Raw genomic sequence first — 143,237 nt, 5'->3', positions numbered from 1 at the left:
ACCAATTTCCAATAAAGATGGCTGTCCTGCAAAGTGTATATATATATCTCTTTAAATTATACGATAAACACAACACAAGCAACCTTGTCCATTGAATATGGTGACACGACCATCCCGAATTCAAGAAAGTGTGACCATACATATATTTACATATGAAGGGATACCCCACCTCTTCCGCTGTTTGATCATTTCCAACAAATTGATTCTCTTTGGTTGAAAAAGTCATGGTGACTGAATGAATATCTATCATCATAATTCAGTAAAGAAGAGACCCTTTCCGGACTGAACCAACATTTACAACAATATGGTTGACACAAACCATCCACATTCGATCACTATTTACATCACCATCTCCAACAATCTACATACAACTCCAATGTTTTGTTCTTCGGGATAAGACAAAATGGAGGGGAATATATGCTAGAAAAGAGAAAAAGAACATCTAACATTATTTAAACTGATTGAGAGCTGGGTTACAATTAATTGATGGAGGCTCCTTGTACTATTTTATTCAAACTTGTTGTAAACTTTGTTTATGATAAATCCCCCCAAAAGCTCAATCTACTCCTCTTCTCTGCATGAAAAAAAACCAAAAGTGACAAAAAAAGAAAAGAAAAGATGATTGATGTAATCCATATAATTCATCAATTCAGTCTTTTGAAGACATTTTCTCACTTTTTGAATTTTCAACAGATTCACTCAGCACAGCGTATTAGTTACTAGTAGTACAAAGGCAAAACTAAATTCAAGTACTAACTAACTTCAGTAATAGCCGAGAACTGCAATAGAAAGGAGAAATCCGGAAATGGGTCACTTGTACTAAGCAAAAGTTCAGTACCTTGATGAGATATCCATTTCCATGTCAATAAATCTTGTGCCTCAACTAGTGTCATTCTAATCACATTTGGAGGTGAGTAAAAACAATTAAATACTCAAGAAAGCAGTATCCAGGTCAAACTTCAGTTGCCAAATGAAATTAAATGAGAAAACCCAATATATGGTTTCCAATACCCTTAAATAGACCAACTGGTTGTGTCGGTAAAATACACCATGCAACAGTCTTTTTCAGTAAATGTCAAGTGTAATTTCGCCAAATATCAAGAGGTAAATATAATTGAGAGAAAAAGATGTCTACAGTAAAAGAGTGGCTAGCTACCTGCATACTTTCTTAAGAGCTAAAAAGCTGGCTAGGTCTGTGCACACTCAAAAGGTTGCAAGGATCCTTCAGAAAAGTCATGCATCCGAAATCGCTCCAAAAGTTCAAAGGGCCTACAAATAAAGGTATTTTGATTCAAGATGCATGACAATAAGAATTACGAAAAGAACCAACAGATCTTTTTCAAACAACAATCAACGTTCAAAAAGAAGAAACATGTCCAAATAGGAAGTCCCAGACTATACCTAAATGGAAGTCAAAATACCTAATTCCACCTTCCTATGACCTTTTCTTTTGGGAACAGCTTTTAGATGGTGAGGTAGCTTAAGTAAATAAGTTGTTGTGAAGGCATTTTCAACTTTCAAAAAACAATGTCGAAGGTGGTAAATTTCTAAAACATCAATTTACAGTTTTGACAAACATGCCATACAAAATAAGAGATGTAGAACCTCAACTAGCCAAGTAGACCAATATCTTTTAGCTGAAAACTCAGCTTGTGAAGTTAGCTCATTATGCCTGCCTAATGCTACCAAGCGATCCTTGGTTAAGTTCTGATGATAAAGCTCTACAAAACCCAAAGATTCTAAATCATGCTTTCTGAAATTAGTTTTCATTGAGCCAACACTACCCAGTGACACTCGGTTAAATTCTGATGCAAAGTCCAGTAAAATCCCAAGGTCTAAAACATTCTCATATACTTAGTAAAGTTTGACCACTTTCAAACATGATTTTTGAACCATATAGCACTGCTGAGTAATATCATAAGAAGACACTTATGGCACAGAAAACCAGAGTCCAAATATACCATGAGAACTGAAGGGACTATATGGTTGTAAATAATCATATAGTATATGGAACTAAAATTTCACCTACAGGAAACTCAATTTATAAAAACAATAGTAGACATGCAGTGAAAATTCGCCCAGCTGATGGTGCTACAAGGACAAGGGAGGATTGTATATTTTGGGATTCAGATATTTGTCGATGAAAAATATTTGGGGGTTAAAATTTGTAAGAGTTTATAAAACTATACAAATTGCATTTCCACCTGTGCACAAGAAAACTTGCATGATAACTGCGAAATCATTAACCAGAACAAGACACAAGAGAGAAACCGGGAAGGAATAGTGAAAAAGATTGAACATCCACAATTATCTCATCTGATGGATGCTCCACTTTAGAAACAGAAAAAGAAATATCATCCATAATCCTTACAAGAAAGCTTCACGATTACGACATAATTTCTGTTGATTACTTTCCATTGCTTCTAACACATTCGCAGCTTCTGGCCCTGCTGACCCACCAGCAACCATTGATGGGACAGCAGCAGTTGGAGTCCATAACTACATGATGGGGCAACTAAAATTAGAAAAGCAATCTTGAAAATTGCATATAACTGAACTCCCATAATAATTGATGTTAACCTTTATTGTGTTGTCAATACCACTAGTTGCCACAAAGCAATCAAATGGATGGCTCTGAACACAGTTTACAACTGCAGAGTACAAGACATTTTTAGCGTCTAAGAAACCATAGGGTGATAGTAAAGTCCATCTGCAGGGCATGAAAGAGAGGAGAAATATTACCAGCGTCATCTCCAAGAAGCATTTTTATCAATTTACCAGTCTGCTTCTCCCAAATAAACCACCTTCCGTCATCACTGCCGCTAGCAACAAATTCACCTATTCGAATCAATTAGATTATGTCAATATAATAGTTTCATTACTAAAATTGCAAGCAGACCCAATTCAAGAAATTAAATTTAAAAAGCTAACTAGACCTAGGATGCAATAAGGAACTGGATTTAAAAAAAGAAAGAAAAACTGCCATATACTTATGAAAAGGCACAAATTCAACACCACAAAGCAACTGCCATAAATCTCATAAAAAAGAAAAAGAAAAAGCAACACAATTTCAACTGCAGCTAAAAATGTAACTAAGATGACATGAGAAAAGTACCTCTCTGACCAAGGAAACTCGCCTGCTTGATGTCAGTTCCAACATTGCAGTGCCCAGCATATCTCCGCTTCATATCAACTACTGCCTCGGGCTAGAAAAAATATGAATGCATGACATGAAAACCATAAGCCAGAAGATTAATGAAGAGTGTATCACAGGCAATATGATGAATATGTTGTCGAGCATACATAATATCCAAACAGATATAGGAAGTAAACAAATTTCTTTTCCATGCTATATTATATAGGACACTCCATTGTAGACTTTTCTACAACATTTCAAAGCAATTTGACTTCTATTCAAGTTATTAATACACATCACAGGTTGAAGCAGAAAATAAGTAAGTTATCTGTCCAGCAAAGGTTAGCAACTTTACCAGTTACACATTTAGCAATGCCTTAACAATTCACAATTGAATGGAGTCACTTTCAAGATGATTTCTTGATGACATAACAAAATAGGAGACATCAGATTACCGGAAACTTAAACCATTTGCAATCTATACCAAAGATAAGGATGTGAACCTGGTAAGCCACTCCATTTTGTGATGACGAGGAAGGAGATCCACATGCACCAGTTTCTCTAGTTGAATCACCTCTTCGTTGAATTCTAAGATTTAAACTTCCATGTAATATGTTGGATTCAACATCACGCCCTTCATCACCTGATATTGAAGTTTCAAAATCTAATTCCAGCTCCTCATCAAAATCAGAGTCTTCTCTTTCAGATCTTGGACCATCTTGTAAAGCATCACTGTTAGCTTCTGAGCGATATAGTATGTCACTCAATGACAATACCCTTCCAGTTCGAGGTTCACCCTTATGTGATCCATCACTTGCCTTGTTACTTTTTTCAGCCTCAGCTATTAAAAAATGAAACTAGATTAAGGAAAAGATTAAAATTCAGAAAAAAGTCATTACCAATACTAGAGATAATGATCATTCACATTCATGGAATGGAAACTAAAAGGAAGGGATGAAAATTGAAAGAGTAGTTTGGCCTTAAAGTGATTACTGAAGTTCATTATAGTGGAAAGTTCAGCATAGGCAATAACCATAGTGATCGCATGTTGTCAACTTGATAAATATAAACATCATGCATGCTACAAGTACACTTGAAACTTGATTGCTCTCAGGCCTAACAACAAACTAAAGGTAATCTATGAACAACGGGAAGGCTTAGGGAAAAACCAAAGGATGAATTGAGCAGAGAAGAAACTTCAGGAGTTCAGGACATCGCTTATAAGAACATGGCATCTGCAAATCAAGTGAACTGAATAGCAAAGAAAAGTCATACTAGTATTAATTTTAACACCAACTGCGCAAAGAAATTTCAATCAATACACGATTAGACACATAAAACAGTCTTTCAGTAAGAGTAGGATGAGTAAACCATCACAGCATTGTCCTACACACATGAATACATGTACAGCTATCAACTTTGAAGTCAAGAGATAAAATGCTTCAATTGAGACAATGATATGATTGTACAAGACACCAACCAGCAGCAAGATGTTTTTTAATGTTCTCCACTTTCTCAGCGGCCATAGTATCATATGGAGATAAACATTGTGCTGCAACAGCAAAGTCTAATGCTTCTTTATGTTTTCCCAACTGAAAAAAAAGTAGAAAACAAATGATAAAAGCCAAAATCTCAGTTCCACCAACTTAACAAGAAGAGACAACCATGAAACTGTCTTGGACCAGATGCAGATTTAGCCTACATAACATCTTTTGATTTACAACTACACAATTCATCCTAAATACTTATAAATTACATTTCCCCAGTGAAAATTAAACAACCTTCCACATTTTTTAAAATATATATACAGGAGTTCCACAAGCTTAAATTTTGTTTAAGCAAAAATAATTTTGAAAGGATAAAAGATGGATTGGAAGCAAAAACCAAAGCGGGGAAACTATTAACTGAGGGTCCAGCTTAACAATTTAAGATGTTCTTGGCAACCCAAATAAGTTATAATTTTGTCAGTATATCATGTTTATAAACTCCACTGTAACTCGTTCTGCAGATTACCTGTTCTAAAGCCTCCGCCATACAATAATGAGCTCTAAAGGAAGAACTGTCTATTCTTCGAGCATTATGGCAATCTCTAATGGCCATATGGGCATCATTTTTCCACTTCCGCTGAAAAAGGAAGCAAACTTAATATGTTGGCTATGGCATATCAAATAGATGAATGGTCAAAAAAGAAAAGAAAAAAAACAAAGTAATCATGGAACCTTAAGCCACAAGGCAGCACGTGTACAAAAGCATTCAAGCCTGAGTGTGGGCCCAATATCAATACCATGTCCATCCAAGACTTCATTGCATGCCTCAATTGCATGAAAAATATTTGTCCTGTTGTCTAATGATCTCTTAGCAATTTCAACCAACATCCTGCATTTTTCAATCTGTAACCGCCATGTTAGAGTATAGCTGAAATACATACAGAATAACAACATAAGTTAAATAACAATCTACAAAAAGAAAAGGACAATAAAATAAAATATGCATACTCCAGCAGTAGTTTTGCCTCTACTCCAGAGACCATTTTGGAAGACACCGGAAAGAGGTGGTCGGTGCTCTAGTTTATTTAGTACAGGAGTGAAGGTCATCAATTTTGAAGCATCTCCTGAGGTATATTGCATTGAACTCCCACTAGCTGGCAATTATGGAAACAACAGATGATCAGATGAATAACATATTAACAAATAACTAGAAAATAAAGCAAATAACTAGAAAATACTGAGCCAAAGAACATTAAACTAAACTTGAGAATGTCACAAGCTACCACACCTATACTGACCTGAGGCTTAACCTTGATATTGTAATGTAAAAAGCACTACATGAAAATGAAGAATAAAATAACAAGGGAAGAAGGGGAGGCAAGACATATTAAGCTAAGTTGAATCTTAAGACGCAATTCAGTTCTTCGAATTCAAAACAGGAACCTAATTACGGAAAGAAATCAAAACTATAGACATCAAGTCAGGCAGCATAAAACCTCCTTTAAAAAAAGGGACAAACAAATTGGACCATGATTTACGTCCATTAGATATACTTACCATGATATACGTCCACTAGATACGGACAAACAAATTGGACTACAGTAGAGTATCTGGGATATGCTTACCATGATTTACGTCCATTAGATATACATGTTCCCCACTATAGCTAAGAAGAACCTCTTCTCCATTAGGGCTGAAGGTAACATGAGTTAAGTGCAAACTTGAACGTCCCTGAAAAGCAAAGAAAGCAGTATTTAAATAATAAACCAGTAGTGGTTCAGTTCAAAGATATATAATGACACCTAGAAGCAAGAAAGCAGTGTTACTAATGGGGATGTCAATTGATAACAATCAGCGATTCACAACAGACTCCTGTCAACACTTTTAACTTTAAACATCCAACAAAACCTTTTTTCAATGTGCAGAGTAATGAAGTAAAAGATTCCAGTAAGAGAAAACTAGTCAATAGTGACCTGATGAAGATGATAAGCTCACTCACTTACCAATAATGAAAAGAAAAGGAAAACAAGCAAAGAATTATTATCATTTGCAAGTTGAATAGTTACATCATTCAGGACTATCTATTCATAAGTCCACGCTACACAAAATAAAACTTGGTCCTGATGAGAAGAAATCATAAAATTTACCAGAGATATTTCTAAGAAAGAAGTCAACAAGAGTAAGAACTAACAAAGAATTTCAAAACTAACACGGTCAGAGAGATGCATTGGGCAGAAATAATTAACACAAGTAGGTGGTAACATTCTTTTCCGGCAGGAGGTCAATGGTGGCAGCATCCTTCTATCATATAGCCGAGCAAATGCATCACTGCAAACATTCAAATACAAGATTAGCAGAGAACAAAATAGGCAAATAATGAATAATAAAGGAAGAAAAGATCAACTACATACTTCCCACCAACAAGGAGTAAATGAGGTCTAGTAGAACTGATATCACATGATTTCAAGGCCAGAGTAAGTCTAGGAGGATCAGCTAGTGACCTCTTTGCCCCATAACGTAAGTCAAGCTGCCAAGAAAAGAAGGAAAATTTAAATGATTTACAATTCTATAGAGATACAGACATTTAAAGAGGAACTCAGAAAATGGATGTTATCTATTTGTTAATCTGACTTGCTGTGACAATTGTACAATGTCAAACTTCAGATAACAACTGAAGACAGATTGGCAAACAATAATGAAAATTTTCAAGCTACACGAGTAATCAAATGACCTTGAGATGATAATCCATTAATCCAAGAATCAAGGGATGTCTTTCTCTTCCCTGGTTAAAGTCCTCTCATGCTGTTTAAACTCTAAAGTAAAGTTGAATGTACAATGATGAGCTATGTAATTGAAACCATATCAAACCAGTAACTTCAGACATTTAAAAAGGTCCATTGAATGGTTGTTCGTTTTCAATCCCAACAAGGAAAAAATTGAATTTCTATCAATTATCCTGATCGGCAAAAAACCAGGAGGAACAGATGTACTTTTCCAAATCAAAGAAAAGACTTCAGTGTTGCATAGGATCTACAGAGAATAAAACTGAAAGATTACAATTACACTAACAATTATAACCTGGTGAAGACAACAAATTGAAACCCCCTAATGAGCATTTCATGGATAGCTTCATATTTACAATCAACACACCAAATTGCTAGGTAGTACTATAGCAACAAAGTTCTCTAGAGGTATCTAGAACATAAAAGTAAATGAAAAAAAAGCCCTTCATGGTGAATGTGAGTCTCACTAGAACATTGCGACATTCTTGGTGAGAAGATCCAGCTGGAGGACAAGAAGTGCCCTCTCGAAAGTCATGCTGTCTCAGAGTTCCATCCTCACTTGCACTCCATACCATATTGGGGTTTCCAACTTCAACCTGAATTGGCAAACAAGTACAAAAAGTGACTAACTGGAGCAATCAGATAAACATTCATTTCACCATGTAAATCAACAATAAAAGTTGAAAATGCTACCAATTTCCCATGTTTGTTTGCAGTTATTGTTACTTCATTTATCAGTCATTTATGCAATAAATCTTACCGCCAATTTTTTAACTCTTCTTGTGTGACACTGATAGAGTGCTGATGGAGTAATAGCACCATCATTGAAACCTCGGCCATTTAAGCGGGACAAGTTAAATAATCGAACCTGCAAAAATATTAGCCGTCCAAGTTACTAATTATAACTAATAGCAACGCGATAAGGATCCACCATAAGAACCTTGTTTACCAATATGACAAAAAGATTTACCTCTGCATCTCCAGCTCCAGAGGCTACAAGCTCATCAGAAGTTTCAGGAATGAATTTTGTACAGAATATGTTAGCAGAATGACCAGTCTCTATAGAATGCAAAAGGTTTCGACCAGAGTAGCTCCAAATATTTATCTGCAAAAAGTAATTCATCAATAAATTTGAAATACTTCCATAAAACCAACACCCACAAACACCATTCTTGGCACACCATTTTCAACAGATTATAGATGCCAAAAACTTTAAAGAACTAGAGGCCCATAAACCAAAAATTTGTTTCACCTTTTAATCAAACTTATATGCCATACTAGAAAGCACAAAAAACATTCCTTTGGTGAAAAGACAAGTTTTTATATCTTCTAAAAAACTATTTCAAAACCTTTCAGAAACTGCATAAATTATTTACAGGCATCATTAAACACAGATACACAACCCAGTAATCCTGATTCAGAAGGATTACTAGAAGACTCAATATTTCACATTTTCCAAACTAAAATGTAAATGAGGCAAACTTAGAAACAATCAACACCATATAAATACAAAACCCCTGATAACATAGTTCAGCCAAAATTCACATTATTAAACTTTGGCCACTTTCATGCTACCTATTACACTCGTAGACAAAAAAAGATGTCTCATACCAGTGCATCATCAGAACCAGAAATCAAAAGTGAACCATTTGAATTCCAAGCCACAGCATTTACACAGCCCTGATGTCCCTGTCAAACAAAGAACATAGTAAGATGATTTTACAAGGACTGGAAAAGAAAAAACTGTAAGTGTAACAAAACATTGTCCCATTGAAGCCTCGAAATTAAAAGTGGCAAATCAACGGGCAACTAGAAAATTATCCAGACAGCATTTAATTTAGCACAGTAGTCAACGCATAACTGCAATGTAATCTAGGAAGACAGAAAATGCATACATTCAATCAACTGCCATAAAATGCCACTACTATAATGTATGATGCATCATGAGAAAAAAGTGCATATATATAAATAAATAAATAAATAAAGTGTTAAAAGAGTCTGAAATACTACCACTGTAATTGCTAATAGAAGATATGCATGTCAATTATAACATCTTTCTAAATGCAAATATCAAACATGCAAAAATTGAAACAACCTCCAATTCTTGTTCCATTGAAAGCCTACGAATCAGAGACGAATGCATCTGCAAACTACGACCAACATCCTACATAAACACCAAAAAGGAATCTGTTAGATAAAGCACAGTCACCATTGTAAGTCAAAAAAAGGAAAGAAAAAGATTGATAGTAATTGACTACAAAGAAACTAATAAAGATGGAAAATAGTCAGAGTTAAACTATCAGCAAGATTCAGGGGAAACTGAACAGAACAAAATAAAATAAAATTAGGCTCCAGCACTTCGATTCTTGATCAAAATTTCAATAAGAAGAACGTATGGATTAAAATCCGGTAACACAGTAGCATTTACTCAAATTCTCAATTACACATCAGATTAACTAAAGAGAAATTATATTAATTCCGCAAATCCTCAGAACTGCAAACGGGAACACCAAATTGTTGTGAAGAATGAGAGGAAAATACGTGGCCAATGTCGATGCGCCTGTTCTCGAGTAGATTGTGCACGTTGCCGTCGTGGAACGGCCACTGCTCCATCCAGTTTTAATATCGAAAAACAAAGAAAACTGGAAAGATATTAGAAAACCCTAGCTTTGATCGGTAGCGAAGCTGGTAATCAGCGATGAACATATGCGGAAAACAATTCCCATGGTCCTTTTGAAGCTAAGACGGGCCTTTTTTTTTTTTGGTTTTAATTACGACAACGCAATGCGTTTGGAGACATTAAAGCATAAAAGCAAGCAAATAAACAAATGCGTTTCTTCCCTTCCTTTGCATCTCTGTGCGTACTGTGCAGAGATTCTAAAAATTTCGGAGAAAAAAAGACAGTGTTGGGTTGTGATGAGGAGCATTGTTTAAGAGAAGGGAGGAGGAGAGTAGGTACTAAATGGGCAAAGTAGCCCAGTAAGGAAGGTCCAATCTATAGAAAGCCCGTGGAAACTTCCGGCTTTATTGATTTTCTGAAGATAGTTTTTGAATTATATATTGAATCAAATTGATGAAAGCATAATTGAATGGTTTGGATTGGTTGAAGAAAGAAGGGGTGGTGATATGACATAACATGAGGGGCCAACCTCTTTTGGGTGAAACTCCAGTTTCATCCATGTTTTTTCAAATCAATAATAGTGTCTCATCACCTCACTAATAAGATATTATTTTCTATTCACATAAATTCTAAAACTCTCAAATTCAACCAAATGGGATAAAACACAATAGATACGTGGTAGAAATGAAATACAAATAATAGATCGAAATTGATGGTTTTACCTTTTCATAAAAATATATATTATTAAATTATTAAATATAATAAAATGAACAAAAAACATTTTTTATTTATAAGTAAACTTATTCAGGATCGAGCGACTCACGCAATGTAGTAGGGTCCACCCAATTTGGGTTGCGATTGGAAACAATCGAATTTTCAACTCGAATTTAATTTAAATAATTTAAAGTTTAATTTTAATTTTAATATTTGAAATCGGGTCACAGACCCAACTTCTATATTTAAGTAATACAATGTTTATTACTAAAATTATGAAATTATATTTTATTATTTATACAGTTATATTTGAAATTTTATTTAATATTATATTATTTATTTGATCATATAAATATTTTAAAGGGTAAATATGGAAAAAGAAATTAATATTCAATGCCGCATGCAGTGACTAGGTATCACGAAAAAGTTGGTATTACAATAAGGAATGAAATAGAGAAGTACCCATTTCATTAAATGGGTTATTTTTCCAGTCGAATTGTTGAATCATTGAATGAGGATATGGTTTAACCATTTCCCCTCTATAATAAACAAAGCTATCGATATTATTTTATAATTCGGATCCAAAATTTATTTTATTTTTAATAAACTTACTTATAACACTCAAGAAGTAACGTGACTAATTAATTTTCATTTTAAGAAAAAATATATATACACGAGACAAAATAGTAAACTGGAAGGTCCATGCCACTTAGACCCTAATGTTAAAAAATAAAGCAGGCCAGGCTGCAGCTTTAGTGGTCCCATGCATCACCTAAACCATCAGACGCCATTAAAATGGAAAAAAGAAACTACTTTGCACCGTTTCAGATAGTGAGTTAAGGGCACAGCACATCGCTTTCTCATACATGAATGCATGCAAGAGATAGTAAACGCATTGGCTAGATGACAAAACATTACATTACATTACACCAAACCAAACATAACATTACATCAAGTTCCATGCCAACCATGGCTGCTCACATCATCATCATCATAATACATATATATAACTTGCTAGCCCCCATTAAAAGCACTGCAGAATCACGACTTTAACAACAAAAAACAAGAGTCCCATGATGGCAAAGGAATAATACATCAGATGGTGTGATATGGGAAAGGGGGGGCCCCCTTCCGGTTGAACTGTGGCATTAGCATATGATGAAATAGGAGAAGCCTCCTTGCTCGTGCAATTTCCTGCATCAAAGGTGAAAAAACACTTGACAAGAAATACACAAAGGGAGAAGAAACTGAAGGATTGGGGGTCCCAAAACACCAAATGGGCGTGCGCTTAGACCCCCTTTTTTATGAGGCCGCGTCCCTCTTGGAATAACCAGTCTTCTCATTCACACATCCAACCCATCATCCCTCATGCCTAGCTGTGAGTTTCACTTTCTCTACAACCCAAGATGTTGACTAATGATGGTTCACCTTCCTTTATTGGGACATAGTATACACTCATGTATCCTTTGCTTCCTTTAGGAAATAGAGATGAGATTTCGACCCCTTATGCTACTGGTTTCCAACTAATATCATTGGGAAGGATTCATGTTCTTTGTCTACGCTCTTCTATTTTTGGAAGGGCTCCAAATTATATATGAAAAACTCCATGCAAGATTGTGTATACTTCACTTATTTAACACAGCTCCACTAACAATGACAGAAATAACAACTAATACTACTTGTGAGAACAGCTGCAGGCTGCAGGCTGCAGCTCATAGAGTATTAAGTCCCAAGGTTTTGGCTTTAAGTTTCAGGGATTTCAGGTAGTTGATAGCTTCGTCAAGAACCGCAACTGCATCCTTTCCCTCTCCGCCTGGGATTATGCTTCGCAAAACAGTCACCGTCTCTCGGATTTTATCCTTTCTCATTCTCTTGTTGCTTGAAGACGAATCTGTATCACCTGATCCAGGATTTTGGCCTTTGGCACAGCTTGAATCTGCATCATCCTCGTATTCAGAATATCTGTTAAAATTCCCCAAATTAGCAGTATCCATAAGCAAGGGCAAACAACCATAACTGCCATCAAGCAGTTTTCGCTTTTTAATTAGCCTTGTAGAGCTATCAACCTCTTCACTACCTCCCTCAAATTGCTCATCCTGAGCAGTCATTGTACTAGGGGAATGACCAGTGCTTGTAACTTCTTCATCCTCGGAATACTCACTATCATCATCCGAATAAAGCAACGCATTGAGTTCCTCAGTGTCCTCGTGCATTTCACTTTGCACATCAGTCCCTTTGTGATAAGACACATCTGTAGATATCGGTCCAGAGTGAAGATTCCTTGTTGCTTTAGCCATGGGAACATCCCCATTAAAGTTACCAGCAGCAGGAGATTTTGGACCCCAAGAAGACAGGCACTTGGTAGGAGTCCCAATAGCAGAACTGAAAATCAGGGTAGTTTGATCACCAGATTGATCAAAAACAAGGAATCTCTTCTCAGCAGCCCCGGTCCCTGCCTTGGAGGTACCACTTTCCTTAAGATTCTCATATCGGTCAGCCAGGTGTTGCTCTTTCAACAAAGAGTTTGAAGCGGGTGCAAAGACCTGTCTGAAACAGGGCAAACAGTAAAACCAGCCACGAGGTTCATTTCGTTGGCTAACCCCAAAGTGAGATAATTCTGGATTTGCATAAAACTGCGAAGTCCCAGTAACAGAGACCATATCAGTACCCAAGTTCATGAATCTAGGATTAGTACTTTGCAGTCCCAACGGATTGGGAGCAGCCAAAGAATTCAAGTTGGGTGATTGCCAATGAAATTGCTGCTGAGGAAACCAAGATCCACAGCCTTCTCCCATTCAACAAGAACAATCACCTGCATAAAAACACCATAAAACTTGAAAAAGGTATTCCAAAGAATAATAAGCAGATATTCATAACACCAAGTAGCAGAGATATAACCACATACCAGATGTTTATGCTGTAGCAGTGAAAATGGCAGTCTACTTGCAGTTTCTCTCAAAAAAAAAAAAAGAACAAGGCGAAAAATGAAAACTAAAAATTCCAGCTTAACTTGAACGCGAAAACGTAAAAGGCAACCTACGTAACGGGCTTAAGCAAATGACGGAAATATTCAGCCTGGAAAAAAATAAAAAGGAAATTCAGTAAGGAGTTTGGACATAAACTTTCTTACCAAACATCAATAACAAAAAATAATAATAAAAGAACAAGGAATCTCTCATGATAAATAAAAGAAAATATGAACCAATGAAGTGTAAAAACATCACCAAACAAAACGGGTATCTAATTCTTTCATCAATTAAAAATAAGGAAGAAAAATGAACCTGGCAATCCTGAAGAGGTTGAAAGCATGCTATGACTCTAACTACAATGGTGGCACTCCCTGCAATACCATTTTCGTACTTCAATGCCCGGAATCTTGTTTGGGTCGCTGCTTGGCACACCATAACTACTTCCCAACACCCCTTCAATATGGCGCCAAAAGAGAGGATCTTCCAGGTAGGAAAACGTATTCAAAACCCCAAGATCCAGAATCTAGATTAACTAAAATTCAACAACTACCACTACTAAGAAATGATAATTTTCTGGGATTACAAATTTTGAGCGACGTGATTGAAGGTGTTCAGCTAATCTGGCGGACATAACATGGAACAACGATGAAAAAAGTAGATCCCATGGATGATATAACACTAACTAAGAAACAAGAAAAAAAAAAGGATGGATCTTGAAGACGCTAGGTTTTGGAATTACAGAATCACTCTACAATACAAGTTCAAAGAAATAACTTTCCGAAAAACATCAATAGAACGACTCAACCACCAACGCATGCTGTTCCTTCTTCACTGCAAATAGCCACCGTTCACTTCCCTTTGTTAACGCTCCCCCCCAGAAAAACACACACACACACACACAACCAATTCAAGAACCCTGCAAAGAGGAACTACCACTAAACATAATGAGCTAAAACTCCTAGCAACAAAATTGAAGCTTTATTACAAAAAAAATAATGTGAAAACCAAAAGCATCAAAGAAGCTAACGATTAAAAGGGGGAGAAAAAACTCCAGGTTGCTCCAATCCTTAGCTACAAATAGAGAAAGAGAGACTTATGCAATCTGAAACTGGAAATTTTTATTTCTTTTCCAGAGAGAGAAAAATGAGGATTACAGTCAAAGGGTTGAGATTTATGGAATGCACGGATCCTAACATATTACTGGATATATTAAATAGGGAAAATAAAATGACGAAAATGTCCTTGGTGCACATAAAAAAGTGAGGAAATTAATTAAAGTTAAAGAAATAATTAAATTTTAAAATTAAAGGTTTTGACATGAATTAAATGAAGAAATGATGAAGCACAGTTAGAGTCCGTGCGGTGGGTGTTTGGTGTTCGGGCCCCTCTCGGATGGTTATGACATTACCGGTTCGGGTTCTGGGTCCAATTCCTTCATTTTGCGGAAATGCTAATTTTATCCAATTACATCTATAAATAATAAATAATTGTACACTAACTTTTTTTTAAAATATTTTCCATTAAAAAATAATATTTTGAATACAAATAGATAAATGGAGACATCATCAAATGAAAATAAGCTTAATCTCATCATTGTTGCCATAATATTGAAACTTTTTACAACCTTTTTTTTTTAATTCCAAATAAAATAGTACCAAATATCAATTATCAAATAATGCCTCGAGGGATGGCATAATTGTGGTTGTTGTGGACTAACCACTTAACCGAATTTCTCCCCTACCTTTTTTTTTATCCTTTTCTTTTTGATACAAAATAAAAATGCATATGTCATTTTATCTTTCCCACGAAGTAAATAAAAATTTACATATCGTGCAAGGCACCATCACATAAAATTTCACTGCATATACATATATTGACTTACTAGTGGACCGACCATTTTTCATGGATATGGTGAGTTGAAAACCTAGCTAGCTAGCTAAATGCTAATACAAAATTATAGACTACCCCAATGCTTGAAAAACTCCAAACATGAAAAATTAATTCTAAAGTCAAAATTCCATTTAATTTTTTATAATATTGTGTTGGTAGTTGTAAGGATTAGTATAATACTGGGAGAGGGGATTTATTAGAAAGTCATATGCGGTGTGGAATAATTAGCAAAAAACTTAAACAAAATTCCATGTTTCATGCCACTAAAACTTGTTCTAAGGGGCAATATGGTATTTAAATATTGGTGGTGGGGATAGAAAGAGCATGGAACCATTTTGGTTGTGGATTCTCCAACAAACACACAACACCCCACGCTTTGAAAAGCGTAAAGCAAACCCCTCCCCCCCCCCCCAATGCCTTTGCAACTTGCCATTAAACATGCTAATCTTCAATTGTCACTACCCAATATGATTATGGAAATTTATTGGATAAAAAACAAAAGAATTTGTTCATGAAATATGAATAATAATATATTGTTTTAACAAAACTCGAGGTAAACTTCAGATTTGAGATTATAGCTTTTGTTTAGAGGGATATATATATTTAAAGTAAGTCAGAATGTGTCTAAAAGCCAATGTCAACACTGCAATAATTAAGCAAAGGCCTCTTAAGCAATTATAACACTTATTAAAGAGATCTTTATGAGTTTATTTAATCTCATTACTTAGCAGGCCAATTAGCAATTCCATAAATCATTTTCTTTTCTATCTATGCATGCCCCCCTCAAGGTCAGGGGGGTTGAAGTTAATATTACCTTAATAATTAAGGTCAAAATTAACAGTAAAGTAATTATGATAATGAGTTACTAAACTTAAAAACTAACAAAGAAATCGAGATTAATAATTCCTCATTCCAACGTAAGAATCATAGTGAATAACATGACTGATGCTTTTTGGGTAGATATAAGTTTGGATTTTTAGTTTTGATTTTTTCTTTTCTTTTCCCCTCTTTTTTGGGTAGTTTAAGTCACATTATTAGTGGGTACCCCAATCAAGTTGCTTCAACACTTGGTTATAATTGAGGTTAGGTCCAATCAAGAAAGTGATTGTAATTATAATACATATTTCACAAAAGGATCAGTTATTGTTTTTATTTATTTAATAATCAAGTATTTCAGGGTTAAACATAGCCTGGTTAGTCAAGACATGAACCAAACTCAATATAGGTCACTCGCACGCTGCCCACAATGTTTGAAATTTAATTTCATTGGTAAGAAGATTCAATAATAATAATATTATTGGATTGAAATTGAAAGGTCAATGTGGTCATTTCATGCCGAATAATAATGTAAAACATTTTTTTTTAAATTAATGTTTTCAGTTTAACCTCGAGAAAATTAAAATTATATTTATTGGAAGACTTTGAAGGAGAAAAATAAATAAATAAACAAAGGGGAAGAAAATCTTGCGATCCGACACCAAAATCTTTGGTACAGTAAGGAAACAGCAGACTTTAAAAAATAAAAAAAAAAGTCTCCCACGCCGTTTTATCTTTTTCCCAACATGTTCACGCTCCTCCGCTTGCATACCACCTCACTTCCCCTCGTTGCCTCACGATTTGATTCCTGTTGACACGTGGAAAAATCATGGTGGTTCACTCTCGAAATAAAATGAAATTCCACTAAGCTAATCTAAATTTGGATTAAAAAAATATCGTTTTTATTAATTAAATTAACTTTAATTAGTGAAAAATGAAGTATTTACTGTTTAAAATTAGTTGAAGTTGAAGTTCCTACAAATGTTTATTTAAATTAAATAAATGATTAAGAAACAATATATGTTTATCAGCGTTGGATTAGTTTATAAAAGTTTAATTTTCTTTCTTTTTTTTTAATATTAGGAAAAAGAAAAAACAAAAATAAAACGTTGCATCAGCATCAGCGTCGGGATTTTATTAAAGAGAGCGCATGCATTTGTGCACGCTTTGGCTCGCGCTTTCATAACACAAGGAAGAAAGAGAAATATATATATTTTTTAATTTTTTTTAATTTCCTGTAAGACAGGGTTTTATTTGTTGGGTCAAAGTAAAGTATTATTAAATAGCTTAACATGCACGCGAGTGATAAGGTTACAGGCGGGTGTACGGGGAGATCTATGCGATGTGGGAATGGGATCGGGATTGAGTTAACGTCTTAAGATTGATGTTGAGTATAATTCAATAATAAATCAGAATATATATGGATTTAACATTTTACTCATAACCCCAAATTCTTATCTAACTGAGCTGATGTTAATTATCAATCAATTCTCGATTCAATCGTGAATTTACTGGAAAATTATTATTTTAAAAAATAATAAATATTATTTTAAGAATATTGATATATTTTTATATTTTTATAAATTTTAAAAAATATATGTATGTGATTTCAATCAAAACCATAATTATTTTTAGAGTAAATTACACCATCAGTCGCCCAACTTTGAGGTAACTAACAAAACAGTCACCTAGGTTTCATTTCAGTCACTCGACTTTTGAAAAGTTACAAAACAGTCACTAACGTTATGAAAAAGTGACAAAATAGTCACTAATTACCAGTTTTCGTTAAGGGGTTAACGGGACCACTGACGTGTTAAGTTAAGCAGCTGATGTGGCAAGTTAACTTGCCACGTTGGTGAAGCGGCTGAAGGGTTTGCTTTGGGACGGGTTTAGGGAAAAAATTTGAAGGGTTTTGGACTAAATATTTTAGGGTTAGAAACAAATTAGGATTAAGGGGATTTAGGGGGAAAAAAGAAAACTGGTTTTCGAAAATTTTGATTGTGATTTCGAGGTTTTTTGGGGTTGAAACTAATTTGGGAATTGATTAATAAGGCTTTAAGGTTAAAAATCAATTAACAGGGTATAAGGGTTTAGGGTACGATTGGTTTATTTTGTTTGGGAAGAAAAGAAGACGAAACCAGATTTCATTCAGTGTTTTTTACTCTCAGCGACAATGGGCAATAAAAGAGAAGTTACCAGTGTCGTTACATCCACTTTAACAGGTAAGTTGTTGCATTTTGTTTTAATTTTTTTGGATTTTAATGTTGTTATTTTGATTTAGGGTTATTTAAGGTTATTTCGATTCTGATTCTGATTCTGATTCTGATTTTGATTTCGATTTCTATTTTGATTTTGATTTCAATTTTGAAATACTCATTGATTTTGATTTTGATTTTGGTTTCAATTTTGATCTCAATTTAGCTTTAGATTTTGATTTTGATTTCAATTTGGATTTCGATTTGTATGACACATAATATGTATTGTATGCCATATGCATGATGTTTATTATTTGTATCTGCCATTGTATGGATGCCATTATCAAACTAATGTTTATTTTTTGTATCTGCAATTGTATGGATGTCATTATCAAACTGATGTTTATTGTGTATATCTGCAATTTTTTGTATCCAAGCTGCTATATTGTATATGGCAAAATCAAAATTTGAATGTCATTATCAAACTGATGTTTGTTGTATATATTTGTCATTGTTTTATCCAAACTGCTATATTGTATGTTGCAAAAATGGTTGTGTTTGTATTAAATTATTTTTGTATTGGTTGTTGTCTGCCACGTGCATGACAGAAATGGTTGTGTTTGTATTAAATTATTAGGTATTTTGTATTGGTTATTCTGACAGAAATGATTAAAGTGTTTGCCTTTGTCGTCTGCCTTTATTGATGAGTGCTTTGTTTGGCAGGTTTAATTGATGACAATTTTAATGAGAATGAATAAGACATGTCTGGTAGTGATGTGTCTGGTAGTGATGCATCTGAAAGTGATGTGTCTAATAGGATAGGTGTTAATTTAGATGGTTTAAACATGGATGGTATAGGAGTAGATGAATTGTGTGATAGTGATGATTCTGGAAAGTTAAATAGTGCACATGAATCTGACTCAGATGGCCAAAATTGGCCTGAGTTCAACCTAGAGAATGATATGAGTAATTCTAGACTTAAGGTTGGAATGTTATTTAAGTTCAAAGATAGTCTAAAGAAGCTGTCAAACAGTATGGTAGGTTGAACAATTATTTTATTAAGCTTCCCAAAAATGATTTTAAAATGTTAAATGCAGTCTGCAGTGAAAAATGTCATTGGTTCATATGGGCTTCTAGACTAAACCATAATGACCCTACTGACCAGACTTGGCAAATTAGGAGTTCAAACCCTAACCATACTTGTTCTAAAGTATATAAAAATAAGAATGCAATGTCAGCTTTGATAGGTGAACATTATAAAGAAAATTCCATTGCTGATCCTGATTATTCTCTGAAATCATTACAATAAGATGTCAAAAGAGATTTGTGTTGCATAGTCTCACTAACCAAATGTAGGAGGGCTAAACTTAGGGCATTGGAATTAATTGAATGAGCTCACAAGGCTCAATATGAGAAGATTTATGAGTATTTGTTAGAGGTTAGGACACAAAATGAGGGAACAACAACAATCTGTTATCTGGATAACAGGTTGTTTCAAAGGATGTACGTCTGTCTGCAGGCATGCAAAGATGGTCATAGGGCTGGTTGTAGGAGGATAGTAGGTTTAGATGGATGTTTCTTGAAGGGCTACTATGGTGGCTACTTACTTGCAGCTGTTGGAATAAATGCAAATAATGGTATCTATCCTCTTGCATATGCTGTTGTCGAAAGTGAAAACCAAGCATCATGGCTTTGGTTCTTAGAGTTGCTTGCAATAGACTTGGAAATTGTGAGCTCGTACCAAATATCTTTCATGTTTGACAAACAAAAGGTAAAACTCTATTTATTTAATTTTTTATGTTGTTTCTATTTAGGGATTGTCAATGAATTAAACTATTTTTTTTTCTAATTGCAAAGACTTTTAAAAGCAATATGTATGTTGTTTCCTAATGCAGAAACAAAACACTATGTTAGATGCCTACATGCCAATTTCAAGAAGGCTGGTTTCCAAATAAAAGAATTGAAAGATTTGCTTTGGAAAGCTACTAGAGCAAGCACAACAAGGGATTTTAAGGTTGCCATAGAAGAACTGAGGAAAACCAATTAGCATGCTTATGATTGGTTGAAGGAAAAGAACCCTACTCACTGGTCAATGTTTCACTTCTCAATTAAGAGTCATTCTGACATATTGGTGAATAATCTTTCTGAATCATTTAACAAAGTAAACCCTTATGTTTTATGTTTCTTACTAATCATTAGTAATTCACTAATCATTTATATTGTTTACTGATAGATAATACTGGAAGCAAGAGGGAAACTTATTCTAACCATGATGGAAACAATAAGGACAAAGATTATGTTGCTTATTGTCAGGAAGAAAGAAAAAGCTAACAAATGGAAATGAATGTTGTGTCCAAAGATCAAGAAAAAGCTGGATGTAAATATAAAAGATTCATTGAGGTAAAGTTACCATTTTTAATCTTTCTAATGCCTTTATTCTGATTTCATGTTGCTTTTATTTTGACTTCATATTTTTGGTCACATGCTGTTTTAGTGAATGTTTTTTAATATGCATGCAGTGATTGTTGGTGTGTTGACTATTTTTTAATATGCATTTAGTGAGCTTTTTTTTATAATATGCATATAATAACTATTTTTTAGGGGATGTGTGTGTATCATTGTTGGTAGGGCTGCTCAAAAAGTTGTTTTAGTGATTTTTTTTACCAAGCATGCTAACTATTTTTTAGGTGTGTTCCATCACATGCTGGTCGGGACAAGTATCAGATTGAATGTGGTCTTGGCAGCCAGCATGTGGAGGACTTAATTGAGAATTGTTGCTCCTGCAATAATTAGAATCTCACTGGCATCCCTTGCATGCATGCATTAGTTGTCATTCATATAAAAGATGAGTTCCCAAAGACCTATGTACAAACCTAGTACACTAAGCAAACCCAGCTTCAAATTTACTCCAACTTTATAAGTCTAGTAAGGGGTCCTAAACAATGGGCCTCTTTGTCAAACATGTTGCCAATATTGCCTCATACTCTGAGAAGACCACCTGACAGACTTACTAAGGTGAGAAGGAAAGAACCTGATGAAACACAAACAACAGAAAGGTTGAGCAAGAGAGGGGTGGACATGAGGTGCAGTAAATGCAAAAGAATAGGCCACAATAAGAGGATTGCAAAGGGGAATTTGACCAAAACTGTAACACCTCCTAACCCCAAACCGTCGCACGAATGAGGTTATGAGGCATTACCGGACATATCAGACAACTTACGAATAATTTACAATTAATATAACTTTCATAGTATAATATAATAATTAAGTCCCTATCTTGGACTCTCGAAGTTCAAACACGTATTAAAAGTAGAACGGGACTTGTTCGAGTATTCCAAAATTTTTTTATAAAAAAAATTCGACAGCATTTCTGCTTATTTTTACCTAAACCTCTTGCAAATTCAAACCAAAATCACCAACACCAATGTTTCACATTCATATAACTAATATTTATATCATTAACAAAATTTTAACTTAATAACTATCATAGCATCATTCAAAATTGATTATAAACTTCATTCATTTAACAACTTAATGTTCATGTATCAAAATATCATGTACTTTCCTTACCATTTCATTTAACCATCTAATTCTTATAATTCATCCTTCACTACTCAAAGTAATATACATATTCAAGTGACCAAACAACACCTATGTACATGCCACCTTTATCCAAAAGAAAAATATACATCACCAAGTTTGTGTTGGAGTCGGGATTGTTCTGGATGCTGAGCCGGGATACTTGACTTCTACTAACCTGCGCACGGAAACAACCGTACGCTGAGTATGGATATACTCAGTGGTATTACTATAAATCAAGACTATTTAACATTAATAAATTACAAACATCAACCATAAATTTTATAATTATTTAAACTACTTTTATATATAATTATTTTACTTCATAAATCTTAAATTCATAATTCATTTTCTCCTACTAACTCAATTCATAATTTAGTTCATACATTCTTTCTCGTACTTTTCAATAGTGCTAAAACAAATAATCTCATTTTCAAAATTTCATTTCAATTATTTACCCTATTAACAAAGCTCGAACTATGACAGATACGCGGATTTCCACCCAAACACACCAGAATGTCCAACCCAAACACACCCAGAATATTTTAAATCCTCCATAACACACCAGTAAGGCATTAAGTGCCTCTTCGGATAAATCGAAATATATAATAACAGAAACATCTTCTCGGCCGAACTACAATCTCCTCATCACATCACAAATCCAATGGCATGCCATTTGTATCAAATCTAGTCCCACAAGTTAATAGGGTATTATTTTACTTTTTCTAATTTCAATTTCATTTACACAAAAATTTTCAATACTCATTCAATTCAAATATCTATTATCTTAATTTATATACAAATTAATTTTCACACAAGTGTATACCATCAACACCATACAATTGTCACCATTTATTTATTTTTCAATCAATACACTTTTCAAATAATCACATACTTACCTCAAGTCTTACTTACCATACATAACAATTAAAATTTCAGCAATCAATAATAATTAAAATTTGAATTATAGTAATACACACCGTAATTCTCCCGTTTTAGTCCTCGATGACTTCCTCCTTTCCTTTCGATGCTGACGTTTCAGGTTATTTGTTGGCTACGAAAATAATAGTAATTTATATTATTATTTACAGCATTAATTATAATAAATAATTAAATTTCTAAACAATTCCTACCTTATTCCCAATTTAATCCTAACTAAACTTAATTATTTTCTTAATCCAATTCACTCTCTTTTTCTATTCAAATTTTGTCTAAACTTATATTTAACTCTAAAATTTCCAGCATATTTCCCTAATTTCGAAATTTCTTCAATTTAGTCCCTTCAACATAAAACTTATAGCCTAGTTTACAATTCAATCCCTTAATCAATTCTAACATAGAATTCATTCAATTAAATCCCTAATTCCATAATTTATCCAACATGAACCATATTTGGAAACATATGAACTCTTGAACTATCAACTTAATTTCATCAAAATCTTGTTTCAAGGCTTCTAAAACATCAAAATTAACTAAAAAGGACTTAATTGACTTACCAAATTAACTCCAAGCTTCAAATCCTTAGTTTTCTCTTTTATTTTTCTTTCCCTTTTTCTTTCTCTTTTTCTCCCCTGCTTCCCGTTTTCAATTCTGTTTCTATTCCCTTTTGTTTCTTTATTTCTCTTTTATATTTATTTGTTTTACTTATTTAATTAGCATATATTATAATATATTTATTTTAAATATCTATTTTAACATCATTTACATATTTTACAATTGTACACATATTTAATTCTACATTTGTACCAATAATTTTATTACATTTGTCATTATTTAATTTGTTTCTCAAACAAAAATCTCATAATTTAATAATTTAATAATTTAATTAACAAATATCTTTTTACTTAAATTATAAGTAATTAAGTATTTAAATTACAAATGTACCAGTATAATTTTTACACATGTATATTTTTATTACCATACAATTATCTACTATTTAATTTATTTAATAATAATGCTAATAATAACAATCTAATATAAAACCATAATGTTAATTAATAATTATAATAATTTAATATAAAACCATAATAATAATCATAATAATATATAAAACCTAAAAAAAATCTTTGATTTTATTTCACCAATATGCCGCCTCATTTGTAGTCAATGGCTTAATTACCATTTTAATCCTTTTTATTTTCTATTGCTTCATAATTAAACTTTTACCCTTTATTCAATTTAATCCTTTTTATTACTTACTCTAAATTAAGCTAAATTCACCTAATTAGATCCTAATTAGACACACCACTAGACTCATAAATATTTTTAATAATTATTTTCGAACTTATTTCACTAAGACGGAGGCCCTATAACTTACTTTTCCGGTGCCCGTGAATTTCAGGTTATTACAAAAACATTCCAGTAAGTCATTTGCCTTAAGTTCTTGTACACTTCTGTTTATGAATTTGTTTGACACGTTTCTCTTATTCTTGTAGGTCAAAAGACATAAAGTTGGTGTCCCAACTCAGCAACAAGCTACCCCAAATCAGCAAGAGAGTACCCCAACTCAACAAGCTGCCCCAACTCAGTTACCTAGTGCCCCAACTCATCAACAAGCTGCCCCAACTCAGTTACCTAATGCCCCAACTTATCAATAAGCTGCCCTAAGAGAAAAGCTCCCATTCAAGAGAAGACTAACCACTGTTAGATGGATGCCTCCTACTCAAAGGTCATCTATGACAGACCATTGATGACGATGTGAACAAACCTTATTTTGTTAACTTTTTGAAAATGTGTAAATTTGCCTGCTACTGATCTATTAACTTAGGCAGATAAATTTTTTGTAAATTTGCCTGTGATTGCTACTGTTGATAAACTTAGGCATATAGTCACTGAAATTTTTTGTAAATTTCCCTACAATTTACATTTGTTCACTTGTATTGAATTGTAGGAAAATTTGGCAATATTTTGCCCCTCATTCCTTTTGTAAACAGTTTAGCGTTTTGGCCTTAATATATGAGTATTGACCTATGCTATTTTTGTTATTTCTTATCTTCTAACATATGAGTATTGAAAAAACAAATTTGTGAGAATTGAGAAATACATGTGTTTTTTCATCTGTTATCTTTTTCTGCATTTTGAGCATTGAGAAATACATGTGTTTTTCCATCTGTTGTCTTCTCTTCTAACTGTTGTAAGCAACAAAAATATCACAAAACAATTTGTAATCAACAAAAATATCTCATTTCAAGTCTTTCAAGTGTTTGTAAACAATAACATAAGCTGGTTAGCCATGTATACCAGTAGCCATGTATAACATATGTTAAGCAACAATATACCAGTAGCCATGTATACCAACATCACCAACAATATGCCAGCAACAATATTACAAAACATAACCTGGTTTTCAATGCTAATTACAACAACATAAGTTGATTTTTATGGTTTTAAAAACAACAACAAAGTTACAAATACAAGCACCAAAAACCAAGTTCTTCTCTCCATTCTCTCTGCATCCTCCAATGTCTTCACTTTTTCTAGAAGACCCAACAAAACTAGCTTAAAAACTGACATGATTTTCGAAATCTAAAGCCAAATTTGTTACACCCAAAAAACTTCCTACCTAGGTTGTCATTGGACCAAGATGTGTTTAACTTGGTTGGGTTTCCACAATAGCACACCAGAATCACTTCAGGCATCTCCATTTTTCTCTTCTTCTTCTTCTTCTCCTTCTTCTTCTTCTTCTTCTTCTTCTTCTCCTCCTCTTATTATTCTTCTTCTTTTCCTTTTTCTCTAACCCTAAAATAGTGCTAGTAGGGCTGCTAAGCGAGAGTAACCGGCCATTTGGACGGTTTTTTGACACCAACGACGCCGTTAATTGCCATGTCATTTTGCCGTGACATCTGTGACGGAAGACGGCAAAAAGGATTATTTTGTAGCTTTTCGAAAGTTGAGTGACTGAAATGAAACTTAGGTGACTATTTTGTCAGCTACCCCAAAGTTAGGTGACTGGTGGTGTAATTTACCCTTATTTTTATGTTAAGTTTTTAAAAATTTTATTTTATAATTATTATCACCAACATGATGAGGTGAGTGTGTCGTTATCAATTTATTATAATGTTTCTAATTCAATTAGTGTAATCAAATAAAATCTCAATTAAAAATAATAATATTTTAACAGATAATATATATTATTATAATGATATTTTAATATTTTAATATAAAATTTTAAATAAAATAATTAAAAAATGTTGCTTAAAACAAGTAAGAATTAAGGATTGAATCTAATACGAAGAAATGAGTTTTAACACACTAGTTAATTTAATAAATAATTTTTTTTCAGAAAATCATTTAACATTGGTGCAATCATGTGGTTTTAAACTTGAAATATATTTTAAAGAGATTAGAAATACAGTTACTATAATAATTGATATAATTCAAGAAACTATAATTAGAAATAATATTAGAAAATATGATTAGATTCATAATCAAAATCTAAATACAACTTAAGAAAAGAAAAACAGAAGCTACACTTAATTTATATAAAATAAAACTTGAAATTATCTAAAAGTTGTAAGGCAAATTGAAAATTGAGTATTTTAATAAAATAGAGAACATCTAAAGCGACTAATGCGGAGATGTAGCCGCCAGTGGCGTGCTCTTTGTGGCGTGTGTTTTAACTGCTAGTTTTTTTCTTCTTTTTGACTTTTTCGTTTTTCTGGTGATTTCTATATTTGCCTTTTGCCCCCTCCATAACTATTTTAAATGTTGCTGTAAACCCTACCTCATACTTACATATCAAATATTAGGTGATGAAATTTGAAAAGATAAAAATGAAATTAGTAAAATATTATAATTTTGAGACGTGTAGACCACTTTCTTTAAAATTTTAATATGTCGTAAAGATAAAAATCTCAACATTACAAGTAATAGACAAGTCATTTATATAAGCATCCGATGGACGTATCTTTGCATGGGATATATTTTCATAATATTGTGTTATTTTATTAGACAATTTTACCTCTAGTTATGTCTTTCTATAATATGTTATATATATATATTTCTATGTGTGAGAGAAATATTGCAAAACTTCATACCATTCGTAGACATAATTGGTGTAAATAAGTGACAACTCACTACCAAATTTCACTAATAGTTTTGGTTAACCTATAAATAAAATAAAACAAAGCTTCACACCATATTTATTATAAGAGAGGTATAATTTCCAAACGTTTTAAAATTGAATTAGTGATATTGTCGGTTAACTAATTATCAATAATATCAATCATTAAAAAGCATCGAATTGAATTGGATATCTTAACAACTAATTAACCATTTATAATAAATCTTAAAAAAAAAAAAACTCATTCATCCAAACAGTGTAAAATTTAAATATATAATATCAAAGTTGTATGATCATAATATTACCATTAAGTCAAGGTTTTGTTACCTGATAATAAATAATTATTAATCGGTTAAATTTCAATATAAAATATTCATGGACTTAAATTTCATTGGATGTGTGAGAAATAAAGAAAACGCAGAGAGGGATGAGGAGAAAGGAGTTAGAAAAGTTGTAAAGCTTTTGGGTAGTGGACATGGTTAAGTTGGATGGGCCATTGTCCATTAAGGTGGGAGTCAAAGTCAACATGACGGCATTATCAAGTACTCCAAGTACCACCACCAGCATACCAAGTTTGGGCAAACCGGACAACAGTCAAAGCAAGGAGAGAGACAGAGGTAGTAATTCATTGTCTATTAGCGTTCACACTATCTCCTTAATTCGTGAGGTACTTTTTTGTGAAAAAATCTGTGGTTGTGGCATGGCATGGCTGAGCTCTTCGATTGCTTTGCAAATTACGAAGCTTGTGATACCTTGAAACTCCTCTAGTCACCTCGTTTTGGTACGTTAGGTGTTGTTGTATTGCTCATTGATTATTAATGAATGAGTATCCAAATTCGGCTAAATGCGGTCTCTTTTCTTTTTCACAATTAACCGACGGTTAGTGGTGGCCTCAAAAGACATAGTAAAAGGTGGACATGTGAGAGTCAGAGGAGACAAACATCGATAAATGGGCCTAATATTTAAGAAGACTAAAAGCCTAAGAATCCATCTCACTCAACCCTCTTTATTATTATCGGGCCTGTTTGCACGGAGCAGAGCGGCGGAGCCACCATCATTGTCGCTTGATTGGTCCCAATGCCATTGAAACCGATGGCCACAAGTATATCGACTGAATAGGTTTCCAACGTCTGATGTGCCAAAAGAGTGAGGATAACAACAAAAACAGCTTTATTTATTAGCAGCTGCAGATAAACAGGGAACAGCAACCTCAGTAGTTCATAAAATTTCGTCTTATTGCACAACATAGAGAAACAATCTTTAATTATTGTAAAACAAACAGCAGTCAATCATAACTCCACTCGTCGTCACTTTTTTGTTTTTTTTTTAGGGTCAAAGGCTGTTTAATGGGTTTAGGTCATATCTTTGGGCTTAAAAGATCGATTTAAGTGATTCTGCTGTTAATTTGATTCTTATTTTTTAAAAATTTTGGTCATAATGAAAATTAAATTTATTAGGCTAAATTTTATTATCAATTATTCTTTTTAAAAAACAATCAATAGATATTTATATCTTTTTATATTTTGATAAATCTAGAAAATAAATACAATAATTATAATATTTAAACTTGATAATTAAATCTGCAGTTAATTTCTGTATCGATTTTCAATTTAAAATTTTGAGAAAATTATTGATAAAAATATTATAAAAAAACATGTTTATATCTAAAAAAACATTGGGTTTTACAATCATTATATTTTCGATTTGCAAATAGTAAAATATGAATCCTTTAGTTACACCCATATCTTATGTTGTATGTTCCCAAACCTGATTATTCTATTGCCACTGTGGTTTTGGAGAAAAACGTGAATATTAATTTGGAATCTTTGATGAATTAAATATTTCTAAACACATATTAAATAAATGGAAAAAATAATAAAATTATAGTTCTGAACGGAAATAAATTTAATATTGAATGTTCCATGTGACCAGTTATTGTCAGAAAATAATAATCCATACAAATACCTTCATTTATCTATCTTACTATTTCTTTTAGCCCATTCAAGCCCATTACTTAGAGTTACGCACTTTATATTTGGTAATAACATTATATAATAATAATTAAAATCATAGCAATATAAACAAAATCGAAATTTGGAAATGTATTTCATTTTCATATTACTATTTTTTTCTCTCCCAAAAAACACCAAAACTACAAATTGTATCTCACAAAGCAGAAAAATACTGTTCTTTTTTTTTTCTCTCCCACCTCTCTCTCCATTGCCAGTACTAGCTGTTAAGAAGTCTAATATTTAACAGCTGGTGACACCATCATCAAGTTATCCCTCTGTCCATGCCAAGAGCATGAAATGGCAGCAATTCATACAAAATCCCTTCCATACTCACTCCATGACACAACTTATTCACCATTTTAACACACCCAAAGCTATGGTATGCAACAGTAACAAAACATGTAGGAACGAGCATAGTAGCTTTTTTTTTTCTTGTGTGTGTGTTTGTTTCATGGTTTTACAGCTCCACTTCACAGGGTCTGTTTAGCTTTCTCCTTTTGGTACTGCGACTGGGACTAGTATGTGTCTGTGACGAAGAGTTTGCAAATGAACCAACCGTGGTGTCATCACTTTTATAGCTGAAGCAAGCGGCATCCAGCACCCCAATTGGGCTCTGTGGCAAAGATGGGACAGTTGCATTGCTGCCTACCTTAATAGACCCACCAACCAATGACATATCATTTATCACTTCCACACACTTCATCACTCTTTCCTGCAAATTAAAATCAAACCATATTAGCAAGTAACCAAAGTTAAATCGATCATAATTCAAACTATATTAGCAAGTAATCAAAGTTAAATCGATCATGTATGGACCACCAGGGCTCATTTACCTTTTTTACATGTTGAGTGAGAACAGACATAGCTTTCTCAGTGTCCACTGTTGTGGTTTCTACAGCAACATATATGGCCACTGCTGCTGCAATCTCAGATGGCTTGAATTCCAAGAAGTCAATCCCTACATTTAATTCCCCACCAACCATTAGATCCCTCTCAAAATTATTACAAGAAAATACTACAGTTGTCTTTCTGTGTTTCTGCAACTTCGAATAACACAAGAGAGAAAGGGGGGGACCTTTTATTGTGCTTGAGATGAGTTGGATTGATCCCAATATTGAACTCCTTAGTGGGGTTTTATCATCATTGAGCTTGTAAAGGAAATAGTCTACGAAGGAGAATGGGGTGATTGCTTGCATTCTCCAACTCAAGGTACTCAACACTAAAAGCTCCATTCTTTGTATGGTTCTAGCCTCAAACACAAATTTAGATTCACAAACCTGTTATTCATGAACAAAAAACTATTAGATCAAATCATCTTCTACAACACCTAAAAAATAAAATAAAAACTATTGCTAGATTTCTAACCTGCAAATCTAAAACCAACGGAACTTCAGTCTCCTCCATTTTGGCTGCAAGAGATAAACATGCAACCGCTAGTAATTGCATCATCCAAGCTTTGCCCTTCTGCATTATCCAAAGAACGGAGTTTAGTGAAAAGGGTAGGTCCAAAATGTTTAATATTCTCATGTTTGATTGGTTTTTTTTTTTAAACTTACTGGTAATTCGTAGGCAGAGAGGAACCTGTCCAAGTAGTTTATTGATAAATACTCACACAAAGGTCCAAAATTGAAATGAGCATGAACCTGTTAAACATTGACGATTAAAAAGAATCAAACATTTAAACAAAACTCAAAAGAAAAAGGAAAGGAATGAAATGATGAAGGCCAAAAGGCAAAATAATTGAATCCAAACAGGAAAGGGAAGCATTGCAACTTATACCCTACAAACAAGGACCAATAAAGAGAAATGGAATGTTCAATAAAGCAGAAATAATTTGAAGCCGACGAGAAAGAAATGAAAGACAAATACAATTAAACAATCAGCATAGGACCCAATTACAAAAAGGAAAAACAATCCACCTATACAAAATAAGAAGATACCAAAACAAAGAGAAAACCAAAACCAAGTTTATTTCACATAAACAGTATCAATCAAAGAAAGGGTTTTACTCAGAATAATACAGAGAAAAAGCTTTGCAAATCTAAGGGGGGAAAAAACCAAGATTTTCACTTCGAAACGATCCTCTGATAATGGCAAAAATAAGTCCTATTTAGTGAAATAAATGCACCCACTTCATAAAAAAAAAACTCATAAATGTGAGACCTTATAATTAATCTAATCAGAGTCAATTCTGAATTAAAAAGGATAAAATTAAAAGCCCACCTTCCGAATAAAATCAACAGCTTCATTCCTAGTCGCCGGGTCTAAATCGCCACCTTGTAACCTCTTCAAGTAACCGGCATTGGGCAAATGCTGATGTTCTTTCTCAACCATCAAAACCACACATTCCTCGCTCTGCAACGGTAACCCATCTTCACCGACGCCATTAAAGACTCGGTTTTGATTCGAGTTTCGATAAAAACTATGATCCCATGTCGGCCCAAACCCTCCCACCTCACCACTCCCGCCAAAGTAACAATCGTTATCACCGAAAATGCTGGTGTCGTCTTCTGCACATAGAAGACTCGAAACCATACAATCGAAACTGGGTGCCATTGCAGACAATAAAAAACCTCTCAACAAATTCAAAGAAAAAAATCTAAACTAAATTAAACTCTCTTTTATCGTACCTTCTAAACAATAAATGGATTTTCTACTTTAATTTAAATAAAAAAAAGTGTTCCTTTAATCAAAGAATAGAAATGGGTTTTGTAAGAAATGGAAAAAAAAAACAAGTATACAAATAGAGAGTGAAGTTTTGCAGCAGTCTCTGAAAAAGACTGCTGAAGAAGAGGGTCTCTTAAGAAGTAAATCAATGCCCTTTTTAGGGTAAAAGCAAGAGAGAGAGTGCGTGTGTGACTCTGATAGGGAAAGAGAGTGAGAATCGGAGGGAAAGAAGAGAATATATATATATGTATATACTGCTTGCTAATTTACTAATTATTTATGTTGTTTTTGAGTCTTTGGACTTTCTTTTATATACGTAGAATTTTTATTTTTATTTTTTTTACTTTTCTACGAATTTTTATTGAATCGTGATTGCTTTTGGATTCTGCTTCTTAATAGATTTTTAGAATTTAGTGCGTTGAAAAAAAAGGTAATATTTTGTTATTTTGGTAACAAATGGTAGAAAATTATGATTTATCACTTCATTTGGTGTGTTTATTTACCATAATTAGCCAATAATGAAACTTGTTTAAAAAAATTTTCAATTTTATAATTAATTTTTATATTATTTTTTTTGAAAATTTCACTTTTATATATCTTTTTGAAACGATATTACCATAATTAATGAAAAATCACTTTGTTTCGATTAAATCGGTTTTGGTTTCATAATGTTCCGTGGTGTTGATTAGTAGGAAAGTTTGGTTGAATATCCATTCCTTTTTTGCAATCAATTTGAAAGGGTTTTTTTTTTTATTTCCCTTTCAGTCTACAAATATTCAAGTTTATTATTGTATATATTTTGTGATATTCGAATTAATTATTACATTTTAATGATTAACTTAACTCAGTAGCTAGGGTTTAGTATTAGTTGCACTAAAATTTGATTGTAATTGAATAAATTTGATTAGTTTAGTTGGATTAATTATCAAGTAAAATAGTTTATTTAATTATATGTTTTTAAAAAGGTTATTTTAGTTCAATTTATTAAGTTTTGATTTTAAGCGAAACTGTTTATTTTCAGAAGCTTAATTTAGTTCGATTTATTGAGTTTTGATATTAAATAAAAACGTTTGTTCAATTATGCATTTTCTAAAATGTTAATTTAGTTCTATTTATTGAGTTTTGATATTAAGTGAAACCATTTATTCTATTATACAAAGTAAAACCACTTGTTCAATTATGTGTTTTTTAAAACGTTAATTTAGTTCAATTTATTGAATTTTGATATTAAGTAGAACTGTTTATTCAATTATGTGTTTTTGAAAAGGCTATTTTAGTTCAATTCATTGAGTTTCGATATTAAGTAAAACCATTTATTCAAGTTATACGTTTTGAGAAGATTAAATTAATTTGATTTATTGAGTTTTGATATTAAATAAAATCGTTTATTCGGTAATATGTTTTTAGAAGGTTAGTTTAGTTTTTTATTTATTGAAATTTGGTATTAAATAAAACCATTGTTTTAGTTGTACATTTTCAGAAAGTTGAGTTCGATTTATTGCATCTTAATGGGGTTAGCTTAATTTGATATATTGAGTTTTAATGTCAAAGAAAATCGTTTATTTAATAATACATTCTCAAAATTAATAAAGTTGTGCTTGATAAATCATTGAATTATTTTTGAGTGAAATGAGCCTTTTTCATATTTAATGTTTAATATTTTAAATGTGTTTGATAATTATATTATTTTTTATTAATAATAATTAAAAAATGTTAGAATAAAATAATTAATTAAAAAACTTTGAAGTTGTTAACTTGATTTTTAATTTTTAAAATATATTTACAATTATATATCTGTTTTTTATTTTTAAATCAAGTATTTCAAATGTTATCATATTTAACTTTTATTCCAAGCTATTAAAATTATATAAAAATATTGTATCATTTGTAAAAATCATCTATTTATTAAATAATATAATTATATTTTGTGCTTAATTTATATTAATTTACCAAATAAAAGTTTCATATAAATCCAACACTTATAAATTAAGTGCTAAAAGTTTAGCACTTAATTTTTTAGCTTATCAATCAACACCTACATAACCACTTGTAGTTGAGTTGCAAGGGACTAGTTGATCTTGATTAAGCCACTAGTTGAGTGGCAAAGGACTGTGTGTTCAAGTTTTCTGTTATCCTTTATATCGAATTCAATCATTAAATTGTAATATGGTTGGTGGAATCAAACTAGTTGAATCAGGTTAATAAAGGGTTGAAGTGGCGGTCGAATTGATTTTCTATTTTTTATAATTTTTTAATAATTTATTTAATTAAAATTAGACCGATTGATTGAATTAGAAATTGGTGGGTAGTTTTAAAAACACTGCTTTATAAATAAACAAATAAATAAGAGTTAATTCCACTAAACATTCCCAAACTATGATCTTATTAAAAATTGGTCACTAAACTTCAAATCATTCTAATCACATCCTCCAACTATCAAGATTATATCAATTAGGTCATGTTGTTACTAAAAGCCATAATTTAATTGTTAAATGAACATCAGGGTTTTACATAACATAATTTAAAATAAAACTTTTAAGAAAAATGAGTACCGTAAAAATGAATGTTTAAAAAAAGAACTTTTCAAAACTTTTACAGAAGCTTCACCGTTTATTTATTTTTGTCTAACTTTATTCTTAGTCCGTACCTTTAAAAGTTACATGGAACGTTTTATTTATTTATTTTTTAATTTTAAAGTTAATTACATGGGATTAAACATGTTATTTAACGACTAAATTAATAGTTTTAATAATCAAAGGATTTAATTAATTTAACATTGATAAATTGAGATGTAATTAGAACGTTTTGAAATTTAAATAAAAATTATGGTGGAATTAATTAATTCGATTGTTTTTATGTTAGATGACATAATTTGTGGCAATTTTTAAAAATAAAATTAGCGATGCCATAATTATGTAATTTTAATTATTTAAAGGGATAAGAAAATTATGTGTAAAAATGGTATTCTTAAATGAAATGAGTGAATCCGCAATGAAAACTGGTTAGAGAGAAAGGAGCAGCCGTAAGCCATAAGTAGCAACAAAAGGGTTGAAGATTGGCAATCATCACCAGGAAAACAAGTACAGTTTCCCAATTATTTACCAATACAACTTTCATTCCCATAATTTTTTAATTAAAAATAATCAACATTTAATTTGTTATATTTTTCTGAATTTAATTTATAATTTCAAATTTTAATATAAACGTTAAACTTGATTTTGAGATCAAGTTGTCGGAACTTTAACCTTATCATTAAATTAAAGTATTTCCTTCTGTTTTCTCTTATTTATTTTTATATTTTAATTAATTATATATTAAATTTGAGATAGATTTTTTCTCTTTTATATTTTAATATTTCCCTGTTTTATAATTAATCAAATATAATTTTATTTATGAAAAAAATTAAACATATTTATTTTTATACTAGATTAACGTGTAATTAGATCTTTCTTATATTTCGTAATTGAAAAGAAATGAATGAATGAATTAAATAGGAATTTTTTATTTAAATTTTACTTTGTAAATAAATTTTAATAGGATTTTATGGGATTTTTTTTCTTCAAATTTGATGGATAAATGTATTTTGCACTAAACCTAGTTTCACAAAGAGGAATGAATTATCAACAATTTAAGCTCCGTGATAAGGTTAAGTACCAATTCAAGATATCGTATTCAGGTATATTCTGTACCACTACATGAGAAAATTTAGTTAAACGTCAATGTAAATTACATTTATATTCAAAAATTAATTTATACTTTTTTTTTTATAAATAGAATAGAAAATTATATCAAATTAAATTGAGTGAATCGTACGGTTAACTTTATTTTGTTGAAAGAACCTAAAATCTAAACAGTCGGCGATTAGATTATATTCTCTGAAAATATATCTTATCTACTACTGACCTTCAACTCTCATAATCCGTTAGACTCTCCTAAGCACTGCCATCAAATTATTTTATAAAACTTTTGACCACATTTAAATTATCTATCTAAATTATAATTGTTCTGATACCTTTAAAATGGTTATCAACCTAGGTTTATCATAATATTTTCCTTTTTTCTTTTTAATTTTGGACAGTTAACTTCCTGTGTGTGTCCAACGTTTCTTTTTAAGCATTAGTTAGAACTTATGATTTCAAATTCCAATGATTCCAGTTGGTGAAGTATTTATGGTGAAATCAAATGGAGTTTTTAATGAAAATGTTCCTTAAATTATCCATCTGCATTCTTACCTGTTTTAATCCTTATTCATACAATTGCTATTTTTACTCTGTATAAAATTAATTTTCTCAGTTGAAGTACAAAGGAAAAAAAATGCTAACCCCAATCACTAATTCAAAAATTTTCTTTCTTCCCAAACAGAAACTCAGGGGAACAGCAATTAACACATGCAAGTAGAAGAAGAAGAAAAAAAAAAGCCTTTGAAATCTTATCAAAATCAGCCCCTAAAAAACCATTTTTGTACAAAAAGGTATGGATTTTTGCTTTTCCTTTCGCTTTGTTTTGGATTCTGCAAGTAGAGCTTTTATTATTATTATTTTTCAGCAAGTGAGTGGTTAAATCCTTTTCTTCCTTTTTTTTTTTAATTAGGAACATTAAACAGTGAAACTAGACTTTGAAAATGGGATTAAAATCATTGAAGGAGAGACATTGTCTGAGGGTAAAAATCCCATCATTTTACTTCATCGGTAATGGTGTGTTTTTAAAACAAAACAATGTCTGGTCGACTAATAATATTTACAGTCAAATGAAGACTGTAGAGATCAAGTAAAAGAACATCCCACGACAGTTGGTCCTTTCTTTATTTTGTTTTTCTTCTTAGATGTTCTTAAATCCCACACAGCCAGATTCGATACCCCTCGACTAGGAATTTTTCTTATTGCTCCTTTAATCTCACAATCCCAATCCCATGTTAATCACATTACAATTACGACTTCCATTTGCCTATCAATTATTATTCTACCAATTTTAAAATTCGATTAAAAAAATGAAAAAAATAATTTTAAATGACAATATAATTGTTTTTGAATTATTAGTTTGCCCATTCACTTATCATCCACATAAATCGTGATTTCATTACACCAAGTCAAGTTGATGATCTAATGAGAAGATTTATATTATATGGCCTTAATAATAATCTACTGGTCAAGAGATACACAGGCATTTTCCTTTGAATATATATATTTTTAAATCAATAGAGGAGATAAAATAACTAGCACACCTATAATTGTCCTCATTTTTGGTAGCTCTCTATAAACTAATAGCGCCTTTTGGTCCTAAAACACCACTAGTGGTTCTTCGACCTTCTAGGTGAGTCGTCTCTCCATCATCTTTTTTATCCATCCTCTTTTTGTATTATGATAACTTTGGTTTATCCACCAATATTGTTGATGCGAGTCTATCGAAAATCTGATTTCATTGAAATTAACTATTAGTATATAAGATTTTTGGATATTGAACACTAGATAAAAGGATAATAAATTTAAATAAATAAATAAAAACAAAAATGATGAATTATGAAGGATAGAAAATGTAGAAGAAATCTTTGAATTCAATCTTCATGATTATATTAACATAAGAAGATAAAAATTGGACTGAAGTACGATTTAACCTTGGATGCTTCTGTAACTTCTCAAGGCATTCATCAAAGGCATGCTTAGAATATAAGTAAATTAAAGAGACTTTATTATCACAAATTTCAAACCCTCTTTTCCTTCCCCAATAGTCTTTCAACTTTTTCCAACCTTTTTATATCTTTCTTTCATAAAATCCCCCCCCTTTTATTACAAAATTTCACCCAAATTTTACTTTTAATGTTTTACCCCCTTTTGGACTTAAAAATGAAAATTTGGGAGTCAAAATAAAATAAAGAACAGAACCCTCCCATAGGCATATGGGGGGTGATGTTGTTGTCAGTTATGTTTGTACTAATCTCAAAGACTATATTCCCACCCACGTCCATTTTGATCTAAAATTTAAACTTAAACTAAACAAAAGCAAAGCAAAGTGTTAATGTGATGGTAGTGTTTGAGATCCGAGCTTAACAGAGTGTCATGTCATGCCTCATTGCCCACCACCCATTTTTTTTAACTCACACTTATAAAATTCTTCTTCTTCTTCTTCTTATTTTGTTACTCTTGTGGCAGTTTTTTTGTTTTCCTCATTTATATGACTTAAGGTCAATTTCATTTCGTTTCAATATACTAAAATTTATTATTTTATGTTTTTATTATAATTTATTCATTTTATATGACTTTTTTAAAATTATTTTCATCATAATTTCTTAATTTTTCAAATAAAATATCTTTAAAATTTAGGGTGATTTTTTTTCTTCTTTATATACCAATTCTTTCGCAATTCTTAAATTAGATGAAAAACATGTTTAAATATACTCAAATCTCTAACGATTCTAACTGAATAGAAAATTGAAAACACAAATTTTAAATAAAAGTAAATTGTGCGTGAAGTCAAAAGCTGGAAATATAAAAATTGGATAGAAATTAGGGCTAGCAAATTATAAAATTTTACCATAAGTAATACAAACAAGTAGGTAGAAACTTAGATGAGAGGGTTGAAGTGGGGTTATGTTGTGTAATGGCATTATTCATGTGGTGAAGCTGTTTAAATCGATGTATTTAAAATATGTAAACTGCATAAAAACTAATATATTATTTGTTAAGAATGAGACAGTAAGAAGTGCAAATCGAGGAATCATTTAAGTGATCCAGATTCAGGAATGTAGCTGCACCCCCATTACCCAAAACCTTGATTAAATATATACTTTCATATTTAAACTCAAACTCAAGTTCTTGAGATTCACCCCTTGCCTTAAAATATGACCTTAGCTAACTCATCCCAATACCCCAAACACGACACGAATAAATAAAAACAAGAGTTGTTAGAATTATTTCATTGGATTGGTGATCTATTTGTAGGACATGGGCAACACCGCCACCTACGCCGTGTTCCGCCATCACAACACCCGCCGTATCTCCTCTGTCTCTACTATTTTACGCCACCACCTCCCTTTAAAAATAAAAAAATAAAAAAATTCCCCCACTTGTCCACTTGTTCACTCAGTCATTAACATTCAGATTATACCCATTTTGAGCTAGCATTGTATAACATCATATGACATTTATGGTCTCACCAATAAGAGTTACTGTCTTATCCACAAAATTTATACCTGATTTGTTCTGATTTGTTAATTTATTTTTGTTGTTTATCATAATTTTATAATAGTTTTTTTATTTGTTTTACTGTTTAAATTAGAAGTAATATTCAAGTAAAACTATCTCAATAATAATTAAATATGTGAGAAAAAAATTCACTTTCACTTCTTCCAATTCGTAATACATTTATTAAATCCTGCATTGAAAAACTTAAGTAAGAAAGCAATTTATAATAAAAAAATGAAATTTCAATATCCAATGCCTAAAGGATTGGATGTAATGGGCCGAGAGCAAAAACATTTTGGATTTAAATCCTCAGATTACTAAATTAGTATGGTGGGCTTGATCTTATTGGAGTTGAGTCTTTGCCAACTTTTTTGTTTCCTTTTGGAAATTCAAGCCTAACTAAATCTTAGATATTATTTTAACGAATAAAAACTAAATTTAATAAAAATTATTTTAAATTTTAAATCCCGAGAGTGCAATGATATCAAATTAGGTGAAAATAAGTATTATTCAACCAAATTTTTATTTTTTTTATGAAACAATGAAATAACTTGAAAAGTAAATAAAATTATTCTTAATTTTTTTAAAAAATTAATGAATCTGAATCAATGAAATCCGATATTGTCCGGTTTTATTATCTTCGATTTTAAAAAAATTAAAACTCTATAATTATTATTTTTTTCGAAAACCAAACTGATTCCAATGATGATATTTTCAGCTTTGAACCCATCTTTTAATATCAAAGGGGGGCTAAGTAACAAAAGTAATAGGGGCAAAAATCCCATAGGCCCTTTCGATAATGGGTCGACAAAACTTACTGAATAAAATGGTGGATAATACACGTGGCAAAAACAGAGAATCTCAACTAAAAAATATTCTAAAATTGTGTTGGGAGTCAAGTAGAGTGAATCGAATCGAATGGAGTGAACTCTTAATTTTCCAGTAAGGAATGCCAGAACCTTCTGCCACCTAATATAAAAACGCTACACCCAAACCAAACAATGGCTTCCACTCTCTGTTGTAGAGCATCGTTGCTTGTTTCATCCAACGCAACACGACGCCGTTTCCATCTGGTCGCTTCGTTTTCCACTCTCTCTTCTTCCTCTTCCTCTTCCTCTTCCTCTTATCTCAAAACGGGTTGCGTCCAGTCTCTACCCTTTGTTCGTCTCTTAAGGTAGCAGTTATTCGTTAGCATCACTCCCGCTAAATAATTTAACTATATATATATATGCTAATTTTCTTTCAATTTAGCCTCTAATATCCTTTTGGGATTCTTGTTTAGATCCAAGTTCAGGATCCGTGCGCCTGATAAGACCGTCCCCGCTGTAAAAATGGAAGCGAGTAGCAACAATGTTCCAAGCATCGTCGTTTATGTTACTGTTCCAAACAGGGACGCAGGTTTGTTTGTTTTTTTAACTTTTTGGGTGCTGGAAAGAGTCATAGAAATCTGGGTTTGGTGAAAGAAACCATATTTCACTATCTTAGCTTTTGGGAATTTATAGCCAATGCATATTTTCTAAGTCATTCACAATCAGGGATTTAAATAGCGGTCCGTTACTGAAATAGCGGCCGTTATATAGCGGTAACGGCACCGTCCGAAACCATTACTGCCGAAACCCGCTATACCCGCAATACAATAAGTAATGTAAAATTCACGACCGCGATACCCGCAGTGACCGCAATAGCGTCCGTTATGTCTGCGACCGCGACAAACGCGACGCGACCGAAAACGCAATTTAAATCCCTGTTCACAATGTACGTGCAGGTAGGAAGCTGGCTGATAGCATAGTCAAAGAGAAACTTGCAGCATGTGTGAACATAGTACCAGGTTGGAATCTATATAGTTCTTTATTTTGCGCCATTGATACCATAACAAATGTTTCATCCATTGAAAATATATCTTGTTGCGTAAATGTAAATTGCCATGATATCATAGCAATCTGGTTCAGTCAAAGACTGACAGGTTCTTTGTTTCTGATTTTGTAATCATTTGAACAAACAATGGTTACTAAAATATAATTGTTGTGAAGCATGAATGTATTGTGAATGCAGGTGTGGAATCAGTGTATGAATGGGAGGGAAAGGTATGAACTTTCTTTTGGATAAGTTTCTTCTTTCTTTTTTTCTTCGAATAATGCAAGTAAACCATTAAGGCTTCAGGTTTCCTGGCAAATTGAGAAATATTTGAGAATCTAATTTTTCTTTGAAAAAAATCCTTTGTAACTTAATAGAGTTTTTGCTTAGGCTGCCAGTCTAGGTATTTCTGATGGCCTTCGGTTAAAGCTATGTTTATATTCATTTTATACAAGAAAGAACGAAGTAAATAGGCTATGTCGCTGCTTCTTTAACCAATTTATGGGCAGGTCAACAGAGATCCTGAGGAACTGCTGATAATCAAAACAAGGCAATCCCTTCTGCCAGCACTCACAGAACATGTCAAGGCAAATCATGAATATGAGTAAGCACGATGCCTCCTCTTTATTTTTTTCAACTAAAATGTTATTCAGACGTTGAGTTTGAAAGTTCGAAACTGCAGCTACTACGTAGATGAAGTCATAGGATTGTCTTCAAAAGAAAAAAAATTAAGGGCGTCCTCCTTTTGACTTCGGGACATTATTATCTTTTTACAATTGCATAACTTTTTTATTTTTTGTTGAACCCCTTTTAAAGGTAAGAAAAGAGCACCATTTTATTTTTGAACAAATAAACTAGGAATACAATAAAACAGCAATGGCTAGATTCTTTTCTTTATCTTACTTTTTTACCCTTTCTTTTTCTCAGTGTACCAGAAGTAATTGCCTTACCAATTGGCGGCGGCAGCGTTGAGTATCTAGAATGGCTCAAAAACAGTACAAGGGAGTGAAATTCTCGGATCTTGTATGTGGAGTGACCGTGTGTAAAACCATTTAATCTTTTATGTTTCCTTTTATGAGGATCTGGTGTCTGGCTTGTGTGAATGTATATGGCTTCTTCTAGCCTAAATAAAGACTCATGTTTACAATATGCCATATGAAATCTAAAACCTATTTTTCATAAGAATTTAAGTGTTCTAAAATTTACAGTCGGTTTTGAAAGGATAAATACAATCAACCAATTTGTTTTGAATTCCTTAATTTCCTTTGTTTTTAATCTCTTTTTCTATCTAATACGAATTCTACCCTAGTTATTACGTCCGGTTTTCTATGCCGTCTTTATAAACAAAATCTATCATGGAATTACTACTGTGCAGTAAATATAACTAACTAATTGGAAAATGCCACCTATCCAAGTCACTTCCAAATTCAGAAATCTAGTCGGGAGTAGAGTATAGCATCATGCCATGGATTACTTCCGATTTTAAATTACACACTTTAATCAACATAAGCAAATGACATTCAAAGCCCACCTCCTCCGGAAGAAGACTAGGACCAACACGGGTAACACCACCTTCTATGGCTCGTCTAACTGGTCCTGCATCACAACCAACATCACATACAGTTAGGCACTGGTCACATCAATATATCAAAGTCCCTATAAACATGGTCTTCAAGTGCCTGTACGTGTGTCTATGTGAGAGAGATAGGGCAATGACCTGAACATCCGAAGTCCAGAGAGTAAGGTTATCCCTTAGGAGTTGCATAATGAGAGTGCTGTCCTTGTAAGACTCTTCTCCCAGCGTGTCAAGCTCAGCAATGGCTTCCTCAAACGCCTTTTTATAAAAAAACATGGAATATTTAATGAATATCCAACCATTAATTCATCTTTTATTCTTACTAAAACCATCAACTACTCAGCAACATAATTTTATACATAGACGGCAAAGAATGTTTCAGAAAAATAAGTCAAAATGCCAAAAAAGAGATAGCATTTATTTAAAGCATCCAACTAAGAAAGTCCCCCAAACAGGTCAGAAAGTTGCAGTAAGTTCAGAGGTTGGCCGCGTTCCATTTATTTTCTCCCCATGAAAACAAACAAGGAAGACAATAGGAAAAACATCCAAATAAAAATTCATCTCCTAACATGCATCTATGTAATGTTTGAAAATAATGTATTTGCTACTTAAACTCTAGTGTGCTATGCTCAATAAGGATTTGGTTTAGCATATCTACATGTACACATATAGTATATAACTATTTTGCTAATAAGAGGATTGATATTAATTTCTAGACAATCCTGACCTCACCAACTTAAAACTAAGAAGTAAATTTAAGGTACTAGAATTACTAGAATCAAGCACATAACAAACAGAGCTATATATTTGCAAAAATATAAAATAAAATCATTTGTCACTTTAATTGCGCTAATGCTGGTTAAAACCAAAACTGATTCAAAGTCTTGTCCAATCGGCTCTTAACAAAGTCATCTAGATGAAGTCACCAACACAAGAAGTCAAATCAACCTCGTTTTTTGACCCTAGTAAACTTTAAGGGACAAAATTAAGGATAAAAGTCATAAAATAAGGAGCACTGGACATGGTATAAAACTGAGTTTAATAGCCTCACAAAGAAGACCAAACTTTCCAACGTCAAACTACAAAACTAATTAGATTAATTAAGCTAATAATAATATATTCCTCCATAAAGAAACAGCCAAGATCATCGACCAAAAGTCACATTATGTTTCATTTTTGATTGGTTTAAGCATCAACTCAAGCAAGGTGAAGAGTAGTTTGGAGCTTAAAGCAGATTCACTTGCAAAGGCTTTAAACAATTCATGTTCATGAGTAGAAAATGAAGAGCACCTGTTTAGCCATGCTACAAGCCTTATCGGACTGATTCAGAATCTCATAGTAGAACACCGAGTAATTTAGCGCAAGTCCCAGCCTGATCGGGTGCGTTGGTGCTAGATCCGTCAGTGCGATATCCTTCAATTAATTCAACACAGGATCCAAAATTTTCAACTTCAAATTATACAGAATTCTCAAATCCAAAAACTTAACCCTAAAATCATAATTCCAAGTCAACATAAAAAATTCTACTCTTAATATTCAATTACTTAGTCAAAGCTTGGCTCTAAGTTAAAAAAAGTTACCTGAGCAGCCTTGTAAGACAGCATAGTATCCTCAGCAGCAGCTTTCCTCTCATCACCAACCTTAAACTCTGCTAAATACCGATGATAATCCCCTTTCATCTTCAAATAGAAAACCTTCGACTCACTCGCAGCAGCAGATGGGATCAGATTCGAGTCCAACAAAGTCAAGATACTAGCGCAAACATCCGACAACTCGGATTCAACCTTCGATCTATACTCCTTGACGAGCACCACATGTTCCTCGTTCTTCCGACCTTCTTCTTTCTGCTCGATAGAAGAAACGATCCTCCACGCGGCGCGTAGAGATCCGATTACGTTTTTGTAAGCGACCGAGAGAAGGTTCCGTTCCTCGACGGTGAGCTCGGAAGCAGGAGTAGAGCCGAGGACGAGCTTTTGCATGAATTGAACCATCTCCTCGTAGCGTTCGGCTTGTTCCGCTAACTTGGCTAAATAAACGTACTGGTCACGGCTTAGGTTGTCAGGCACCATCGTCGCCATTTTTGCAGAAATTGGTGAGCTTCCGAAGGTTAGAAAGAGAGGAATATTTTTTTTCCGGGTTGTTTTCTTTTTCTTGTGGGCGCCTAAATTGAAGAGGGTTTTTTTTAATGAAAGGGATGTGGAGGGCAAACTGGTAATCACGTCGTTGGGATTAGTGCAATAATTGTTGGTTTGTTTAAGGAATAATAAAAACATGGGGAATCTTATATCTGATTTGAGGAATGGTGGAAATTTTTAGGACTAATAACGAGTAACATCGGAGGACTCAACCAGCTTGGAACGGTGCGTTTTGAGACGTCAAAAGATCAAACGTTGTGAAATGAATTGAATTTGAATTCCGTGTCCTATCCCATGCCGCCAGTCGAGCTGGCTTTGTGGGTGTGTTTTTTTTTTCTTTTGGCGGCTTTCAGCCTTCAGCCGCGAATTTTGTCGAACCCATAAAAGTATTTTCCACGTATGATAATATATTCGCAATTTTTTTAAAAAAATCACAGTTTAAAATTACTGTGTAAGGTTGACCTTCACTCTAAAGTTGAAGCACGTCGGCTTAAATTAAAATCTTAGTTAATCAAAAATGGAAAGTGCATTATGGAGTCGTGAGGAAACGCCATAATTCTCATCAAAGTAAACCTGCATTAAGGGTAGGCCATAAACTGTAAAGCGAAGATCAAGCAAAAGCATATTAAATTAGCTACGCACAATACCACATGATTTGATTATGCTTAATCCTGTAATAATCCTAACACAACATTGCTCTAATGTTAATGTTGCTTAACATACTCTCTTTTATTTTATTTTTATGAATATCAATATGTTATACTAGATTAAACTAAAAAACAACATGAAGATGTGTGGAAATTAAGTTCACAATTTTAATTACTTTAAATTTATATTTGACTTCAACTGGAATTAAGTATTTGTAAATTTATATTCAATCCAGTTGTATATTAACGTTGAAATGAAACCATTAATTTATTTTTATTTGAATTTTAATTACCAAAATAAATAGATGAAAATGTTAATAATATAAAAGAAAGAAATGAATTTATTTCAAAATTAATATATAATTCAATTTAAATTTAAATATTTATTGTATGTTTGCATGAAAATTTAAAAAAATAAATGAGAAAAGATAAAAATAAAATATAATTATCATTAATAACGTTTTTCATATAAATAAACTTAGAGTTAAAAGGAAGCCTTAGCTCAATAACAATGTTAAGACCTTAACAATTCTAAAATTCCAAGTTCGAGCTTCATTCAATGTAAATAATATGTGGGTTCTTAATTTATATTTATTATAATTTATATCACACCATGTGTGATTTCTATATAAATTTATTATGATAAGGTGATCAATATATATTCAAGTCATCAATTCAATAATGCTTATAATTATTGATTTTAGGTATAATTATTTAAATGTACTATTTGAAAAAAAATTTAAAATAACATCTTTCAAGGATCAAAGATTGAAATTATCATGAATTTTGATTTTTTTTTTCACCGATTTACCCCACTAGTGATAGAAAGGTTTCATCTTTTTATATGAAAGAGTGTTGAGAAAACAAAACGCATGAAAAAGTTTTTATTGGTGTTTTTAATAAATACGTATAAGTTGCGAACAATTTATTAGCTTAATAGTAAAAATATTATGTTGTGACATATAAAGTATTGAATTCGATCTCAAATAATTTCATTCTCTTTTCAAATTATAAAAATATATATACAAGTTAAAACATATAACAAAAGGTATATGCCATAATTTAATTGATTTAATTAAACTATTCAATTATTCTACTTTCTAACTTTGTACTCATCTTACTAATTTCTCAATTTAAAATCTTAAACAATTTAGTTAAGAAAATTCAGCCTTGAATTAGGTTTTCAAACACTTATAAAAATTGGATTGTTACATTTCTCTCTTCCTCATGAAATTTTCTTGCGAAATTTACCTGAAAATATACGAGGATATTGCGGCCATATTGTTTCCTTAGGCTCTTAGGTAGCCTCCTCAGCATCATAACTACACCACAATTCTTTGACCAAAGGAACTCACTTGTTTTGAATTCCTTCGTTTCTCAAGTAAATTTTTATTACAGGTTATTTCTTGTATGATATATGAAAGATTAGAATGATATCTCCATAGCATTGGAACATGAAAAATGTTGTGTATCTTATCTAGTTCAAGTGGAAGAGCCAACCAATATGCTATGAGTCCAACTCGATTTAGAACCTCATAAGGTACAATGTATATCGAGTTCAACTTTTTTTTTTTGTTGAATCTCAATATTTTTCTTAGGAGAACACTTTCAAAAACAGCTTATCTCCATGTGCAAACTTAACATCTTTTTATTTTAGATCAATACATAATTTTTATTAATCCAAAGTTACTTTCAATCTGTATTTGATCAAACCAACCTTATTTTCAGCATATAATTGTTTTTTTTCCCCTAAACTCCAAAAATAGAAATCAAAATGAAGGAAGGAATATTCCAAGGGCATTGATCATATCCACCGGTCCAACCTGTGAATAAAATTAAATTTTACTAATTTTATTTGGTAAAAAAGTTAATAATCTAAATAGTTTATTTGTAAATTGGCTTTCTATTTTTAAATTCACCTTTAAATTTTTTTATTCATTTTTAAATGACTGTTTTTAGAATTTAATTGACGGATTAAATAAAAATTTGATTAAAGTATTATTTTGAAGAGAAGCAAAAAATAAATTATTTTATGAATTAATACTGGACCGATTGAACCTATACTTGAATCAATTGAAGTGGATTATATAAATTTCAATATATATTTTTTATTTTATAAATTTTTTAATAAATTATTTACTTAGCATTAAATAAACTAGTTGGACTAACTGAAAACTAGTGGTGTGATTGGTTCAAGCATCAATCTAATTCCAAAAATTTGCTTTTTATTTCCCCGAAAAATATATCAACTAGTAAGAATACAATACATGAGTATCTTAAGAAAAAATGAGATAAACTTACAAATTGACAGACAAACTTAATAATTGACAGATCACCTTTGATTAAAAATACTTTAAAATGGGTAAAAGTATTTAGGAGTGTTAGGATCGTCCCGATTAAGCAACGAACAAGTAAAAATAGTAGAAGAAATTGAGAAGATGAACACACAAATTTAACGTGGAAAAACCCCTCAAAAGAGGATAAAAAACCACGGGCAAAAATAAATTTACTATAATGGCAAAAGAATGAAGAGTACAAAAGATGGAGATAAAAACTAAACCCCGAAAACCCGAAAAACAAAGAACCCTCAAACGTAAACACAAAATTCTCTGAATGTGTTATGAGTTCTAATCTAATGGGTGTCTCTTAATTCTAAGATTATAAAGGAGCCTATTTATAGGCTAAATTAGTAAGTCAAATAAACTATACTAATAAATGCTAAATATATTATACTAATAAATACTAAATCTTCTAGAAAGAAAATATATTTTTGTTTAACTTGACTTGCAAGCAATCTCTTAGAATTTGGGTCACACAATTCTAACAAGGAGGTACCTTTATTGCAGGGATTGAATTATATTAATCTTTATCTTATTAAATAGATCAATTTAGTCTCAATATTATTAAAAAATTAAACAAGTCTAAATTGTAGTAAAGTTAACATTTAATATATAAAAGTGTATTGAAAAATAATTGTAGTTTAATTCTAAATAATAGATTTCACTTATAAAACCATAAAAACTTTTAAAAAATAATAACTTTATTAGACAATAAATAATATTTTCCAAATAGTAAATATTAACTTTATCTTAATTTGACATTATTTGATTTTTTTAATAATACATAATTGATTCATTTAATAATAGATATGTTAGTTTTTAAAGGGTGAATGTATTTGAAAGGTTTCAAGGATCAGATCAAATTATCCTACAATTAAAATAAAATTTAGTGGTAATTTTTCTAATAAAAGTTAATTTAAATTTGAATAATTTTTATATTCTATTACACTCAGATCATATGCTTAGCATCTACTTTAAACAAGGCTTTAATCTTTAACATGCATGTAGTTAAATGAATGAGATATAAGATTTAAAATTTTACAATAAATTACTTAACAATAATCAAAATTAAAATAATTTAAATTTCATTCAAATATTGAGTTGAAAAAAAAAAATACAATGTTAATAGAGTATCAATAAAAAATTAGATAAAGATAGTGTATAGAGAACCACCTATGAGGTAATTAGAAACATAAATCAATTTTACTGAAAAATAAAGAATGATCAATGATGAAATAATATATATATAGAGAGAGAGAGACCCCCTTCAAGTAGGAGATCCAAAATTTAAATATTTTGGGCATGATTCCGATGTGTCACGTCCCTTTCCTATAATCAATTTGAAGGTAAATTGGTCAATTACTTTATTTCAAGAGGCTTAGGTAAGGTTATTAGGGTGACGATTGGGCATGCTGCCAATCACTTCAAATGAAACGTGACAACTGATATCATAAATGACAGTTATAGAATGAGCTCTACGTGACTTAATCTGAGGAGTTATTCTAATAGGACTTATTTAGAGAGTTAGTTCAAAAATTCGTTCGAGTTTCACATGATTTAGTACGCGAGGAGTTATCTTAATAGGCTCGCTTCAATGGGTGGTTTCGAAGAGTAAAAGTTTGATAGGCCTGTCCAAGGAGTAAGAGTATAACACATGTTTTTTACTAGCATTATTTTTCTCCTAAATTTATATGGAATATCTTGAAATTTTTTATTTGAAATTAGTTTTAGCACAAATGGGAAAAAAAGAACAAAAAAAAATTTATATATAAATTTCGGTTTAATGTATAATTTGATATATGAATTTTAATTTAGTACAATTATACACAAGAAAATTTAATTGGATTCAAATGTATACATAAAAACTTTGATTTTGATTTAATTGGTCACATTTTAAAAAATAAATACATATATTTATTTTCACATTAAACTAATATAATTATTTGTATATGTAATATATCAATGTAAAATGATACTAATTTAATATATTATTAGTAATTTGTAAAAATTCAATCAATTCAAAATTGTATGAAAAAATAGTTGAAAATCAAAATTCTGAAACTTGATATATAAATTTAATATTTATACATAAAAAAAATCAAATCTAGCCCGCGGCAACCAACCAATACAAACCTAAACCGATAACCAAACGATCAACGTGTGAACCGAATAGCAAAAGACAAAATCAACCCTCCCAGGTTAACTCCAGCACAGCACGTAAAACAAAAACAAACCCCAAAACCATTTCACTTCATCGATTCTTCAGAAAATATCGAACCAAACCCTTCCTCGAATCCAAGCCAATGGCCTAAATTTAAAAAAATTCTCGCCATTTCATTTATTGCACATCGTTATCATCGTCTCGCTTTCACTTGTCTTTGCGTTCTGCAATGGCCGCTCTCTCGGGCCTCTGCTCTTCTTCCCCTTCTTTGAAGCCTAAGCATGACCGAGTCGTCATTCCATTGTTTCGCAAGTACTCGCTTGCATTCCCTACTCGGTCCAATTCTTGCTCCAAGCTCTCCGTTTCTGGTGAAGTGTCCGCCGATTTGTCCAAAACGAACAGCGTGGGCGTTTTGAAGAAGGCCAAGCAAGGTGGGCTGGAGAAAGATCCTAAAGCGCTTTGGAGGAGGTACGTTGACTGGTTGTACCAGCACAAGGAGCTCGGTTTGTACCTCGATGTCAGCAGGATCGGGTTCTCGGATGAGTTCGTCGCGGAAATGGAGCCCCGGTTCCATGCCGCGTTTCAAGCTATAGAGGACTTGGAGAAAGGCGCCATCGCCAACCCGGATGAAGGGCGGATGGTGGGCCACTATTGGTTGAGGAACGCCAAGCTCGCGCCAAAACCGTTTTTGCAAGTACAGATTGAGAAGACTCTCGACGCCATTTGCAAGTTCGCTGATGACGTCATCAGCGGTAAGGTCAGTTTGGCTGTTCCGTTTTCACTCGCTGTAACAAGCTAATTCACCATCAATGTTGAGGCCGGATTAGTTGAGTTATCAATTTGCTTCATCCCTTTGGAACTGCAGATTAAGCCTCCGTCTTCTCCAGAGGGTCGTTTTACTCAAATACTCTCAGTTGGGATTGGAGGTTCGGCTCTGGGCCCACAATTCGTTGCCGAAGCATTGGCTCCTGATAATCCTCCTCTAAAGGTATTTGATCAATTTTTTTCATTCTCTTTGAAATTTGGACCTGATAAAGAACAGTTTGATCAAAAGCTTTGGTAAAATTGCCTAGTTAAAGAGTTTGAACCAATCACATAAGTAGACTAGTTAACTTGTACCTTATCCCTGGTTTTATCAACTTGAATTGCGTTTTGCAATAGTGTTCATTTGTTAAAGCAATCCACCAACTTCCCTTTTGAGAAATTGAATAGCTTTCTAATTGAATGATTTTAAGTCTTAATTACGTACATACATACTATATGCTGGAATAGGCTATTGATATTTGTTCTCTGTATTGGCAGATAAGATTTATTGATAATACAGATCCCGGTGGAATAGATCATCAAATTGCACAGCTCGGTCCAGAGCTGGCTTCTACCCTTGTAATTGTGATCTCAAAGGTCTGCATCAAGTCATCCTTAAGATCTACTTAGTTTTCTTTGTTATTGTTTTATTCTTCTCTACTTATCTGTTTTATGGACCATATATCATATATTACATATAGTTTGTATTTATCTAATAAAACTTAAACCACTCAGAGTGGAGGTACCCCAGAAACTAGAAATGGTCTGTTGGAAGTTCAAAAAGCCTTCCGTGAAGCTGGTCTGGATTTTTCAAAACAGGTTTTGATCTCAGGTTCTTGTTTCTGCTTTTATTTGTTTACCCTGCTTCAGAGTTTTACTTTAAAAATTTAATTAGGTAATTAATTCAAGGTAGGTTGTAATTTGAGTATGTGAAAAGGCTTTGTAACTGGAATTGGACTTAGATGTAGATGCATGTCATTTGGAAGTATTCATTCTTAAATGCGGTTGTTTACCGACTGTGTTCTGCCACCCTCATGAAGAGTGTTCTACAAATACTTGTATGATCCTATGATCCCCTTTTTCTTCTAATGGTTGGTCTTCTCATTCTATAAAAGAAATAGTTGACTATGTTTAGTGAGCTTGATGAATATTCAAGTTATTAGATGGTCACTAGAATTTTTAAGCCATAACCCCCCAGCTGAAAATCTACTTGGTTCGGTATGATCCTTGCATAGAGACTTCACTTGGTATTACTTAATCAACTATTGCATCTGGAAGCAGATTTGTCCTGTAATTTGGTTCTCAGATTTATAGGTGTTGCTTATTTACACTTCATGCAGGGCGTTGCTATAACACAAGAAAATTCTTTGTTGGACAACACGGCAAGGATTGAGGGTTGGGTAGCCAGATTCCCTATGTTTGATTGGGTTGGTGGCAGGACATCTGAAATGTCTGCTGTTGGTCTACTTCCAGCAGCACTTCAGGCAAGTAGTCCATGGATTTAATATTTTGTGGTTATCAGAGCAAATTGGAACAGTTCTTCTAAGTGAATATTTCTGCAGGGAATTGACATAAGGGAGATGCTAGTTGGTGCATCTATGATGGACAATGCCACAAGGAGCAGTGTGGTAAGTTTTGGACTGGTGTTTTCTATTTGCTTTAACATATTTTGATGCTGCTTTCAAATGATTGAATAGGGAAGAATTGAATCATGATAATTGCAATTTTTAGTTGGTGACCTTGGGTTACTTGTTTTCATTCCGTGTTGCCCACTTTGGAAACTAAAGAGTTTAGTTGGCAGTTTCTTAGCACCGGAAAAACTTGCTCCCCATCTTCTATTTGGAATGTTACCTTGTTTCAGTTTGCTTTAACTTCCTATGAATATTATGTATCTGGCTTGTATTCCACCTGTCATCCCTCCTGTTGTCATAAAGAATTTTTTCCTCCTTTCCTTCAGCTTAAGGATAATCCTGCAGCATTGCTTGCTTTATGTTGGTATTGGGCATGCGATGGGGTTGGATCTAAGGTATTATATACTTAACAATATTACAGATCTTATGTTGTCCAGATTTTGGTTTCCCATATTAATGGCTTCTCTTGTGGGGTTCTTTTAGGATATGGTTATCCTTCCATACAAGGACAGCTTATTACTTTTTAGTAGGTATCTACAGCAGCTGGTTATGGAATCACTTGGCAAGGAGTTTGACCTGGATGGTAACCGGGTATGTATAACTGTTTAAGATGACTCATACCACTTCATTTTAAGATGTGTATCTTGGAGAGTACTTTTGGATCACTAGCTAGCACTTTCTATAAAAAGCTAAACTGTAGGACCTTTTCTTGTCAATAACTTTAAGCGCCCTTCATATTGGGTGTACTACCGGATAAAGCATATAAGCTGATATGAGGAGATTTTATGTTTGGGAAGAGTGATTCATGGTCTTCCAATTCTGATTGACTCTTAAGAGTATACCTTGTGTCGTACGTTTTCTCACTTATCTGGAGCTGTTTTAATGGATTAATTGTTGTAAAATCTTGCTCAATGAAGCTTTTTGGCATAATCAAAGATCTATTACTTGGTTGGATTGTTGCCAAGTATTAGCAATTAAGCAATTTGGCCTCCATTTATGTATTGATGAGATCCAGATGCATGTTTTATTTGTTCTATTTGCTGGCATGACATGAATAATTAGTAGAATTTTGTCTTGACAAACCTTATTGGAGGTCCATGCCTTAATTCAACAAAATCTGTGCTTTAGTCCCTCAATGCATATTATATACAAGTTTTTAATATAAAAGCATTATTAGGTCAGCTTCAACTTTTTAATATCAAAACAATATCAACCAAATGCAGAAACCTGCCAACATGTATCACTTTGGATATAAAAAATTATTGATGGTGGAGCATGATGCATTTCTATTGCAAGTATTTTCAGGCTTTGCGTCAAATATTTGCTCATTATTGACATGTTTGAGTTGCTTTCTTACATTATTAGAATCGGTAAAAACAAATTTTTAATTCATCAGGTAAATCAAGGAATATCTGTTTATGGGAATAAAGGAAGCACAGATCAGCATGCGTAAGTTCTCCTTGTGCCTTCAAAATTGATCTATATTGATGAAAATGGTGCCCAGGCCTGATGCAACCTTCCGTGTATTATCAATTTATAGTTATATTCAACAGCTGAGGGAGGGTGTGCATAATTTCTTTGTGACATTCATTGAAGTGTTACGTGATAGACCCCCTGGTCATGATTGGGAGCTTGAACCAGGTGTCACATGTGGTGACTACCTGTTTGGAATGCTACAGGTTTGATAAGTGCCAGTTTCCTAAAACAGGGAGATTTTCACTGAACGTATACATGATAAAAACTGATGGTGTTTGCAATATATGACCTTGCTTGTGCAGGGAACAAGATCAGCTCTATATGCAAATGACCGAGAGTCGGTTACTGTCACTGTCCAAGAGGTGACACCTAGATCTGTTGGGGCTCTTGTAGCTCTTTATGAGCGAGCAGTTGGACTTTATGCCTCACTTGTCAACATCAATGCTTACCATCAACCTGGTAAAAATATGTTCCATCTTCCATTTAAGAAATTTAGTTCTTGAAATGGACTAAGGAGGATATTGTTTGGTTACTAATTGGGTTCTATCTTGGCACCTAGCTGTTTGATCTAAATGTTCTTGTTGGGCTAATTATTTATTTTTGGCACTTAATTTTCATCTTAGGTGTGGAAGCTGGGAAAAAAGCAGCAGGTGAAGTATTAGCTTTACAAAAGCGGGTTTTAGCAGTACTCAATGAGGCTAGGTAAGATCAGATGCTTATAATCTGGTATTTATGGTGCAATTTTTCTGAAAGCCTCAGATGCCATTATATGTCAGATATTTATTTAGGGAAGCAATATACTGAACACAGTTTTGTACAAAGGTTATGAGAATTTTCTAAACTTCCTTTATGGATGAAGTATAGTATCCTTATTCCTTATAAGTCGGAATTGAAGAAAGTTATGACTGAAAAGTTTTTTAGATTGCAGCAACTGATATTCTTTCCCACTGTCTGTCTGTCTGTCTGTCCTTGTAGCCTATTTTTCTTCTCTCTCCTCTTTGGTTCAAGGGCCTGATGACTTTCAATGCTAATCCCTTTGCATGAACTTTTTTATTTTCTTATCATTGGGCTTGGATTGAATGCATGTGTGTGGTTTGTTGTTGTTTTGCTGATTACTGTTTTCTGTTTCACTTTGTTTAGCTGTAAAGATCCCGTTGAACCATTGACACTTGAAGAAGTGGCTGAACGTTGCCATGCTCCTGAAGACGTATGTACAAAATACTGTTCAGGGGCACTTCTTTCAACTTGTACAATAAAACACAATTGCTAACATCCTTTGTTTAATGGTTGCAGATTGAAATGATTTACAAAATCATTGAGCACATGGCTGCCAATGACAGAGCACTAATTGCTGAAGGCGATTGTGGCTCACCGAATAGCTTAAAGGTTTTCCTAGGGGAGTGTAACTTGGATGAATTGTATGCTTAAGTTAACACATTGAAAATTCATGTTTCAGGTTTCATAATAGTGTTCCAGTGAAGAAAAAAAAGCTTCAATAAAATTATTTAACTGTTTACAATGTATCTGATTTCCCTTCTGAAGCAGGTACTTTCTCTTTCTATCAATGTTGAGTATAAAAAAAAAATTCCACTGTTTCCAGTTCTGTCATTGAAAGATAAGGGCAAAATTTCTGGATTTGACGATAGTATGTATGATATATAATATTGTTATGTGTTTATATTTGAATATATGTATGATATGAGTGTTATGAGAGAATGAGGATTTTGGTATTGAAATTATGAAACTGTGGTCGAGGCTTGTTATCAAAATTTTCCTATCCACACTGGATGAGAAATCTTAACTGTTTACCCCTTTTTACTATTGTTTTGAAAATATCAGAAGGTAATGCCAATAGGAGTCTGCTTTTTCCATTCCGTTTGGTTCTGACGTTCTGGAAGTTTGCTTAAAATTCAAATTTCGGGACGGGTTTTTCGTTGCCAAAGGCTTTTAAAAAAATAAAATAATGCACCCATGTCTCTGTCAAATATGGTGCGAATATAGTGGATGTTATTCTTGGTTTGTCTTGTTTATGTATTTGTTTTGGTCTACCATCATCTCAGCTATTTCCATTTGCTCAGAGTACTATTAGAGTAAGAAAGTTCCTGGACTAAAACCTCCAGACCAGACCCATAGAGGAACTATTTCGTCATTCATCTACAAATTTTGTAATTCAGTAACTTTAGTGTGTTTTCCACTCGGTCGCTTTGAACCTAAAATACAAGAAACATCATTTGTCTTCCATGTTTGGAATCCTTTCTCTTCAAGACAACCAACAAGTAGTTGAGTACCTTAATGTTAGGTAGTGAGGAGCAACGGCAGTTTCCATCTCAAGAAAGCCGGTTCCCACCTCTCCCTAATTGATTTGTAATCTTGGTTAACATTATGTCTAGGGTTTAAATCTAAGCCCTTCTTCCTTTTATCACCTCCCATTTGAAGTTTCATTCTAAATTATCTAAGAGTTCGATTGAGTTGGTGTCATCTATTAATTGATTTTTAATTTGTTTATGAAATTAACAAAAAATATTATTTTTACAAAATAACAAATATTACTTTGAGAGTATATTTTTATTTTTATATAAAAAATTTAGAAAAATACATATGATGGAATTTGAACCTAGAGCACCAAGACATTCACTACTTCAAATTTACAATTCCTTTTTTTATAAATTTATTACATAACTATTTTCACGATCAGGAAAATACTACCAGCAGAAATTTTTGAAAAAATCAATAAAATTATCTGCAACCAGCAGACTCAATATAAAAAAGTCTTTTCTGAATACTTTTTACAATCATATGTTTATCTAAATGATATAGGGGAAGAAATTCCTACTATAAAATTCAAATTAGATCATGAACCATTTGATATAAACAATATTGAATGGGGTTTCGTTAGAGAAATTGTAGTACAAAACTTTTCCACTTATTAAAAGATTTTCCTGCTATTATAAAAGCTATATTGTCACTTTTAGTATATCAAGATGATTTTTATTACTATTTTTATATTCAAATAAGTAGTCTTATTGGAATTGCTGAAAAAGAGCGATTCTATCAACCATATCAAATATGGATTATTCAACGAATGTTTGATAGTCCTTATTTATCAGCAGCCAAAGAAGATAAAAAACACTTGACCAAAACCATTGACAAGTGTTACAATAATCCAAAATATTTTCAAATCCAAGCCGGAATTGATTTAATGTCAACAGCTCGACATGTACTTCAAGATCAAACATACAAACTATCTACTGATGGAAGAAGAATAATAGCCAATAAAAACAGCATGATTCAAAAATCAAGAGATGAAGAATCCATACAACTGCTAAAGAAAATAGCAGATATGGAAATAGACGATTTCCCTTCAGAAATAATTGAAGAAATCAAGAACACGTGGGAAACTTGGAATTCACCAAGACTATCACCAGAATCTTTACACCTGGATGAAATAGAAACATGGAACCTGGACAACATCCAAGAAGGATAAAAACAAAACAAAGACCACGTGGAAAGTCAAGAAGACTTTCAAGCTGATTTTCAAGATTGGCGGTAAACAAAAATTCAAGGCATCCATGTACGATCAAAGATATGACAAAGACAACTGACAACATACGTGGAGGCAACAATAAATTCATCCTTATCAGAAACACTGTGCGGGATTGAAGAAAAATCAAATAGAGATTAGAAATTTTACTATAAATAGCAATGTAAATAGCCTAAACAGGGCATCGAAAAATAGTTTAGAAATCTTTCCTTTTACTTTCAGTATTCTCCAATCAAATTTCCTAATTTTATGTCTTGTTGTTCAGACTTAGGAATTTCTTCTAATTGATTTTTAGAACTACTTCCTACATTAAATATAAATATATATTCTTCTTCATCTGAATCAAAATCTGTTTCTGATATTAACTCATATAATATTTCTTCAAGATTTATTTCCTCTTCATAACAAATTTCTAAATCTTGTTCTTCAAGACTTTTAATCGTCTTTTTAGCACTTTTTCTTTTATTAGGACAGTTTGGTGCTATATGACCTTCTTCATCACAAATAAAATATTTACATATCTGTTTTTTAGATTTTTTAGAAGTTTTTTTTCTAACAAATTTTTTCTTTTTCTTATTTTTACCAGTATATTTTTTATTTCCTGGTTTCCACCTAATAAATTTATATTTTCTATTTTTCTTTTTATGTTTTTTATAAGTATTAGGACGTGTTGTTTTACATCCAAATTCCCATTCATTTTCTAGAATTTTTGTTCAATGACTATAAGTTAATTTATTTTTTACTTGTTTAGCTGCTTTAGTTTGTAGACAATGTAGAGTTATTCTTTGTCTTGCAAAATTAATTCTATTTCCTATAGAATCTATATTTTCTTTTGCTATTCCTGATTCTTTACTATGTTTATCTAAATAAGACACATATTTTTTTATACAAAGTAGTAATTGGTACCTAATACCAATAAATTTACTACAGAAATACAACCAAAATTACTACATCTAAAAGATCTGTCAATACCAAAAGATTGGATGATTGATAGAATAAGTGGTACTAGTACTTCAAAACCTGTAAGTACTATAGAATATATGTCATCTGGAGATAGACTATATTTTAAAAATAATGCTATAACAAATACTAATGATAATTTAGTTTTACCTTCTAATTCTCAAATAGAGGAAGAAGAAGATAATATTAGTACAAATTCGACAACACCAATAGGTATGAAAACAGTTCAAATACCTATTTTCCCTACTGAACCTAGTAGAAATTCTAGAAATACTAGAATGAAAGAAATACAATCTACTACTATTATTCAACAAATGAAAATAGGAAAAAAATGTTATTATTACGTTTTCAAATTTCTAACCTAGGAAATATTATACATATATAGACATTAAACTTCAATTGAGAGACTATAAAACATATTCTTTGCATGCTTTATTAGATATTTGAGCTACCACAAGTAGTTGTAGAGAAAATGTCATTCCTGTAGAAAAATGGGAATTAATGAAAAACCCAATCGGAGCTATAGGAATTGATGGTAAAGAAACCATAATTCAATTTAAAGCTAGAAATATAGCAATTTACATAAATAATGTAAGATTTGTAATTATTAAAATATTGTGTTTTCCTGAAATGCATGGAGACATATTATTAGGAAATAATTTTATATATCATCATCTATCGTTTTCTATAGATAGAAATTTAGTAATATTATCAACAGAAAAAACTTCTGTAGAAATACCTTTAATAGAATTTAAAAAGTAATAATTTTTACAAATCTTACATTATTTATGTAAATTGGTATATTTCTAGCTTTAAATTGAATTATGGTTTCTTTACCATCAATTCCTATAGCTCTGATTGTGTTTTTCATTAATTCCCATTTTTCTGCAGGAATGACATTTTAATCCAAACTAAATTTATATTTTCTATTTTTAATGACTACGTTTTCAAATTACATCGTGGGTGTATTATAAAATAGTAATATTTTATAAATTTTTATGTTATAATTTAAAATATTATATTTTGAAAAGTTACAAATATAACCAAGTAAAATCAGGCTAATAATAGAAATATATCTGAGCAAATTTTACATATGAAAGCTGATAAATGATTTATACAAGCTACAATTTGAATATAAATTCTGATTAAGCTAATATTATATATACAAATTATAGTTACATTCATATATTGACTTTTTTTTTTATACCCTTTAATCATATTTTATTTATGCATAACTTGTTCAAAAAGTTCATAACTGCATGCAACAACCACCAAAACAAACGTTCAAAAATATTTCAAATTAAAGCATATTCGGCCCACGTATGCCCATCAACATTGAATAATAACTAGTGCTACGTTACAGCTAAGTTCATCACTATCAAATATATGGGGGGCCATGTCATAGCCTAGTCAAAACAAAAATCAATTACGTCAAAAGCAAATCGCAGCCGTCCATCATAATACCTTAAATTATTTAAATCATCAGGTCACTTTTCTCTTGTTCCCTTTTTGTTAGGTCCAATAAAAAACATTTTAAATCGGGACACTAACACTAACCCAAGGTCATGACTCAACGATTTCAAACACATAATAAATAAAATATGATATTAAAATATATAGAAACACATATTTTGAACTTAGAACAAAAATTGGTTAAATTTTGCTGTTAATCCCTGTACTTTATAAAAGTTATGAATTTAGTTATTATATTTTAATTTAATTATTTTGGGTGTAAACAATAATTGTTAAATTTATTCAATTAAGTTTAGTAATTTTTAAAATTTTATGTGACAAATATATTATTATATGTATAATATCATATTAATTTATTATTTTCACATATTCCTCATTAAAAATTTAATTAATGGAATAATTTTTTTATTTGTGTTAAGATTATAATTTTAAAATTTAAAAAATATAAAACTTTAGAATAGTCCAATTAGAAATTATTTAAAATTTATTAAAAATTTACATAGGCAAAAAATTAACCAATTCAAAAAATATAAAAATTAAAAGTAATATATTAAAAAAATATAAAAATAAAATTTATTAAATTAAAATATAAAACGCTAAATCCATAACTTAAAATTTATTCCAACCCAAGACAACAAAAAAGGGGGGGAGGAGTATATCTAGCGAAATGTGTGTGTCGGGTGTGTTGGGACCCACCTAACCATGTGAAGCATACAATAGCGGGAAATATTATTAATGTAAGGGTTAAAAAAGCGTCCCCACTTACAACGTTCGACTCTAAATAGTAACTTTTATTAAAAACAAAATTAAGAATAAATAAAATAACGGAGTTCCTTTTTTCCACGTCAAATCACCCTTTTTGTTTCCACCTCGCTTCGTGCGCTGTTTATTCGACTTTTTTACCCATTTTTTTCTTTCCTAATTCGCAAAACTCAAAACGCAGTCGTTTTGCACGAAATCCGAAGGTGAAAAATTGAATTAAGGAAAAAAAAAGAAAAGAAAAAGGGCAAAAACTAAGGGTCCCCATAAATGTTGTTTTGCAGTAAAGCTTTGAGTTTCAGTGTTTTCTCTCTCTCTCTTTTCTCTGATTTCAGATCCGAAGGAAGCTTTTCACATAAGCAATTTTTTTTTCTCATTTTTCTTCTTAAAGCTACAGAAAAATTGGTTAACTGCTAAATACTATACACTAAGCTGATCTCTTCACTGGGTTTTTTTGATTCTTTTTCAAAGCTCGAGCTTTTTCAGTAGCAAAACTCTTAACGCCGTTTCTTATGTAAGTCGTTGTCGTTTCACTACTTGCATTGTTTGTTCATCGGTTTTCTTCATTTTTTCGTTTTTACTATTTTTTTTAGCTACCGATTTTAGTCTTACAAGGGAAATTATTGACAATGTTGGATTTAGGTAAGACTTAAGAGACAAGACAAACATCATGTTCACTGAAGGACTTGACAACAATGCCCTCAAATGGGTTCGAGAAGTATATGAGCTTTGTCTTTCTTTCTTTCTTTGAGTTTATTTAATTTTCATTTAATTAGAAATTCTCATTTATTCTTGTTATTTTAGCAGAAGGAGCTTCCATATTCAAATTCTAGCTTAAGGCCTCGAATGGATCCGATTACCAACATCCGCTCCGGTGGCCGGAATTTTGGCTTGCCACCGACGGCGAAATTCAGGAGCGGTCATTTGCCGGTGACCTCCACTACTTTGTCCGTAGACGAAGAATCCGCTTCTGAAAATGACGTAACTACCGAGTCAGAGGAAGATACTGTTTATGGGGGGAGGTATTCTCTTGATTCTTCTCCTCAAGATGAAAGAATCCCTAACGGAACTGCTCAGAGATACGGGAACATGGCCCAAAGGCGGCCGCGATATACCACTGCTAGTGATTATACATATTCAGATGTTAGTTCTTCAATGGAGACGATAATGGGAGGGAGAAGAGGTAGTTTGGAGGGTAGGTTAGGGAGGGGCAATGGGAGATACCCTGTTGGGAGGGATGGGTTTACAGAGGAGGACGAGTCTTCGGATTCGGCTGGTAGCTCCGAGTTTTCAACTACACAAGTGGGGAGTATTAATGGTGGAATTCCTCGGGGTAGAGCATATGTCTCAGAAGGCTATGCATCGAGTGTACCATCTCGGGTTAACGTGGGAGGTGCAGCTCAGAAGGTTTGTATTCCTAAAATTTTGTTTCACAATGTTTTTGATTGTTTTCCACAGATAGATATATTGAAATGTAGCAAATTCATTATAGCTGGACATAATTGAAGGCACGTTTTACATTAATTAAGGCTTGCAAATGTAACTTGAATGGATTATGTAGGCATACAATTAGTAGCTTTGCAGATTTCTAGCATTTAGTACTTCATTAGCTAGTCTTTTTATTTGTCTGATGGAGCACATACATCTAGAACCTCTGGTAAAGGGGGATTATGAACTTCTTGGTTTCAAAATGTTTGTACAATTGGACAATGGTAGGAACAAGTCCTCGCTTTTAAATTCATTTTCACCAATGTGATTGACATATAGATTACATAGTTTTGAATATAGTTATTCTGAGTTTTATATAATGCTCTTGCTGAGATAGTTTCTTTGCAGGATTTGAATTCTCGAAAGCTACAGGATGAAAAGTTTTCTGATGATGATATTCCAAGTGCACCGCCATTTTCTAGCTCAGTGCAGGAAGCTAAACAAGATTCTCGGCAAATTCCAGTGACTGAAATAGAAAGTGCCAAGGTTGCAGCTAATTCATGTGATCCAAAGACATTCAAATCGATGTCAGGAGTTGAGCCTGAGCTTAACACGAGTCACAAAAAATCGAACGAGTGTGTAAGGTTTGTGCAATGGTTTTGTGTAATACTTATTCAATAATTAATCTGAAAGCACATTAATGTATCCAACCACTGCATATACAATCTAGTGCACATGAATGTTAATTATTCTCCTTGTTCCCAGAAATGATGTTGGTGCAGAAACTGCTACTACATCAGGTGTTCATCCAGCTCGCGTCCCAACATTTCATGCGAGGTATCTCTGATAAACACAGATTCTTAGATGATCCCAACGATGATTCTTTTTCATGCACTTCACCACTAACTGCTCTAAGTTGTTTATTCTATCAAAACCAGTGCTCTTGGACCTTGGCATGCTGTAATTGCCTATGATGCATGTGTTCGACTTTGCCTTCATGCTTGGGCTAGGGGTTGCATGGAGGCTCCAATGTTTCTGGAAAATGAATGTGCACTTTTACGAGAGACATTTGGGTGAGTTTACTCTCCTTGTTCTTATAGAAAGCAACTGACACATCTTCTCACTTTAATTGTACTACAATGGTTTGTCTTGTTACGAAAGCTGCCCTTGCATTTTTATTTTTCCAATTATCATGTTTATGTATGGTCAATATTTGCAGAAATCTAATACTGATTGGATCAATTGCTTTTGATATCTAACTGTATCGATTTAGTTAGTCTGATAAAGGTTTTCATGTATGGAAGTCCAATCAAATCAAGGAATTATTTGACTAGCAGCCTCTTATATTGATGAAAATGCCATCCATATTCTCAGAAGGAAATGATTTAAAGAATCTTAATTCGGTTATCTGATCATGGAGGTTTTGAAATTGTTTATCATTTGTAAACAAGTATGCTTTATTGTTCTCCTCCCACTAATACTTTTATGTGGTGCATAGATTACAACAAGTTCTGTTGCAATCAGAAGAAGAACTAATGGTAAAACGCTCATCAGAGCTTACCAGTGAGGCAGCTGCTGCTAAACCTAAGAAAATTATTGGCAAGATGAAGGTGCAAGGTATTTTTCTGTCTTGGATTTCAGATTTTCATTTTTGAGTCTCTTTGACTTGGTGATTGCAAATATTTTCTTTGCTGGCAGTGCGCAAAGTAAAAACAACCCTGGATCCACCTACTGGCTGTAGTATCTCATCTCTTAGTCTTAGGGCACCAACAATTAAGCTGGGGAACATACGGTATCACTTGACCAGTTTCCAGTCAACACTCGCTTCAAGGTGGCACGCTCTTAGAAAGCTTCGTGTTGCACCTCGTTTACCTGCAAATGGTTCTTTCTCACGCCAAAGTTTAGCATATGTGCATGCTGGAACTCAGTATATAAAACAAGTATCCGGACTGCTGAAAATTGGTGTGACAAGTTTACGCAATAGTTCATCATCATATGAAGTTGTGCAAGGTATGTCTTTCCGATTCCCATACTCTGTCATACACAAAGTAGGATCATGTTTAACTGCATTTATTCATCCTAGCTGCAGACTTGGACTTTGATGTACCTTTTCGTACTACATTAAGATGCCCACATCATATGGTTTTGCTATGAGTAGTACTTTGTGAAGGATATTGTTTTGCTTCTTGAATTATAGATTGCAAGCCTTTTAAGGGAATCTCTCTTTATTTAATTGTTTGTAACTAAAGCATCTGGATTGTACTTACTGATAGTTTTGCTTGGTAATTGTTCCTTTCATTTCTTTCATCCATTTTCTTTTTTATTTTGGATCAAGCCAAGTTATTGTTTTCTCTTTTACTTTTTTGACATTCTTCCTCTTTGTGCGCATATGTCCTTAGAAACATACTCTTGTGTGCTGAGATTGAAAAGTTCAACTGAAGAAGATGGCAAAAGGATGCAGCCTGGATCTGGTGAAACACATGTTTTGTATGTGATTGTCTCCAAATGCTTCTGCTTTATTCTCTAAATTTCTATAAGATACATGCTGACAAGATAGGTACTGATTACTCTGCAGCTTCCCTGATAGTTTGGGAGATGATCTGGTTGTTGAAGTTCAAGAATCCAAGGGGAAGCAATTTGGTCGTGTCCTTGCACAAGTGGCTACTATTGCTGAAGACTCGGTACTGTTTCTGCATTCCGACATTAGTTCTACTTAATTTGTAGTTTAATTTCATTTAGTAACACTCATATGATAGTTGAATGCAGACTGACAAGTTGCGGTGGTGGCCCATATTTCGCGAGCCAGAACATGAGCCTGTAGGGAAGCTGCAGTTGTATATAAATTACTCAACAAGTTCGGATGACAATAGTCATCTCAAGGTGAACTAGTCTTTGATTAGCTTAAAATCTGAAAACTGTAGTTCTTTTTCTTAGCTTAAATTCTGTAGTTCATATTTTAAAAATTAAAGGAAGAAAGTTCAGTCCATTTATTTTGTGTTCTAACCTCATATTATTGCATGATTCAATTTTTAAGATGAAAAATGGGATTATTAATTTATGATATTAATTGCGCCCTTTTTCTCGTTCTAGTATGGTTCTGTTGCCGAAACAGTTGCATATGACCTAGTGTTGGAAGTTGCAATGAAGGTTCAACGCTTCCAACAACGAAACTTGCATTTATATGGTTCATGGAAATGGCTGTTAACGGAGTTTGCCTCATATTATGGAGTTTCTGATGTCTACACCAAGCTAAGGTATTTGGGGGTGGAAAAGGCAAAATTGTTTACCTTTCCTGTTAACTATTGCAATTCATTTCTACAGGGCTTCTTTTTTCGTAAATGTGTTTATGTTCGGTATCTTTAATGTACATTTTTAACAGGTATCTTTCCTATGTAATGGATGTTGCTACACCCACTGCAGACTGTCTCACATTGGTGCATGAATTGTTAATGCCTGTTATTATGAAGGGCCACAGTAAGAGTACATTGAGTCATCAAGAGGTGCCATGCCTTCCACTTTTGTTTTTAAAATAATTTATAATATGTTCCTCATTCCCTCTATAACATGGCTCATTATTTGTTGCTTCACCAGAACCGAATTTTGGGAGAAACCAAAGATCAGATCGAGCAGATTCTTTCTCTGGTTTTTGAGAACTACAAATCCCTTGATGAATCGTCACTCTCTGGCATTATGGATGTCTTCAAGCCTGCAACAGGGCTTGCAGCACCTGCACTTGAACCCGCTGTCAAGCTTTATAGTCTTCTACATGACGTTTTGTCTCCAGAAGCACAGAAAAATCTTTGTCATTATTTCCAGGTTGAGGAATTTAATTTCCTTGATTTCTTGTACCTATCTTTCTACATGTCTTGTCTCCACTTTCTAAATACTAGGGTCTATACAGGCCGCTGCAAGAAAGAGATCAAGAAGGCACCTGGCTGAGACAGATGAATTTATTACAACCAACAATGAACCCAATTTTTTGGACCCAGTTGCTATGTCTACTGCTTACCAGAAGATGACAAGTCTTTGTATGAACATTAAGAACGAGATATTCACTGATATCGAGATTCACAAGCAAGATATACTTCCCAGGTATGTTTTCTCATTTGTTGTTTGATTTGTTAAGCTTGCTCAGAAAGTAAATTTTCAATCATGTGGAGTATGGTCACAAGCGAGTTATAGCTTAATATGCTTAAGCAAAATTTTTTTTATTACCATTTTGAATGAAATTGTTGATACAATATGTCTATTCACTTTTGAGAACATCATATCAGGTCATATACCATGCATGTTTCATATGCTTAAGCAAAATTTTTTTTATTACCATTTTGAATGAAATTGTTGATACAATATGTCTATTCACTTTTGAGAACATCATATCAGGTCATATACCATGCATGTTTCAGCATGCATACAGTTGCTTCCTGTATGATGTGTAGTTTATGCAGCACTAAATTTCCTTCTTTTGCAGCTTTATAGACCTACCAAATCTCTCGGCATCTATATACAGCACAGAACTTTGCAGCAGATTACGTGCATTCCTTCTTGCATGCCCACCATCTGGCCCTTCACCACCTGTGGCAGAACTTGTCATTGCAACAGCAGATTTCCAGCGAGATCTTTCCAGCTGGAATATAAGGTGATTATTTTAGCAACAATATATATATATATTTGCGCTATTGCAAACTCATTTGTTTTTCTTCCAGTCATGTGAAAGGTGGAGTTGAGGCAAAGGAGTTGTTCCACTTATACATCATGATATGGATTCAAGATAAGCGGCAATCTCTACTAGAGTCATGTAAATTAGATAAGGTACATTCTTTATTGTGGATGGTTAATGTGAAATCATAGATTCTTACTTTTGAAATAGATTTCCTGCTTGTAACTTCACAAATGTACTGCTTCTCCGTTTCTTGTTAAATGAAGTATTTTATCAAACTGGCCTTCAAGGAATTATTTGAATGTATACTTGCAGGTGAAGTGGTCAGGAGTTAGAACGCAATATTCTACAACTCCTTTTGTTGATGAAATGTATGATCGACTGAAGGAGACCTTAAGCGATTATGAAGTCATCATCTGCCGGTGGCCTGAATATATTTTTGTGCTGGAAAATGTATGTTAATATATTTCAAATTTCATTTTCTAAGTGCTAGTTTTTTATGTTCTGCACTAGTGCTCTTCTGATCAATGTACATCATGAATTGTTTAATCAGTTCTTTTGAATAACAAGTGATAAACTTTGGGCTACTTGTCTAAACTAGGCTATTTCGGATATTGAGAAAGCAATAGTGGAAGCTCTGGATAAGCAATATGCAGATGTGGTAACTCCTTTGAAGGAAAACATGGCACCAAAGAAATTTGGCCTCAAGTACGTGCAGAAACTTGCTAAGCGATCTGTATGCGCCTACACTGTTCCTGATGAGGTAAGCCGTAGGTTTTTCAGTTAACAAGAATCTTCTTCCTTGGCTTTGCTTACTCCGTTAGTTTTTTAGCTTGAGAGTTCGGTTGCTTCTTTCAGCTGGGCATCCTGTTGAATTCTATGAAGAGGATGCTTGATGTGCTACGTCCGAAGATAGAGACACAGTTCAAGTCTTGGGGTTCTTGCATACCTGATGGTGGAAACACAGCCCCTGGTGAGCGTCTTAGTGAGGTTACCGTGATGTTGAGAACCAAGTTCAGAGGGTACCTGCAAGCTGTTGTTGAAAAACTTGCTGAGAATGTAAGTCCTGCTTAATTTCTCTGGTCCAAGTTCAGAGGAGGGTACCAGCAAGTCTTGTGGTTGTTTGCTTTCATTGTGGAATTTATTTTGTTTTGCTTTTCGTTCTTTATTCCAGACCAAATTACAGAATGCGACAAAGTTGAAAAAGATTCTCCAAGATTCTAAAGAAACAGTGGGAGAATCTGATATACGAAGTAGAATGGAGCCACTGAAAGAACAGTTAACAAGTACAGTAAATCACCTTCATACAGTTTTTGAGACTCACGTTTTCATTGCTATCTGCCGATGGTACTGGGATCGAATGGGACAGGTAAGTTATGGTGATGGTGGTTCAAATTTTGTGAATCCAAGTTAATAATGTTGCTCATCTGGCGTGATTTTTTTTCCCACTCATTGCAGGATGTTCTCAGCTTCCTGGAAAACAGGAAAGAGAATAGATCATGGTATAAAGGTTCCAGAATTGCTGTATCTGTAAGTGAAAACATAACAATTTTTTTGCTTCCTTGCTGAAAATAGGTCCCAAGTTATTACAATGTTTATCAATGGAGCATTTCCAAGCTTTGCATCTTTCAGTAATACCTGATTATTTTGGTTCTTTCATTGATGCAGTTGTCATTATGAAGTTTGCATTGATGCACTGGTTATGTCATTTCTTGATTTCTCCATTGAAATCCTCAAAATTTTTTCATGTTCAGTTTTTTTGTTTTTTGACATTGTACCCTGTTGTTGATACGCAGATACTGGATGATACTTTTGCGTCACAGATGCAGCAGCTCGTTGGCAATGCACTCCCGGAAAAAGACCTTGAGCCACCTAGGTCAATAATGGAGGTGCGGTCGATGCTGTGTAAGGATGCACATAATAGTAATGACAACTCATTCTTTTACTAAGCACAGTTTTTGGGTAGAGAGAGATGAATGAGTTTGGTGATTTACGCACGTTATACATGGAAAGCCTCGAGATATAGAAAACCACCCAACAAAAGCAAAAAACATGGAGATATAGAAGTTGCCACACAGATGATCTCTGATCTGAATAGCCTTATAAAAGATTAGATGATTGAATTTGGTCATCTTGTTATTTGTATATGTAAAATATGATACAATTTTGTGGCTATTAACTAGCTCTTCTTCAAGTTTTGAAAGGGAGCAAGTGATTCAACTGCTCTAAATTCATAGCTTCTCTCAAATCATATATATAAACCATAATTAATAATCCTCACATTTTCTTTTTTCACTTCCCATTATACAATATGGAAACTTGTATGATGATCTATTTGAAATATACTTGCCTTCCTTTTTTGGTTACAAAATGAAAGGTAATTAACTAAACTACCGAGAGGAAGAAAGTAACGAATGCAATGTGACGTGGTCAGCAAGCATCAACTTCCAAGCTCTCCCTGAGTAAGTTGAGTGCATGAGAACTGTCACATTCCACCATCACTTGCTTGAAGCCTTGTTGCCAAGCAACAAGCTTGACCAGAATCCGGAATCACGGCCTTGTCTGTATTTATTTTTATCCAACCCTCCAAAGGTAGTTTTCAACCATTGGATACTGTTAAATGCCTTCTCGACTCGTATTGCATCGCCGCATTGCAGCTTTTGGCCCAGCTCCAACTTTGCCAACAAATGTCTTCTATGGATTAGTTTTCCTACAAGAAGATAAAATTGTTTTTTTTTTCATATGTTCCAACATACTATTCCAAAGAGCGACCCCCAATCAATCGAACCAGCAACAATGTTTCCCTCATTTCGAATGTTACTCAAAATCCTGTCTCTAAGCGGCTGTAGGAAAAAGAACATCATGTGTGCGAGCACGTTGCATTGCAGCCCATACTTTAGTTGATTCACCAACACTTCGGAACAAAACCTCTCGATTCCATCGTAAAAGGCTATCCCTTTTAAGTTCTAATTTTCGAACTATTTAACAGGGCCGTCTGTAGAATGGTATCCTGTAATCTGTATATAATATCATAGGGCCATGATCAGACATCATTACTGGGAGGTTAGGCAGTACTAAGTTCTCCATCACAGAAAAAGACAAAAAAAGTTAAAAGTGCTGTACTATTGAAAGTAATGCCCAAGAATCCGCTAGAAATCGATCAAAGATATGTGGTTGCAGCAAAATTTCTTTTCAAAATTTAAATTTGATTTTCTATTTTTGTTTAAAAATTTTGTTGCTATCTTTTTGTTACAATTTGCCGTATAAATACAGCATTGGTCATTCAATAAAATGTATAGTCAGTGAAAAATATATAGAATTCTCTTGTTTCCTGAGTGCTTTTTTACCAACAAATTGGCCTCAAAAAGTTTTTTTGTTATCTTGAGGACCTGTTAAAAATGGAAGAGACAAGTTTCACAATGGCACCATCAGTCTTCAATGGAGAAAATTAACAAATTTGGGCTGTTAGGATGATTGTTCATTTGCAGGCTCTTGACATCTGAGAAGCAGTGGAGGATGATTATGAAATACCTCCACTTCCGGCAAATCCAACAGTGGCACAAATGAAGAATCATAAGGAGAAGACGAGGAAGGCTAAAGTGAAGGTGGTCTATTTCCCACTTTTTCACAATCAATTCTCACCAGAATTTAGGAGTATCTTAAAGAAAAATCTGAAGGGAATCAAAGGATCAAGAACATGCAAGTGATGAACTTGATTTGAGAATTTGAAACGAAGAGAATGAAAGAGTCTGAAGCAGTTCAAGATTATGTTGATCAACTGCAGAGTATGAAGTTACAATTTCTTCTTTGGAGAATTCTAAGGATTTGTCAAGTATTGCTTTGGCAGAGCTAACTACTTTGCAGGCTTTAGAACAAAAGAGACTCGTGAGGCAAGAGAATTCTGTAGGAGCTTTCCAAGCTGGCACACAAACAAATGCCAAAAGAAAGAACAAGAAGAACGTTTCGGAAAAAAAAAAACGAATCCTGAGCAAAATTGTTGGTGGAGATCACATGTGAAATGCAACAAATGCGGCAGACAAGGACATTTGGGAAGGATTTGTAAAACTCAACAGTTGCAGGAGAAGACTAGCGCAACGGCTGAGCAATACCAGGGAGCAACTGTCTGTTGCAACATGTTTTGCAAGCAGAAGCACTTCTGAGAGTTGGCTGGTGGATAGTGGTTGTACAAACCACATAATGTTCAGTATATTCCAGTGAAAGGGGTTCAAAGCTCATTTTTTATGTTTTATTTGTGCCCAACATTGATCAAAATTTGTTAAGTGTTGCACAGTTGGTTTAGAAGGGGTTCGAAGTCTCTTTTGGAAATAGATATTGTTTAATCAGAGACGCTGAAGGCAGAAAGGTGTAGTTCCACCCATAGAGGGCATTACCCGACGGTAATAAGCTTCACATCTCACTTTCTTTCTTGATACCTAGTTCTTTGTATACTCAAATTTGTGGAAATTTCAGAAAAGAAAAGTTTATAATTGAATTAATAATTAAAAATATACATTTCCTTTCATTTCCATTATTTTTTTTAAATTTGAGCTATCCAACCAAGAGATAAGTGTGTACTGTTTATTTTCCTTTTCCTTTCCTTTCAATTATCCAAACACATGGTAAAGGAAGAAATAGAAAGTAGTGGAATTTTGCTTCAAAATGCCAATGAATTTGAATTGCAATCAGATATTCTTCGAGAAATTAATATTTACAAAGGGTGAAAAATATTTTGACAGATGAAAGATCAATGGATTTGTTGCAGAAAATAAAAGAATAATAGCGTATATTCATGTTACACAACTTGCTAAACACCAAGCTCCGTTCTCCAAGTAATGCAAGTAGAAGGAAATCAGATAAGCTTTGATATAACATTACAAGAAACCCAGAAGGCTTTCGAGGCAGCTCTTAGAAGTAAAGGGTTTTGGTATATCCTGTCCACAACCAACCAGCCAACAAATAAATAAATAAATGAATTAGAATATAAGCCAATGGAATAATATATATAGAAGTTGCAGCATATGTTAAAGCCAAAGCATGACTGAGGCAACAAAGGAACACTGGTTCGTCGAGATTAAAGTTATAACTGACCCGATTGCAGTTGCTCCCCAGGATGCCACATTATAAACGACTTTGCTTCCATCCCATGCCTTTCGAAGCTTTCCCTTTTTCTTTTTCACAGAGAAGGTCTTGCTCAGTGCTACAAAAGAATTCAAATGGATGTCAGAATTCAATGTGCAAAATACATGGTCAGAAATATAGTATAAATTTGGAATAAAAGATACTTGAGATGGAAAATATAAGTTATTCAGCGAAATGGTATCTTATTAAACATTTAGGAAGGAATACAAAAACTCACCTTCCTGAAGTTGGTTGGGGCTCAAATCCTGTGAAAAAAAATAAAAATAAACATAGTCTCTTTAGCATTCAGTGGTGAATAATCATATAGACAGTGCCAAAACGTACGGCCACAGAAATCTTTGAGATAAAAATATCGTATTCCAGAAACAGGAATTTCAAGTACCTTGGTCTGTTTAAGTGACAGCAAATATGCGGCCATAAAACATGCAATGCCTTCTACTATATCTTCCTGCCTAACAAGAACATAATCTTCTTGATCCAAATCAACATCTTTATCTTCCCAAAGATCATTATCATTGACCATGTCCCAAGAACTACCTTCTTCTGGTTCCATGGAAGAATTTCATTAGCAGCCAGGCAACAAATATCTTTTTAAACACAAACAGAAAGTTTTCCTAAAAGCATGAACTTCAATATACTGAATATATATGCTTGATAAAAGTCCTTGCAGCGAGTTGAAAATGATATATGCTTATAGTCTAAAGGGGACCATCTTTGGATGCATACCTGAAACGTTTTCTGAAACTGGCACCCGAGCACACTCTAGCTTTTCTAGAAAATCAGAGCATTGAACTCTAGATTTCAGAAGATCGCACAACTGCATTTAAAATAAAAGGGACAGAAACTTTTATACCAAGATATTCAGAAATATTTGATAGGAAAGCAAATGCCAACCTCATAAATTATCTCCTTTCTAGCAGGTTGCAGTTGTCATAAAGCTATTTATATAAAAATTAAATAAATAACTACTTCATAAACTCAAGTATTTGAGCATATCACATCAAGTATTAGAGATCAATAATTTATGTGGGATTTCAACATTTTTCCAATATAAGATGCAGGTTGTCAATACAAGTACAAAAGTGGAATGCGGGCTTTTATCTTGACCCATGATATTTAATAAACATGCAGCTGCACAGCGGAATGATGGAATACAACACTCGCTTCAAACTCCAAACTGGAATACAACTACCAAAGGGAAAAAGAATCAATTTCTTTATTTTACAAAACCATCAGGCTCAACTGATGAAGAGAATAAAAAAAAGGGCCCAGTTTTTCATAAACTTTGCACTATATTTTTGAACTTCTATTATCAATTTGAAATCCTTTTGCTTTAATTCCCAATCGTAAATCTTTAGATCAAAATGTTTCTCCGTAGGATTACTGTTATGATGGAAACGTTTCAGTATCTTATTGGTTTTTCATTCTCATATACATACATACATGCATGAATGCATGTATATACAATTATACATACATAGAAAGGATCATAGTAATTAAGATGACATCAACGAGACAAAGGCCAAGAGGCAAATGGACTCAGAGGCAGATTTGAGATGAAATCCAACTTATTTACTTCTCTATTTTTTTTTTGTTCAATTCAATATTGAAAGAATGCAACTGCAGCCATTATTAGTTTTTAATCGAGAATTATTTCTCCAACATAGGACAACATAAACAACTCTCAACCTAGTCAGTTCAAGAGTAAAACTGTCATCATAGAAAAATCTGCAAACTTGTGAACAAATCAAAACGGAAAAACCAACCCTCATCAGTAACTTAAAGGTCCACCAAAACTACACCCTGTTACTAGGTTTAATGAAGCAGAGGAAGAAAGTACTTGACAGTCGACATAGATATGCAACTGATGCATCACAAACCGGACCATTATACAAATGAGAACTACCATTAAGCTATAATAATTGTTTAATTATCTCATTCTAGCTGAGTTCAACTCAAAACCGAATTACTCATCACTCATGGAAGAAACGCTTAATCCTCCAATGAACTACTAAACTTAGCTGAACCTCTATGAAATAAAAATTCCAAAATTCTCTTCTGAACATAGAATAAGTTAATACAAATTACGAAACTAAACTTCACAAAGAACCAACATTAAAACCAATTATTTCTACCAGCTAAGAAAGTTATTATGTAAGTTTTCTCAATTAGAAAACCTCTCCTTCCCTTAGCGCCCAAACAAAAACCTAAAGCAGATAATAAGCAGAAAGAACAAAACAAACCTCGTCGACTTCTTGATCTCTTTGAAGACCGACGCCACCGGCTTCCCCTTGAGGATCCACGTCATCTTTATCATCCTCGTCGTCATCGTCAATTCCACCTTCGCTGTTACTAATCGATTCGATAGCTCTTTGGCACTGTTCTAGCACAGCTTGCAAAGTCTTCCTTGTAACACGAACCTGATCTTTCTCCTCCACAACTTTTCTCTTCAACCCCCCTACTTCCATCACAAACGATTCCTTGCTGCTCGGACCCGTTACCTCTATCTCCATCTCGCCAGCCCTAAAACAAATCTAAAAGAAAATTCACCTAAGATCCCCGGATTTCAAGCCATATTGAATCTAAAAAAGAAAAAAGAAAAGAAATTCCCCTATCACAGGGAAATCGCAAATGGAAGAAAAGGGAGGCAATTGAAATTATTTATTTATTATAGAATTAGGGAAAGAAAGAACACAGGGTTGCGTGTCCGACAACACGGGCTAATTAAAAATTTTATAATTTGGTCAATTTTATTTAATTATTTATTATTAGTTTATTTATATTAAATTTTGTGTCTAACTCCAACTTCTGTACGTTTTTATCTAAGAACAATGTTTTGTTTCGTATTAGTTAAAATTTTTTGTTGGTTTGTTGTGTATAAACATATATTTTTACTAATTTATTACATATAAATTATTGAATTATTGATTCCAACAAAATTTAATAATATTATTCAATTAAATGAAATTTTCACTTTTGATTAAATTTTGACAAATTCAAGAAAATAGAAATTCATGATTAAATTTATTTTAGTATCTACTACGTTGTTTTACGTTTTTCTTTTCTTAATTCTAGTGAAAACGAGAGGTTCTCTTCATATTGAATTTTAAAAAATTAATTAGTTTTAGCTTCACTGAAACAATCTCTCTTTTTATTTTCAAATATTGTAGTATAAATTGCCCTCTATTTTGCTTCCTTATCCATAGAAGTCCCTTTCTTTTAGAATTAAAAGGATACTATGAATTACATTTACCAGGGACTACAATCCCATCTACATCATTCCATAGTAATGCTCATGCACCTGGAATTGGGCACTGGTGAATTTGAAACTCTGTTGCTTCCCATTTTACTGTATAGCAACCTCGCACGAATGCTCCTGATGAGCGACTAGGCATGGCTATTAAGTATTAACCACTCAGCAAGACCTGCTTAAAACCCCTTTGCCCAAGTAACTCCTGCTGCATTACGGGGACCTGTCCAATGCTACGTCTATAACCCACAATCCAATTACCTTTGCAGTCTTTAATTACTCAGCCCGCTGCTGTAGCATTACAGTTGGGAAGGCCTGTCTGTAAAGAATCTTTTGCACGCCTCGTTCGTAAGCAATCGGCCATGCATCACCAACCAAAGGGAATGACGTACCCTATTCGGCACTTGCATCCTCCAAATTTTCTTCCCCGTCGGGCATTGCGGGCTCTAAGTAGCCTCCGTAATAGCTGTGTAAGTATCAGATATTTTAAGAAGGCCTGAAGGACTCCCTTTCCAACTAATCATCTCTTCCCTAAGCGAAGCATTAGGGGAGCCATCAATTTTATTCGATCAATAACTCCCTGATGAAGCAAATCCTGAATTTCGCTCAGCTTCCACCTTTCTTGTTTCGTGGTCATGTGCATTATCGATTGGCCTTGGGAGATAATTTTTCAATGGGCCCAAGTCCGGGATCCAATTGTCAATCCAAAGGCACGTTGAGCTACCATTCCCTATAGACCAATAGACTTGTAGTGAGTGAGCCTCAAATGCACAAGCAATTCCCTCTTTCAGTGTTATTAGGAATAGCATGCTTAAGTTTGTATTTTACCCTCAATATCTTATCACAACACGAGTTCCAATCAATTAAGTTCACTTTTTTTTCATTATTATCCGAGATAAATGTTAAAATTATACATAAATTTTGATTTAATGTGTAATTTGACACATTAAAATTTTGATTGTAATTAAAATGAATACATGAAACTTTAATTTTGACTCAATTATACATATTTAAATAAATACATCAATTTATTTTTGTATTAGAAAGTATAATCATTTCTATATGTAATATATAAATATAACATGATGCTACATCAATAATTGTGTTAATAATTTGTGAGAATTTGATCAAATTTAAATTTGATGTATGAAATTGCACAAAATCAAAATTCATATATACAATCATACGTTTAAACCAAAGTTTGTGTATAGTTTTAAATTTATCCTCCATTAGTTGCACAGGCTTGGCCCTCATTCAATGGAAAATTACAGTTTTAGTCCCCTATAAATTAATATAGAATAAAATTAAACTTTGCCCCCTAAAAAAATATTTTTTTATTTAGTTCCTTCAAAAATAATGAAATTATAAATTAATACATGATAAAATCTATATTTTGACATCTTAAAATTTATAATTCATTTTTAACCCCGTAAAAGATTTTTGAATTCACCCCTTACCCCAAATGAAATCTCAAGCTAACTTTTCAATATTGTTACAAACATCGATTAGAAATTTGGAATCATCAAAACTAAGAATGGGTTTGGATGGGCGATGGGATGCGGTGCGGTGCTTCTAGTTTACTTTCTATCTCACGTTACAGTTTTTCACCTTATCACTACTATTATTTTTACACTAACTACAAATAACCATACCACCTATTCAAACCCACCCTTAATGGGGTAATCACTAACTTAGCTAGCATTATATCCACTAAGCCGTTGTCAAACTTTGCCTATCACAAACTAATAAGCACCTTGAGTCACCCTTTTATGTAAAAGTGATACTCCCAATAAGTACACAACCCGAAGATGAAATGAAAACTGGCATATGATGTAATGTAAATAAGCAAAGAGCAGATTAGCTTTGCCTTAAAGTAGGAGATAGGCATAAAACCCATCAAGAATATGAGCTATATATACTTGGTATTACATTAAAAGAAAAGAAAAAAAAAGTAGAGTAGCTTTTTATCAGCTTAGCTTGTCGCGTCACGATTGTAATACTGGTACATGGTGGAAAAGTTTACGTGGGAAGATATGGAGCAAAATCCACGACCTAAATCAGGTGACTGGAAGTTGTTGCAAGTATCATTATTTTACTGTGAACTTCAAAAAAACTTATAAAAATTTGTTTATTAATTTTTTTAACTAATACAAATAGTCAATTTTTTTTACAAAAGCCTTAAAAATTTTAGCGTGAGCTTTTTTTCATAAATACTTTATTTCATAAATTTATTTAAGAACTCTCAGTAAAATTACAACATGATAACATGAAAACAATAAACATGCAATTATTAAGACCCAAAAAGAGTTATACAAAGATGAGATGCTGGGCAATTACCTCTAGCTTGTAGAGTTACCTTAGTGTAGTCTGTCCTTTTTTCAATATCTAGTTATTTTATGTAGTCCTTAAGAATACCTCAAGGTATTTGTGACGAGATTGAGAGTATTGTTCGACAGTTTATATTGGGATCGTCGGGAGGGAATAAAAAAATGACCATTGTTAGTTGGAACTCGGTTTGTCAGCCAAAGACTTGTGGAGGGCTTGGGTTTCGGCAGCTAAAAGATCAGAACACTTCCTTTTTATTAAAGTTGGGGTTTAACATTCTGTAGAGTTTAGAGACTTTATGGGTTCGCGTGCTACTTGCGAAGTATGGGATTAAGGATGGCATACTCCTCAATATCGTTCGTAGTAATTGCTCATTTCTTTGGAGAGCTCTTTCTAAGGTATGGGCATTGCTTAGAGAAAATATTTTCTGGTTAGTTGGAGATGACAACTCTATTAAGTGTTGGAGGGATAATTGGATTCCAGAGATTGGGCCACTGATTAACCTTATCCCACCTAGTGCCAATATTGTCACAGATTGTTGTTTAAGGGAGATGATTGCAGATGAAGGAACATGGAATTTAGAACTTTTTTAGGTTTGGCTTTCTGAAGATTTAATTAGGCGCATCATTAGCATTCTTCCTCTACATCCTGCAACAAAGGCTAACAAAATTACTTGGTTGAGAACCTCTTCTCGATGCTTCTCTATTAAAAGTGCTTATTGTAAGATTAAGGAGAGTTTGTGGAATCCTAGGAAGGAAGCTTGGAATTTTCCATGGAAGGTTAAGGGACCTTAAAGACTGCATTTTTTTTGGTTGGCTCTCAAACAACGGTTACTTACTCAAGTAGAACGACTAAGGTGTGGTGTGGGTATTGACGCAAGATGTCTAACTTGTGGTCATGAAGCAGAGGATGTATTACATGTTTTAAGGGATTGTGATGCAGTGAGTAACGTATGGAACCGAATCATCCCCCCATAAACTAACACTTTTCTTTTTAGGTAATTTGCAGGAATGGAATGAGTCTAATTTTGAAAATCGACTCAACATAGTCTGGAGGAATGTCGATTGGTCGTGCTTCTTTGGCCTTGTTGCTTGGTGAATATGGAAGAACATGAATATTTGCACCTTTAATAGGGTGTCGTGGAGTGTAGAGGAGAATGTCAAAGTTTAGCGCAGTTGGGATAATCAATGTATTACAACTTCCGAGGGAGGCATTACTATGAGACTTACCTCAAGAGCAGAGATCGCAAAAACAGAAAGATGGATCCACATAAGATCCAATGAAGTTGTCAAAACTAACTCAGGTTGCGTTGTGACAGGTGACATATTGAGAAATCAAAATAGAGATTGGATACTTGGCTATAATCAAAGATTGGGGAAATGTTCAGTTTTTTGAAGTTGAACTATGGGGGATACTCGATGGCGTGACACTAGCACAAGGTAGACAACATGATAGAGTTTTAGTGCAAACAAACAATATGAAAGTCATAGGCACTATCAAGGAGTCTTTATTGAGAGGATCTAATTCTGCGTTAATTAGGTGTATCTTACAACTTGTAAAACCCTAACCGTATTCATTGTCGGAATAGGGTTATAGAGCATTATCGAAGTTTACAGATCAAATAAAAAAATATTTCATATAAAATAACATTCATATCGAAAACCAATAAAAAACAAATATATTGTCCCTTATGCGAGCCCTCGATACCCAAAATACACTTTAGAAATAAGTCGGGACTAAATCGAGTACTCAAAGAATTTTTTGGAAAACATTAAAATTTTTCAAAGGTGCAGGGGACACACCCCCGTGTGACCAAGCCGTGTGACTCACACAGTTAAGAGACAAGCCCGTGTCTCAAGCCGTGTGGGTATTCGAAATAGGGGTACACAGCCGTGTCCCAACCCATACTCGTGTAACTTTCTAACTTGGGTCACATGGCCAAGCCACACGCTCATGTGCTAGGCCATGTGAGCATACTGACTTGCACAATTTATAAGGTGTAAGGGACACATGACCGTGTCACCTGGCCGTGTGTCACACATGGCTGAGATACACGCCTGTGTCTTTACCCGTGTGGACAAAAATAAGTCATTTTTCAAGCCACATTTCTCACCCAATTTGTCATCAACCTAACTCAACATTTTTGCACGTCAATAAGTCATAACAAGTCATTCAAATCAAGCTAAAATCAAGTCTTAAACATGTATTATCACAACATACAATCAATATGCCCATAGACAATTCAAATGACTTTGAAAACATGTCAATCAAATTCTAAAATTTACCTAGATAACCAAATACATTATGCATAATTTTGCTAAATATACCAAATCAACCAATTTTCAATATACCTATAATTTTGCATCATTCAACCATTCCAAATACATCCCAAACATGATAAGGCTACTTATATACACACCAAAATATACCAAACACCAGCCATTCAAATAGCTAGTTTCAACAAAACATTTATATACCAACATTGACCAAAATAACCTATACATGTCATTATAACCGAAATTAATTTACTGAAAATACCAAAAGAGTCGATGGATAGTGTAATTCAGTTCTGACCAGCTTCCAACCCAAATGAGCTTCTAAATTACTATAAAACATGGAAAAATAACACGTAGTAAGCTTTTAAGCTTAGTAAGTTCGTATAACATAGAATTTAACTTACCATTTAATCACATTTAAGGTAAAGCATACTAGATATTCAAACCAATTTGGCCAAAAGCCTAAACACATAACCTCAACATGTTAGCCATGTAAACACATATAATAGCTCATAATCATAGATGAACATAGTCATTAAGCAAGTTTTATATACATGTATCAACCGAATCATGTTTCAATATACCAAGTAATATCATTTCCCTGTATATACCGGTAATAGTTTGTACCGAACTCATTTTGTCTCATAATAGAATATTGCCCGTTCAACCATTTAAAATATCGTTGAATACACGGGTAGTACACACGAAGTGTACAAAACTGTAATCTGTCAATTCATGTACATATATACTCATATGAGCAAGTAAACGAAAAGCTCATAAAAGCTGAAATCGGGAGCTAATGTGAGCTAAATATCAGGAAGCTCATAAGAGCTGTGATGTGTCCGCAACACATGCAGGACTACAACCAAAACGGTAGCCCTAATGACATGTCATTTGTATCCTCCGAATTTCTAAGGTTCAAATGGGACTAAAAATTATCGGATATGTGATCGCTAATTATACATGGCAATTGTACAAATCACACACAATAATATTCAATTTTAAAACATATAAATGTACAATTTAGTTACATGAACTTACCTCGACAAGTGTATATAGATACGAAGACTACTAATTTGTTACTTTTCCTTCGCCTCGATCTAACTTCGTACTAGGTCTATCCAGATCTATACGAATGGATTTGACTTAATTCAATATAATTCATTTTCAATTCAGTCCAACATATTTTTGGCAAAATTACTATTTTGCCCCTATACTTTTAATTTATTACAATTTAGTCCCTAGGCTTGAAAGATGAAATTCATACAATTTAATTCTTATTCAAGCCTAGCCAATTTTTATACATATTAATAGCAGCCCATGTATTTCACATAATTTAGAATTTTACCATAAATTTATCATCTTTTCAATTTAGTTCCTAATTGATAATTTCATCAAAATTCGCTTTACAAAGGTTGTTTATCTAACAACAACCTTTCATTTTCTATCATAAAACTTCAAAATTCAAGCATACTTATCAATGGAAAAATCCTAATACTTTACCGATTTTGCAATTTAATCCCTGAGATAGTTAGATTAAGCTATTATAATCTCGAAAACATAAAAATGATTAAAAATGAGACAAAAATACATACCTAAATGAGTAAAAATAATCTTGCTAATTTCAAGCTTCCATGGCTAGGGTTTTCATATTTTTTCTTTTATTTGGTAAAATATGATGATATTAGATTATTTTATTTATTTATCATCATTTATCATTTCTTTTTCCAAAATTAACCTTAATAATTTATTAAAATTTCAATGATGAATAATCATTCTTATCCACTAACTACTATAAATGGACTATTTACTATATAAGGACCTCCAATTTAAAATTCCATAGCTATTTAACACCTTTAGCTATTAGAATTTAATTTTTGCATTTTATGCAATTTAGTCCTTTTTATCAGATTAGACATGTAAACGGTAAAATTTCTTAACGAAAATTTTATACGATATTTCTATCATACTATAGACCATAAAGTAATATTAAAATAAAATTTTTTCCGACCTCAGATTTGTGGTCCTAAAACCACTGTTCTGATTTCACTGAAAACAAATTGTTACACAATTTTTACAAAATGAGAAAGTTTGGTCAATTGAACATGTTCCTTAAGATGAAAACATGGAAGCTGATAGCATCCCCAAGATGGCTTTTGGTAGGGAAGAGGGTTTACAATTATTTGAGACTTCTCTTCTAGTGCCTTTCTAGTTTTCTTGTAATGTTCTACTTTATTTTCACACACACACAAAAGAAGAAGAAGAAGAAGAAGAAGAAGAAGAAGAAAAAGAAGAAGAAGAAGAAGAAGAAGAAGAAGAAGAAGAAGAGAGACATACAAAATTGAGAAAAATAACTAAAATAAAAATTTTAAAAGTAAAAAATAAATAGTCAAAATAATAACTAAGCAAAGAAATGTTAGAATAAATAGTAGAAAATATATCGAATAAACCAATGGATAAGTATCCAATAAATAATTCATTGAAAAATTGAATGAAGAAGAATGAATTCTCACGATTCTTTGAAGAAAATCGAGAATAAAACTACTTCTAGAAATCACAAGAAAAAAATCTTGCACAAAGAAACTAACTCCCAGAGTAGAAAAATTTATTAATGAAAACAATTGTACCTCTAATGAACAATGGAGAGACTTTTACATAGGCTAGCTAAGTACATCCCAAAACTATACTGCAACTCTAATTAATCTAAATAATAAGTATTTTAAACTAGGCATTCTTGTTTGACTAAAAAACATAAAACTCTTAAATTGAAACGGCAAGAGGATTGGTTTTTTCTTTTTTAAAGCACATAAATAGTCACCCAGCTATAAAAAAAATTTTCATTGTAAGTATACAGAATATTGCATTTAGGCACTAGTTCAATCATTAGGTATTTTGGTGATTATCTATGTCGTTTACTATTTTTTAACTTTTAAAGTATAGAAATTAAATATCAAATTTTGTTAAAGTATAAAGATTAACATCATATTTTAACCTAAAATTAAACTAGAATTAAACTTTATTATCTTACAATAAAGCTGAGTTTTGTTAAGGGTAATACTTAACTGTAATTAGTTTATGACACAAAATGGTAAAGTTAAAATTAAAAACATGATGTTTTCAATTTAAATCTTATCAATTATATATATTTTTATAAAATTTACGTAATTTAAAATAACAAAAATATTCTAACGTAATTTTTCTTATTTTATAAAAAGACTTTTGATAATTGTTCAATTGAGTTGAACCTGGTTGATGAGCCACATTAACTCCATCAGCCATTTAAGTAATACTCTCAATCTTTATACTTTTTGCACATATTAAAATTAGTCCATCTACTTTTAATTCTAATAATTTATTTAATTTACTCTTTTAATTTAATAATTGAAGTATAATATTGTTAAAATTAGATCATTAATTAAATTAATTAAATAATTGATCGAATCGTTGGTTAAAAAATAACATAATAATTATTGATAAAAATCACTTTAAAAAGGAAGAACTCTAAAGTAATGTTGGGCTTTTTTTTGGTCAAATAAAAGGGAGATCATGACATTCACTAAAGAAAGAGTTCGGTCAAAAGAAAGCCAGCAAGATTTGCTTTCACAAACGAAGACATAAAATTTGGGATGTTATACAAGACAACATAATCATCATCATGGTTCCTAGAATCAAAATTACAACATTTACAATTATTGCTGCATTTTCTACCTAATTCATTAGCACATTTGTTACCTTATCGGTAAATATGTTGGACACAACTATATTGGAAGCTTGTCAACGTAGTCCTGAAGTCATCAATAAGAGAGTCAAAAATCAAAATTGCATAAGAAAAATCTTCGGTAAAAAAAACTTTTCAATTTTAAAATTGAATAAATTGATTCCTCTAAAAAATAAAATAATTTAATTATTGTTAATTTTAAAAGTGAATTAAAGATAATTAATCACGATATTGATATCTTCCATCAATTGTACATAATTTTAATTGGTATGATGATAAATTTAACTTTTGATGTTTAATTTTTTTATCACTTTGGCCATTAATGTTACAATAGTAAAGGCATCAAGTTTAAAAATAAATTTATCAATATTCATATTATTGGCAAGGTAGAGTCCATCTCTAAGTGCCCAAAGTTCTGCAATCATATTGATAGGGTGGCTAATAAAACTTATAACATCTTATGACCCAATTACCACGATGGTATCGAATGATAGTATCTGCTCCAGCAACTCTTGAGTTTTCAAAGGAAGACCATTCATATTAAGTTGATGTTAGTTGATAGGAGGAAAAGACCAAGTCTCCTAAATGGAGGAGGGGTAAGAGAGTCTCGTATCCATTACGCAAAGCCCATGACACTCGATAGTCATAGAAATATCTCTGGAGGCAATCCTATCTTTCTTGGAGGGCTTTTCAAAGATAATGACATTGCGCATAGGACAATGATTTTTGAGGAAGAATGCAAAAACACAAAATTTATTAGTGGTTCAACTGTTTGACCAATTGGTTTAAATTGGATTATGTAGCATTAATAACACAATCAATTTAAACTCATGTAGAAAACTATGGAAAAAAAATATCTGTTATGAATAAAGTTGACGTCACCCTAAATTCATAATAAAAACTTTAAAACTTTATATTCAATATTTTTATTTATTTATTTAGCTTTCCATATGTGTAATATTAGAAACGTGACTGTTTTAAAAATAAAATGTTAAATAATTTAATTTAATGAAAATTTCTGAGTGTGTTATCAGTTAAACTTTAAGAGTTATTTAATTACAAATTTAAAATTAAAAGTAAATAAACTAACTTCACTGAAAAAATATGGGGAATGAGGTCATAATTAAACCCAAAAAGAAAGATGGACTATAATTGGATTTCACTTTGTTATTGTTAATAAAATTTTTAAGATTTAGGTTTAAAGTTTAGGTTTATATTTTATAAAAATAAGAAAAAATATTTTTATAAAATAAAATTGATTTTTAGAATTATATTAATAATAAATAAGTTAATGTTACCTTTTTTTCCAGTTATAAATTGATTTAAGAAAAGAAATTGTGAGAAGGCAAAAGGCAGAATAAAACAGGAGATAGAGAGAGTACTAAAATGAATGGTTCAGTCAAAAACGACTGATGTTTCATGCCCCCAGATCACGGATTGTACTTTTTGTTTTTAACTAAGTCAAATCAACTGATGATGGATCCACCATGTCCCGACATAACCCAGTTGGACCCCACACCACAGAACCCTGATCGATTCCGTAAATCGTCTGGGCCGCTGGGCCCATTTCGTCAATTCACGGGTGGCTTTGCGGTTAAAAAGAAAACGCAAATAATTATTCCCGGGAGTATCATATTTCCCTCCTCCTCGCAACAATTATTTTTAGAAAAATAAAATTATCTAAATTCCACCTCTCTATTTTATAAAAATTTATAGTTTAGTCCTTATATTTGAATTTGCCAAATTTTGCTTCTTGTATTATGATAAAAATTGAAAAGTTAGTCCAAATAAGTCATGTTGTTAAATTCATTCATTAAATCATTGACTCAAACATCATTAGTTCAATAATTTATATGTAAAGATTTAGTAAAATTCAACAGTTCAATAATTTATATGTATTAAATTAATAAAATACCAATGGTTCAAGGTCTTGTGTCGACCGACTATTAAACTATCGTATCGGTTTGCATAATGTAGGAGGATCAAATTCTTATAAATTAAAGTAGAGGAACTAATTTCTAGGTTTTAGTAAAATAGAGGGATAGAATAGAGAATTAGACCACAGAAAAAGGCGCAGAATTAGACTTCTACAACGGCTCCCTTCGGTTTCGGAGGGAGGGCTTTTAGGCTTTTCCTTTGCTTTGACCGAAACGGGGTTTCCGTTGAGCTCAAGGAGTTCCGATCCAAAGGAGAAAAAGTCTCTCTGTTCTCAGATTTACGCTTCTCCCTTAATCGCCATTTTTTTCTCTTCTCTTCTACATTGTCCCTTTTCCCTTCTTTTTCCACTAATTACGTTTCAAATTCACGTAAATTTCTTTCTTTTTTTTTTGGATTATTTTTAGGGTTAACTTGGTTTGAATTTGAGTTTCTGTGCGTTTAAATGTTGTGAATGAGCGGCATTACTGAATTTGATGAGTGGTGCACAGGCTGCTGATCTTTTGATTTTGTGAACTGTTTGGGATGTGGTTTTTTTGATTTCCGAGAGCTCAGAGGATTATTATGGCTACCAAAAAGGATGAATCAACTTTGCTACAGCAGGTTTTTCATCAATCTCTCTTCGTTTTTTAGTTGAATTTCTAGCTCGTTTATGGAAGGCTTTGATGTTCAGTCCTCAGAAGCAGAAAAGACGGGACAACATTGTGTGTTTTTAATGGAGTTTTCACTTTGTTTTTCTGTTATTTTCAGAAAATGGCTAGCAAAAAGGAAGACCCGTCTAAAGCACAAGTTTTGATTTTCTCTCTTTTTTCCCTCTTCCGTTACTTTTCTATTTGTTTTTACTTTTTAGAATATATTGTTCAGAATTCAGAAACAGAAAAAAGCTTCAATGTGATTGAATGGAGATTTTACGTTAATTCCTTTATATTTTCTTGATCAGAAAATGGCTAGCAAAAAGGAAGAGCCGTCTCAAGCACACCAGGTTTTGATCGATATATATTATATTTCTTTTTCTTCTTTAATTTCAACTCGAAAAAAAATCGTGATTTCGTAGAGATTTTACGTTTTCTTTTTTGAAATGACTAGCGAAAAGGAAGAGCCGTCTCTAGCACAACTGGTTTTGATCAATATACATTTTCTTTCTTTTCTTTTAGTTTTCTTCTTTAGTTTTCTTTTAGTTTTTTTTTTTGAAATATTTTAGTGTTCAGTAATTCTTTATTTTCTTTTATTTTTTAATCAGAAAATGGAAGAGCCATCTCAAGCTCAACAGGTAAACATTTTTTTTTTCTTGTTCACATTATAGATTTTTATGGAAATTTTGGACTGAAAGCTCTGATTGTTCGGGTATAATTTTGTTGGCAGAGGATGATGCCCAAAAGGGATGAGCGGGAGCCATCACAAGGAAATCAGGTATAGATGAATCTTGCTTTCTTTTCTGATTCTTTTTTCAATGAAAGGGTTTCAACCATCAGTGAAAAGCAAAAGCTAAAACTCTGATTTTTAGTGGAGATTTTGTGCTGAAAATCAAATTTGTTTTTCCATAAGGGAGATGCATCAACTGCTGCAGCTCCTCCAGGTCCAGCCAGTCCAACGGATAATCTGAATTCTCGTAGTGGCAACTCAGCAAACAGCTCTTCCCCCATTGTGAGTTGTTACTATTCTTAGTTTTTAATTGTTGATTGGAAGTTGCACCTGACCATCTAAATTACCATGCTCTCATCTTTGTCATCATCAAAATCTTGCTTATAAATCTTTGTCTACCACTTATCTACATCTTATGTACTTGAGCCTTTTGAACCATTTCGTGGAAGTATTGCCTATATGGCAGTTTTTCTCTTTTGATTTTATCATGTTTATTGTAGCTGTTACCAACCACGTTAAGCAAAGTGACCATGAGGAATTTGGAAGCAAGAGAATGAATTTTGTCCTGTATTTTAACTGCATTAATATTTTTTTTTGTATACCTTCCTAAGTTCTTTACTTACGCTGTCTGCATTCCCTGTTTCTTAAGCATGCATCTTTCAAATCTGTAAAAGTTGGTGCATTTCAAGGTGTAAAAACTTTCTCGCAGGTTTTAAAGAGTGGGCCACTTTTTTTATCATCAAAAGGTTTGCATACTTTGCTTTTGCAATTTAATTTAGTTACTCATTTGCCTTTCTCTTTACGTTTTGTGAAGCACTGTTTTACTTTTATTTACTAGAAAAATGTGCATTATGAGGGTCGTTACGTTGCTTTGCAATTTAATTTAGTTACTCGTTTGCTTTTCTTTCTTTCCTTATTTTTATTTGATTAAAGGAATTGGATGGACATCATGGAAGAAAAGGTGGTTTATTTTGACACATACTTCGCTGGTTTTCTTCAGAAGTGATCCTGTAAGTACTTGCAATTTGGCAGATTGTCAGTCTCAACATTGCTGTTTTCTTGGCACAACAATTGATTAATCATAAATATGCAGTAAAGGTAAAATGATGTACTGTTTTTCTGACTATACCAGGCTTTAGGATCCCAAGGATGATACTAATTGGTGCGGTTATCCTTTATATGGTCTAGTTCTCTCTCAATCAGAAGAATCCGGTTCTTGAGTTTTATTTCCTCTTCTGTGAATGCTATTAGTGGCTGGAATATACCTCAACCAAAAAGATGAATTAAAATGATACTAATTTGCTATGATTGTCTTTATGTGTCTAGTTCTCTTTTAGTCAGAAGCATTTGATTTGTGAGTTTCATTCCTCTTCTGTCAATGACTATTAGTGGCTAGAATATATCTCAATCTAAAAGATTAATGAAAATGAGACTCTGGTGTCTTTTTCACACAGCAGGTCTTGTCAATGCTTTTACACTTTTTAGGTTATCTTGGGACAGACTAAATAAGAATATCCGGAAGCCTTCATGCTAGATTAATCCCAGGAAATCCGGAAACCTGACCTAAAATTAAATCATTATTGTGGCTAATAAATCCATGAAATTTACCAACCAAGAAGAAATGAATGTTAATTTAAGTGATCCATTAGCAATTTGTATGGATGTACATTTTTAGTGTGGCAGAAATGATTGTTATTAAACACCGTATAATTTGACAATTATGATTTTTTAGCTCAGTATATATCAGTTCTTTTTTTCTCCAGCAGAGTACCTTAAAGGAAAGATGGGAATTCTTCAGATGGGTCCTAATATATAATTGGGTTAAACTTAATTTAGATGTACCATAAGACATATGGGCCTCTTCTACAAGGTGTGGTATTTGAGAGCTTCACCTCGAAGAATAACAGCAAAACTATTTAACTGTTGCTTCGACTGAGGAAAGGGCTTGGGATAGGATATTGGGGAAGAACTGAAGTATGCAATCATTGAGGCAAATTAAAACATCTAGATGGGTTGATAGTTATTGGTTGGATGCTATTATTGTTCTATATTATGTTCTCTTTTCTCTACATTCTGTGCACTAGTGCATTTCTCTCTCTCTTGCTGCATTCTGTGTACTTTATGATTTTAGAAGATTAATATACTCTTGTTAACTTCCCAGAATGCTGTTTCTCAGAAAGGGAATGAAGTGAATTTAACTCTTGGTGGTATTGATCTCAACAATTCAGGCAGGTTGGCTTGCATTCTGAAAAGATTATTATTAATTGGTGATCTCTTCTCCAAATTGTGAATGACATCAAAGTTGGAAATGTTTACTAATTCGTGGTACCTTTCAAAATTTCTAGTGTGGTTGTCAAAGCTGACAAAAAACTCATAACCGTACTATTTCAAGATGGCCGCGATGGACGAACCTTCACACTCAAGGTTGTTCATCCCATTCATCTATAATTTCTCCTTTAATTCCTTTTTTTTTTATTACCATTTTTGCGTCATACTTTCCTTTAAAACTAATCAGATTTTCAGATTCACGGCCCTTTGGTTTTACATTTTCCTTTGCTTGATAAATAGTTGTGAGCTTTCTATTTGAACAGCATATATCAAGATTCTGCCAAAATAGTGAAAGATCTTCCTCACACCTAAAGATGATCAAATGAATCTAACCAAGGCTGAATTTAATGAAAAGCTGAAGACTTGGTTCTGAGTGACAAACACCTCCATGTAAACAGAATGCCCTGAACAGGAAAATTTCATCTTTGGTATATGGAAGTTTATACAAGTAGTTCACTCAATGCCCTGCTGATAGCATTCTTTTGTCCTTTGAAACCCTTTATTAAGAATTTCTTTTGCCACATCACTGGTTTTGAAGGCAGAAATGTACTTATTATTTGTTTGATGTTATCGGAAAATTCAATGCTTAATCAAATGAAAATAACAGTTAGATTTTGGGAAATCATATGACATGACAGGTTCCATTTGTTGATGTTGCAGGCTGAAACTTTGGACGATTTGTACGAGTGGAAGGCTGCACTTGAGAAAGCTTTGTCACAAGCACCAAGTTCTGCTCTTTCAGCTGGACAAAATGGCATCTTTGGGAATGATCAGGCAGAAGCGGTTGATGGTCCTAAGGAACCGGGTAAGTTTCCTGCACCACTTTTTTTTTTGAATTTTGTGCAACTTTGAATGATACATGTTCAGGGCTTCATTCATATGTTGCTCCTAATTTAAACATCAGAAATAATGCATGACATAAGTTCATTATCCTAAAAGTTCAAGCATGTTACTAATCCGGAGCCTTAGATGGTAGTTCCTTCCATTTTTTCTTCTAGGTACCCTCCTTTTTTCTAGTTTTCTTTTCTTTATCTTGTTATTTTTCTTTACAAGTTTGTCAAGTTTTTTCTAGGCTCTAACTTGGTTGGCTCTTTTGATTTATTTTTCCTCTTATATGAGATGTTGATGCTTTCCTCTTCTTTTTGTTAGTGAATGATAAACAGCCTGTGAGATCCTCTGTCTTACACAGACCAATTTTACTTGCACTGGAAGATGTTGATGGAGCTCCAACATTTTTGGAGAAGGCCCTGAGATTTGTGGAAGAGCATGGTGAGTTATTCTTTTGTTTTAATTGTTGCAATCTCATTTAAGTAGTATGCTAAAGTTCTAATTCCAAATACCGGGTAACTGTCTCTAATGCATATATAGTCAAGTGAATATATGTGCATGTCTTTTTTTATTCATATAATTTTTTGAGATATCCATAATCTGGATAAGGTTCCTGCATGGCTGCACCACTGCTTGTGTCTCGTTTTCTTTATCTTTGTTTCAAGAACTTTCCACATTGTTCACAATTTTAGTGGCCTCACAAGCTGTGCTTGTGATGTTACTTTCAGTGATTTAAGTCACATGACATAGCACTGTTATTCATTTTCATTGAGCTACTTTTGATTGTGTTAAAATAATTTCACAGGAGTCAAAGTAGAAGGGATCTTACGGCAGGCTGCAGACGTTGAAGATGTTGAGCGCAGAATTCGGGAATATGAACAGGGTTTGTCCAAAACACACATTCCTTGACTATATTCAGTATTCTATTTTTTCTTTTAATTGCTTGTCGCTATTCTTTTCGTACAATGGATTTGCACATTCAATAATTAATGTTTGGCTGTAAACAAAGCTATCGAAGGTAGCATTGTAAGTATTTAAATTTGAACTGATACTCATGTAAGGAAATTTCCTTTCTTACTGTATAGGACAGAGCAAGAAGTCAAAGCTACTTTTATGCTTGTAATTCTACATTACAATGCCCTCTGTTAGTCTTTGAACTCTTTCTTGGGTGATGCTTTTCTTTTGGCAGGAAAAATTGAGTTTTCTCCCGACGAGGATGCACATGTCATTGCTGACTGTGTCAAGGTATGCATTAGTAGTTTCTGCAAGATTCTTTCATTTAAGTTGCAACATATACTTCTGGTATTTTGTTGCTTAATCTGCTTCATGCCTTTTGTTCAGTATGTAATTCGAGAGTTGCCTTCATCTCCTGTCCCTGCATCATGCTGCAATGCGCTACTAGAAGCATGCCGTAAGTCTTTCGTTGAACTGGTTTTTGGGTTTCTTTTTTTTTTTTTTTTTTTTTTTTGTCTTGTAATAAATTGAGGCCATAAGATGCTTTGCCACAATTGGATCTTGATGCCTCTAATTTTGAAGGTAAGTCTATGTTGGGTAATCCTTGTTAGAGTTAAATATCCTGCATTTTACAATTCATTAATCTTAAGTAAATATAGGAATTTGATATGCTGAGTTCTCAGCACCCCTTGGGTGAAGTTCTTGTATTCTGAATTGGTTGGTTCCCTAAGGAATGCAGTGGAAATTGTCTGGTTGCATACTTTTGAGCTCTATGACTTTGCTTTTTGGATGATTTATTACCTAAGTGTTATGATTTTTGAAGATTTGGATTTGTTATTCTGTTATTGGACATCATACAATGATTAGGAACCGAGCACAGTGCTAGAGTCAATGCTATGCGTATGGCAGTATTGGACACCTTTCCTGAGCCCAACCGTCGCTTATTACAGAGGTAGCCGACTCTCACTGTCAGCCCTTGCCTTTTAAGTATAATGCTTTTCTTAGTACGAATTACATTCGGTATGCAATTTTTGCATTTATTTCTGAAGAAATATTATCATAAGTATATTTATGTTATTGATTTAAATGATATGCAACATAACTCTTGTTGCAGCTAACCTGGTCTTTCCTATACAATACAATTATTAATAACAAACTATTAATAGAAGATAAGCAGAATAGTTAAAAAAAGATCTAGCATAGTTAACGACCATGCATGTATAAAATTAGAAAATTAGATTAAAATTAAATTATGAATGAATATAGATATAAAATGACAAGTGTAGTGAAAATTAGAGGTAAGAAGTTTCACACTTGTTTAATCCCCTTCTGTACAGAGTATAAACTGGTTGGTTATCCACAATTACTTGTTGGTACAACAATTTTTTTGGTGCATAACCCTCTGATATATGTCTTGGTCCTTGCTAAAGGGGTGAGTGGGATATGATATAGTATCTTGCAGAATACATAAATATAGAAACTGCAATCAATATTCCTAGCACACCAGAATTTAATGTGCTCAAAAGCAGAATGCATCTCTATACGTTCTGTTAGTTTTCGGAATTTAAGTTTAATTTTTGAAAACTATGTGTGAAATCCCTTGAGAATGCATTTGGGGGAAAAAGAACTGAGATTTCGATCTTATTTCCATGGTAAAGATGTCATCTTTATTCTTTGCCATCTTGGCTTCTACCTGCTTATCCATATTTATCTTTTCTTGTTTCTCTCTTTCAGAATTCTAAATATGATGCAAATTGTGGCTTCTCATAAAAATGAAAATCGAATGAGCTCTTCAGCTGTGGCAGCATGCATGGCACCCTTGCTTCTTCGCCCCCTTCTATCCGGCGACTGTGAGATTGAAAGCGATTTTGATGTGGGTGGTGATGGCTCAATGCAACTGCTGCAAGCTGCTGCTGCAGCCAATCATGCTCAAGCCATTTGTATAACACTACTGGAAGAGTATGATAAAATATTTGGGGTAAGCTGTAATTACTATTTTCTTTTCACAATTGCTTCTAATATGGCTTTCTCTATTCACTATACAGGCAAGTATGTATGCCATAAATCTATGAGCTATAAGGCTTTATCTTTAGTTTGGACTATGTTTTATTTCTCTCTGTTATTTTTGAGTAAGCATGATCATTAAGTCAAAATTTTCATGCGTTGTCCTGCACGCATGGTGATTAGATTATTACTGTCTAATGGTGGAATCTGAATACCGTTAAGCTGAGTCCTTATATCCTCATTACATTCTCTCCTTGTAATTCAATATTTCTATGTCTTTTATAATATTAATATTCTTCAAGAAAAAAAATAGATGAGAATTTGGTTGTTCTTGTTCCATATTCCAATTTTTTTATTGCTTTGGTTTGGATTTGGTTTTTACATTGCAGTTATGAGCTCAGCATTTTGTTGGCAGGAAGGTTGTGTTTCCCCTGATATGTACTCTGACTCAGAAGAGAGTGGAAGTGGAAGTGAGGAGGAAGCTGATGATGATGAGTCCGACGAAGATGATGAAGATTATGAAGACGATGAATGTGATGACGAATCACAAGGGTCTGATGAGGATGACGACTATGCAGAAAGTGGAACAGGCAGCGAGGGTGGTCATTCTGTTAAAAGTGATGATAAGGTTTGTTCCTCTACTTTCTTACACTGGAATTTATGTTTTATATCTTGTTCGTGAACTTCAAATATGATGGCAGTAACAAACTTAATACAAAATTTTGGACAATTAAAGCTCTCTTCTCCAGATCTCATTAAGACATTCACCTCTGTTTAGTGCAAGATATGTGCTGCGCTCGTGGGTAGCCAGATTTATATTCTCAAATTACATTTTTTTAATGATTTTGTAGATTGTCTATCTGCTTCATTTGTCACCATTTGGTGGCTCAAGGTTTCTATTGTTTGATTGTTTCCATGCCTAATGCCTTTGAATTTATACTCATGATATGAACATGAATTACTGCTATATGATTATGTTCTAAATTATCTTTGCAGCACTATGTATTAGAATCTGATGGTATGTAGTTCTCTATCCTTCTCCCATATAGGAATTATGATTTTTTTTTTTCCTTTTGCTATTTTTTATTTGAAACGTGTAGCTGTCTTCTTACTTTCAGTGGTCCGTCAAATTCAGATTTTGAGTATTGATTCTTTTAACTTAAATAAGGTGAAAGTGCAATAAATCAGTAATTAAAAGATGAGACACTGTACTTACATGAATTGAAAATAAATTTGCAGGATTATGATTCTTCGAGCTCTAGTTCTGAGTCCTCTAAATCTGGTAATTATGTCCAAGCCACCAAGAAAAAATCAAGTCCACTTCATCCAAATGATGGGTCAAAGGGGAAGGAAGATAACCGAATTAGTAAAAGTTCAGAAACTGACACCAATAAGCCAGCTGAGCTGTCAAAAGGTGTTCATGGAGTAACCAAGTTGGAGGATACATCAACTCGTCAGAATTCAATCACATCCGCCTCAAAACCCCTAGCTGTTGGAAATGGGCCTGGCCTCAATGTTAGGCAAGGCACTATGTGGAGGAGGAGTAGTGTAAGTGTTTGTTCTCTTGTTGATGATGTGTTACTGCTTTTGGGCTAATTCTTTTGACTTTTCTGTTGAATTAAGTATTTCCAAGCATTAAACAAATTATAACTGCTTAAGTTGATCCATGTGTTTATAATCTTGTAGTAACTATCAATTAATTTATTGTGTTTGCTTGTCCAGGGAAGCAAGAAACTATCTATGGATTCCATTGATTATCCAATTGAAGAAGAGTAAGTGATGTTCCCACGATCTTTAGAAAAAAACCTTGTATCAATTTGCCTGCTACTACTTATTTTCCTGGTTATGCTTGAATAAATCAGAGACCCATTAAAAGTTCCACGCAACATCTAAATCTTCTTTCATGCTTTGGGTGAAGCAATTTACCCTTTGCTTAACTTATTTTTGAAGCCAAAAGTAGAAAAGAAAAATAATGCAGTCTGACCTTTGTATGTTGTTAAAAATACCTCTATTTTCTTTTCTACTTACCTGATTTTGACCCAATTTTAGGGCTGCGGTTGAGTCACTTGAGGCTGAAATATTGGACTTGCAAAAGAGACTCACGGAAGAGGTTCTGCTTTGTCCATCCTTTCTAGTTACTGTTATTGCAGCAAGTTTTTGAGACATTTCATATCAAGTCATCTTTCTTATATAGATTGAAAGTAATACCATTCTTGAAGCCAACTTGGAGAAACGAAAGAAGGCACTGCATGAGCAACGTCTAGCTCTTGAGAAGGAGGTATGTTTGTCAGGAGATCTTTGTTTCCTTCTGTGCTGTGTTTTCTGTTTCATGCATTGTGTTAGGTTGCATATCTGTTGGTAACAAACATGCCTATTGTGATCCTAAGAAAACATATACGTTAAAGGCAACCTTTTCTGCTGAAACATTTTTAAAAAAGTTAGAGATCTGCTTTTGCATTTCTTTCTTTTGTCTTGAATATCAACATGGCTTAGCTAAAACAAGTCATAATTAGGAGCATTAAAAGCATTTAGGTGCTTCATTGTTTGTGTCGGTTCATTTTACTAATGCATACACTCCTTTTTGAAGGACAAAAATCTTGTGTAAATTTGTTGTTAATATTATTAAACAGTACCCGGCATCTTTCCATTTTTCCCTAGCAGAAAGAGGTGACTCAATATCAGCAGTGGGTAGATGCATGAAAATAAATCTATAACGGACAATTATATATTTGCTGGAACCAGGAAGCATTCATTTGTTTTGTTGAAAAATCTTTTTATTTTGATTTGGTAATGTATGGAATTTTATATATTTTTTTCGCAAGTGCTGTGCTAGTTTTATGTGAATGACCCGCCTTGATTGTTGCTCCTGATTGTACTTATAGGTTGCAAGGTTAGAGGAAGAGCTTCAAAGGGCGAGAGAAAAGAGGACAGCTCTGGAAGCAGGACTTAACCCATCTCAAGGATCCACATCTCTTCCAGAGAAGATTGACGAAAAGGTAGTCTATGGCCTACCTTAGATTTAACTAGTGTGCCTAATCTTTATTTGCATCAAATTTTAACTTGCGGATATTATAAAGACAAAAGAAGATCTCAAGGACATAGCTCGGTCAGAGGCAGACGTAAGAAATTTGAACAAAAGGGTTAATGAGCTGGGGACACAGCTTAATCAACAGCCTGAGCAAAAGTCTGTTTCCATGAGTGATTCATGCACTCAACGTGAACCAAATCATCAAACAAAAATGTAAGCTTTAAGTTGGTTCTCTCGCAATTTCATATTTTGTGGATATGTGTTACATAACATTTCTTTGATTTGTCTCTTTGGAGTGGAATACATGTCATCCTTGTAGTGATTGGAATTGTAAAATACATCTGGAGTTGTTAGGCAGCTGTTAACTCGCCAATAATCCTCTTTAGATGTTTATTTATATATTCCTTCTCAATTCCTCCATTCTCATCTCTTTATGAACTTGGTAACCATATAGACATGCTTGTTTACTCTTAATACAGGAAGGATAATATAAAGGGTGCTGAAGCTCCTATGAGGTCAAGAAGCAAGGTAAACTCAAATATATTTGAGGCAAAATGATGTTTCCTAGAATAAGAATTTGTTTCTATTGTTTTACTTTGATGAATTCGCTTCATTTTCTTTGAAATCCAAACCTCTATCTACTTATTGGAATTTTGTACGTTTAATTTGTTAGCATGGAAATAGTACTAGCTAGCAAATTCGGCTTTCCCGAAAGTCATGTGAAGAAAATCCAATAAATGTTCAAATGGTGAGTGATTAAGCCACTGCTCTGTCGGTGCATATTCCTAAATGGTAGTTACATATTGATGCGTGGCTTTTTGAATAATCCTAATGTAGTCTTAGGCAGCTTTGCTTTTATCTTAAATTCACATCTCATAGCTATGTGAGAATTTGTTTTAAACGAAATTCTCTGAACCAAGAATCTGCTGCAGAAGGAAATGAAAGTGGACAAAGCGGAAGGTGAGAAAGGGAAGAAGCAAGAATCATCTATGGCAAATAAACACAAGAATCTGGTTCAGCAGGAAATGGATGTGGACAAAGCGGAATCTGAGAAAGGGAAGAAGCAAGAATCATCTACAGCAAATAAACATAAGAATCCGGTTCAGCAGGAAACGAATGTGGACAAAGCTGAATCCGAGAAAGGGAAGAAGCAAGAATCATTCACGGAAAATAAACAAAAGAATCTGCTTCAGCAGGAAACGAATGTGGACAAAGTAGAACCTGAGAAAGGGAAGAAGCAAGAATCATCTACGGCAAATAAACATTCACCTCAAAACCAACAATTAGATCATTCGACACATGACAGCAAGCCTACAAGTGCAGCAGAGACAGTTTCACACAAGCGCCACACTAGAAGTAATTCCAAGAAGTCATCTACAAGGGTTGAGGTATGTTTTAATCTACAAGGGTTGAGGTATGTTTTATTCTATCTTAACAGACATCAATTCTATCAAACTGCAAAACAGTTTCCTAGAATTTGAACCCGTCACCATCAAAAGTTTCTAATTCAAGATCCAATCATGCTTCTTTTTGTGCATAGTTGGTATTATTTTTATTGGTTTTATGAGCTAATACTTTTATTCAGAGAGGCAATTCTCTCAACTTAATGCTCATATAAAACTAACAAATGTGCTGAACTCTATGAAGGAGCGGCGAAGTCAAGCTGCAAATGAAATGCATGGCAAGGAGAAAAGCTGTGGTTCAAGTCACGGTGTCTCAAGCTCCTCCTCAGATAAAGGCAAAGGACCAGAAGCTATCCAATCTGTTAAAAATCCAGAAAAAGGTAGAGGATCCGACATTAGTCAATAACTCTAGAATCTGGGCAAAGGGGTTCGATAAGATCAAATAAAACCCATTTTTTGAGACAGGGAATGATCTAAAGGTCATGTTGTCCTACAGTTCAGATTAAGCTCAAGAATTAGGTTAGTCTCTTGCTAGTGGATTGTATACGATCTGCTGATGATGGTGCTTTAGAACACGAGGAAAGTTTACTGGGGGAGAGAGGGATGCTAGTATTGTTGGTAGGAGACTGACTGGTGAAGCCCATATTAACAGCAAGAGAAGAGGCTGATAACCCTTTTTAATCCAAGATGTACATATATATATATATCAAAAAGCGTGTCCTAAATGTAATAAGCTGAATAATTTGAAATCTTGGTGACTGATTTTTGTTGTCAGAGAAACCAAGTAATGTCAGCAAACAGCAACTACATAATTTTGTACGGGCAAATGCAATTTCTAATTTAAGATGTCTTGGTTTATATTGATATAAAATAATGGCCTGATGGAAGTATAGCTAGCCTTTAGTTAATAAAATTCAACTTTGACACCAATGGCTGAACCAACTCCCATCACTTATAGGTCTACCATTACCATCTCTACATATGAAGCAATTATCTTGAAAGGTAAAAATGAAAAAAAAAAAAAAGAATAAAATAACTAAACATGTTATTTTGAATGGAGGAAAAAAGCAAGTAGATTATGGGGATGATTTTAAACTTCAGAGGTTGCTTCTTCCATCCCTTTGATATTTCATTGAAAACTTAAAATAACCAATGCAACAGGGTTTTTCTTGTCCTGTGTTTATTGAACTTACTACACCATCTTCTTCTTTTTTAGTTAAATAAAACCAGAAACTTAGCCTAAACGACAAGAAATAAGCCTAGTTACAAGCTTCACGAGATATCCCCAAGCGAGAATTTGCGACATCAAACAAAATCCTCTGATTTTGCTGCTGCAAATTGGCTATTACATTCATGGCGGCGTTCACATTGTTTGGAGCTGGTGCTATTGCTAAGCAAGCACGTGACCCTGCACTGGTATGTAAGAAGGTGTTTTCCATTGGCAGTTTCATGGACAAGCCTTCGAAATGTAATGTTAGTGACGGTAGCTCAACTTCCGCTTTTGCCTCAAAGCACGTGTCGAATAACCCTATTGTTGAAAATGGGCCTTTCGCATGTTTCACAAACTCATTCCTGATTGCCTCATAAAGGGGTTGGACGAATCGGGTTACAACCGTACCCGAATCGATGATGGTCCCTGCCCCAGTAGTCGGGTTAAACGCTAGCCATTCGGGGGGGATAGGGACCCGAACCCGGCCAACACTGACCCCGGTTAGGTTTACGTAGTAAAGGGAGGGCCGGTGTGGGCTTTTTAACAGCGGGGTGGTTCGAATATTCTTGGGTTGACCTGCAGGCCCGAGTTTAAGGGAGCCTGAAAAATAATTGGACTTGAAACTGGGCAAACAATAGGAAAACACACTTTTGTATAGCGACCCGGATTGTGAAAGTAGTGACATGGGTCCCCGGCCCATACCCAGTAGCCCTTGGGGTGGGATTGAATTACCAGAGATGCTGTTAATACATCCAAAAGCAAAATTTGGTATAACATCGTTTGCTAATGTTAAGGAATCTTGAGCCAAGTTGGCGGAGAAAGACGAATCACCACCGTAGGATTGGTTAAAAAAGCAAGCAGCAGCCGCCGTAGCCGGGCATGAGAGCCCATGGACCTGGTTGCATTGTGGCAAGGAGCAATCCAACGAGCCATAACTCGAAGAAGCAGAGGGCAAGAAAGTGGTGGCGGAGCAACCAGTGCAGCCGGAGCAGGGAACCCAAGCAACATTGTTACTAGTATCCAGCACCATGAACATGACCTGCCCCGGGGTTCCGAGCTTGACCTTGACCACGTAGTTGCCAATGCTGAGGACTTGTTGGCCTGAAGCAATGGGAACCGCAGTGGTCTTTTGGGCTACGAGGCTGGACAAGTACTTGAGCCTTGCTGGGTCTTTTGAAGCCATGTTGATGACAGTGTCGACCCATGACTCTGGTTTGGGTGGTTTGAATGGTGAGCATCTCCCGTAGATTGGAATCACCGATAGGTCTTTGTTTTGTGGCCGAGAACCACAAGGGTCTACAGCTTGGATGGAGGATATGAAAAGAGCAAAGAACAAGAATGTGGCAGTGAAGTCCATGCTTTAGAGCTAGAACTTCAGCTTGAAAGGTGGTAAAGAAGGTGGCAGTGAGTGGCGTGGTAGGGTGTGCATTAGAAATGAGTACCCGAAGAGGATTTTATACATGCAATTTAGTTCAAATAGAATTACTGAAATAGCCTCGGCTTGAAATGTTGCGTAGAGAAATGGGATTAATTAAAGTGGGCCAGTTATCAGGCAGAGAAACAAGTTATGTCCTTGATCGCAATGATGTCCAAATCAAATTTCTTAATAAAATTAAGGCCCGAATTGCAGGTGATAGTGGGGCAAAATGACAAACTTTCAATGCTTGGCGAAAGGACAAAAGTAAGCCTTGAGTTGTGTGGACAGGGGAAGAAATATGTATTACTATCAAGCAATGTCCTTATCCCGTACGGCTCAAAGACATTGCACTTTCTTATCCCGTGCAAGATGTGGGACTTCAAAATGCCACTGTCTTAGTTATCAACTAATTGGCCAAGTGTAAGTTTTTTTTTTTTTTTGAGTTGATTGGCTAGAGGTAAGATTGAATCATTGAAAACCGTGGCGAAAAATGAGCTGTTAATTAAGCTCGTGAATCCCTGTTGAAAGGGGGATACTGCTATTTTGTCCCTACCTGGGTTTGCATGAGATGGGAGTCACGGGCGGACATTCACCTTTTTCGGACTAAACTTTTACTCAAATGTATTCTAAATTTAATTAACTACTGCACTTATCTTATACTCTATTTTTCATTTTTAGATAAATGTGTTGGGACTTTATAAGAGATCACAAGAATGGTTTTGTTATTTTCACTCACTCTTCAATGATTCCTCCACCAACCAGCTCACGAGGTCGTCGTAATCAGAAATTACTCTATCAAAAAATACTATCTTTAATTATATATATACTCAAGAACAACAAGAGAAGTCAACTTTGCCATAGTCAGACATCAATATATTCTATTTGCATGTGCCTCAAATTTCAAAAGGAAACATTTCCGCATCATGTGAAGGGAATTTGTAAGTGAAAAACGTTATAGGGTGACCTGCAACTCATTCTAAAATTGAAGTGATTTAGATAAAATTATAAGTTTAAAAAAAAGAGTTTGAATAAAAAATTAAGATTTATTTTTTAAATGGGTCAGGTCTTGAGTAAAAGTTTTTGGGCTCAACTCGGATAAGTTGTATCGCTACTATTTTGTTGTCATTTCGTTATTATTTTATTTTTATTTTACTATTATATTACTATTATTTTATTGTTATTATTTAGATGTTATATAACTCTTATTTTATTGTTATTTTTTCTATTATTTTAGAGGTAGTTGTTTGTTAAGTTACAATTATCTTAGTATTAGTTAAGTATAAATATTTTTTTAATATATTTTCAATCTGTTAGGAAATAATTATTTTAATGTTTTTAGTGTACTCAATGTATTATGTTTTTAAAATTTATTTTTATATAAAAAAATAATCTAATAAAATTTAATACGGGTGGACTTGATTCGGCTCAAGTTTAGTATTTTTAAGTTGACCGAACTTGAATAAAATTTTAAGTCTATTTTTTGATCGAGCTCAGGCCTAGAAAATAACCTAAAATTTTGTATCAACTCAGCCCAAACTTGATACGGCCTAGCCCATGACGAGGTCCATAAAGGATAAATCGTATGTAGAAGAAGTAATCTTTATGTCTGTTGTAGATAATACTTACGTGATATATTAATTAATATTAGTGTAATATTTAATTTTGAAATAATAAGTTTGGTAAAATTAATTTTTTATACAATTTCAAGATGAGAGATGGAAAGAAAACTTGAAAATATCACTTGTAGTAAAACTTTTTATCATGTACTTTTTTTTTCAATAATACCCTCATCTAAAATTAAAAATTACACTTTTTTTTTGTCGTTAAGTACTAAAAATTCAAAGTTCATCTTCTCCATATTCGTTGTTTTCTTCTACCGTCATTGTTGTCAAATAAAGGTAAAAAAAAAATCTTTTAAATTAAGCAAGATTAGATATATTTATGAATGCCAATAGTTTTTAATTAAAAGAATTCTCTGTTAATTACTCATTATCAACTTTTTTTTTAGATTTTTATAAATAAGCGTTAAGATCTTAAATTTTTAATTACCAGTATGTATTTTACAACCCATTATTGATTTAATTGAAAACTAAGTTAATTTTTTTTTTTGAGGAAAAAACGACCACAAGTGAGTCTGAATTTATTCAAATAGCATCACTAATTACAACATTATGGATTTCTGTAGGATAATCCATATTAAAGAATCAATTGCAAGAATCCGCACATAATTTTTTTACAAATAAAATTTGCCACAGAGTTACATTGCCGACTAGTCCAAACACAAGTAGTAGACCGAAAGTTAACGAAGGCGTTAAGACTATCCTTAATCCGTTCACCAATAATCGTCAGATCCATTTTCTAGCCATTTATTTTGTTGACCAGTCCTGCACAATCCGACTCAAACAACACATCACCTTTAATATTGAGTCGACGTGCAATCTTAATGCTTTCATCAAAAGCATACCACTCAGCCTCTTCAAACGACAGCTGCACGTCTTTAAAACCTCCACCTCCACCCAAAACAAAACCATCTTCATCCCTAATAATAACCCCATAACCAATTCTGTTATTACCAGTAGAAGCATCAAAGTTAATTTTAATGTAGTTTTTCGGAGGTTTGACCCATTTTCTTACGTCGAGCTGGGCTGATAACAGCGGCACCTTTAATAGATTATGGATGCGGATTTCTTTGCTGAGCATACTGGCCTTATTCCAAATATCCTTCGCTTCATCTTCTTTGCCTCTGAAAACAGGGTTGTTTCTGTTGTTCCAGCAATTCCACAAAATGGTCATAAAGTCCGCCATAGCTTTTTTGTCAAGAATGCTCAGCATATCTTCCAGCCAGTCGGTTCATCTATCGTACTCCTTAGAAATAAGGTTGCTGAAAACCAAATTAATTATTCCCACATAAATGCTATGTTTTTCTTTTAAAAATTAAAGTATATATTTTAAATCCATATTTTTTTTTTAAAAAAATCACATATAAAAATTCATTGATGATTGATCTAACTCATTACAAAGAAAAAAATAATTACCTCATATAAGAGTAAAACTATACATTTATAAATAACACTGATAATTTACTTCATAATAAACATAAAATAACAATAGTAATAAATATTATAAGTCTCAACAAAAATGTTAATATCGTTCTTTTATCTATCTTTTTGAAACTTGTATTATTAAACCTAACACTCTTCAGATGTTAATGGGTGGTTTGAACCCTGAATACACAAACATTAAATTTGAGCCTCCAAACAAAATTTTCATCCTCTCTAATGTTTAAACACATGGAATTTTACTACAACCCCGATTGATATTTAAGAAAAAGGCATCAGTTTTCATGGTACGTATATATAAAGATAGATCGATATTGGCCTAAATTTTAATTGATATAATTTTATGTACCATAAGTAAAATTAGATAATGATATATCATTAGAAATAAAGTTTAGTGAATTTGATTTTAATTTTTTTTAAATTATATCTGATGGTACATAAACTTATACATCAAATATAAATGTATATGTATTCCAACTAAATATGTATTTTAGCTGGTTCACAGCCATCTAGCTATTTACTTAAATATAATATATAATGGCTGCAAGGATTTCATGTTACTGGGTGGCATTTGATTCTTTTCATTGTTATTCATATAGATATCAGCATGCAAATCGTACAAACTAATTACTTTCACTTCCTAACCTGCGTTACAGTTTTAATTCATCAAACTGAAATTGGAAAAAGAAAAGATATATAGTGGTATGATAACACAAATTCATGATCTTCACTGTAGTGTGTATGTGTACTTGTTTATATCTTCCTCATCCTCGCCTACATACACACCTAGCACTAGCTGGCTTTAAACTAATACCTCGCCGGGATCATGAACTTCGCCAACTTTGTCAAGATTAAGTGTTAAGCTTTTTTTCTGCATGGATAATGCGGAAAACTCTATTGACTTCCTTCAAGTCTAATCATCAGATTCATTAATCTAATTGTCTCCTAGCTAAAAGACTATCTTTCTCCCTAAGTGGCATACCTAGAAAAAACCCTCATGAACACATGATGATGTCCGGAGATAACCAGTAGTCGAGTCTCAACTATAAGTTCCCCTTTCTTCACCATCATAGCCAGGACTCTATTAACATACCAAATCTTTGCCCAATAATCTTCAGCTGTTTCGACTCTTCGTACCATCATATCAATTTTTAACAGTACAACAGAAATAACTAATTTGTTCTTTGAATTAACATATAAGAATTAATTTACCCATTTTTTTAGTTAAGGGGATAAAATACAATTTAAATTTTAGTATAACGGCCTTCATAGACAATTACTCATGGCATGCAACGTGTACCTCATTCCGACGTATAGAAACTAGTTTTTAATAGTAGAAATAGATAAAATTTTTAATAGAATGACTACTTTACTCTTTGATCTAGCATATATGATTTAATTTGTCTATTTTTTGAGTTAAGGGGACAAAATACAATCCGACTTTTTAGTATAAGAGCTTTAATGGTACTTTTACCGATTGATTAGTTAAGATTTATTTATTCTAAAATTTTAGTTAAATGTTTTTTTTGTATTTTTAAAAAAATAATTTTAAGAAAAATATTTATTTATTTTTAGAGTTTTAAAGTTTTATAATTTATGAAATTTATAAAAGTTGATTGGCTCAAGGTTAAAATTTTAACCGAGTTAGATACTAACTTAAACCTAGTTACTAAGTTTGGGTTCAAAGAATATCTTTAATTAATATGTAATTCAATATTAAAGAAAGATTTAATTGAAAAGTTGGCCTCCAAAGTACCATTTTTCTTAAATATTAAAGTTTTTTGAGGTTAAAAATGATATTTAAATAATTAATTTTGACTTATTGTACTTTAAAAAGTGTATAATATTCAATAAAAATATATCGCATGTCATATTTTTATTAGTTAATATTACGTTTTAAGATAAAAAAAATTAGGTAAATAAGTGAAAAAAGAGTCATAGTTTGACTTTGGGGGCCAGTTTTGCATTTAAGTATTAAGCCAAAATCAGAAAACAAAAAAAAGCTTACTTTAATAGGTAAAATTGGCTTCTATTGCTTTCCCCCCCTTTGTTTACCATGCTTGGAAAGAGCAAAATCAGAAAAAGAAAAGCTTACTTTCCATCAATTCTTTTATTAATTTAATTAACATCAATATATCAAGCATTATATGTCATGCACAATATATTATAAGGAGATGCAAGGGAGAGGAGTGCACTTACACGTAGCACGCATATAAAAAGCATTGTAACGAAGAGAACCGTGTGTGTGTGAGAGACCCCAAAACTCAAAAGAAGATCAAAGCATGGAGATGATGCATTTGCAATTGCAGAGATCTCTATAATGGTTCCAAAAATGGCGTCATCGGTCACAAGCTCGAGTCTCGAAGACTTGTAGGTCTTCAAATCGTCCAACCTCACTCTGGCTTCTTGCGTTGTAACTTCATCCTTCCTTCTCTTGCTTCCCTACGTATTATCTTTTCTCTTCTTCATGGCTTTGAATTACTTATATATATATATAACGAATGACCTTTTGTTTGATTCAAAAATTTTTTCTTTGAAGTCTTATAATACTTTTTAATCTCCGAATCAAGAATAATGGTAAAATATATAGATACTAAATCATTTTTTATTTTGTTGTTTATATAGGATATAAATGGGAATTGGCATGCTGGGGTCATGGCAGTCGCTTGCACCGCCGTTTACTCCACTGGTCACCATTTAATTGTGACTACCAATTTTAACATTTCATATTTAAGATTCAGATTAATTTGCTTCTTCTTCTTTTTTTTTCTTTCTATTTTGAACATTAAATTAATTTCAGTTCAATAAAACCAAACATTATTAGAACATTTAATTTTGGAGCTATTAGGTAATTAAATAAAGATGAGTTGATGGGTGCATGCAGGAAGAAGTAGAGATAGAGGCAAAAGTCAAAGGGCACGAAGGAAAGCTTACGTCAGTAGTGGTGAAGGTTCGAAACAAACCCAAAAATGGACAGTTACTAGCAATTGGTACTCAATAGGCGGTTGCTAATGACTATAAATCACCTCAGCCTCCACCTAAGCTTTAAATTTAGAATTAAATAGGGATAGTATTTATTATAAAAAAGAAAAAGATAAAGCAATTTTCTAAACGTCTTAGTTGATCCTAAATTTATTGGAGATCAATTTCCGAGAGGGATCATCTGAAACATTTAAAGTAAACTTAAGTTCCTATTCAATTATTTTATTAGATAATATATGCAGTTATTCTTAATTCAGATTTTTTTTATATACATAAATTTTAGGTATTAAATTATTAGTAAGTGTTGTCAATAACTTCTTAACTCAGTGTCAAGTGTATTATATTGTAAATATGAAAGTTTGGGTTCGTACATTGATGCTCAAGTGCATTTTATACTCCTATTTTGAAGTAGAGAAAAAGATCATGAATAATTTAAATAATTTTAATATTAATGACTATAATTATGTTAGTATTGACAAATTTAAAGAGATAAAAAAAATATTGATCCTTAAATAAAATAGAGGATCTGCTTTTTTTAACGTAAAACTTTTTATTTTATACCTTTGAAAATTTATAATTTTATAGGTTGATTAATTTTGGCAAGGCTGGCAGGGAAGATATAATGCTGGTGAACATTGTCAATTAGCAACTGACTTGAAGAGCCCCGATGGCAGTGGGCAAATAGAATATAATAATAATGGGGAGCGGTTTGGTTTCGGCGAGAAAAAAGCCCAAGCTCCAATCCAATGACAACTCATTTTCAACCAATTTGGGTCTTTTGCTATTTTCTATATTTGATCCAAATACTAATCAGCCCTTAAATTATCTAAATTTTTGTTTTGTCTGTATTACATTTACATAAAACATTTACTTTTAATAAGTATTCACATTTTTTCCCTTTTTTTTTCACAATATTTTTTTAAAAAAATAAACACTTTTAAACATTTAAACTCACATCGGTTTAATTATTATAATAACAACGATACCAACTAAAATAAACTTCAATCTACCTTTTAAGTGTTAAATTCCGACTGTATCTATATGAGTTATTAGATCAAATAAATCCTAAATACAAGGCACTATATAGCCTTAGCCTTTAATCCTCTAGCCCTTTGAAACTTAAATTAAAACCAAAACAAACAGCATTGATTATGAGAAACGGAAACTTTTGTAGTACTAGTTTGGGCACGCTAACTGTGAACTTGGACCGTATACCCATTGCTTTGCCTACGGGCAACACCATAGCCTACCTCTTGCCTCTAACATCAAAACACATAGTTAATGCTGTTTATAACAGCTTTGTTTATCTTTCAAAATTTCAGATTATTATACATCTATAATAATTTTTAAGATTCATATCATTTTTAAATTTTTAAAATTTTCAAAGTAAAAGAAAAATAGTATGTTAGTAATAATTTTTTAAAAAAGAAAATTTATTAATTTATTCTATAAACGAGACCATATATTTTATAAAAAAAAATTACAAACACTCATCGTAGGTAATGAAGGGCAAGCTCTATCAATACAACAAAGGCTTCAACCTTAGCATCAATAAAACATTATGATACGTTGACAATTGACTCTATCACAACTCAAGCACAACATATCTGGAGTGATTGCAAGCACTTGATACGATAAGGAAATTAGCCTCGGATGATCCAAAGAGGTGGGTAAAAATCAAAAAAAGAATCAAGCATCCACCAAATTGGAGAGGAGGACGACAAAACCATTCCTAAAATCTCTTGCAAAAACAAGACTACATATATAAGTAAAACTAAAAGACATGTTACAAGAGAAGACAAAAACTTCTAAAAGTGAAGACTTATTAAAAAATGGAAAACAAAATAAAAACATAAAAAAACTTAAAGATAACACGGGTTCAAATCAACTCGTGAAATTATTTATTATTATAAAATAATCTCAAAACAGAAACAGGTTAAGAAGCCGAAAAGAGCCATCTACTTTTCAAGAGAAATTGCTGATGATTAGTGAAGTTTTAGCGACGACAAAAACCGTTCTCTATCTGTTATAACTTGTGAAGATATACCCACAAAATAGATCTGCAAACTAAAAAGAAACACATGAAGTGAATGAAGAGAAAAAAAAAGTTGGTGGGAGGGAGAAAAGGGCAAGCGAGCAAACCAGGAGGCTGGCACCGTCGCTGAGCAAAACAAAAAACAAGTAGCAAGTTACTTGGAGAAAAAAAGAGAAAAGTATAATAATAGTAATAATAGTAATAATAATAAGTGAGATTTAGAGTGAATCTTTAATAAAATTTACTAATTAAATCTTATTTATTAAATATTATTTTCATTTAATAAAATATTATTAATCTTTTTTATATAGAATTTAAACATTTTATTGAAGTAACATCTTAACTAAGATTTATTATTTCCATTTCACTTAGGAATGGAATCAATTTTACTAAACTTTGAGACAATAAATTCTTATAAAGAACTAATTTAGTAAATAGTGCACCTAGTACTTTATTATTATATTATAGATGAAAATTTGTTATAGAAGGTAAAAATAAAATATAAAAAATCGGTTCAACACAAAACGTAATTGTTATAACAAAATGTTGTTATAAATGGTGGGTGTTATAGAAAGGATTGATTGTATATGAATTAAAGAACCAAGCCACATAGCATAGCAAGTAGCTATCAAGACTAGACAAACATATTAGAAAAAACCCTAAGCAAACGAGGTTGCATGACCAACAACCTTATCACTGACCGATCAACAAACCAATGTGGTTAGATGGCAACCAATGGTGTTATAACCCCACTTGTGTTAGGACACGTGGCAAGCCTAGAGGACACCTGAACAGTAAACCTGCCACCAGCAAGCCGAGAGGTCACTTGTGTAACACCTTTAACCCGTATTTGTCGCTGCAACAGGGCTACGGAGTATTACAGGATAATAGAATAGTAAATCAATCAAATCATACATTAATACAAACATAACCAAATTGCTTGGACCTTAAGAAACTCAAATACTAATAAAAATATAAAGTCAAAATGACATTAATCGGGTAAAAAACACATCAAAACTAACCTAATATGTGCCTAACCAATGTATCCTCATTGTTACAACAATTATATACAATTTAATCTCAAATACATATTAATTCAATTCATCAACTCATTCAAGCAATACCAAATTAAAATACTTAACAAAGTTACCACAACCACAACAAATCAAATATATGTAAGCCACACATACTAGCATAACAACTATACCTCATTCTCGCACCCTTTACAAATTGGTTATTTACACAAGATATCATTCATAACATTTACATAAGCCAAACATTAACCAAAATAGCACAAGAGCCTATACATGCCATATAATCCGAATTTAACATTTCAAAAACTACCGAGAAAAACTAGATAGTGTGACTTGAGTGCCGATTCGATCGACCAACCTTCCGAAAATCTATAATGACATTAAACAACACAAGTAAACTTAATGAAACTTAGTAAGTTCAACGAGATAAACAAAAATCTTACCGAACTAACTATAATAAATTAAATAATAATAAAAAATATCATCCATGAAAACTCCCTGTCATTCACAACTTCAATCGATAAATACATTCGTATTCAAATCAATACAAAAATAAATAATATGTCTTTGAAATTCATTAAATATATCACATTACCGAGATTTTTCCATTCAAAGAACGACTTACGGATAAGAGTACATAGTCAACAAAAGCTTAAAAGAGTTGGTCCTTCTGAATACGCCAACAGAAGCTCAAAAGCTGAACAGAAGCTCATAAGAATTGATCCACCCAATCACGCCAAACAGAAAGTAAAACACGAGAGTTCGCAATAAATTTTGAACTTCGGTTTACTTGGGTAAAATGTTGATATCTCCCTCCAATACCATCTCCACTCCAAACCCCCGTCATATACCAAATCACGAATGTACTCAAATCATGCGTTTAATTCAAACCGAATATCCAATTCAATATTATAATTCATTTCCAATAATATAATATATGCATAATATCATTCATCAATTTATACAATTGTTAAATTTTAACTGTACGAACTTATCTGGACTGAATTGTAGTAATTACAGAAATTCAGAGACTATTCTGCTATTTTTCGTTTTCCACGAGTATCTACGAGATCTTGATATAAAATATAAAATTACTCATTTATTAGCATATATTTCATTTCAATCCATTTTAAAATTAATACCAATTTATTTTTTGAATTTATGCAATTACCCTAAACTTTTACAATTTTTGCAATTTAATTCCTTCATTAGTTAATCTATCAAATTAACTAATTTTCTCAAATCAATAATCTATCCAAATATTCTAGCCCCTCATACAGCCCCTAATAAACCTAAAATTTACTATCAAACCCTAACATTTTGACATTTTCACAGTTAATCCTAAAATCAATATTTAACAAAAATCACTTTACAAAATCATCACACAACACAACCAAAGCTCCAAATCCATGTTATCCATCAAAAAAATCTAATATTTATCAATGAAAACTTCCAAAATTTTTAACGGAATCAGAAACGAATGTACGGGTTAGTTGGACCTAGTTGCAACGATCTTAAAAACATAAAAATTACAAGAAACAGGTAAGAATTGAACTCATATGGAAGCTCCTATGCTCAACTGATTCTCCAATCTATTTCTATGGTGTTTCGGCAATGACAAAAGAAGAAAATGAAGAAGAAAACCTATTTCTTCTTACTTAATTTTGTTTTAATTTCAACTAAATTACAAGTTTGCCATTATAATTTAATTATTTTGTCCTTATCCATCAATTTGCTGTCTCACTATATTATTTAGGGCTTAATTATCACTTAATTCCTTCCTCAATTAATAATTACACAATTTCATCACCTAATTGCTATAATTAGCAAGTTTTACACAATTTTCAATTTAGTTATTTTTAATTAATTAACTATCGAAACGTTAAAATTTTTCAAAAAAAATTTAATACCACCTTAATGACACTCTGTAAATATTTATAAAAATATTTACGACTCGGTTTATAGAAATGAGATCTTGATACCTCACTTTCTAAAACCACTTGACCTTAGGGTCTTACCATTTGAACCTAGTAAATCGTTTTATAACATAAATTACCAAATCAAAAACCTTTTTAAAACCATATTTGACTCGTAAATATTATTATATAATATTTACAAACTTACTTGTCGAATTTGGTGGCCTCGAAACTATTGTTTCTGACACCACTGAAAAATCAGACTGTTACAACTTGAGAAATCATCCTCCCAAGAAGACTAGCACCCCGGCAACGGACGACCGGGTCTTCATTGGGAACATGAAGTCGTTTGGTCACTAAACATCACGTGGGCTCAATTGCTTTATCCCATCAGAGTCAAAATGAATAACAAGATTTATTTTGTCACAAACATCCTCACCCCATCGAAGACATCCTTCCCAGGCACTTTATAATGATAGATAAATGACAAGGCTAACACTTTAACACCATATTACATGGTATCCTTACCTATAAATACCCTCAAGAACGATAAAAAAGGATCGACTCTTTAACTATACAGAGCCTATTCTCTCTTTTTACTTCTTTAACCCTCAGCCTTCAAACTCTCTCTTCCTCCATTCTTTCTAACCTCTAACTCTCCGCCCTGGCTGAGTGAACCAGCCTTCTCAAAAACTGTTATCTTCTCTCTTGTACTCTCCCATTATTGATCATTGTATCAACAATTGTTACGGTGAGCATGGAAAATGTGGCTTTTCAATCCCAAAGTGGCACACTGACTGATCAAGTCAACCAGATTAGCGACCCAGTTAACCAAGTTAACTCTTTCATTCCACTCAACACCTCCATACCACCTATCTTAGGTGTTTCTACTGGCTTGAACTCTACACAAACCTCTCCTTATGACTCCTTTTCTACTAGAGCTCAGCTATGGTATGCATGCGTTCTTTTTCTCACCTTGAAACAACTGGTAAAGGCCTTGAAAGGTCCTCTAGCCTCCAACTTTACCACTCTTGCTGCACCAACAAGAACTGTTCCTCTAGCCACTCTGATCCCTTTGCAACTGTAACACCTCAATCATAACCTAGTGAAACCCCTCCCAGACCTTTTAATTACATAACTCTTTACTTACAAGAATTTGTAACCTGTCTCATAGTAGCATCCCATTTCCGTTAAACTAGGGTTTCCTTTAGCAGGCATCAGGCCCCCAGCCTCATGACTCAAAGATCTAAGAGAAACCACGACGCCTGGAAGAGTAGTTTTCTCAGCAAGAACATCATTTCAAGAAGCAGTAGCATATCCTTAATCAAAAGATCGCTAAGAATGAATAATTTATTGTGAAGTTGAGATTCATACAAAGAGTCCTGAGGTAAGAAAATCCAGAGCATCCGGAGGAGGAAGCTCAATCTACTAAAATTGTCATCCTTGAGCTACTCCTCTTTAATCAAATTACAGGGATTTAACTTTAAGGTGTTTTTTGGAGGAAACTTTAGATTTAAGTGAAACAAAAATATATATTTAAGGTTAAAATATGTCATAAGCCCTTGTACTATTTATAATTTTAGAATTTAATCCTTATACTTTTATTTTTAGGAATTTAGTCTAACTTTACAAAGTTCAAAATTCAGATTCAATTATTAACACTATTAAAATTATTTTGTTAAATTTAATTTTATTACAACGTCATTTTTTTTGTTACATGGCTACCTAATGTTTTTATTTAATTTTATTTTAAAATGTCATCAATAAATTTAACAAAAAAAAACACAGTTAATAATTGGATCTAAATTTCGGAATCTAAAAAATGAAGAGACTAAATTCTTGTAAATAAAAGTACATGGACTAAATTCTAAATTTATGAAAAGTACAAGAATTTATGTGATATTTTAACCTTTTTCAAATAGAAGTTTTTAGAAATATAAAAGTGATAAATAATTACTTCTCTTATTCGATTTTAAAATATATATTTAATACGAAATTAATATAATTATAAAACACATTTAATAAATCAATGCGATAAAAAATTTCAAACAATTTATCAAACACGAAGCAATTGTGAGGTTTATAGGATTCTCCGCCTCCATCCCTAAATTAAAGGTAAATCTCTTTTTTTCTTTTTACGTTGAGTTCAGTCCAAATATAAAAGTAAAAAAGAGAAGAGATTGGTGTATTCTTGAAGCTATGGCATAACATGCAAAGATGATTATGTTGATAAATTTTTAAAGTCAATAGGAGTTGTTAGATCCTATAATTAAGACAAACAAAAACATCTTTTTCAACTTTAAATCTTCTTAATTATCATTATACGAAGTGAGTCAATATCTTTAAACATGCTAACATTTGTCTCTTATGATTTTGTGCGTGTGGATTGGGTTTCTCAAATATTATAAAAAGCTAAATTATGTTCAAGGATGAGAGCAATAATCCATTCATATGAAAAGCTTTATAAATTTCTTTTTATTTTTATTTTATAAAACTTAAATACGTAGATATTTTTAAATAAATTTAATTAAATATTCCCAGCACGAATTAATGCTAACTAATATTATAAAAGTTGTTATACCCCTAGCAAAGCAAGACACGTGGTAAATTGCCGAATGGTTTGCAGATAGCCTTTTGCAAACTCTTAGTGGATCGGTCTGCAAACGGTTCATAACACACCCCTCGTGAAACATTCTTTACTGGGATCACTTAAGCATAACAAATTTATATGACATCAAAGACGAGTCAGGGGATCGCGCAGTACACACAATCATAACAACTAAACTTGTAATGACATTGACACCTAACCAACCCATATAACCGGATTGTACATCATATAGACGGCCATGTGGCACTGCAGAACAAATGATGGCTTACTATATAAGCTACGGTACCAAAGGATCTTCTTCTTCCTCTTCTACACAAAATGAACCCAACAAGCTCTCCCTCTTCTTCTCTTCTTCTCTTCTACTCTTATTTCTATTGTCTCTTTGCTTAAATTAAGTGAACCAGCATTCTCATCCACCCTTTCCTCTTCCCTTTTAATAATCCGTACCAATAAAAGTAAAAAAGAAATTTTGAATTTAAGAAAAAGAGAAAAAAACTGAATATGTGAATAAGTTTCCGTTTAAATGCATAAGGGTAAAAATAAATATTAGGGTAAATTACATCAACAGTCACTCAACTTTGGAGTAGCTGATAAAACAGTCACCTAGGTTTCATTTCAGTCACTCAACTTTCGAAAAGTTACAAAACAGTCATTTTTGCCGTTTTTTGTCATAGATGTCACGGCAAAGTGACATGGCATGTGACGACGTCCTTAGTGTTAAAAAATCGTTCAACTGGTCGGTTACACTTAATTTAACAGCCCTACCAGCCTTATCTTTGCTGAACATTCTTCTTTTGCTACTCATCCATGCCAATATATAGCTTACTTTGGGCCAACGATTCATCACTCTTCCTCAAATTCCAGTGGATGTAATTCCGATAGTTCTAGCTTCAACGGTCACTGGAATGGTCCATCTATGCCTAGTGAGATACCTCCATCTTATGTTTTTCCTACAATGAATCTCCATTATCAAAGTTAGAAGCACCATTCCCCTCTATTCTCTACATCTAATTGTCGAATTGGTGGTTCCGGTCAACCTTCAATTCCACCTGTCAGTCAAAGGTTTGCCAGGAATAGTTCAAACATGCCAAGACCGGGAACTTTTTTATGCATCCATTTGTTGCTGGCCACAGGTATAGCCCAAAGTAATGGAATTTTTTCATTTAAGAAAACATATAGCTTGATTTTTTGGAATGTTTCTTCGTTTGTTAGACAAAAATATCGTTCCAAAATAGAGAAACATTTAGTTAGAGGGTTACATTCTCTACGGATATAGACATCAAACAGAATGGTTTTGTTATTTCTCTGCTGATAATTTCAAATGCTACATTTCCACAGTTCTGGTACTAGAACAACAAGTGCGGTTGCTTCCTCATTTATCCCTCCTTACCCTGGTAGCAATGTCCGGGCTCGTGATAGAGTTCAAGCTCTCCAGGCATACTATCAACACCACCACCCTAGCACCTTGCCAGCATTACGGACACCTATTGTTTCTGGCTCCCTAAGGCTGGGCAGCCATAGAAGTCATAGTCATGGTCATGTTGGACCAATGGCCTCTTCATCTGACCATATGGGTGGCTTCTATTTCATTCCATCAGGTACTTCAAGTGGCTGGACCTTTCAAGAGCCTGAAAACCCTATGTTATCTCAGTTCCATACTTATGAAAGAGACCATTTATTATCATTTTCACTAAGCCAAGTTGAGAGAGATCCTGGTTTGGGTGCATTCCACGAGGCTGCCATCAATGGTTCAGATCCCAGTGCAGCTTCTGCCAAAGGCTTGAATTTGAGAGGCCACCTTCACAAAGTCGTTCATAGTGTTTATTCCTTTATACCCTAATGGGAAACATGCCACGTCAGCGGTCCCGTTAACAGCCTAACGGAAACTGTTAATCAGTGACTGATTTGTCACTTTTTTATAACATTAGTGATTGTTTTGTAACTTTTTAAAAGTTGAGTGACTGAAATGAAACCTAGGTGATTGCTTTGTCAGCTACCTCAAAGTTGGGTGACTGTTGGTATAATTTACCCTAAATATTATGACTAAACATTTAAATTCATAAAAGGAATTTTAACTGAAGTTTATTAGTAGTGTGAATACCATCTATCTGATTTATGGCAAGATATTTGTATAGTATAATGAGAACAAATAGATATTTACAAATACTTTGAATTTCAGTTAAATCTAAGATCGTTTTACTTTTTTTTTTTACACGGTCAACAAAATAAAGTATTTCTTATCTTTTAAAAGATTATTCAATTAGTTTAAAGTTTATGATAAAAAAAATCACAGCAAACAGAAAATAGATAGATTCATATTTAATGAAACCAATAAAAAGATTTTATTTCTTTTACTTCAAGTCATGAACAAATAATTATTCTACATGGGTTTGTAAAGAAAAAGGACCTTTTTTTCTACTTTATCTTGATTTTCATTGTATAAATATTTTTTTAACAATTTCATTATATATTTTAGTCATATCTGTTTATTTGGACACAGAGCTCCCATAATTTATGCGCTTCAGCACACTTGAACGCATGTTTTCCAACAATACTCATACCAATCGAATTAAAATTCAATCAACTTTATTACCCTTTTAAGATCAAAGATGAAACTAATATTTTATTGATAACTCAATAACTTTTTATTTCTAGAAATTTATCTTTAAATATCACGCATAAAGCAACAAATGCACACCCTTATTCAAGATATCTTTCTTTGTATATCATGCATAAAAGCAATAAACCCAAAAGCTGTTAGACCTAACAATAGGTTAAGGTTTTCACTCTCTACAATGGTTAAAATAATCAACAAATACAATTTTGAATTAAAAAACAGATCCATTATGATTTTTTAGTTTATATAATTTTGCATCAAATACACACATTAAGTGTGTAAACCAACGAAAATGCAATTATACTAGTTAGAATAGTAATCACATACTTTTCTCAAAATTTTAATTATTTTTATTGGATTTGATTGATTAAGTGTAATTAAATCTTAAAAATAAAAAATAAAAAATATTATTATCTTGCTTAATTTCTCTAATTTTCACTCTTTCATAAGAATTGAAGGAAAGAATCTTGTCAGAGAGTTTTACTATTACAAATATAGTACATTCGTAAGTACAATGCAAGTATAAATATATATTATAATGTAGAATCAAATTAGTATAAAACGTACAACATACGAAGAATCAGACAAAACTCACATGTATATAGCATACACATAGAGTAAGACGAAAATCCACAAATCATAATTATACATGATAAAACTCAAATTTAGATATTTAATTGAAACAAATAATATGTTTTAATTACACTCGATTCAATATAAATTACTAATTACAATGATTATAAATACCATATATATTTATTTATAAATAATTATATTTAAATCTAATTACTAGATAAAGTGATAGCAACGTAATTTCATTGGGGTGGAAGATTAAGCCGGACATCAAATCTACTTAAACAAATTTGAATTAACATCGATCTATAGTTGTCGGCTTTGTTTTGTGGAAAACATGAGAAGGTGTATCGAGAGATGAAGACCAACTGTGCGCGTTTTGTCGCATTACAACTTCGCTTTGGAAAAGGCTAATCAATACTTGCAAGAACTTTCCCTAGTAATTCATAATATCCCAACAACACTTGAGAGACGTAATGAGTTTTGACGATTATCGAAAAGTAAACATTTCAGATTCATTTGTCAAGCTATATGCCAAAGAAAAACTCGTGTCCAAAGTTATCGAAACATGGTCATCTATACGTTGTTAAAGTCAAATTTTATGTGCCGAGGACAAAGTTGAAAGAAAAAGGGAAGTGGGAATTTGAAACCAAAACTTATATTAGACATAATCATTCTTTGCTGTTGTGATGTAGGAGTTTTTCTTTATCACGTGTATATATTTTGTGTGAGTTTTATATGGACTTTTTTAAATTAATTCAATTTTTATTTTATTTTTTATCCGTATTGATTGATCTATATATTATAATTGATTGTACATATATTTTTATATATCTTATATTCGTAATTATACTATATTTATATTAATAAAACTTGGGAAGAAATTCAAAAAAATTATCCATATCATCTTAATTTCACAAATACAAAAAAGAAAACATTGAAATCAAGACCTAATGTAATGTCGTTGAAATTACGTTCTGAATAGAAAAACAAAGAACGCAAGTTTGACTTTCCAAGTTTGTTTTTAAGTCCAGTAGCGTCCCAAATGCTCTAGGTTCGTTGTCATCGATCTGCTACGAAGTGGTTTTTCTTTTTCCTGTGTGCTAGCTTGGCTTGCTGCATGCCAGTGTTGGACGTCTTAATGATTAAGAAACACCAGAAACAAGGCGGAGCAAGTGGTGGGTTTTGTGATTAGCTTATTCTGGCCGACAATGAAAGCTACTAAAATTCTACCATCGAGAAGTCCACTGCCAATCGCATGCATGCATTCGATCAAGTATATGTCCTTCTTCAGTGAAAATCTCCTAACAAGTCGAAGGTAACATGGGACCCTAAGAAAAATCACCAAATTTCACAAACAAATCAAAATCACCAAACTTCACAAACAAATCTTCATCGCCCCTCTTCCACATCCATGCCCTGTTTTCATGTTCACATAATAGTACTCCATGCATTCCACTTTGCATTGCTTTCTTACATCGTTTTCACATGGCCTTTTTTTTCGCCGGAAAGAAAAAAAAAGTTATTCTGCACCCACTAGCCTCTTTGAATCCCCTTATGTTTCGGAGAATGTCGGGGCAAAGGATGGAAATCTTGTGTAAAAGATATATATCTTTGTCATCCATTTATGTCTGTTCAAATGTCTTCTTTTCGGCTGAAAGGCAATTGTAGATGCCTGTCTTGATCTTGCCGTCAAACAAGCTTAGAACCTTAGGCAAAGCAGCTGATTTGAGCCTCCTTTTTGGGTTCATGCTAGTCTTTAATTATTTTATGTAATTGTTATGTTTGGGGCCTGTAAGATTTAAGGTATAAAGGGAAAAAAAGAAAAAGGTTTTTAAGTTTCAGAATTTTAGTAGTCATTTTAAAGTGAATTTGGTGTCCCCAAATGTTTTCCTTGTGATATCAATTTGTCCCTTGATTTTTGATTGTACTGGCATCCAAAATGAAGCAATGTATTCTAAACAGAATAAACGGCGTATTAATTTGTTGTTAAACTAAAAAAACCAGCAAGACAAATCTGGATTTTGCAAATCTTATTACACAATAAAGACCCCCGACAGAAGGGAAATTAAGTCAAATCTGAACAACCACGTAAAATGATGAAAGTTAAATGCATTGAGTAATAAATAAATAAATTTATGTAAGGAAAATGAAAGTACCGTAGGGCAAGAAAATGAAGATGGTCGTGTGGTAATGATAAGTAAAGAGTATGGAGTGGGGAGAAATGGTCAAAGAAAGTGGCGCCATGGTATGAAGAGATTGTGGGTTTTCATTCACAGATTGGTTGGCTCTTAGTTTTTCTCATTTGCCAGCCAACTTGGAAACAAATAAAATAAAACACGACTTTACCCTCATGGCATTGGCCACACTGGTCTCCCCACTTGGTAATGAAAATATGAAATTCCCAAGACATTCCCATTACCACATTCCATTTCATGTTTGATTATTATTATTTCCTTTAATTTGATTAAAAAGTTAGTGCACGAAATAGGAGGCGAACTTGTTGGAGGCCAATATATATAATTTGCTTAACAATATCAATTTTAAGCTTACCCATAATTCTTAAGCAGCTAAACCACAAGACATCCGCTATAAATATAGCTTTTACTTGTATTAAAAAAACATAAGATTCATACCAAATGTCACATGTTAAAATAATATAATATTTATATTCACTTTTTTAACTTATTCATGATTTTCATTGCAATGTATGCATCAAATACAAATTTAAACAATTGTATTACCATTTTTACGGATTATAGTGGGCTATGTCAGCAACAGCAAGATAAGGCAAGTTAACTGATACAATCCCATTCCTTGGAACTTCCTCCATTAATACAAAACACATTCCATTTTCATTTCCATTTCTGTTTGTTTTTTTAAGTCAAAAGAAGAAGAAGAAGAAGAATTATTATGAGTTGAATCCCCCAACTACTGTAGTGATAGTCTCTATACCCATTTTTCATTAACTATTTTCTTCAAGAAAAAGAGAAAGAAAGAATCAATTTTTTCAATAATAAATTAACACAACAAACAAAGACACCAAGAAAGTTTTGAAAGATAATATAATATCATACATTTTAACGATAAATTTAGTTTTATATTTTTTTGTCAATTTGATTTTTTTTAGTTAAATTTTATTTTTCATCATTTTAAAAATAATCAAATTTAATTACTAAGCTTTAAAAGAGAGTTGAATTGTTATTTTCTTTAACGAAAATACTAATAAAAATGTTAAAATTTTTAAACATGACAGTCTATATAACAAATCGTGTGTATTTCATTTTTTTTTATGATTTTTTTACTATTGGTAATAAGACAAATAATGTCATGTCATGTTATCATGAAATACACGTAAACTATTTAAAAATTAATATTTTAGTCAACATTTTGATTAAGAAAATGATTAGATTTTTTTAAAGGTTAATTGTCAACTTTAACTTAAAAAATAAAAACAAAATTAATAAAAGTAAAAATATTAAAATTTAAATTTATATTGAAAAATAATATAAAAACATATAGAAATGTCTATGACACAATTTATCCTAATTTTAATTTGGAAGAAAGAACATTGTATAAATAAAAATAAAAATATATTTAAGTCCCAAACAATTAGAAAATATAATTAAATTATTGCAGAATACAAAGGGAACAAAAAATAAAAAATAATCAGAATTAAAAACCCACATGATATAATTATGTAATGTAAAAACTCGAAATTGAATAGTTGAGCTACAAATCCCTGATGGAGTAAATTAAGATGATGTACCTCCAAACTCGGGTACATAAAGAAACAAAGAGAGAGATAAGGCAGGTAATTATTTAATTTGTATCCATCTCCCCTAATTAATAATTTCGTCAACTATTAGGTGTTTGATAAAAAGTACACCATATATCTGCTGTGTACCACCCACACTACCCCCTCTAACAATATCTGTATACGGCTACAAAATCTGTAGTTGATATGAATCACCCCTCTCTCAAATTTTCACTATCTTACAAATACTAAATTCGGATCATATTTACCATCAAGTATGGGGCATGTTATGGTGTTTGGATAAATATTTTTTAATTTCAGTCATCTTGAATAATTTTTTTATGTTAAAATACACAACTTGTCTCACACCAAACTTAATGAGACGAGAACTAGACCGCTCTAGAAGATTGGTGTTCACCAAAAAAATAAATAAATATTCATTTGGCTGAGGGGCCCGAAAGCTACCCTTTTTAACTTCTAAAAAAAAAATAGAAATATGAATTTATCTGTCCTCCTTTTAATCCTTTTTTGTTTTGTTAGTATTATATTTGCTAATTAAGTTGTGGGAAGAGAGTCATAGGTTGGAATTAGAGTTAACCTTCAAGAATTATTGCTATCTTTATTTGTTCTATGATTTAAGTATAGTCCTATTCGGGTTGGGAGTAATATTTAAATTAAAAAAAATTCAAATTTTTAAAGAAAAGTTTATGTTAAAGAAATAAAATTATAATAAATTGTTATTAAAGAATTTTATTTAAGATAATTATTCATATATTAAAAATCTCTTTTAAAATAATTGATAAATGTTGGGTGCAGTACTAAAACACATTATAATCACAATAAAATACTAGAGTTAAAAATTTGAAAATAATATCACTAAGGAAGATAGCTATAAACCTTGAATATAAATAATAAATATGATTTAAAATTTTAAATCATATAGTAAAGTTGTTTAAGATGTGAAATTTATGATTTTTAAAATATTATTTTGATAATGTCTAACATTTCTTCTTATATATTTTAGGGGTTTACAAGATAAATTGAATGCGTGTAAATTAACGGTCGAGGTCACTAACAATTTATTTTGATTTGAAAAATATTTTTTCGAATTTTAAATTGATTAGATGGATTATTTAAGTTATTCTAAATTTTTAATTGATTCGAGGAAGTAATTTTATTTTTTGAATTTAAGTTAAGTTGAATTTTACAATTTTAATAACTTAAATAATAAATTGATGTAAATATTCCTTGAGTCCTTATTAATTTTGAAAATGAGCAAACCTCTCTTTAAAAAATTTAAAAATAATAATAATAAAATATCCAAATTTTGTGAAAAAAGTATATAAATATACAAAATTCTTAACAAATCTTAAAATTTACATAAAATTAATTTTAAAAAATTGAAGTTGATAATTAAGGCCTTAAACAAGTACATTATCAAATTAAGTTTATCATATTAAATTATATTGTTTTTTTATCTTATTTTGCTTTGAAAGACTTCACACACACACATACATATATATATATATATACTTTCAAATTTATGTGCTCTAGCTAGGAATTTAGTCATACTACCAACAATACTTCAATTTAACCTGTTTATTTTTTAAATTTTACTTGAATTTTGATTCACTAGATTTAATTTGAAAAAAAATTTAAATCAATTTAAGATGTTAAAATAAAAAATCATCGACTCATCAAATTTATTAAGTCAGAATTTTCACTTAATTCAACTCGATTTAACCGAATATTCACCCTTTTGGAAGTAGAGAAAATGATGAGTATTTATTTTTAAATCATTTTATATATCATTATTTGATCGTAGGTAATTATCGTCGATAGCAGTGACTAATCCCCTTATCATAGGTGCTCTATTAAGAGGTAAACAACAAGTCATTTTTATATCATTATTTAATTAATTAAAAATATATAAAATTTCACTATCAGTGAGTTTAATATAAATCTTATTATTAATGCCAAAATTCTTTTCAAGGAAAATTCAATTAAAAACGGGCAAATTATAATTGAAAAAAGTTGAGTATAATGGTAAAATATATTATAAATTTAAAAATAGAATACAAGTTTAAACTTTAAAAATAATATTATTAAGACAACCTCAAACAACTTAAAATAGAGATGAAAAAAAAGTAATTATAATAACAAAACAAGTTATGGAAATATTAAACAGAATATAATAAATAAATTTTTTAATATACTTATCGGTTTTGTAATCTAAATTTAATGTAGTTTAGGCTGAAAATGACAAATAAATAAATTGAGAATGTTAATAGCTTATTTTGAGTCTTATTCAACGTAAATGATATGAATTTCAAAAAAGAATATAAATATAATTTAGATTTTCGGGTTGAAGAGAGAGAATATATATATATAAATAAAAAGATGACAGGATCAGGCAATGAATGTCTTATCTCCATGGAATATGACCCTTCAGAGCCAAACACACTTGTCATTTAACTCATTTGGGTGAATAAAGCAGTTGCCCAGTAGGCAGCAGCAGCTGCTCCACAATCAAACTTATTTATTTATTTACTCTCCAACCCCAACGCCTAATCTTTGCTTTCATCATTGTCTTCTTTTTTCCCATCAAAAAAATAAAGATATACAAATTAGAAAAAGACAAATCAAAGTACACCTATAAAATATCATCTGATATAAATAGAACGAAAGGAAATAAAAAATTTATAATTACTAAAGTGGAATAAGACTTAAAGAGCTTTCGAGATGGCATTGGATAAAAGCAGACTCCCATATATTTTTAACTGGCAGGCATAACCCTAGCCATGTTTTCTTCTGCCATACGCTTTTATCCATATGAAGAAGCTGATGAATCAGATATATGATCAGCATTATCTTTTTCCCAGCGCTGCTTCTCTGCTCCTTTCAGACATTTGCATGATAAAATTTGAAACTTCAAAGCTAAGCTTCTCCCTTTTTATCCATTAAAAACAACACATATCTAGCATGTAATAACTCATTCAAACCAACACACATTAAAAACAAAAACCTTTCAAGTTTTAACGAGATTAAAAAGTTGGGTTTTTCCGTTTTTGACGTACGATAGATATTATATCAAGATTTTCTACATTTGCCTTTAGTTGAATCGAAAAGCAAAGATCCTGTCTTTACTTCTTCAGTTTCTTAGAAGCTGGATTTTATTTTCCAAGTGAAAGAAGAAAGAATAATTGATCAATTAGCAATGCAATAATTAAAATTAAACAAACATAATTAAGGATCATTTGATGGAACGAAAGTACAGGAAACTACATAACTCATAAAAGGGGTAAAAAAAATTCTAAACTTCCATTAATTCACAGTGCTTTCAGAGATGAAAATTTTTTTTAAAATAGAAAGCTGAAAAAGCTAAAAAAAACTTGTCATTAGTAAGGCGGTGGTGGTGGTCTAGCTGTTGGAGCCCAAATGACATCTGAACCACCCATGTGACTGTTGTACATCGAAACCCCACAAGAATCTGCCCCACCGCCGTGACTACTATCCCCGCCGCCACCGGATAAAGGTGGGGACTGTCCACCGGCACCACCAGACGACACCGCGTTTCTCGCTTCTTCTTCAACGGGTAACCGATGGTACGAAGGGTTGTTGAACGTAGCAGCCACTATAAACACGTTGCCCGCTGCTACCAACGAGCCAGCTACGAACCCACCAACGATCTGGCCTTGAGGACCAGCCAAAGAGATGGAGAACCTGTTGGGCACATGACACGACGTCGTTTGGGATAGGAACGTGGCGGAGAGGGACAAGATGTCGAATCTGCCATGGAAAGTTATGGTAGCTCCCGGAGTTGCTGAAGAAGGTTGACGGAGCGTCACGTTAGAAACGGTCCCAGATCCCGTGAGCACGCAGATTCCAATGTTCTTGCGACGAGAGAACCGGGAGATAGCTTCGACGATGTCGTTCCCTCCGGGGATTTCGAGAATGTAAGGACTCATCGCAGGGTCGGGCTCGTGAGTGATGATGACAGGCGGCTTCGGCTTATTCTTCGAGCCCGGAGGACGACCTCTGGGTCTACGAACGATTTCGATGCTAGCACCGTCGCCACTGTTGGCACCACCACGAGAAGCACCGCCGTTGCCACCACCACTGGGGAGAGAAGGGCTGTGGTTGGTGGTAAGATCTTTGGGAGGGGTATGGGTAGTGTCATCAGAGTCGGGAGTCTGAGAATCACGAGAGAGTTGGAAGTGATGAGAAAAAGGGTGAGTTTGGTGTTGGGGTTGATGTTGATGTTGATGTTGATGAGGGTGGTGCTGGTGGTGGTGGAGCTTTGAGAACATGTTATTGGGGTTCTGATTTTTGGATTCTAAATATTCACCTTTCATGTTTGTAAATGGATTTTTTATATATATTTGCGTATAAAAGATAATAAAAAAAAACAAATAATTTTTTTCAATAAGTAGAATTTAGTAATAAAATAAAAATAAAAATTGAAGTTGTTTGTTTTTTAAAATTGAAGAAAAAGAACAAGGGGATATGGGAAGGAGCAAGAAAGATGGGGGCTGAGATTTGAGAGAGAAAGACGATAAGGGTTTTGGAAGGTTGAAGTAGTTCATAGGGGAGAATAATAAATAATATAAATGAAGGGATGGGGGATGATTGAGATAGAAAGAGAGAGAAAAGGGGGGTGGGTGAACTTTGAAACCAAGTAAAGACTAATGGCGCCGCTGGTTGGAGGTAAAGTAGGGTCCACACATCCACCATGAGAGAGATTATTGACGAAGAAATTTGACAAATACGGAAATCCTTTTGGCCGGGAGAGAGAAGCCTTGCATTGGATTTGCATTTTGCACCGCCTTTGTTTTTCTGTCTACCAATTTGATTTAGATTGGGAAAGTTAAAGTAGACAACCATGACAACTCAGACACTAAGATTAGATAAGATAAAATCTATATGCCCTAATAAGAAAATTTTTATAATAATAAAATTGTATGAGACATCGAGTTGATTCATATATTAAGAGTAAGTAAAATTTAATTCGATTTAAAAACGTAATAAAATTTTAAATTTTGAATTAAATAATTCTAATTAATTGAGTTATTCGGACCAACTCAAATAAAAAATTAATTTTTTTGTTTAACTCAAATATGAATTACATAATTTAAGTTATCTGAAAATTTGAATAAAAAAATAAAACTACGTCGTTTTAATAAATGTTTACCTTTTCAAAAGTTAAAAATCAAAATCATTAACCCATCAGCCTTACTTTGCCTGTACACTTCCTTTCCTTCCTGAATCCTTATATCATACTTTTTGTATATCATTTTGTTATCTTGTATATAGGATAATTCTTGATGTATAATTATGCAGATAGTTCTTGATGTATAATTATGCACTATGTAACTATAATTATGTGTGTGGTGTAATAGTTTATGCAGTTGACTCGAATTATGGCCATAATGATCGTCTTGCAACGTTATGTATAGTTACTTTGCACGCCTAGAATAATTCTTTACATGTAATTATTAAGTAAATTATATTATCTACTAGTTAAATAATTGGTCTATGTAAACATAACATTGAGTATAAATAATAGGATTCGTTAACTTGACTTGAAAATTTTATTCGCTTCTGACTCCTAGAAGATAAAGACATAAATTTGACAAACTGAACTGATAATACATCAGATAGGACCTAAGTAGAATAGATCCTAGACTCGTTTATAGATTTATTCACTTCTGACATTTATAGTGTGGCATGCATTAATCCTGAGTGTGTGATGGATTATGTATGCATAACTCATATACTTTCATGTAAGTAAAAACCTAAATTTATATAAATAAGGAATCGAAAGCTGGTGCATTTAGTATATGACTTCTGCAATGTGTAGCTTGATTCTACAATAGTGGAATTCATAGCCTAATTAAATGGTAAATGATATGTAACACCCCTAACCCGTATCCGTCGCTAAAACAGGGTTACGAAGTATTATCGAAATATACAGATCAAGTAAACAGATATTTCATTTTATATAGTATTCATATTAGAAATCAAACAAAAAGTCCCTTATATAAACCCTCGAGGTCCAAAACATGCATTAGAAACGAGCTAGGACTAAACTGGGTACTTAGAGAATTTTTTGTAAAATCTCAAAATTTTTCCTAGGTGCAGGGGTCATACACCAGTGTGGTCAGGCCGTATGTAAATACTTAGGCATTCTGTTTTAAAATTTTAAAGATGTAGGGGATATACGGCCATGTCACATGCCCACGTGCTAGGCCGTGTGTCACACACGGCTGAGACACACGCCCGTGTCTCTACTTGTATGGACGAAAATAGGCTATTTTCCAAGCCATATTTCTCACTCCATTTTGTCATTCTCCTGCACCAACACTTTAACACATTCACAAGCTATTATAGGTTATTTAACCCAACTCAATATCAAGTCTTATACATGATATAATACCTCATATAATCAAGTATACACACCTACTTAAATTACCAAGTTCACATATATGCATATCTTATCAAATATGCTAATTTAATTCAATCATCAATATGCCAATATAATTTCTATCAATTAACCAATGTCAAACACATACCAAACGTATCCATCACAAGCCATTCCAATGGCTAGTTACAATTAAAGCATTTATATGTCGATATTGGCCAATTAACCTATACATGCCATTATAACCATAATTGGTTTACCATATATATATCGAAATAGGCTGATGGATAGTGTGAGTGACCTCCGCCAAGCTTCCAATCCAACGAGCCTCCGGATTACTATAGAATAGGGGAAAATAAAACAAAGTAAGCATGAAAATGCTTAGTAAGTTCATATAACATGGTAATTAACTTACCACTCATTTAAATTCAATATAAACATACAAGGCACATTCAATCAACTTGATCACGAGCCCTAACACATATCCTCATCACCCTTGTTAATCATATATTTCATATAAATATCAAGAAACATGTATGGGCTCAACAATAATTAGATTTCCATGTACATATACTTTCCACATCATGTATTCATATAACATATACAAATCATATCCTTGTATTTCAAGTACATGTTCATAATAATTCATCTCAAGTTCAGACTATTTCATGTCGAAACTTTGCCCATTAAATCAATTGAAAATGTCGATGGTTACACGGGTAATACAATCGAGGTATACAAATATATAATCATAGATGAACATATTCATCAAATAAATTCCATGTTCATACAGCATTATCTCATATTTCCATATATCATGTATTATCATTTTCATGTTCAAGTAGATACGTGTAATAATTCATTTCGTGTTCATATTTTCTCATGTTAGGATTTTACCCGTTGAATTTTATTTGAAATATTGATGGTACCCAATTAGTACACTCAAGGTGTACAAATTAGCAATCCGTCAATTTATATTCGGGAGTGTTCATTAAAACACATAATCAGGAAATTCTCTCTCGAGCCATATAACAGGAAGCTCACAAATAGCCATCAATCGGGAAACTCACAAAGAGCCTATCAGGAAGCTTATCTGGGTTATATAACAAGAAGTTCAAAAGAGTCATAATCAGGAAGTTCACAAATAACTTTTAATCAAGAAGCTCATAAAGAGCCTTTAAACGAGAAGCTCACGAAGAGCCATTAATCGGGAGCTTTGGATAGCCATATATCGAAAAGTTAAAGCAAGCTATATTAGGACGCTCACAAAGAGCTGCGTTTGTGTCTGCAACATATGCAAGATCACAACCGATCATAAAACAGGACGCTCACAAAGAGCTGCGTTTGTATCTGCAATATGTGCAGGATCACAATCAATCATATAACAAGACGCTCACAAAGATCTGCGGTAGTCCACAACACATGCAGGATCACTACCGATCAAGATGCTCGTAGGAACCATGTAATAAGAAGCTCGAGAGGTCTTATAACAGAATGCTTGTAAGAGCTATGGTGTGTTCGCAACATATGCAAGACCACAACCAATTGGGAAATCCTGTATCCATCGAATTTCATTATTCAAATGAGATTTAATATTTATCGGGCTTTATCGGATATGTAAACAATTTCATGTATATGACATTTATTTAATTCACATACACAACATTCAATTAAAGCATATAAATATAAAAAATTTAGTTACACGAACTTGCATCGACAAATGTTCATGTACGTAAAATCTACTAATCTGACATTTTCTCTTTTCCTCGTTCTAACTCCAAATTTGGTCCATCCAAATCTAATTTATCAAAGTAAGTTTGCTTGAGCTACTTTCTCTTAGATAGGGTTTCCATGAAAATAATTTGGAAAAGATGATGAAAAAGATGATATTTTCATTATTTAATTAATTATCATCTTTTATTTTTTCACTTTCCAATTTCATCCTTTTCTTTATTTTATTTTCCATGGATGAATCATCATCCTTAACCATTAAGCATTTTTAAACGGTCTATTTACCATATAAGAATCTCAAGTTTTGAATTCCATAGCTATTTAATCCTTTTAGCTATTAGAACTCAACTTTTGCACCTTGTGCAATTTGATCCTTTATCAAATTAAACATGTAATCGGTAAAATTTATTTACGAAATTTTTATACGACATTACTATCATAATATAGACCATAAAATAATATAAAAGTAATTTTTCTTCCAGAATCAGATTTGTGGTCTCCAAACCATTGTTTCGATTTTACTGAAAACGGGCTGTTACATTCTATCATCGGTATTACATGATAGATAAAAAGTAAACGAAGTCATGAGTCATTTGTCTTTGTGATAAATGACTTGATTACTATTTGATAGTAATTGAATTTTAATTAATGAAGATATAATAGTTATCATGAGATAAAATAGGATCATATTTAGAGGTGTGCATGGGCCGGGCGGCCCGGCCCGGCCCGAAGGCCCGCCCTAAAAATGGGAGGGTTTGGGTAAAAATATAGGCCCGAAAAATAGGCTTGGACAAAAAACGAGGCCCGTTTAGAAAACGGACCGGGCCTCGAGTAAGATTTTTTTGGCCCGGGCCGGGCCTGGCCCGGCCCGATTTTAATATTAAATTATTTTAAAATTTTTTATTTTTAATTTTAAATAACTTTAGTACTTTACTTTACTTTTTTTGTTGTTTTGATGTTATTTTGATATTGTAAAACTTTTGTTATTAATATAATTTAATTCTTAATTTAGTTTTAATTTGTTTTAATTTTTCAATTTTAATATAATTACTTTTTATTATATTTTTAATTTATGTATTATTTTAATAATTATTTTAGTCCCATTATTTATTTATTTTTTGTTTTATTATTTATTTTTATGTTTTAAATGTATTTGATTTATTATATTTTAAAGTTTTTTATTTAATAAAAAAGCAAAAAAAAATTAATATGATCGGGCCGGGCCTGGCCGGGCTCGGGCCTACCATTTTTTCTCGGGCCGGGCTTGGACAAATTTTCAGGCCCATATTTCGGGCCGGGCCCGGGCCTTGAAAATGGGCCAAAATTTTTTTATGGGCCCGGCCCGAACTCGGCTCGGCCCGGCCCATGCACACCTCTAATCATATTGGTAAAATAGATTTATCCCAAAGAGATTAATGATATCCTATTATGGTAACACACTTATGATAAGGTTATTGGATGAGCACTTATTAAGTAGTTCTTGTAATGGTATATAATTAGGGAGAACTCAGCAGCAATACTGTACTGGATTAACTTTGTGACTAATAAGTTTATAATTAATCGACAAAAAGTTGAAACTTAATTACAAAATATTTAAGCCCTGATTATATATGTCTAATTGGTCCCTCCATTAGCTCGTTAAAACCAAAAATGAATTGAATGTAGAACCTAATAGATAGAAATGAATAAAAATGAATGAAAATGATGAAGTTACAGAAATTTGATGCATTCACAAACGAACACATTTTTTCACTAAGTACAAAAATGACTTGAGAATTAATTTAAGATTTTTTGAATTATTATTTAATTAATTATAATTAAATAATTGAAGTTCGAAAATTAAATTAAATTAATTAGTCATTCTGAATCCACTGAATAAGGAAATTAAATATATTTCCTTATAGATTTTTTATGGCAAAGTTGTTATGACTTTAATGAAGTTAGAATTAGGTTGAGAAAATTATTTAATTGAGAATTTAAATTAATTAATTAATTGAATAAATAATATTTATTTTGGAAAATAGAAAACAAGTATTGGGTTTGATTAAATTATAAAATGTGTTGTATCAAAAGTCTAGGAAGCTCGTATAATGGACTTAATACATGTGAAGCCTAAATACCCCTCATAAAAATGTGAGGGGCGACAACACTAGTAATATTAACTAGGGTGTGCCACCCAGCCCTCTCTTAGTTAGACTAGGAGAATATTTTCTATTTAAATAATATTATTTTACAATGACTTATTCAACCAAGATTCTTGTACCTCTCCCTATTGAAAGTAATAAACTAATTTCTTTTCTGTGATTTGGTTCATGTTGCTCGAGGCCACACTTAGTGCAATTCGAGGGATGAGAATAGCGGAGAAGGTCGTTCGATTGAAAGCCAAGATTGACTTGAATCCGTCTCGCACAAAGCACAAGTACTTTCCAGTTAAGGTTTATTACTATAAATATCACAAAGTGACTCGATTTTGAAAATTTTTAAACTTCCGCTGTAACTATTAAAATTGTTTTCTTAACTAATTTCTACAACATGCTTTCCTCTAGATAGGGCGATGGTTTGGCTACCCCTTATTTTGGGGCTATATTAACATCTTAGAGATTGTTTTAGCTCTAATAATACTTTTTTTTTCTTTTTTTTTTCGTCTACTTCTTATCGTTTTGGGCTCTTTCTTGGGCATGCTGCTAAATTTGAGCCCAAAGGAACTTATTTTGGGTTTGTGACTCTCAATATTGTTGGACTCTAGGCCTAGAATCATCTTCTACTCCAGACCCTTGTTGTAATGACCCGATTTTCAGTGGTATCAAAAACTGCGATTTTAGAACCATGTTTTCGTAAACTGAGTCTGTAAATATTAAATAAGGATATTTACGAAGCTAATACATAGATAAATTGAAAATTTGTTAGACAATTTATTCGACTTGGTGATTAATTAACGCCTAGAGACTTAATTGTAAAAATCTAATCACTATAGAGTTTTAATTGATGAAAGGCTTGGTGGCATAAATAACAATTAACAAAAGGTTCAAAATGGTAAATAAACCACTTTTCCAATAGAGATAGTGCATGATGATGACATCTTCCACTAATTGTGATTAAAAGTTAATTATGTTAGTTAAACTATGTTTAATTAAATTAATAAATATTAATTGATGGTTAATTATAGTATAAAAGAGAAAGTTAGTAGAAAATTTACATCTTTCTCAGTTTTCCTATTGCCCACCGTTAATAGAAAGCCTAAGAAAGCTTCAAAGTCCCACAAGCATTCGGTCATTGATTTAGGTATGAAATTCAAGTTATTTTCTCTTAATTTTTATAGATTTGAGGTCATCAGAGCTTGATTTAGTTAGCCCATGTACTAATTTGTGAAACTATTAAAGTTTTAGAAAGTTGCAATTGTTGATTTCTTGAAGAATTAGGTGGGAAATTAATAGAAATTAAGCTTAGTTTAAGAAATGAATGAATTATAAAGCTTAATTGTTGATTTTGTACATTAGAGGCCAAATTGAATAAATGACAAATCTAGCATGAAATTTTCGTAGGAATAGAAAGTAGGAGGTCTCTAATGAGTAAATGAAATCATATTTCAATCGAAAGTTATGATTGTCTCAGGTTTATGGACTAAATTAAATAAATAGTAAAATATGTTTGGGTTTGTATTTAATTTTGATTTGGATGGAATTTGATACTGTGTTATTATTGAATTATTATCACAACTAAAGACAATGTGGAGCCGTCGAAAGGGAAAGGAAAAGTGAGAGCCAACGATGAGTGACATAGGGTTTCGGTTTGTATTTCTATTATTTAGGATTAATTTATTTAGTGTATATTCATGACATTTTGCATTATATGGTGTTGAGGTGAGTTGTCAATGATTATTTAACTGAATTGCTATGGTTGAGATTAAATATCGATACAGGGGCTAAATTGAATAGAATAGAAAATAGTATGATTTAATTGATATAAGATGATTGGTTATGATTTAATTGATATAAGATGATTGGTATTAAATTAAGTTAAAGCATATTATATTATATAATGAATTAAAGATAAATGGATAATGTAATAATGTGAGTTGAACTATATATATTAAAGTAGAAAATTGGTTACCCTATTAGTTGTTTGGACCGAGTCGAATATAATTGGCATGTCATAGGGTCAGGATATTGATTGAAAACCATTCTTTTTGAGAAACACGGAGTAGTAGATTGTACATTTAGTGTCATCGTTGTCGGGCAACGCTAAATGATAGGATAATCAGATTGTGAAAACCGTTGTTGTTGGGCAACCTCGGGTGGTAATATGTACATGTTTAGTGTCATTGTTGTTGGGTAACCTAGGATGACATATCGCACATCTGTTCTAAGTCTGTGTCTAGTTAATATTGTTATAAATCATGAATTTAATTAAGTGGTCTGTGAACTAAAATGCAATTGAAACATGAGTTTTGACGACATGTGAATGAGTTGAAAATGAGCCCTAGGGGCCAATTGAATTTGAATGAGCTAATGGGCTCGAAAACAAAAGAAATGATGAAATGAAATAGAGTATATATATATATATATACACACAAGTTGATAATTGTGAATGAATAAGTAAATGATATGAATGAGAATTGAAATGGCTAGTTTATGCATACATAACATGAATTGTATGTTTGGATACTTAAGTAATGAATTGAAGTGCAAAATAGATATGTGCAAGTTATGTGGTCATGGGAGTTTTGACATGAATATGTATGTGATTTGGCTATAATTGAATTAGCGTAGAATGTTTGCATTGAAATATATATATAATTGTACTATATTAACTTAAATCATAGAAATACCAGTGAGTATTTTTGCTTAGCGTATGGTTTGTTTTCTCCATATGCAAGTACAGTTGATTGTTGAGAGTGTGTATATCAGATCCAATATCTAGGAATTGATCCCCGACTCAGCAAAGTTTTTATAATTTTTTTTAAGTATGCCATGTACCTAGGTTGAGTTGGTATTGATGTAATAACATGATTTTATGAACATTAGAGTTAGAATTTGGTATATGGAAATGGTCATGTGAATGCAATATGTATTTGAGTATAATGTTGTTGGAAAAAATCTAGTTTTAAAATGATTTTCTTGCACAATGAAAAATTAAAATTTTGAAATCAACCCAATTTGTGATATTTATAGAAATAAAACCTAGACTAAATTCGTACTTGTGTTTTCAGATAGACAGATCTTTGTCATTCTCCGCTTTCAACCAAACGATCTTCTCCGCTATTCTTGTACTATGAACTGCATTGAGCTTAGGCTCAAACAAGTCAAATCAAACACAGAACCAGAAATATTTTCTTTACTTTTAGTGGGAAAGTAAATCTCTCTAAATAGAAACCAGCAGAATTGTAATTCCCAGAAAATATAATTATTCTTAAATAAATTTCTACTCTTTTCTAGCAGAATAACAATATTGAAAACTTTAGAGAAACTTGTATTTTTCTCTTTCAGTTGGTATGATTTGAAGCCTACTAGTACCATCTATTTATAAGGAGAGTTGGTAGAATCTTGGTTGAAGTGGTAGAATACAAATAATATTATTTTGAAAGAAAAATCTCCAACTTATTATTTAGGGAGAGGGGTGGTAATGCTGAATGGGAATACTAGGGTTTATCGTCCCATGTATTCCACATAGGGGGAGTTGAGCATCTCCTATACTAGGTCTAATTATATGTGCTTCCTAGACTTTAACCCAACAATTTATAATTTATTCCAACCTAATACATGTTTTTTTTTCTATTTTTCAAATTAAATATTATTTACTCAATCAATTTAAATAATTTAATTTATCAATTAAATAATGTTCTCAACATAATTCTAATTTCATTCAAATTATGACAACTTTATTGTAAAAGAGTTTATGAGAAAATATATCTATTTTTTCTACATTCAATTGGATTCACAATGACCAATTAATTTAAATTTATTTTCAAACTTCAATTATTTAATTAATTAAGTAATAATTCAAAAACCATAAATTAATTCTCAGTTCATTTTCATACTTAGTGAGAAAATCACATTCATTTTCGAATGTAACTTTTTTCTCCAACTTTACCATTTCTATCAATTTTTGTTCATTTGATTCATCTTGCAATTCATTTCTGATTTCAACGAGTTAGCAAATGAACTAATTAGACATATGCAATTAAGAATCAAATGATTTATAATTAAGTTACAACTTTTTGCCTATTAATTTTAAACTCATTTAGTCACGAAACCATTCCACTACAGCATCGTGACTGAGCTCTCCTCGACAACATACCATTACAAAAGCAATTTTATCAGTGTACGTCCGATGACCTTATCATAAGTGTGTTAACCGTATAGATATCATTAATCTCTTTGGGATAATATCTATTCTCCCAATATGATTTATTTTATCTCATGGTATTCTTACATCTTCTTTCATGAAAAGTCAATTACTATCAAACAGTAATCAAAACATTTATTACAAAGACGAATGACCCGTTGCCACATTTACTTTTAATCAACCATGTAATTCCAATGAGAGGATACTATTTACCCTCGTCTCGGGCTATGAATTCCACTATTGTGAACGACATTACATACTGCAGAAGTCGTACACCCAATACACCACCTTTTGATTCCTTACCTATTCGAACTCAGGCTCTTACTTGCATCAAAGTGTATGAGTCGCGCATACATAATCCATCATCCACTTAGGATTTAGGTATGCCACACTATGAATGTTATAATTGTATAAATCCATAAATGAATTTAGGATCTATTTTTCTTGGGTTCAGTCTGATGTACTGTCAATCCAATCAGTCAAATCTATATATCTATTTTCTGGGAGTCATCCGTTCCAATGCCCAAGACAAAACATCTCCCCAGTTTGGACTTGATAGACGACATATTAGTCTTTCAATCAGTTTGCTCATTTCTGATTAGACTAAGGACATTTTTGGGTTCGTCTATTAATACAAGTTGTCTTTTTGTACTATGATTTGACCACGTAATACCGCTTAGTATTAGTTTAAAAAATAGACAACTAATGAGCAATATTTGTTTCTATTTTACTTTGCGTGCAAAAACCATTTAAGGAAAATTATACAAAGTATATTAATTTAATTCACGAATAATTTTATTAATCAATCTGTTCAAAAAAGTTACAAGTGTACATTGGCGAAAATACTACACTTAGGGTACGAAATCCAATAATCTCTCACTTGCCCCAGTGAAGTAGATGAGACACATTCCGCATTCCTATACCCCTCCATATGTTTCCCAAAAAGCTCTCAAGCTATAAGAGTCTTGCAAAACATCCCCAGGGTTTGTCCTTAAATGTGATCTTTGACTACATCCGCTATTTCGTCAAGCACTACCATCTCCCTTATTGTGTTTTATCCTTATATGGTTTCTTTTTAGGTTTAGCTAGGTTTATACTGTTATAGTGTCATAGTTTTTCCATACATCATATATGGTACTCCATAGCGAAGTTAGCAATGTAAGCTTGCTTGACAGTTATTCTCACTATGGACCCGTTGTTTAGGACAAAACCATAATCCAGTGTCAGTTTCCTCGAATTTTGACATGTTTGGAAGTCAGAATCAGTATATTCGATAGGAGTAAGATCTTCTCTGGAGCATACTGTAATGGCCTAAATTCAAGGTTATCGGAACAATGGTTTCGTAACCATAGATCCGATTTAAAGAGAAATTTATTTCAATATTTTTGCTTGAAATTGATATGATAGGAAAATCGTATGAAAATATTGATAGGAAAATTTTATCGATTTAGTTATTAGTTAGAAAAAGAAATTATTAAAGAAATTGGGTAAAATAAGGTATCGGGACCTCTATCTCGTAAAACTGAGTCAAAAATAATTTTATAAATATTTATGAAATGTTATTAATGTGGTATTAAAATTTCGTTAGGAAATTTTAATGTTTGGGTAGTCAATTAAATGAAAAGGACTAAATTGTAATAGGTGTAAAAGTTGCTAGAGTGATTAAATAGCTTAAGAGTCTAATGAGAAAGGATTTAAAAGACAATTAGACCCAAAATTTATTTGGAATGGACGGCAAGGGTATGAAATCAGCAGAAAAATTGATAAATTAAGGGTAAAATTAGAATATTGCAAAATTAACTAAATAAAACTAGGACTAAATAGGAAATATCTAGATTTCTCTTCATTTCTCTTCAATTCCAGTAGTTAAAAACGCCATATGAGGGTTCTCTAAGCTCGCATTTCATAATTTTTACACCAATTGAGTTAATCCTTGCCTTTTTCTTGTAATTTTTGTGTTTCTAAGACTTTTACAACTAGGTCCTACTATTAAATTCATTAGTTTTTGATTTCATGGATGAAGTTGAAAGTCCCCATGGTTTATTTCTGTAATTTTATAATGAAATATAATGAAATTACAGCTTTAATTTGTTTATGAGATGATTTTATTAGGCAATTTCAATGGAAATTGATTTTTAGGACCTAATTGTGAAAATGTTGGAATTAAAGTCTATTGCTGAAATTTTGATTCCTAAAGGTTGTAAACTAGTTTAAGGTGATAGAATAAAATGTTAATTGAGAAAAATCAGCTCAATTGAGAGGCTAATTGAGTAGGGATGAAATTATCATTTATTAAAAGCTTAGGGGAAAAATGGTAATAAACAGCTTGCACTAAAACAGTTTGGACAGCAGCAGTAGTCTAACTTTGAAAAATCACCAAAAATTGTAGGAATCGAATTAGAAGATGAACAAAATATGGAATTAAAGCTTATTGAGTCTAGTTTCTCATAGAAGAAATATTGTAAGCAATGGATTTGTAAATTTTGAGATATCATGAATTGTGTGAGACAAGGTCAGAATGAATTCGGGTTCCCCTGTTCTGAATTTGAAAAAATTATAAAAAAATAGAATTCTGAATGAGTCTGTTTTTAATAGAAACAAACGAGAACATCATTTGAATTCTGTATAAAGAGATAATTTATTTTTAGTGAAGAAGGGTCATAACTGTTAGACAACAGAACAGGGGTGAATTTGAAGAATAAACTGTACTGATTGGCTAAACAAAAAATTCTAAAAATTTTATGGTAAAAATATATATGAGTCTAGTTTCAGGGAAAATTAAAGGATCTTAATTTGGAGTTCCGTAGCTCAAGTTATAAATAATTTAGTGACTATGACTCAAGTAGACAGCTTTGAATGAACTATAAATAATAGTTGAATTATAGAGAATGTTGCATATGAACATGAAATGTATTAAATGATAATTAAATTTATTTATTTAGATCCAGAAGATTCAAATACGAAGCTAGATCGAGGAAAGGAAAAAGTTCGGGATTAGCAGATTTTTACTGTTTACAAACAAGTATCAAGGTAAGTTCGTGTAACTTGAATTATATTCTTAAGTGCTTGAAATGCATGTTTTTTATATGAATATGATTTGAATGTTCATTATATGGAAATTTATGAAACATTGATATATTTGATAAAATGGGAAGAAATCTCGTTTGAATGAAAGGAAAATTCGATGGATCTCTGAAAAGGAATTGACGGTAAAAAGGATCTAGCCCGAACGGGTGATCCTATCTTGATATAGCCCTTCCGAAGAATATGTGTAAAATGGATTTAGCCCGGACGGGTAATCCGAATTAGGGTCTGAATTTAGCCTGGACTGGTAATTCAGATCCAAGCTCATTAGAGTAATTGTCGTTACAGAGGATTTAGCCTGGACTGATAATCCCGACAATACTCTATGAGTTTCTATTGCAGGGGATTTAGCCTGGACTGGTAATCCCGCTGCAAGCTTGAGGTTCGCGGGAGTGTGCTCTCTGAAATGGATATGTGCGTACATGAATATGAATTGACGGACCCAAAAATGTACACTAAAAGTGTATCTCTGAAAATCCATCGAAAATTCCAAGAAATTCAACGGGATAAATATGGAAAAATAACAAGGAAATAGAAATCATGGTATTGACGAGCTCATCAATCATGGTATATATATTATTGATACATGGAAATTATTGTACTAACTTGAATGTTGAGTTTGTGCATGTTAGGGTAATAATGCATTGAATGGATATATGAATGTTTATTATATTGTATTGAAAATATTAGGTAAGTATAATTCTTGTTACATGAGCTTACTAAGCACAAAGTGCTTACCCCGTTTCCTTTTTCCCTGTTTTGTAGTGTTAAGAGCTCGGAGGTCGGATTTGGTCAGAGACACATCACACTGTCAACCTCAGGATTTCGGTATATAAAGAAACTTTATTTTGGAAATCAATGGCATGTATAAGCTAACAAAGTAAATGTTAACGTGAAATGAATGTAAAGTTAGCCATTAGTATGGTTAACAAACCTGGTTATAGATATGTGATGACGTTATCTTATATAAATGCATGAATCTATCATGAAAATATGTTGAATTGATTTGGTTGATATGGATTGGTCTCGATTTAATATTACAGGGAAGGTTAGATATTTATAAAAGGGCTATATTGAATATAAAAAAAATTTTAATTCGTAAACTCCGGTGATGCCTCGTACCCTATTCCGGCAATGAATACGGGTAGGGGTATTACACATACAAGCACATAATCCCTCATTCTCTGTAAATACTTGAGTATATGCTTAACTATTTGCTAGTGCCTTGGTCCTAGATTTGTCTGATATCAACTTACCAACCCCACCACTACAAAACAAATATCTGGGCGTGTATAGCATAGCATACATTAGACTTTTTTCTGTAGAAACATAAGGAACCTTTCTCATGTTATCTCTTTCTTTCATTGTTTTAGGATAATTCTCTAAAGAGAGATGAAATCCTGATATATAGGGTTGAATTTCCTTCTTAAAATCAACCATTACATAATGCTTCAATATTTTATCTATGTATGAAGCCTGAGACAGTGCTATCACTTTGTTCTTTCGATCTCTTAAGATTCGAATACGTAGAACAAAATTAGCTTCTCATAAGTCTTTCATGCTAAACTATTGGGTTAGCCACAATTTAACCGATGACAATTTTCCTACATTATTTCCAATGAGTAGAATGTCATTGAAATATAGAACGAGAAAAACCATCTTTCCATCCTCTAAATGTTTGTAAACAAAAAGTTCATCTACGTTTTGCTCAAATCCAAAATTCTTGATTGTTTGATCAAATCTTTGATTCCATGAGCAGGACGTTTGCTTAAGTCCATATATTGATTTAAGCAATTTGAAAACATTATACACATTTTCTTTAGCTATATATCTGGTGGGTTGCATCATGTAGATGTTCTTTTCAATATAGTCATTCAAAAATGTTGTCTTAACATCCATTTACCAGATCTCGTAATCAAGAGTCACCGCAATGGATAGTGATATGCAGATTGACTTGAGAATGACATCCAAAAAGAAGATTTCTTCATAATCAATGCCTTCTTTCTGAGTATAACCTTTTGCTACAAGTTTGGCCTTATAAGCTTTCACTTTTCCATCCGCATTTCTTTTCCTCTTGTAGATCTACTTACATCTTATGGGTTTTATCCTTTCTGGTAAGTCTACAAGTTCCCATATTGAGCTGGAATCCATAGAGTCCATCTAAAATTTTATAGTTATTTCCCAGAGCTTGGAATCAACACTATGTATACATGAGTGGGTCATCTTCTTCCTAGTCGGCAGACTCAGTGTTAAAACACTTCCACTAGATTGGAAGAACTCAAGCTTACAAGAGACCTTCCCACTGTGATGAATCACCCTATGTTGCCTATTGTTTGTAAGTTCACTATTAGGAGGTTGTTTTGGAATCGTTTCCATAGGGTTTTGTATATTTCCCGAAAGTTCTTCGAGTAGTTATTTCCTCCGAGGTTTAAAGTCATTCATGTAACTTTCTTTAAGAAAAGTAGCATGAGTTGACACTATCATAGTTTGGTCTTTCGGGTTATAAAAGAAATCATCCTTTGTTCCCTTTATATATCCTACAATCATGCACATTTTGTTCGTGAGTCAAACTTCCTTGCATCTTTATCCAATACGTAGGTTTTGGGTTGTACTAGGTAATTAACTTGCAGGTTGTATGACATTGGTACATTGTTGGATAAGGTGTTATAGTTTATGGTTGAGTCATGAGAATTATGTAACTAGCTGAAAATGCGTTATGGAAGTGTAATTTGAATGATTTGGTAATTGAAGATTGGTGTCAAATTGGTAACATATAGAAACAATGTCATGTCGCGACGTTGAACATTTGTCATCACGATGAGACCAAGTTAGTATATCACGTTGTGACGAGGCTAAGTCAATATGTTGTGTCGCAATGAGGAACCCCTGTAATTGCGACATCAGCATAAGATTTTGAAAATGTTACAATTTGGTTCTAACTCATCCTCGGATTATCAATAAAGCTTTCGTAAGCTCGTGTGGGACCTGTGAATGATTATATACTGTATCATATGCTTATATTACTTGTAATTAAATGTTTAATAGTATAAATCGAATGTAATCTTATCGTAGTTGCTCTGACAACGAATGTGACACCTTGTAACTTGGACCTGATGATCCGGTCAGGTATGGGATGTTACACTTGTAATTTTCTTTACCCTAATCGTAAGGGGAAAGAAATTAGATAGGTGTGCTTGTTGCTCTATTGTTAAATTCTAATAAGAGAGATGATAAGCCTCTACCATATCATTTTGATCCCAATGTCTGAATCCATCCTAGTGTTGATAATAAGAGGCATCTTAATCTTTTTGCACTTTGTAGTAGCTTCTTAAATGTAAAGACACAACTTTTTGTTTGCTTCCCACAAACAACGCTACTTGTTATAACAATTAATTTATTCAGGATGTTGGGTTTAACAATGATGGTGGTTCACATTGTAGATAGTGAAGAGAGCCACTAGGATAGATGGTGGTTCATAGCGTAGGTGGTATGGAGACCCATTAGAATGATGGTGGTTCACACTGTAAGTGGTGTGGAAAACCAATAAAGATGGTGGCTTGTCTGAGTTGAGGTGATATTTGAGCAAAGTGAAGGCACTATAGTTGATATTATGTCTCATTCTCTTGATGTGTCCTTTATGTTGATGCTAAGAAAAAGTATTTGTAAAAATAGACTGGCTTGGCATGGGTTCAATCATCAAGCAATCTATCTAGTAGGTGTAAAGGGTTAAATGGCGTATATCAACTAAGAATATTGTTGGAGCGGACTTGAGGGGACTAGATGGAGTGTTAGGTTGCTTGTAAAGATGATAAATTGACAAGCTCTATTAGGAAATCTTCCCTTGTGAGGATTGTGTGGGCTTAGCTTACGTGGCGTGGTGCTTCAATAAGATGAACTTTAAAATACTCTTTTGGTAAAATTACGAGATCAATCTTTGTCGATTTTTTTCCCTTTTATCATAGGTATGATAGTATGACGAAGGGTGACATGGTAAGGGTATAACAATCACTCATTATATAAAACTATAATTATCAAACCTACATATAAATGGGTTTGATGGGAGATTTTAACGTTCTCAAAATCTCATTCTCACTATAAACATGATAATAAGAAGATATACAAAATGATGTAAACATTATTTAATACAACATGATATTAAAATAATATAAATATGAAATGAATATAAAAACTGCCAAATTTTTATTAAAATCATTTTTGAGTGTCGAAATTTTAAATAAATATAATACTTTAAATATATTTTATAAGATAACACGATTATAAGCATGATATGAATAAAAACAAAATAGCATGGATTATTTTCTCAAATTATTTCAAACATGAAAACAATTTTTTTTATATTCAAGTTACATAACATCCACACTATTCTTCGAGCTTTATCCCATCCGTCCCATTTTTTCCTTTCCACTGTTACACAGTCTTTGCTTAGTTTTTGTGGGTTACTAACAACATTCTTGCCATCTTCCTCTTTGCCATGATCGTTGTCGATCGATTTAAGGGGTGGATGAGTCTGGGAAGGCGAGACCGGGGGTTCCTAACCTTAAGTGTCGGTATGCCTTGGTCGTTGTCTCTCTACTGTGCGGCGCAGAGACTGTGACATAAATATATAAAAAGGTTATAGAAACATAAATTTAAATAAAATTTTAAGAGAAGAGCCTTTGGTCCTCCCGACGGAGTGGGTTGACGCTGACTCTTGATGTCTGTCTTTCCATTTTTGGTTATTAGGGAATGGATGGATGCCTTCCTTAAATCCTTAATTTCTTTGTATATATTGTTTTTTTCTTTAAATTTCTTTTACAAGTTGTGTGTTTTTATTTGAATTCATTACTGTGTAGCTAAGCCCCCTCGCATGGTCTCAGTCTCTGGGGATATCTCTATTTTTCTTTTTCATTCAATCATAAATATGTTGAAAATCTCAGCTAACTTACTTTGACAATAAATAAACAAGGTGGTTTTCTTTTTCTCTATTCTCACTCACGTGCTTAAAACATTCAAGTGGCCAGGGATTTTTCAAGTACGACTTTCTCTTTCTAATTATTTTTGTTTTGGCATTACCATTTAAACACCACACCAGTCAGAATTTTTTTTAATAAGAATTAAATTATATATTTTACAAAATTAAAAATTTAATTTTACTATTTTAATAGTCTATATATTTATATTTTTTAAAAGATTAAATTATTTTTTTATAATTTTGAGAGTTAAAAGTATAATTTTATCATTACTAATTTAAAATTTTATATATTATAAAATGCCTAAACGAAAAAATTTCCATTTTAGGGGGTGAGTCTCCTGCCCCCTGGCTCTACCACGGAGCACATTGTTATC

General features: G+C 32.6%; 12 protein-coding genes and 1 pseudogene across 39 annotated transcripts in view; 5 read left to right on the top strand and 8 right to left on the bottom strand.

Annotated features, from left to right (window-relative positions):
- LOC107957804 (protein ALTERED SEED GERMINATION 2) overlaps positions 1 to 10,430 on the bottom strand; it is a 10,632-nt gene extending 202 nt beyond the window's left edge. The window contains exons 1-21 of one of the 15 annotated variants that reach the window (XR_005927256.1): positions 9,948 to 10,430; positions 9,502 to 9,570; positions 9,018 to 9,095; positions 8,377 to 8,511; positions 8,167 to 8,274; positions 7,874 to 8,002; positions 7,035 to 7,150; positions 6,834 to 6,951; positions 6,249 to 6,354; positions 5,632 to 5,777; positions 5,356 to 5,526; positions 5,150 to 5,260; positions 4,617 to 4,728; positions 3,640 to 3,977; positions 3,116 to 3,206; positions 2,743 to 2,838; positions 2,581 to 2,651; positions 2,372 to 2,499; positions 1,157 to 1,269; positions 478 to 574; positions 1 to 26 (exon numbers count right to left, since the gene is read on the bottom strand). The exon at positions 1 to 26 is cut by the window's left edge and continues 202 nt beyond it. Coding sequence is in view for 5 of the 15 variants with exons in the window: in XM_041113973.1 (XP_040969907.1) it covers positions 1,188 to 1,269; positions 2,372 to 2,499; positions 2,581 to 2,651; positions 2,743 to 2,838; positions 3,116 to 3,206; positions 3,640 to 3,977; positions 4,617 to 4,728; positions 5,150 to 5,260; positions 5,356 to 5,526; positions 5,632 to 5,777; positions 6,249 to 6,354; positions 6,834 to 6,951; positions 7,035 to 7,150; positions 7,874 to 8,002; positions 8,167 to 8,274; positions 8,377 to 8,511; positions 9,018 to 9,095; positions 9,502 to 9,570; positions 9,948 to 10,019 (2,277 nt within the window). In the remaining 10 variants the exon portion in view is untranslated. Of the gene's footprint in view, positions 27 to 228; positions 1,270 to 2,371; positions 2,500 to 2,580; positions 2,652 to 2,742; positions 2,839 to 3,115; positions 3,207 to 3,639; positions 3,978 to 4,616; positions 4,729 to 5,149; positions 5,261 to 5,355; positions 5,527 to 5,631; positions 5,778 to 6,248; positions 6,355 to 6,833; positions 6,952 to 7,034; positions 7,151 to 7,873; positions 8,003 to 8,166; positions 8,275 to 8,376; positions 8,512 to 9,017; positions 9,096 to 9,501; positions 9,571 to 9,947 lie in introns of those variants that run through there. The other 14 variants (XR_005927263.1, XR_005927260.1, XR_001700537.2 and 11 more) reach the window with 14 other exon arrangements.
- A 1,214-nt stretch (positions 10,431 to 11,644) lies between these two features.
- LOC107957806 (transcription factor bHLH145) lies at positions 11,645 to 14,896 on the bottom strand. The gene is made up of 3 exons (XM_016893378.2): positions 14,022 to 14,896; positions 13,646 to 13,815; positions 11,645 to 13,552 (listed from the first exon to the last, which is right to left on the bottom strand). The coding sequence occupies exon 3, from the start codon at positions 13,533 to 13,535 to the stop codon at positions 12,453 to 12,455; it is 1,083 nt and encodes a 360-aa protein (XP_016748867.2). The 5' UTR covers positions 13,536 to 13,552; positions 13,646 to 13,815; positions 14,022 to 14,896; the 3' UTR covers positions 11,645 to 12,452.
- A 14,433-nt stretch (positions 14,897 to 29,329) lies between these two features.
- LOC107957807 (cyclin-D3-1) lies at positions 29,330 to 32,163 on the bottom strand. The gene is made up of 6 exons (XM_041113970.1): positions 31,487 to 32,163; positions 30,820 to 30,906; positions 30,629 to 30,727; positions 30,339 to 30,540; positions 30,097 to 30,221; positions 29,330 to 29,975 (listed from the first exon to the last, which is right to left on the bottom strand). The coding sequence occupies exons 1-6, from the start codon at positions 31,817 to 31,819 to the stop codon at positions 29,721 to 29,723; spliced, it is 1,101 nt and encodes a 366-aa protein (XP_040969904.1). The 5' UTR covers positions 31,820 to 32,163; the 3' UTR covers positions 29,330 to 29,720.
- Positions 32,164 to 36,243: 4,080 nt separating this feature from the next.
- Positions 36,244 to 42,147, top strand: LOC107957809 (protein CutA, chloroplastic). Of its 2 annotated transcripts, none has more exons than XM_016893383.2 (6): positions 36,244 to 36,401; positions 40,391 to 40,506; positions 40,874 to 40,936; positions 41,161 to 41,192; positions 41,472 to 41,566; positions 41,890 to 42,147. In XM_016893383.2, exons 1-6 carry the CDS (start codon positions 36,319 to 36,321, stop codon positions 41,969 to 41,971), a joined length of 471 nt encoding a protein of 156 aa, XP_016748872.1. In that variant the 5' UTR covers positions 36,244 to 36,318; the 3' UTR covers positions 41,972 to 42,147. The 2 variants fall into 2 exon arrangements, with proteins under 2 accessions (XP_016748872.1, XP_016748871.1); XM_016893382.2 differs by lacking the exon at positions 36,244 to 36,401 and adding an exon at positions 39,967 to 40,282.
- Positions 42,148 to 42,330: 183 nt separating this feature from the next.
- LOC107957808 (14-3-3-like protein B) lies at positions 42,331 to 44,882 on the bottom strand. The gene is made up of 4 exons (XM_016893381.2): positions 44,119 to 44,882; positions 43,829 to 43,951; positions 42,680 to 42,796; positions 42,331 to 42,558 (listed from the first exon to the last, which is right to left on the bottom strand). Exons 1-4 carry the CDS (start codon positions 44,809 to 44,811, stop codon positions 42,538 to 42,540), a joined length of 954 nt encoding a protein of 317 aa, XP_016748870.2. The 5' UTR covers positions 44,812 to 44,882; the 3' UTR covers positions 42,331 to 42,537.
- A 4,989-nt stretch (positions 44,883 to 49,871) lies between these two features.
- On the top strand, positions 49,872 to 55,326 carry LOC107957810 (glucose-6-phosphate isomerase 1, chloroplastic). Its single transcript, XM_016893384.2, has 14 exons — positions 49,872 to 50,577; positions 50,686 to 50,808; positions 51,123 to 51,221; positions 51,360 to 51,443; positions 51,965 to 52,108; positions 52,187 to 52,252; positions 52,582 to 52,650; positions 52,739 to 52,846; positions 53,652 to 53,704; positions 53,796 to 53,934; positions 54,034 to 54,190; positions 54,355 to 54,433; positions 54,872 to 54,938; positions 55,025 to 55,326. Exons 1-14 carry the CDS (start codon positions 50,050 to 50,052, stop codon positions 55,157 to 55,159), a joined length of 1,851 nt encoding a protein of 616 aa, XP_016748873.1. The 5' UTR covers positions 49,872 to 50,049; the 3' UTR covers positions 55,160 to 55,326.
- Positions 55,327 to 59,440: 4,114 nt separating this feature from the next.
- Positions 59,441 to 68,847, top strand: LOC107957811 (uncharacterized). Of its 6 annotated transcripts, none has more exons than XM_041113969.1 (24): positions 59,441 to 60,978; positions 61,107 to 61,182; positions 61,272 to 61,871; positions 62,301 to 62,536; positions 62,658 to 62,729; positions 62,831 to 62,965; positions 63,391 to 63,509; positions 63,591 to 63,902; positions 64,292 to 64,379; positions 64,468 to 64,573; positions 64,659 to 64,772; positions 64,983 to 65,146; positions 65,272 to 65,392; positions 65,484 to 65,708; positions 65,794 to 65,984; positions 66,364 to 66,531; positions 66,599 to 66,704; positions 66,868 to 67,005; positions 67,154 to 67,315; positions 67,411 to 67,611; positions 67,727 to 67,921; positions 68,011 to 68,082; positions 68,221 to 68,251; positions 68,349 to 68,847. In XM_041113969.1, the coding sequence occupies exons 2-23, from the start codon at positions 61,135 to 61,137 to the stop codon at positions 68,230 to 68,232; spliced, it is 3,585 nt and encodes a 1,194-aa protein (XP_040969903.1). In that variant the 5' UTR covers positions 59,441 to 60,978; positions 61,107 to 61,134; the 3' UTR covers positions 68,233 to 68,251; positions 68,349 to 68,847. The 6 variants fall into 6 exon arrangements, with proteins under 6 accessions (XP_040969903.1, XP_016748876.2, XP_016748878.2 ...); XM_016893389.2 differs by having other exon boundaries at positions 60,733 to 60,978; positions 61,269 to 61,871; XM_016893387.2 differs by lacking the exon at positions 68,221 to 68,251.
- A 2,371-nt stretch (positions 68,848 to 71,218) lies between these two features.
- On the bottom strand, positions 71,219 to 74,432 carry LOC107957813 (uncharacterized). Of its 2 annotated transcripts, none has more exons than XM_016893390.2 (6): positions 73,935 to 74,432; positions 72,418 to 72,508; positions 72,074 to 72,234; positions 71,909 to 71,936; positions 71,641 to 71,749; positions 71,219 to 71,483 (listed from the first exon to the last, which is right to left on the bottom strand). In XM_016893390.2, the coding sequence occupies exons 1-6, from the start codon at positions 74,202 to 74,204 to the stop codon at positions 71,402 to 71,404; spliced, it is 741 nt and encodes a 246-aa protein (XP_016748879.1). In that variant the 5' UTR covers positions 74,205 to 74,432; the 3' UTR covers positions 71,219 to 71,401. The 2 variants fall into 2 exon arrangements, with proteins under 2 accessions (XP_016748879.1, XP_016748880.1); XM_016893391.2 differs by having other exon boundaries at positions 72,074 to 72,231.
- Positions 74,433 to 85,359: 10,927 nt separating this feature from the next.
- LOC107957814 (rho GTPase-activating protein REN1) lies at positions 85,360 to 97,948 on the top strand. 7 transcript variants are annotated; one of them, XR_001700539.2, is made up of 28 exons: positions 85,360 to 85,566; positions 85,687 to 85,798; positions 85,946 to 85,984; positions 86,136 to 86,177; positions 86,436 to 86,465; positions 86,558 to 86,605; positions 86,741 to 86,839; positions 87,267 to 87,303; positions 87,491 to 87,567; positions 88,719 to 88,789; positions 88,903 to 88,981; positions 89,546 to 89,690; positions 90,035 to 90,154; positions 90,519 to 90,596; positions 90,903 to 90,958; positions 91,055 to 91,124; positions 91,535 to 91,619; positions 92,402 to 92,645; positions 93,087 to 93,299; positions 93,911 to 94,219; positions 94,394 to 94,443; positions 94,721 to 94,781; positions 94,866 to 94,949; positions 95,554 to 95,667; positions 95,749 to 95,912; positions 96,179 to 96,227; positions 96,373 to 96,447; positions 96,632 to 96,814. XR_001700539.2 is itself a non-coding variant. In XM_016893394.2 (28 exons), exons 2-28 carry the CDS (start codon positions 85,760 to 85,762, stop codon positions 97,546 to 97,548), a joined length of 3,084 nt encoding a protein of 1,027 aa, XP_016748883.2. In that variant the 5' UTR covers positions 85,361 to 85,566; positions 85,687 to 85,759; the 3' UTR covers positions 97,549 to 97,948. The 7 variants fall into 7 exon arrangements, 5 of the variants coding, with proteins under 5 accessions (XP_016748883.2, XP_016748882.2, XP_040969901.1 ...); XR_005927255.1 differs by having other exon boundaries at positions 96,635 to 96,776; XM_016893394.2 differs by lacking the exon at positions 96,373 to 96,447 and adding an exon at positions 97,347 to 97,948 and having other exon boundaries at positions 85,361 to 85,566; positions 96,635 to 97,113.
- Positions 97,949 to 98,187: 239 nt separating this feature from the next.
- Positions 98,188 to 99,756, bottom strand: LOC107957815 (aspartyl protease AED3). The gene has a single exon (XM_016893396.2). The coding sequence runs from the start codon at positions 99,667 to 99,669 to the stop codon at positions 98,362 to 98,364; it is 1,308 nt and encodes a 435-aa protein (XP_016748885.2). The 5' UTR covers positions 99,670 to 99,756; the 3' UTR covers positions 98,188 to 98,361.
- Positions 99,757 to 101,855: 2,099 nt separating this feature from the next.
- Positions 101,856 to 105,385, bottom strand: LOC107960672 (uncharacterized). Its single transcript, XM_016896976.2, has 2 exons — positions 104,988 to 105,385; positions 101,856 to 102,610 (listed from the first exon to the last, which is right to left on the bottom strand). Exon 2 carries the CDS (start codon positions 102,559 to 102,561, stop codon positions 102,088 to 102,090), a length of 474 nt encoding a protein of 157 aa, XP_016752465.2. The 5' UTR covers positions 102,562 to 102,610; positions 104,988 to 105,385; the 3' UTR covers positions 101,856 to 102,087.
- Positions 105,386 to 111,512: 6,127 nt separating this feature from the next.
- Positions 111,513 to 115,379, top strand: LOC107960673 (uncharacterized; annotated as a pseudogene).
- An 8,163-nt stretch (positions 115,380 to 123,542) lies between these two features.
- LOC121229483 (AT-hook motif nuclear-localized protein 17) lies at positions 123,543 to 125,150 on the bottom strand. Its single transcript, XM_041113966.1, has one exon. The coding sequence runs from the start codon at positions 124,663 to 124,665 to the stop codon at positions 123,709 to 123,711; it is 957 nt and encodes a 318-aa protein (XP_040969900.1). The 5' UTR covers positions 124,666 to 125,150; the 3' UTR covers positions 123,543 to 123,708.
- Between the last annotated feature and the right edge of the window lie 18,087 nt (positions 125,151 to 143,237).

Source organism: Gossypium hirsutum, chromosome A05 (assembly GCF_007990345.1).
Source record: "Gossypium hirsutum isolate 1008001.06 chromosome A05, Gossypium_hirsutum_v2.1, whole genome shotgun sequence".
NCBI lineage: Eukaryota > Viridiplantae > Streptophyta > Magnoliopsida > Malvales > Malvaceae > Gossypium > Gossypium hirsutum.
This window is presented reverse-complemented; position numbering and strand designations above follow the sequence as displayed.

Excerpts from the sequence above, each read along its gene's own strand:
- LOC107957807 (XM_041113970.1), bottom strand. The coding sequence starts at position 31,819 with ATGGCACCCAGTTTCGATTGTATGGTTTCGAGTCTTCTATGTGCAGAA. Across the intron at positions 30,541-30,628 it reads CGTTGGTTTTAGATTTGCAG|GTTTGTGAATCTAAATTTGT; the intron begins GTTAGAAATCTA and ends CATGAATAACAG. Across the intron at positions 29,976-30,096 it reads TCACTCAACATGTAAAAAAG|GAAAGAGTGATGAAGTGTGT; the intron begins GTAAATGAGCCC and ends TTTAATTTGCAG.
- LOC107957810 (XM_016893384.2), top strand. The coding sequence starts at position 50,050 with ATGGCCGCTCTCTCGGGCCTCTGCTCTTCTTCCCCTTCTTTGAAGCCT. Across the intron at positions 51,222-51,359 it reads TTGTAATTGTGATCTCAAAG|AGTGGAGGTACCCCAGAAAC; the intron begins GTCTGCATCAAG and ends TAAACCACTCAG. Across the intron at positions 54,939-55,024 it reads GTTGCCATGCTCCTGAAGAC|ATTGAAATGATTTACAAAAT; the intron begins GTATGTACAAAA and ends TAATGGTTGCAG.
- LOC107957809 (XM_016893382.2), top strand. The coding sequence starts at position 40,110 with ATGGCTTCCACTCTCTGTTGTAGAGCATCGTTGCTTGTTTCATCCAAC. Across the intron at positions 40,283-40,390 it reads CCCTTTGTTCGTCTCTTAAG|ATCCAAGTTCAGGATCCGTG; the intron begins GTAGCAGTTATT and ends ATTCTTGTTTAG. Across the intron at positions 41,567-41,889 it reads AAGGCAAATCATGAATATGA|TGTACCAGAAGTAATTGCCT; the intron begins GTAAGCACGATG and ends TCTTTTTCTCAG.
- LOC107957806 (XM_016893378.2), bottom strand. The coding sequence starts at position 13,535 with ATGGGAGAAGGCTGTGGATCTTGGTTTCCTCAGCAGCAATTTCATTGG.
- LOC107957813 (XM_016893390.2), bottom strand. The coding sequence starts at position 74,204 with ATGGAGATAGAGGTAACGGGTCCGAGCAGCAAGGAATCGTTTGTGATG. Across the intron at positions 71,937-72,073 it reads TGTCACTTAAACAGACCAAG|GATTTGAGCCCCAACCAACT; the intron begins GTACTTGAAATT and ends TTTTTTTCACAG. Across the intron at positions 71,750-71,908 it reads CCCCAACCAACTTCAGGAAG|CACTGAGCAAGACCTTCTCT; the intron begins GTGAGTTTTTGT and ends ATTCTTTTGTAG.
- LOC121229483 (XM_041113966.1), bottom strand. The coding sequence starts at position 124,665 with ATGAAAGGTGAATATTTAGAATCCAAAAATCAGAACCCCAATAACATG.
- LOC107960672 (XM_016896976.2), bottom strand. The coding sequence starts at position 102,561 with ATGCTGAGCATTCTTGACAAAAAAGCTATGGCGGACTTTATGACCATT.
- LOC107957815 (XM_016893396.2), bottom strand. The coding sequence starts at position 99,669 with ATGGACTTCACTGCCACATTCTTGTTCTTTGCTCTTTTCATATCCTCC.
- LOC107957814 (XM_016893393.2), top strand. The coding sequence starts at position 85,760 with ATGGCTACCAAAAAGGATGAATCAACTTTGCTACAGCAG. Across the intron at positions 85,799-85,945 it reads AATCAACTTTGCTACAGCAG|AAAATGGCTAGCAAAAAGGA; the intron begins GTTTTTCATCAA and ends TGTTATTTTCAG. Across the intron at positions 85,985-86,135 it reads AAGACCCGTCTAAAGCACAA|AAAATGGCTAGCAAAAAGGA; the intron begins GTTTTGATTTTC and ends TTTCTTGATCAG.
- LOC107957808 (XM_016893381.2), bottom strand. The coding sequence starts at position 44,811 with ATGTTTTTATTATTCCTTAAACAAACCAACAATTATTGCACTAATCCC. Across the intron at positions 43,952-44,118 it reads TGTCTTACAAGGCTGCTCAG|GATATCGCACTGACGGATCT; the intron begins GTAACTTTTTTT and ends AATTAATTGAAG. Across the intron at positions 42,797-43,828 it reads CTTGTAGCATGGCTAAACAG|GCGTTTGAGGAAGCCATTGC; the intron begins GTGCTCTTCATT and ends TTTTATAAAAAG.
- LOC107957811 (XM_016893386.2), top strand. The coding sequence starts at position 61,135 with ATGTTCACTGAAGGACTTGACAACAATGCCCTCAAATGGGTTCGAGAA. Across the intron at positions 62,730-62,830 it reads GTCCCAACATTTCATGCGAG|TGCTCTTGGACCTTGGCATG; the intron begins GTATCTCTGATA and ends TATCAAAACCAG. Across the intron at positions 63,903-64,291 it reads ATCATATGAAGTTGTGCAAG|AAACATACTCTTGTGTGCTG; the intron begins GTATGTCTTTCC and ends ATATGTCCTTAG.